Genomic DNA, 144,179 nt, shown 5'->3' with positions numbered 1-144,179 from the left:
ATCGAACCTGGGCCGCACGCATGCCAGGCGAGGGCGCTACCGCTTGAGCCACATCCCCAGCCCTCCCCACATTTTTAAATCGGTGCATTATATTTGTATGTAGTGATGGGATTTGTAGTTACATATATGTTATAAATGGCCAATATCACTCCCCAGCACTTCCCTGCTCCCTCCCAATCTCCCACCCCTTGATCCCTTTCCTTTATTGATCTCCCTTTGATTTTTATGAGACTGCCCCCATCTTTCTTTCCTCTTTCCACTCTAGCTTCTGCATATGAGAGAAAACATATGACCTTGACCTTCTAGTTTGACTTATTTTGCTTACTATAATTGTTATGCTTTAGATGTGGTGTCCTCCAAAAGCTCGAGTGTGAGACAATGCAAGAAGATCTGGAGGAGAAATGACTGGATTATAGCCTTAAGCTATTTAGTGAATTGATCCCTGGTGGGGCGTGGCTGGAGGAAGTGGTTAATTGGGGGCGTGGCTTTGAGGTATATATTTTGTATCTGGAGAGTGGAGTCTCTTTCTAGGCTTTCTGATCATCATGTGAGCTGCTTCCCTCTACCACACTCTTCCGCCATGATGTTCTGCCTCACCTAGAGCCCTGAGGAATGCGCTGGCCTTCTATTGACTAAGACCTCTGAAACTGTGAGTCCTCAAATAATCTTTTCCTCCTCTACATTTGTTCTGGTTGGGCCCTTTAGTCACAGAAGAAAAAAAAAAAAAAAACTAAAACAATCTTCTCTAGTTTTATTCATTTTCCTGCAAATAATATAATTTCCTTTTTCTTTATGGCTGAAGAAAACTCAACTGTGTACATAAACCACATTTTCCTTATCCATTCATGTGTTAATGGACATATAGACTGGTTCCATAGTTTGGCTCTTGTGAATTGTGCTGTAGTAAAAGACTTTAATTCTTCAGGATAAATACTGAACAGTGATATAGCTGGGTCCTATGGTGATTCCATGCCTACTCTTTGGGGAACCTCCATACTGATTTCTATAGTGGTTGTATTAATTTACAATCACACCAACACTGTATAAATGTTCCTTTTACTCTACATCCTATCCAGCTTTTATTATTATTTGTATTCTTTTTTTTTTTTTTTTTTTTTTTGTGGTGCTGGGGTTTGAACCCAGGGTCTTGTGCATACTAGGCAAGCACTCTACCAACTGAGCTATATCCCCAGCCCAATTATTATTTGTATTCTTGATGACTGCCATTCTTATTGGTGTGAGATGAAATCTGTGTAGTTCTAATTTGCATTTCCCTAATTGCTGATGATGTTGAACATTTTTACATATATTTATTGGCCATTTGTAGTCCTTCTTCCGAGAAGTATCTTTTAATTCATTTGCCCATTTATTAAGTTATTTGATTTTTTTTAGTGTAAAGTTTTGTGAGTTCTTTATATTGTAGATATTTATCCTCTGTTAGAAGAGTAATTAGCAAAGATTTTCTCCCATTCTATAGGCTCTCTCTGCACATTTCTAATTGTTTCTTTGATGTGCAGAAGCTTTTTAATTGATGCCATTCCATCTATTAACTCTTGGCATTATTTCCTGAGCTTTGGGGTTCCTATTGAGTAAACAGATGCCTGTGCCCATATGCTGGAATATTGACCCTACATTTTCTTCTAGGAGTTGCATAGTTTCTGGTCTAAATTCCTAGGGTTTTGATCCATTTTGAGTTGATTTTTGTGCAGAATGAGAGATGGGTTCTAGTTTCATCCTTTTACATATGAATAACTAGTTTTCCTAGCACCATTTTCTCTAATGTATGTTTTTGGCACTTTTGTCAAGGGTCATATGACTGTAAACATGTGGGTTTGTCTCTGTGTCTTCTATGCTGTACCATTGGTCCATGTGTCTGCTTTTATGCCAGTACTGTGAAGTTTTTGTTGCTGTAGCTCTGTAGTATAATTTGAGGTCAGATACTGTGATGCCTCTGGCATACCTTTTTTGGCTTAGAGTTTGAATAGTCTAATTCTGTTTCTCAGGCCTCTTAAAAAGTAAACAGAGCAGTGATATATTCATCATGGCACATGCGCATTTGTCTTCTCCAACACTGTTAGGGAGAACCTGGAATGCTCAGCGCATGCGCATTGTCAGTACATTTGAAAAAGCCCACCAGCTCTTTAGGAGTTGAGTGGCCCTGAGGATGTCTGTCTCATCAGATAACGAGATAGTGGTGCCTCAGAATCTTCAGACACAGAAGATTAAATTTTTATGTTCATACTTTGTAACCCTGTAGTAGTTTTCTCAAGATTAATATTTTGATTATACTGAACAAATCAATAACAACCAATGTGGTTATTTTTTTCACACTGAGAAAATGTTCTCTAAACTGCCACAAAGAAATAATGTGTGTGATTTGGACTATTCAATTTTAACATATATTCACAAGTATTCCATGCATCCTAATCTTGCATCAGAGACAGTTTAATAATAAATTATATTTAAAAAAAATGAATATTTTTAGTTGTAGATGGACACAGTACCTTTATTTATTTTTTATGTGGTGCTGAGGATCGAACTCAGTGCCTCACATGTGCAAGGCAATCGCTCTACCACTGGGCCACAACTCCAACCCCAATAAATGATCTTTAATACTGGCACTTTTTTTTTTTAAAGTTTCAGATAATGGCACACCCCATGTTTTTGCAAAAAAAATTTGGCATAAAATCCTGTAATGATTATGTGGTGAAATACAGTAAACCCACATAAAGGAAAACTGGAAGGAAATAGAAAAACTGCCAACAGTTAAGAGAGTGAGAGATATCCTCTCTTAGTCTGTTTTCTGTTGCTATAACAGAATACCTGATGCTGGTTAATTATAGAAAAGTAGTTTATTTAGCTTACAGTTCTGGTTGAAGGCTGGAAAGTCCAAGGACATAGTGCTGGAATCTTCTCAGCTTTTGGTGAGGATCTCATTGTTCCATGCATGGGGGCAAAGCAGATGGACAAGCAGGTCTGGCACAGAGAGAAAAAAGGGTTGAACTTCTGCAATAGCTCACCTGTTTGACCAGAGAGACATTAGCCCGTTCTTGAGGTTTCTGCCTCCATGATCCAAACACCTCCCACGAGGCCCCACCTCCCAATACTGTCACAGAGGAATCAGGCCTCCAGTGAGCTGTGGTGGGGACAAGCTCTATTGAAACAATAGCACATCTTATGTTTGAAAATCCTCTGTAAGGTCATTCATCATGGTACAATTACAGTGAAGAGCAGTATTTTTTTTTTTTTTTTAAGTGGGAAGAGGTTTATGTAGGAAGGCAAATGAATGCACTCCGGGACAGTCACGGAAAATGCTTGGCCAACGCTGGGCATGTTCTTAGCCAGGCAGCTGAACAGTGGCTAGTGCAAGGCCTGGAGGCAGAGAGCTGGGCTGGAAGCCAGGCTCCACTTCATACCAGAAGGATGAGTCCAGACAAGTGACTTAACTTCCTCCAGTTTAGTGTACACAGCTGTGGAAAGGGATGAAGAATGCCTACTTGGGCAGCTGCTGGAAGTGGGAACCAGGCATGCTCAGAGGCAGGGATGTCCTGGATGATCAATGAATACCAATGATTATAAAAAGTGATGCTTCTCTTTTTCTCTCTTCATCTTTTCATAATTATCCATGCTACAATGGAGAGAAGGAAATCCAGCTTAAAAAAAAAAATTTGCACAACGGCTTCAGATCAATGGACATGAGAGCATGAGAACAACTGTAGACCACACAATTCTGTCTGCCAGGAAAGAAAAGAGTAGACAGAAGCTCTTCTCAGCTGGGTGGTTGCATGAGCAGCTTTCTATTGCCTCTCTGTTAAGTAATTTATCTGGGTGTCTTGATTGATAATGACATAGCATAAAAAGTATCACAGAGCTGCAAATAAAATCAGCTATGAAAAGGTAATAGCTAGTAATTTTTTCTCTCTTTTTGAAATAGGAAATTTTACATAATACCTATCCCTGTGTTATTTTTAATAATCTATTATGTGGTCTATTTTTTAAAGCAAAAGCTGAAGTTTAGCTCTTGTCAATCAGTGGTTTGAAGTCAGCCCCAAGAGAGCAAACCACACTGAATTTTGCTATCTGTGACATCTATGACATTTGTCAATTACATTTGAATTTGCAGGGATTTTTAGTGCCAGGCAAAACTTGTCTACCAGAGAGAAAATGGCTCAACTTAGTGACATTGAGCTGAGACTCTGGGGCCACCTGATGCAGAGTAACCTATGACCCGAGAAAATCTCTCTGTATCCCTTCAAGGCTAAGAAGACAATTTCCCAACTCTGCCTACCCCTTTTATAGGGAAAAAAATATTGTTTTGTTTGTACCAATCCCTTTCTGACAAATTTCTTGTTATATTAGGATGCCTTTTCTTTTTCATCTTCAAAAATCTTGTTTTATTTTTGGTACTGAGGGTTTGACCCAGGAGTGCTTTACCATTGATTTATATCCCGGGTCCTTTTTATTTTTAAATTTTGGCTAAGTTTCCCAGTCTGTCCTTGCACTTAGGATCCTCCTGCCTCGGCCTCCAAAGTTGCTGGGATTACAGGCATGTTCCATGGTGCCTGGCTCCTCTTTAAAAATCTTTTAGCGATCAAAGAGACTCAAATAATTGGAGTTATTTCCATATTCAAATAAGGCTTTGCACATCTCTTATGCAGGCAGATGCAATTTCAAAGGAAACTTCTTTGGCTGGGTTTTCAGTGTTATACAGGGATTTGGGGAGTTAATCTTTACCATGTCTGTTGTCAGAGAAAAGGAAAACAGAGCTGCTTGCTCTAACCACCCTTCCCTATGCACATCTATCTCCTTTGTGTCCTGTAATGATAGAGACAGTGGAAACTGCAGCTGGCATCTATCCAGCTCCTCCTGGGAGGCTGGGCTCACCTCAAAACTTCCAAAACAGATGGCTGTAGCTCAGAGTTTTAATGATCCCAAGATAGACATTCTGCAGCCTCCCTTGTTGGCCAGTATCAGTGCTCAATCTTCTGTTATCTGAATATTTTTTTTCCCATTATGCCAACAATAGTGGACATTTTAAAAGGAACACCCACACATAAGCTTGCCATCCCTAATACATCCCCTGCAACCATGTTGCTACAGTTCAAGTTTATTGCAGAGAGAGCAGGTAGGTAGAAGACACAGGGTATTTTGATGTCAGAAACTCTGGGTTCAGTCCCCAGCACAACCACCCCCCTGCACCAAAAGTATTTTGGAGAGATTGAATGCCGATGAGTCCTGTTTCTCTTACTGCAAGAGTTTTCTTCCCCCAAAGTCATCCTGCCTTTAGAAACTTCCAGTAAAGAAGCAGGCCCTGTCCTGCTGTTCATGTGTGTCTCCAGTCTCCAAAGGACAAACACCCACACGCTGTTCTCACCACCCTTGACTACTCCAGGGGGGGCCTGAAGCTCTGCGGCTTGTTAGGCACCTACTAGGCAACGAGGTGTCACGGTCCCTTTCTAGCAGGTTCCTATAGTGTCAGCGAGTGGCCCTCTTGGATCAAGACTTGGTGAACTACAGCCCAGAGGCCAATCTGGTTGACTCCCTGTTTTTGTGTATAGCCCATGAGCTAAAAGTAGTTCTTAACCTTTTTTAAGTGGGTGGAAAAAAAAATCGAAAGAAAAATGCTATTTTGTGACATGTGAAAAATCATCCGAAATTCAAGCTTAAGTGCCCATAAATAAAGTCTTACTGGAACACAGCCTTGCTCGCTTATTTACGTCCCATTCATTACTGTCTACAGCTGCCTTCACACCACAACGACAGTATTGGGCAGTTGTGGTGGACACTGTATGGCTGGCAAATCCTAAAAAGCGTTGGCCTCTGGCCTCTCCAGAATGAGGCTGCTACCCACTGCCTCAGAGCCTCCCTGTCACTGTGGAATTTACCTCTTCTCTTCCCCTCAGTGAGGGAGGCAGTCTTCACTGCCAAGGCACAAGGCCCCAAAGGCCATCTCTCCTTCCCCAGTCTGCTCCTTGGGTTGGTGGTGGCAGGGCTAGTTTGACTAAGGTCACAGTTGGGGACATGGAGGGAGTTGTCTACTCTGGTTCTAGTTGTTTTCAGCAGCCTTTAGAATGGGAGACGATTAGGACTTTCGTTTTCAGGCTGTGCGGTGTGATTCTAACTTCTGGAGGACTGAGGCAACAGGACATGGATGAAGGAATCGAGGACAGAGCCTCCCTTTTGGCCATATTTGGAGCCGTGAGTAGGGATGAGAAAGACCAGGAAAGGAGCAGGTTTGAGCAGGGAGAGGGAAGAATTGATGGACTGAGTTTGTGTTTTATTGAGTGGACAAAGAGAAAACTGGGCACACGAGTCTGGGATGGAAGTCTGAATTTGTGAGTTATCGGCAGATGGATGGAAAGTCTTGGTAGTGAATTAAGTTGTCCAGAGAGTAAGTACAGATGGGTACAAGAAGCAGCGGAAGGCCCAGAACAAGGCCTTCAACATTAAGAGGTTGGGTCAAAGGAGAAGAACCTGGGAAGGCAGGATTCTGAATGTCTCATTCATTGCTACCCCGCTAGCCTGTATACAGTGCCTGGCATATACGACATGCTCAGTAAATTATTCGTTAACTGTAGAGTGACCTTGAATTCCAATGAACCCGCTCCCACTCTGAACATATTCCAGAACATTGTGGTATCACACTGACCTACCCTTTCTCCATCTTCTAGGCCTGTCTCCCCGCCCCTTTTCTTCGGCATCCTTGTCTTTTTCTCTAATATATTTTAAAATATTTTTATTAGTGCAGAATAGCTACACATAATAGTGGGGTTCAATGTGACATAATCACACATGCATGGAACATAATTTGCTCCATTTCAGCATCCAGGATCGCCAACATATGTTAGACCCATCAGGGCACCCAGCACCCTGTCTTGAGCCTTACCTGGGCAGCAACTATGGGTGACCCTGGCTGCTGGTCCAGTGAATGAGCCAATACTGACCCTTCTTTTTGTATACATAGATTTTTTTTTTTAATCACATCCTCATTCCTCTGAACCTTACCTTGTTAGGAACCACTTCTTCAGTCAGTTAATGCTATTTTGATTTCTATGTCTACCTTCATAGACTAATACCTTACAACTGGGAGTCATCCGTGATCTTAACCAGGAAGTTCTCAGTTACACCACTGGGGCAAAGACAGAGATGTTCCTCCTGGGTCTGCTCTTACATGAGTGATGTCAGGCAGGATGCTTCCAGGTTGAAGCTGAATCATTGATTGGCCACCTATCGGGGATATTATTTGGCTCTTAGTACTTGCACTGAAGAGAGAAAATAGTCTCACTTATTTCCTTGTATCTAGTTGATAAAAAAAAAAATCACTTGAGATGGAGTCTCAGGTGATGCTCCCACCTAGAGAGATCGCTTCTCTTGCTCATTCCTCATCTATATAATTGGGTTCAATTCCTACTATGCAAAAATAAATAATTAAATTAAAAAAATTAATTAAATTGGTCTGCCAAGATTTGATCTGCACATACCATTTGGGCAAGTACCAATTGCTTGCTTGTTGCTAGACTCACTTTTTTTTTTTGGTACCAGGGTTTGCTTAACCACTGAGCAACATCTCCAGTCCCTTTTTCATATTTTATTTAGTGACAGGGTCTCACTGAGTTACCTAAGTGCCTTGCTAAGATGCTGAGGCTGGCTTTGAACTCACGATCCTCCTGCCTCAGGCTCCTGAGCCTCTGGGATTACAGGCAGGCCCAGTGACTCCCGGCTGTCTAGACTCACTCCTGACACTGGAGACAGTGCACTTGAGTTATGATCTGCTTGGGAGTTAAGTGGACCTGGACAAGGGAAATCAGAGAGACCTAAGTAGGATCAAGGTTCTACTTAGCCCCAGGCATTAGCTGACACTTGGTGTAGCTTTTCTCATTTAAGGTTCATTACAGCCCAGAGATGTTGGTACGATTATTTGTTTTCCAGTTACGGAAACTGAGGCTCAGACAGTAGAGTCTCTTGTGCCAGGTCTCACAGCTGATAAACAGCACTAATCAACTAAAGAAATAGTTCTTAAAGGTGAGGTTCACTAGGAACAAGCGTAATGTTTTAAAAAACAATCTAGATAAAAAGAAGGGTCTATCTTGTCTGATTCACTGGATAAGCATCACCCAGAGTTGCTGCCAGATAGGCAAGGCTCAAGATCGGGTGCTGGGTACGCTGATGGTTTAACATACATGAGAGAAGAAGGCAGGAGAAATGGGAGGGAGAGGCAGGACGGGAAAGAGAGAGGGTGGGCAGTCCTTCACATTGACTGCAGCCCGTGTAAATGTGCGGTATCCTGAAAAGTACTCGATTATGGGAAAGATGATCTTTTTTGACTTCTGAGGCTTCAAATATTAGTAGGGAACAAATGACTTCAAAATGCATAACTCTGTTCTCTAAAACCCGTCCCCATCTCCAACTGCCTCCTGGACATTTCCACTTGGACGTCCATCTGAAAGCTCAAGTTCAACCTATAAACTCTAGTAATTGTCTTCCCTCCAAAACCCAGGGCTCCTCCTGCTCACCATCCTAGCCTTTTCAGAGATACCTCATTCTTTCAAACTTCTCAACCCTGAATTATCTTTTTAAACTCCTCACTGGGAATTCTGTCTCCAAAATATCTCTTGCCGCCATCTCCTGATTTCCATCTCCACTATCACTTGTGGTTTTGATTACTGTAACAGCAAAATGAAGCTTTCCCCAACTGGCACGGCTGAAACACTGCAACCAGTTCCTCCAAACTGTGGTCTTCAACTGTGCATATTAGAATCATCCCTGGGGAATTTATAAAGCACTAAGGATTACCTAGCAGCTTGGGTCTTCCCTCTTTTGGTATTTTACAGGTGCCACATCAGGTGTGTTTATATTTCTGAGACCAACGATGTTATAAGGTTCTGGGGATTAGATGTAGTCACCAGGCATTAAGGAGGTGCGACCCTCATATACCCTGTATCTCCCTGGACTGGATGTAGGCAAGTCAGCTAGGTTTTCAATAAAAATAGCAAAGTAGGTGAAATTTAGAATCATTGCACTTTCCACTTTCTGAGATCTCCCCTAAAAGTATCTGTTCTGTTTTCCAATGACTTACTCAGTTCAAGGCCATGTTTCAGGGCTGCCAACTTCACTGTTCATGTATTTTCTGACCAGCTTTCTCAGACTTCATTTCCAGAAGATAGTCTAGAGGTCAGGCAAACCTGGGTCAACAATCCCAGAATGTAATGATGGTGTTTCCTAATTTATGTTTCATATAACTCTAGAACCAGAAGGTGCTCTACCAAAAAGGAGAATTCTATGACCAAGTGATTTTAGTTAATCCCTTGGAGATGTGCTTTAGATGTTAAAAGTTTGGAGAAGTTCTGCATTAAAAACTTTTGTTTAATTATATGTATGCCATTATTTCCCAAACTTATCTGACCATAGACTCCTTTTGTTTTTAAGCACCATATTCCAATAAAACCAAGATCCCTGTGCCAATCAGATGCATCATGACTTTAGAGAGGGTTAGGCCTAAGAAAAATGACCCATGATGATTATAAGAATCACCAATTGTTGACAAACATTCTGATTTCAGAGACTTGAAAATGCAAAAGGTTGTACATCTTAGGCTTAATTAAAATTCGTGATGCAGAACTTCCCTTGGGATTGGGGTTTTGTGAATTCCTGGGGGGAACTGCTGGGCGAGATGGCTCTATTTTAAGGGGGATGTTCTGGGTGTGGTTGGACGTGGGTGACACGGCGAGCATGGGCCCATGGTAGAAAGGCAGGTAGAGGGGACATGCCAGGAGAGGGGGGGTTTCCAGCGGCTGCACTGCCATTCCCAGGAGGACTGGTTTGGCAAGGAGGTCACTGCCCGCAGCGCATGCTCTGGCTAGCAGAAGAGCGCGAAGACCCTCGCCCTGGAGAGATGACCGTGGAAAAGGGAAGACTGCCCACCCTGCCTGGCTGTCAAACGCAGGGACAGGGTCTTCTGGCTTGCCCAGGAGAGGTCTCAGGGAGTCCAGAGAGGTTCATGCACTTTGTAGTTGTGTGTCAGGGGAGGGGTGGGGAAGAGGCAGTGGACAGGAAGAGGCATTGAACACCAGCTAGTTTCTCAACTTGCCTAAACTTGAGCATCTTAATACATAAGTAGAATTGCAGTGATAATTAGGTTGAGCATCTCTAACATGAAAATACAAAATGCCCCCAAATCTGAAACTTTTTGAGTGCTGACATGATGCCACTGGTGGAAAGTTCCATACCAGGAGATTTTGTTTCATGCACAAAATTATCGAAATGTTGTATAATATTACCTTCAGGCTATGTGTATAAGTATATGCTAGACATAAATGATGTCTAGCCTTTGGTCCCATCCCAGAGAGATCTCATTATGTATATGCAAATATTCTAAAAATATTCAAAATTCAAAATATTTCTGATGCCAAGTATTTTGGATAAGAGAAACTCAATCTTCAATTATCAGATAGTAAGTATACAATAGAAAGCTGACTCTGGTGCTTTAATCAAGCAAAGCTTTCTTTTTCTCCCACCTCCAGGCAATCCAGAGGTAGCATTCTGAAGAGTTGGGGACATCTATGTCCAAGATTGCTTCTTTCCATCTGCCTTGTGATCCTCTTTGGGAGCCTTTTCCTTCACGTCAGTCTCCTCATGGTCATAAGATGGCTGCTGTATTTCCTAACTAACTCTGTATTCCAGGCAGGGTGATAAAAGAAAGGGAAGAGAGAGAGTTCCTATATTAGGAAAGTGAAACCTCTCCCAGAACCTCTTAGCATACTGGTAAGCATCAGGTCACACAACCTCTCCTACCCCAAGGGACATGTCTAAGCAGGGAAGGGTTAGTGTGAACTTTGCTACCATGAACAGAATTGGGATTCTGTTAGAAAATAAAGAAGGTGGAGGTGGAGACTGGGTAAGTATTCACCAACGTTGACCACAACTGCTGTCCTCTCTGGGTTGTGGGAGGTATGAATGTGATAACACATATGAAGGAGCCCAGTTCTGTGCCTGACAGAATACACATGCACCAAATTTTTTTTTTCCAAAATCAGTAGAAGACAGAAAATATTTAATATCAGCACAAAGTTAATGAAATTGAGAATTAAAAAAAATACAAAGGATCAATGCCACACAACATTGGTTCTTTGAAAGAAAACAATATTAATGAACCCTCTAGTCATACTAACAAAAAAAGCCCAAATCAATTTTTTTTATAATTGTGTGATTATATTTTCATTTATGTCTCTGCTAATCTGTCTTTTCTTCTTTCTCATGGTCTGTTTTTTGAACATTATAACTTTTTTCCTTTCTTCTTTATCTCTCTTTTTACTTCTTGCCCTATGTCTCTCAACTGAAAATGAACTAGAATACTGCTTGTGTGTTATTTTTATTTTACAAAAGTATGTTTATTATTTCATTATAAAGTGATTATAAACTCAGTTTTCCCATTAAAGCAGAGCAAATGAAAATGAAACCAAAGCCATGTAAAGTGGTACATGCCTATAATCACAGCAGCTTGGGAGGCTAAGGCAGGAGGATTGCAAGTTCAAAGCCAGTCTCAGCAATTGAGGCCTATAGACAACTATAAAAGCTTATGAAGTTTTCAAGGTATAGTTCTTCTTAGAGAAAACAACTTCTTGGTAAAATTGGCCAGTTCCTCAGGAGAAGGTCACCTCCTAAACAGGACATGTAAAAGTATCTTGATCTCAGTAATGATAGTTTTTTTTAAAACTTTTCTCTGCTTAACTAAAATAAGAATTAAGGCCATAATTATTAATAAAAATTAATTGAAGATCACAAAAATTAAGTATGGCTTAACTTTTTTTTTTTTTTTTTTAGCTTTTCCAGTTCTATTATTTATTTATTTGTTGCTGGATATTGAGCCCAAGGGTGCTTAACCCCCGAGCCACATCACAGCCTTTTAAAAATTTTTTATGTTGAGACCAGATACTCTTCTTTCTGCACTTGCGGCAGCTGATGGTTTGATGGCTTCCCCTTTCTTCAAGGTTGGAAAATGTGTTGTAACTTGTGGTTATTCCACAAGGTGGCATGTGACCAAGTGGGAGCCGGAATCATGACTATGAAACCTTTGGTCCAACGTGCACCGTGGAGGAGAACAGACAGGACATTTTGTAATAGGAAGCCAAGGATAGAAGCCAACTAGTGACTAGGACAACAGAGCAGTAATCAATAGGACATTCTACGCCTGCTGCAGCAAGTCAGTCCTTCCTTGACTACCCAAGTGGATTGTTCTCTGGCCCTCTGTATTCCTAGAGGAGTGAGTTATTTATACCACTTATGGCACCTCTTTAATTGTTATTCTCAGGTGTTTAATCTGTGTCATCAACCATGCTATAAAGTCCATCAGGACCAGGCTCCCTGTTCACTTCCTTGTCGTCCCCACTCCAAATCCTACCAATAGCTCAGTGCCTTTGAGAGTCAGCCAGGTAACCCTGTGAGGTAGGTCTGGAGCTAATGGAAGGCAGCACCCAGAAATGTGCACCAGCCCTGCTTAAAGGCACTCTAGCAAACAAAGTAAAACATTGAGAAATAAGGATTTCAGAAATGATAAGCAATGGCTACTTACCTGACCAAGGAAGGACAGTAATGCATCTTCTGCCTTCTGTAAGAAGCACACAGCTATGAACAATTTGAGTCAAAAAATCAAACCCCAATCTCAACAAGCTTCTAGATATAACTAGAAGATTTACAGGACATCAGTGAGACAGGGGAACCCGGCAAGCAATACCACAGAAAGGCAATTAGTAGGATCCAGACTGTGGGAAGCCCTACAGGACAAAATGACCCCCCCCCCATAAGTTGCAAAGAAAACAAGAAATGTAGAAGCCAAGCCTATAGATTTAAAAAAAGACTTAAGAGATGTATCAGCCAGGTCTGATGGATACCTTCTTTGGTTCCTTATCTGAACCAACTCTAAAAATAATACTTGAGACAATTAGAGAAATTTAAACACTGACCTGCTTAGGGAATTTTTTTTTTTAGGTATGATAATAATATTGTACTATATTTTTGAAAGAGTCCCTAGCATTGAGAGATGCATATTGAAATATATTAGAGATAAGATTATATTAAGGACTTGCTTAAAAATTCTGCAGTATGTGTGGACAGGAATGGGTGGTTAATTCATCACAATGAGCTAAGACGCCAAAGATGGCTGTGGTAGCTGGATGACGGATGCGCAGAACATCAGAGTGTTTTTTTTTTTTTTTGGTGTATGTGGGGGTACCAGGGATTGAACTCGGGGGCACTTAACCACTGAGCCACATCCCCAGACTTTTTTGAATTTTATTTAGAGACAGGGTCTCACTGAGTTGCTGAATGCCTCTCTGTTGCTGAGGCTGGCTTTGAACTCCTGATCCTCTGGCCTCAGCTTCCCGAGCCGTTGGGATTACAGGCATGCACCACTGCACCTGGCTACAGAACATCATAGTCTTAATCTCTCCAATCTTTGGTTATGTATGGAACATTCATTAAAAAAAACAGACTAAAGTGGGAAGTATCACTGGGCCAGCCAGAGCTCGCCCCTGGCGGACAGAGGTGGGTTTACCAAGAAGAGGTGGGTTTACTTCAGAACCTCTCATCAGCACAGGGCTCTCCCCAAGAGCATTTTGTATTCTTGATTTTTCTTAAAGAAGGCTCCCCAACTGCAGAAACTTCAGGCCTCCCAAACCTTGGATCTATTACTAATGGCAGACAACCAATTGACTCCTATTTCAGGTATTCAATAAATGTTTGTGTCAGCATGCATTTTGAAAAACACCTTTTAAATGAAGATTTTTCACATTTATACCAAAGTAGACACATTATACAAATGAGCCTCTTGTACCCTTCTCCCATTTGAAGTGTCAAAATTTTCTTGCCTCTTCCTTCTTTTCCTCTTTCTTTTTCTCCAGTCAATAGTTCTATGTTGCCCTATTTTCTTTCAAAACCATAAAATCATTATCAGACCTGATAAAATTAACAATAATTCTTTAATACTCTTTGATATCCACCTAGGTTCAAATTCTCCTAATCTCAAAATGGTTCTTTTCTTTTTGTTTTTAGTACTGGGGATTGAACCCAGGGGTGCTCAACCACTGAGCCACACACACCCCCAACCCTTTTTTATTTTTTTTGTTTAGAGACAGGTCCGTTAATTTGCTGAGGCTGGCTTTGAACTTGTGGTCCTCCTGCCTCAGCCTCCCAAGCTGTTGGGATTACAGGCATGCGCCACCACACTTGGCCAAATGGTTGTTTCTTAAGCAAATATCTCCAATTAATGTCTAAAAAAATGAAACAAGAGCCGTTGATGAATTGTCCCCATTTTTGCATTTGATGGTTCCAGTCACACTTTCCTCCTCCATCAGAGGAAGATCCATATAAAAATATTGACTAAGTTTAACCTTTTTGTGAAATTTGCCTGCAAAGTTAAAATAGTTGCATTTACCAATGGCCACTAAAGGTGAATAAATAAGATATAAGCAAGTTAGCTAAAAGAAGAGCTTATCTGAGATATAAAGAAGATAGTGTTTGCATTTGCTTTCTGTTCCGTTTTGCTTAGTGGAAAAGAGCTAGTATGCCTTTGGGCTGTGACCTTTACTTCTAGCCCTACTATTCTGTAATGACCCAATGCTTCATGTGTGCATTGCAAACTAGGCAGACTATACTTTGTAGAACAGAATGCTAGATACTAGACCTGGAAGGAATCTTGATAAACCATCTGGTTATGGAGTATGCTAAGAATACTTCATTTTATGTTTGCTGGGCATAACAAGGTTAAGAACCTTGGTTGCCATAACAAACTGTTAAGAACTGGGTGGCTTAAAAACAACAGAAATTCATTTTCTCAAGGCTGAAAGTTCAAAATCAAGGTGCTGACAAATTTTGTTTCTGGTGACACCTCCCTTCCTGGCTTGCAGACTGTGCCTTCTTGCTGTGCTTTTATGTGGCTTTTTCTCTCTGTGTGCGCACATGTAATGAGAAAAACTGAGAGCACCCTGGTGTCACATCTTCTTCTTATAAGGACACCAGTCCTACAGGATTAGGACCCCAATCTTATTATTTCATTTAACCTTAACTCCCTCCTTAAAAGCCCTATCTCCAAATACAGGAACACCAACCATTAGAGCTTCAACCTGTGAATTCCAGGGAGACCCAATTCGGTGCATAATGTATGCATGCACATGCACACACACATACACCCTTAGGATAAAGGGCAATGAGGAGAGAGGGGAAATGCTCGTCAGATTTGAAATAAGTGGGTCTTTAGGGATCTTATTAAGCATACTGCCTATGTAGCATACACAGAGTAAAATATATATTAGAAATTATCCAGTGGTGAATTGACTTTAAAGTAGGTATTTAGGAACTCGTATTTGAAGAGGAGGGGAGATATATAGCATTAATGCCCATCCTCACCTCCCCTCCTCTGGTTATGTATGTATTTTAAGGACAGTGAATGAGTTGGGGAACATCAGATGACAGATATTAGACCTGGAAGGAATCTTGATAAACCATCTGGTTCAATGGTTGGAGAGAAGACTAAGTGTTAACTAAGAAGAGGAACACCCAATTTCAAAATAGAGAGGGAGGTGCGTCCTGGGGACTAGTGAGATGCTGGCACTCAGAGAATGGGGTTAGGGGTGGTCATGATTTCAGAGGTAGACAGCAGTGATGTGAAGATGGCAATGGTTGGGGAGCATCCATGTGACCTAGGTCATTTGCAAAAGATGGTTTCAATGAAGAAGTGAAAAAAATTTACAAAGGGGATGATCCAAGTGCTGTGGGGGTGGGGACTAGTCTTCTTGAACCCTTTGACTTGGATAACTGTGCTAATGGATGTAGATTTATTGTCCAAATGGGGAACAGCAAGAACCTGGACTGTTCCTGGCAAGTTGGAGGTACAGGCATCCTGCCAGTAACCTTCTCCTTTCTTTCTGGAGATTTGTTTAAGGGTTTCCCAGCTGTTTGGGATGTGGATGGACATTTGTCCTTTGACTTTCAGAAACTATGTGAGATGTGCCCTCCTCGGGGTTTCCTTGAGGGGAAGTTAGAGCAGAGAGCCTGCTAAGCTCTAAAACTATAAAGCAGAAGAGCCTCACCCTGGGACAACACTGATTTCAACATGAAGGCTGGGTCTGATTCTCTTTGTGCTCCAGGATCCAGGAGATAAATTTTATAAAATTAGTTCCTGGAACAAAGGAAGGTTTTTTCCCAACTAGTACAAGCACAACAACTTTCCAAAAAGTGCAGCAAAGTGCTTGCCCAGAGCCCCGAGGTTTAGAAATTTAACAATGTATTCAGAAATTTTTGATTTTTTGAACTCCTATTTTATTAAAAAAAAAAAAACAAAAACTCCTGATTTTAGATTAAATCATCCTGTTGACCAAAAAAAGACTTTGGAAATGTGTAGAGAAAAAAAGTTTGCTATTATTCAAGAAATCTCTTATAATTGGCAAGAAATTTGAAGTGACTAAGATTTTATCTCAGTCAAATGAATTATCTTGTTATCGTTTGGTGGGTGCTGGGAAAACACACAAGACTTCTTTGTCAGAGAAGATAGTCTATAATTTACAGTCCAAGCAGTAGACAGATCCCCAGAATGTTTTTAAAATTTATACTGGTTTCCCAGGTATAAAGGTATTTAAAAAAAAAGGTTGAAGAGGGCCAAATTCTTCCTGAACATGAAGTGGGTTGCATTTCAGGTGAGGAATTTTGAGTTTAGGGGACCTGAATCTTTCATAAAGGGCAGTAAGCAGGAGTAGATGGTTATCTCTATCTTCCAAGGTCCTAGGCAAATCCATCTTTTGCTCTAGAGGTAGATGTGGTTATTTATCCAAGGTGTTCACTATAGAATCTTTCTTCAAAAGATAGTCTAGAACAGAGGGCAGCCAGTGTGTCTTCTCAAGATGCGTAGATATGCAAGAGATCCACACAGAATTGTAACTACCAGTGATAGGAACTCAAACTCTCTCTCTTTCTCTCTCTCTCTCTGGTCCTGTTTTGATCCTCCCTGGTATTGGGGATTCAACTCGGGGGTGTTCTGCCACGGAGCTGCATTTCCAGACTTTTTCATTTTTTTATTAGAGGAAGGTTTTGCTAAATTGCCCAGGCTGGCTTTGAACTTGCAATCCTTCTGCCCTGGCCTCCTGAGTTGCTGGGATTATAGGTGTGTTCCAGCATGCTTAGTTTGAGATTAACTTCTTTTTTTTAAAAAAAAAAAAATATTTTTTAGGTGTAGATGGACACAACACAGTGCCTTTATTTTTATGCGGTGCTAAGGATCAAACCCGGGTCCCGCCCGTTCTAAGTGAGCTCTCTACTGCTGAGCCACAATCCCAGCCAGAGATTAACTTCTTAATAAGTGAAATTAGAATGTAAAGTAAAATTTTACCATACCTTATTTTTACCTTTACTCCAAACCCTTTATCTAATTCCTCCCTTTTAAAAAATGGTACTTTTTAAGTTAATTTTAAGTGTTTTCTGATGATCTTATCATTATTGATGTCCCTAAACCAAGGAAGCTTCCTCAACTCTACAGGAGCCTTCTCTCTGCCTTATTCATTTCCCTCTTTGGTAACAGGTTTCCTCTGTTGAGATGCATTTCTCTGCCACATGCATCTCCTCCAGACTATGGCCTATCAGGGTCTTTGTCTTCCTACTCTTTACCTTTTAAAGCTTTTCTGTTCATTTGGGATTCACTTAATTTGCCTTTACCTATAAGATTTGTAAAAGAACTTGAATAATTCTACTTCTGAATACCTTGACATATTTCACTGGGTAAAACACAGAAGGGACTTGAGGATACTCAGGGCAACTTGTTTTTCAGATGTGTGTGAATGTCAGATGAATATGGCAACATGAAGTTTGTTTATTTACTTATTTAGTTTTGACAGTGCTGGGGATTGAACTAGGGTCTTGAAAATCCTAGGCAAGTACTCTGCCATCCTAGGTAAGTACTCTGCTATCCTAGGTAAGTACTCCTAGGAAAGTACTTGAGCTACATCCCCAGCCTAGGAAATATGAAGTTTAAAGAATTAAACAAAGTCTTCTTAATTTTTTACCCAGTAAAAATGAAAACATATGCACAAAAAGACTCACATGAGAAGTTTACATAAGACTTATCCATAATAGTCAAAACCTAGAAACAAGTCAAATGTCTATCAACCCGAGAATGGATAATCAAAAGCATGGTTTTATGGTCATTCACCGCATGATAATGTTTCAGCCAAGGATGGACCACATATATGAAGGTGGCCCCATAAGGTTAGGTTGCCTAGTGATACTGTAGCTGGTTTGTGTGAGAACCCTCTGTGATGTTCACAGGATGACAAAATCATCTAATGGCATGTTTATCAGAGTATATCCTTGTCATTAAGCAATGCAAGGCTGTGTGTGTGTGTCATACGAATTTGTTTAGACAGACACAGTGGAATACAGCTCAGCAATTAAAAAAAAAACTGAACTCTGGATATAAACAGCAGCATTGGTGAAACTGAAAAACGTGTGAGCAAAAGAAGTCAGACACACAAAAACATGTGGAACTTACTAGTCTGAGAACTAGCAAAACCAGGCTCAAGTGAACTCAGCACTTTTCTGTGAGTGTGGATAGGGATTGACTGGAACAGGGCTTAGAACCTTCTGTGTTGATGGAAATGTCCACTACCTTGTTTTGGCTGGTGGTAAATTGAACATGAAACTCAAAAACTTCATTGAACTGAATACTTGAGATCGGTGCATATGTTAATTGTCCCTCGGTTATACCAATTTTAAAAGCATATTTTTTCACTGTGAAACTTTGTAGAGAAGACTTAATAAATAGAAATGTATTGTGCATCTTTAAGAAGGAGACAGAACATAAAGTGTTTCTTGAATATTTTCCAGGACGTAGCACCACTTGAAGGAACATCTCATGGAATAGAAACCCTTTCAGTGATGTGTGGCTCACACGTTAACCTCAGTGCATTCTCTGTGATTATCATTTTTCTGTTGCTGATTCCTTCCTTCTGCTCATCACAGAGATGGGCTGCTCATGCCAATCCATGGGACAGAGGGATGAGTCAGTTACCCACTGTGGTAAATTCTCCTGCCTTCCCATTACCAGATGGGTCTCCTTGATTGAAATCCTCCTCTCTCAGAGGTCACAGGTCCACCTTCATTGTCAAGAGACACAATTTGGTGAGGGGAGCCTACTGCATTTGCTGAACTTTGCCTTTATCAGTCACACAGTTCATTTATTCAGCCATGAATGCTTTCCTTCACTCCTTTACAACTGACACTTAGGTGAAACCCTTTACCTGTCTGTCATTGTCACTGTGCAATTATCTGGAGACCACAAACTGAGTTAAGTTACAATTCTTGCCTTAAGGGAGAGAAAGTCATGGTGACACAGCTTTTAAACAAAGCAGAACTGCAGTATTGGAGCAGTGCTAAAGGTCTTGCTATTTTTTCTCTTGCAAACACATGATTCCCTTTTGCTCCTATGGGTTTGCCAAAGGCAAAAATAATAATAACAACCATTCGACACAAAAGATTTGTTACTGTGTTAGCTTCCTGTCATTGTGACAAAAAAACTGAGGTAAAAAAACTTAAAAAGAGGAAAGGTCTACTTTGGCTCATGGCTGGTTGGTTCCATTTCTTTTGGACCTGTAGTGAGGCAGAACTCATGGTGGGAGCATGTGATGGAGGAAGCTGCTCACCTCATGGCATCCTTGAAGCAGAGACAGAGATGAAGGAGCTGGAATTTCAAAATTCTCTCCAAATGCATGCCCCCATACCTTACTTCCTCCAAATAGGCCCCACCTCCTAGAGGTTCCACTGCCTCCTGATGGTGCCATAGGCTGGGGAACAAGCCTTTAACACAGTTTTCAGTCTTTATTTTTCAAGGCCTTTGGAGGATATTTCAGCTCCAAACTATAGGAATTACTTTAACCAAAAGGGTGTCTGTTGCTACATAAATATTCTATATGTAGCAAAGTGGTAGGGTGGTGCAGTGGGTAAGGGCTCCAGGGTCGGCTGGGGTTTGCTGCACATTTGTGGGTATGGCAGATACTGTGGTTCGGATATGAGGTGTCCTCCCAAAAGCTCTTGTGTTTGAAAATGCAGGAATGGTCAGAGGTAAAATGATTAGTTTATGAGAGCTATAACTTTATTAATAATTTGAACATATTATTGGGTGGCAGCTGAGGGCAGGAGGTTGTGACTGGAGGGATTTGGTCACTGTGGGCATACCTATAGGGATTATATTTTGTCCCTGGCTCTTCACTCACTCTCTCGGCTTCCTGGCTGCCATGAGCTGAGCGTCTTTCCTCTACCATGTCCTTCCACCAAGATGTCTGGCCTCACTTTAGGCCCATAACAACAGAGTCGACTAACCATGGACTGAACCTCTGAAACCGTGTGCCCAACACAAACTTTCCCTCCTTTAGATTGTTCTTGTCAGGTATTTTGGTCACAGCAATGAAAAACAGATAAACATAGCAGGCTAGGGAGGAAACTCAGAAGCTGGTGCTCCAGTGAGGAGGTGACATATAGTGCTCTAAATCCTGATCCTCATGAGTCTAGAGGTTTTTTCTTGTTTGGGGTGAGGAGTGAAGGGAGGTGACCTGGAGTTATTTTGTAGAGAAAGCTCTAATTCAGAAAATGCATCTGATTTCTTATTCGTACTTTAAGTCAAAACATGACATTTTTGCTTGAACTGGCAATCGGGCAGGTGGGGAGGGCAAATTTGGCTATGAGTTGTACCAGAAACAGCCTGGTATTGACCTTACTGATTACCTTCACAAGCAGGGAGGTGGTGAAGTTCCAGATATTGTTCAAAGACTAGAAATTTCTTAAGGAAAAAAAATATCATTGTTTATTGGCTTATTAGATTAACATGCAGTAAGACTGACTTTGTGTGTATGTGTAATGTAGAGTCCTATGCATTTTTTAAAAAGGTTTGTTTGTTTATTTATTTAGGTGGTACTAGGGATTGAACCCAGGACCTTGTGCATGCAAGGCAAGCACTCTACCAACTGAGGTGTATTCCCAGCCCCAAGTCCTATGCATTTTAATATGTGTGGAGAATCAGGATACGTAGTGACTCCAACATTCTCAAATCCCCCATGCTATCCCACTTAATTCATACACATCCCACCCCTGACCCCTGGCAACCACTGATCTGTTCTCTGCTGCCATAGTGTTAGCTTTTTGAGAGTGCCATAGAAATGGAATCATTATTGTACGTAGCCTTTAACAGCTGGATTCTTTCACATCTATAGATATTTCTTTTGCAGTTCTTCTACTGCCTGTCTGCTGTCAACCAATTCTTATTTTTCATTCATCTGAATTTATTTCACCTTTATTCCTGAAGGATATTTTCTCGGAATATAGAATTCTGGGATGACATTTTGTTTTCTTGCAGCACTTTAACCTCAATGTTCATCTGCCTTTGGGGGCAAGAATGCCTCCAAATGTTTTAGGTGAGAATTCTATTGTCACCATTGTTATTCTATAAATGGTGTGTTTCTTTCACCAATTGCTTTCATGATTTTTGTGTTTGTCTTAATATTTTAGTAATTTGATTAGGATGTGTTTGGTCGTGTATTTCTTTGGGTTTGTCCTGTTTGGGGTTCACTAAACTTCTTCAATGTACAGGTTTATAGTTTTGGCTAAAATTGGGGAGTTGTCAGTCTTTATTTTTCAAGTATTTTTCTCCACCACACTCCTTTTTCCTGTCCTTCTAGGACTCTGATGATACAAATATTAGACTTTTGGGGAATTGTTTTGTAGGATCCTGAAGTGCTGTTGTTTTTTAATTTTTATTAAAAGATTGGATAATTTCTGTTTCTGTTTTCTAGTTGCTTGACTCTTACCTCTGTCATCTCTCTTTTATTGAGCCCATTTACTGAATTCTAAAATATGAATTTGATTGTTTTATATTTATTCATTTATTTAGCTGATGCTTTTTAGAGTGTTTACTCTTACTTCTTAAAGCATTTTTCTACTAGTTGCTTTAAATTCCTTGACAAATGACTTTCACATCTATGTCATCTTGGCATTGACATCTGTGACTGTATTCTTCTTTGTGGGTTAAGATTTTCCTGGTGCATATGCCAAGTAACTTTGAATCACATTAGGGACATTTTGAATATTGTATTATGAGATAATGGATCTTATTTAAAACCTGTAGATAATCTTTGTTTGTTTGCCTATTGCTTAGCAGGCAATTGACTTAGTTGATTTGGATTACAAGTTCTCATCAGCCTTCTGAGATTGTGGTTGAAATGTCAGTTCTGTTTTCGAAGTCTTGGCAGTGCTGTTTAGATTTCTCTTGGACCAGGCTGAGACCTGGATACTGATTGTGTTAATCAGCTTGTTGTTGAGATAATTAACTTAAAAGGAGGAAAGATATGGCTCAGTCCCTGGTCTCTTGGTCCCATTGCTCTGGGCCTGTGGGGAAGAGGAACATAATCGTGGGAGGGGCTGGACTCCTGAAATCCCTTTTAAGGACATCCTCTCAGTATCTCAGTGATCTAACTTCTGCCACAGGGCCTCACCTCTTGAAGATTCCACCACCTCCCAATATTGCTTCAGACTGGGGACCAAGACTTCAATACACAGGCCTTTGGGGGATATTTACAATCCAAACCATAACAGTGATATAGCTGTTAATTCAGTTCTTACATTCTTTGTTATGCAGTTCTTGATCAAATCTAAGCATTCATAGCTTGGGGATAAGCCCCAAAGCCTACCAATAACTTTTTTGCGTTTTGTGTTTCCCATGCTGCTTCCCCACCATAATCTCTCCAGAACTTTCCACTTTTCTAAGATTCACCTTCTTGGTTAATCATGCAAAAAGCTGCAGCTTTATGGACCTGCTCTTCTGTGCACTTATTGTGTCTGTGCCCCTATTTAGGACCAAATAGTGGGGGCACATGAAGTAAAAGATGCTCGTGAGACCACTGTCCTCTGGTTGGAGAGGAAGTTTTCCCTTCCTCAGCATTTTCCACGTTGGGGGCCTTCCACGCTGTGGCTGTAACTGTTGGAAGACTCCTTTCTCTCATCTTGAACCTGAACTATGAGACTTAACACTGAATAGCTCTCTGTTTACACTGATGCCCACGTCATGCTACCTTGAGTCCTACCAGAGGTAAATGCAGTTAGTTTGGTGGTCCTTTGAATTCTTGTTTTCTTCCCCAATCTACCTGCTCTTTTAAGAGTCCTCACATAGCTGTCCCTTGCATTCTGTCCACATAATATAGTATATCCAATAGGAGAAGCAAAACAGAACCTTGACTTTTGCTAAGCCATTTCTCTAAAATCCCTTTGGTTTGAGAACTGGGGAGTTTCCCGACTACAAGGGTAGAATGGACACATCATGCTAAGGGTATATGGTGGCAGTTGTCAATTATATGAGTTTGCATAGTTGTATACGAGTCCTTATGAGGCATGGAGAACAGACGCTGTAAGCTGTTACGGGCAATGTGATAGCTACAAGAGAGACCAAGCCCTTGTCACAGACTGAAATGGTAGTCATCTTCTCCTCTTCCTAGCACTACTCACAGGAAGAAAAGCAATTATGGTACTGTGGGCAACGGTCGGCCTGCAGCTCCATCGTTAATGGTCTCCTAGGCACGTATGATATTTAAGATATGGAGCAGATAGCCCTGCAACTCTTTCCAGGTCCTGTCTGAAACTACTTCTTTAATCTGTTTTTTTCGCCAGCCACTTGTTATGGAGTAATGTAACATTAGGATAGAATGAAGATCCAACTCAGAGAAGGGGTGGGTGGAGGGCGTATGTGAAGAAATGAGGCTCTTACAAGTTGTAAATATTGTTATCTAGCCTGGAGCCCTCCGTTGGGGGAAAGCTGCAGTGCAGAAAGCCCTTTATTGATAAAGATAGAGTTGTTCTTGCCAATGTCACCCAGGGGATAAACAGCTTGCCTGCCATAAAATCTCATTAGTCCTGCCAGGTGAATGAAGAAATGTAAAGATTTGTGGCCCCATGCTAACTAAAGGCATTATCTCCATACCTTCTCAGCAATGTGTTATGGGCCTATTTGAAGATTTCAATTTACCTGTAGTAGGTTTGCTTCTTTCATTCCAATGGTGGAAAATATTCTGCTTGTCTTATTGTTTCGGATTCATTTTCAGAGAACTGAAACTACCATAGGCTTCTCTCCAACAAAGAAAAAAAATAAAAAAGTTAAAACACCAACCACTTGGCCTTTGTCCCCCAGCACACACAATCTTAAAGGAGATTTCAGTTTATGCAGTGATGGGCCAGTTGGGTGGGTATACAAGCTGAATAACGTGGTTGACATACTCCTGAGTCTATTTGGGGTTGAAAAACATGGTGAGAGTCTAAAAAATGCCTCCTGAGAGCCTCTGAAAAAGACATTATAAAGTACAGTAATGTTTTCCTCTTTTATATATTTGGCTATGTAAAAAACATTAATTCTTTCAACAAATGTTTACTGAGGATGTCTGAAGGCATGGCTGGTGTTAGGAGGCGCAGAAGCTGCAGAGAATACCTGCTTTGCTTTCTCAGGGCTTGCAGTCATAGGTGTGGCCTGAGCATTTGCAGTCACTGGGTCCCAAAGCCCTGCCAAGCTTCACTTCCCCGGGTCCTCACTTCCCATGTTCAACTGGTTGCCAAATTCTCTGGATCCTATTTCCAAAATTCTGAAACTGACTTAGTTTTCCTCATCTCACGGCTGCTAGGCTCTACAAAGCTATTACTGATTATAATTGTCTGGCCTCTAGCAATCTCCTCCTGATCAATCTCCAGTCAAGTCACGGATCTGATCACATCTCTCCCCTGCTAGAAATTCCTTCGTGGTTCTTCATTTATGTCCAGGTAGGCCCAGATCCTTAGCACTGTATTCTGGCCCTAACTTCCTCCTTCATGGCTATCTTCCCCTGAACCTGTGATGTAGTGGCTCTCCGAGAAGGCCATATATTTGCCCACTCCCGTGCCTTTGTTCTTGAAATTTTGTTGTTGTTGTTGTTGTTTATAATCCTCTTTTTGTTTCCCTGACAAGTAAATAAAATTTGACCTTTAATACCCAGGTCAAATACTACCTCTTCGCTGTGGCTGATTAGTAGTTATAGCTCCCATTTCTAGGAATGGGAATTTTGTTTAGGTATCACCCATTCCAATATATTCATTAAACAATACTTTATTATTGGGCAAGAGCAGAAGATCAGCTGCTGAGAGAACTAAGGTAATCAAGGCACTAGTGCAGTGGAGAGATGAACTTTAGGACAAACCCATGCAATGGCAGATGTAATGGCTGAGACTCCAGAAGGCAAAACTGAGGACTCCCAGGGCGAAGTCACACTATTTCAGTCTGGCATTGGAAGCTCTCAGCCATGTGGCCTATGCCTGGAATTCCTTCACCAAAGGATTTCACCCAATTTTAAACAGAAAACTACACACTCCAGATGAATGATTCCATTCTTTGCTGTCCCCTTCACATCTCCCTCCCTGCTGCAAAATCTCCTTCTTTTCCCTGCCTATATTTCATTGTCCAAATGCACTTCTTCATCACCTTTAGGTACATAATGAAGCCGGATTCCCTCAGAGTTCCTTCTCCTCTGCATTTTTGTAGCTCTTATGGTCTGAACTACTCACTTTATATGTAATCATGAAGTGTTTTGGATTTTTGTTTAACATTTCATGGGCATATGCTCTGTTTCTCAAGTGGAATACAAACTTCTTGAGGTCAGGAACCACGCTGTGGAATAATTTTTAGATTTTAGGGTGGTATATAATTAAAAAATGATACCTTACACGTCTAACTAAATATCTTGTTGAGACTTTGCACATAAATAAATCCATGAATCTGAAAATAATCTTTTATTAGACCATGAGTCTTGTTTTATAACTTTAAAATATGTTAGCTATTTTTATAGGTGCTAAAGAATCACGAAATGTGGTGGCAATAATAGCAAACATTTATAGACTTCTTACCGTGCTTTGTGTACTTTCCCTACTTCTTTTCTGGATAATAACTGCCTAATTCTCCTGACAACCCAAAGGCGCTGGTACTTTGGTTTCTCCCATCCTACAGCCAAGGAAACCAAGGCACAAAGAGGTGAAGTCATTGCCAAGGTCAGGCAGCTGGGCCTGGTGTCCAAGGGCTTAACCACAGAACACACTGCATCTCATTCATATAAGGACATGAAATGTAGGCCCTGTTAAGGAATAAATTACAGAATTGTAATTAGAGGCCAGAGGAGAAACTATGAAGACCTTGTCAGGATTTATGTCTCAGAGGTGGTGAGACGGAATGCGTCCTCTGGGTCATGAAGGTGTTGTGTTCTAACAAACTCAGGAAAAAGAAGAGTTCATTATCTGTAGGGTCTATTTTTAGATTCTTCTTCTTAAGACATTATAAAGAAAAAAGATAAAGTCTTCAATTAGATTACTCTGTAAATGATACGTCTGATCTTGTTATTGTTATTTTTTTTAAATGTTCTACCCAAACTCTGGTGAACTTTGTTGAGTTTTTCATTAAGAAAAAAATCTCTGGGCCAGGGTTGTGGCTCAGTGATAGAGCACTTGCCTAGTATGCACGAGGCACTGGGCTCAATCCCTGGTACCACATAAAAATAAAGAGATAAAGGTATTGTGTACATCTACAACTAAAAAAAAAATCTCTTTTCAAACCTAGAAAATGTTTCATCTCTTTCATTTCAATAGCTGGAAATTCTCTCTTCGGGGCTTTAGTTTCTTTAAATATTTTTAGGTTTCCAGATTCTTCTGTCAGCTCTGAAGGAAGCCAATTTTGTCCTATACCTCTGAGAGTAGTCCAGTCCCATCTTTTGCCCAATCACTGCATCACAGTGAAATGTTGCCTAATTACCACTTTTGTGGGATCCCAGAGGTGTAGGGATTTGTCTCCAAGCTATTGCTCTGCACTATAAAATCTCAGATGAGAGACAACCCTCTTCATTATTTAAACCTCTAGGACCTCTAGATCTTATAATAGGAGTTTACCCCAATCCAAATTATTTGCAGTCTTGTGAAAGAAGTGATCAAATGAGACAGTGAAACTCATCCCAAGAGCACTTCTAAACTATCTCATTTGGGTGGTTCCCAGTTCCAAAGGGAACTTCCCCCAAAGTCAAATCCTTTTATTATTTTTGTTTCTTCATTTCGGGGATGAGAAGCAAATTAAAAGGTTAATAGATGGGGAAATGCTACTTCCTCTCTGGTGGAGACACAAAATCAAACTCTAATATTAGATAGCAATACTTTGAATTTTACTGGGTTTTTTTCTTCTGATAATGGCTTCTTTAGGGAATTTAAGATAAATAGCTGAACCAATCTTTTTACTAGAAATTACTTTTGTGTGGATTAAAAAAATCACACTTTTATTTATAAGGTAAATTTATGCTTATTTGTGTTAACCCGAAAATGAAACATTATACATGTACAATTTACAAATACATTGGAATTCAAAGGAAGGAATTAATATTAAATGTTGTGTGATTATTTCCTTATTATCAGTAGGGAAAATTGTAGAATGGGCCACTAGTTGGTTATGTATTATCCTTCAAGATCTTTTTTTTTTTTTTTTTTTTTTTAGTATAGAATTTTCTATTCACTCTGGCATAGGGAAGGTATGGTGGAATGCTTTCGAGAAGCGGATTTTGGTGGAGGAACAGCAATGGGGAAGAGACTCTCTGACCAGGATGCTCTGCTGTGTTTACTGCCTTATCCACCCTTGCTTCCCTCCAACAGTGGCAGTTTAGAAATGGATCTTGAAATGTCCCCTAAAGGCCTGTGTATTAACAACTTTGTGACCAGCCTGTGGCACTATTAGGAAGTGGTAGAACTTTGGGAGGCAGGCTCTAGTGGAAGTATGTCAGGTCACAGGGGTGCGCCCTTAAAGGGGATATTGGGATCCCAGCCCTTTCCTCTTTCTCTCTTTGCTTCCCTGGTGAGGTGAACAGGCCTCCTCTGACATGTGCTCCCATAATAATGTATTGTGCTTCCACAGGCCCAAGGCAATAGGGCACAGCAACCATGAACTGAAATCCTGAAACCACAGTCCCAAACAACCTTTCCTCCTTTTAATTTGATTATATCAGATATTTTGTCACAGCCATGGAAAGCTGACTAACACAATAGGCTTGCTGTATATGTGTTGGTGGTTCTTTAGGATGCTTATGGTCTGAGCTCAGTGTTCAGCTTCTGGATTTCTTTTCCAAGAAACCTCAGTTCTTCTTGACTTACATACTTCCATCTTTGTAACAAAGGGATGGGTATTTACAGAACCAGAAGCTGTGTCCTTTTAAAACTGAGATCCCTTTCAGTAGCCATGAAGATGATAAATAGTCTCAGTAGCAGTAGTTTCCAATCTTATCTGCATATTAGAATAGACTTGGAGACTTAAAAAAAAAATTGATGTTCAGTTCCTTCCCTGCCCCAAGATTAAAGTGGTAATTGGTCAGTGTGGGGCTTGGAAACCTGTCTGTCTAAAGCTCCTCAATGAATTCCAGTGGACACAACACTGAGAATCCCTGCTCTGAGATTATGCCAGGAAGAAGAGCCCCCTCCTTCACTGATCTGTAGCTGATTCACCTTGAGATATGGTACCCACAGGGGTGCTTTATAGATGACAATAAGCTGAGAAGTTACTGAACGGTTGTGATGAAAGTTACTGCCAAAGTAAAAAGATCATAATAATTATTACTCTGGTTATTGTTAGAAAGATTGCTAATATCTGACATCTGTGGATTACCATGTGGGTTACAGAGCAGTTCCACAATACCTGCTGTATTGTGCTCTTAAGCACCCTGGGAGGCAGATAGGGGTGGCATCATTGCGTATAGTTTTTATAAATGAGGAAAGGAAGCCTGGAAAGTTGAATGGTTAGTCCAAGATCACACAGCTGCGTAGCTAGCCACCAGGGGATTAGAACCCATGTTTCTGATTGTTATCCCATTGTAACAAATTGGTACTATGATAAATTAGAAACCCAAACAGTTCTATTCACTTACAAGCTGTGTGACCCATGGGCCATGGTTTAACCTCTCTAAATCTGTTTCCTTGCCTACAAAAGGAAGCTAATACTTGTACCTATCTCACAGGACTGCTGTGAGGATAAAATGAGATGAAACACCTCACAGAGTATAAAATTCAGAACAAATATAAACAGTTGCTAGTGTTATTAACTAGAGGGAGAACGCAGTAGTTTGAGGGGTCAGGATATTTATGATGCTGCTATTGTGCTCTTGGGATTTTCAGTGAAGCCCAAAGCTTGAGTTGTTACCTTACAATATCTCATTCTTTTTAATATGATCTGTTTCTGTTTTTAATTTGGTCTATTTGTTCATGTATCAGATCGGGTTGCAGAATTGCCCTCAGCACACTGGGCTTCCTGGGGTCAAAGTAGTATCTGAAGGTGAGACACTGAGTCTGTTTGGGGATTCACTCTGTTCTCCTCTGCTGCATTCCTGAACGTTCTGGCTCACCCTGGCATCTGGAGCAGCTGCAGGACATGTCCTTAACTATCCTCCCATAACCTGCCGCATTACCTCACTTTGGCTCCATGGTGCTATTTTGGAGGACCTGGATTAGTCATGTGGGGTACTTGATCAAAACTCACTTGAACAGCTCTTCTTTTGCTGCACACCGGCTTCGCTGTTGGAGAGCAGACCAGGGTTGGGAGAGCAGTGTCTGAGGGATGTCTGAGGTTTCTCACCTAAGAGATGAAAGTTGTGAAACTGTTAAGAGGAGGGATGAAAGAGCTGAGACCTTAAATCTACTGTCAGTGAGACGTTTGATAGTACTTAGTTGTATATATAAAGACAGTTCTTATTTATAAATATAGGTCATTTTATACCTAAGTTTTGTTTAGCCCCAGCAAATCCCACTATATTTTTTTCATAATCCTCTCCAACACAATGCTCTACATACAACAGATTTTCAATAACTGCTGTCAGAAACATCTTTGTAACATTCACTCATTTCCTTATTCATGTAACGAACATTTATGTCAGGCACCATGAGAGGACTGGAGATACAAAACCAAAGCCCTAGACCCCATTCTCAGGAATATATTGCTTAGTGGGAAAACAGAGAAGTGAACAGATGGTTAGAATCAGCACAAGCACTGTGATGGTGGGGGGGGGGCGTGGGTTCTATGGGGCACACAGAAAGAGGACTGGGGTGAGGGAATGGCCATACCTGGGCTGATTCTTGCAGGGCACAGAGGAGCTGGGAAGGTGAAAGGCGGAGTCGGGGGAAGCTGCGGTGGTCAGGAGAAGAGGTGTGTGGGCACCCACGTCAGGGAGTATGAGGAGGGCAGTCTGCAGACAGCAAGGAAGAGTGGGCAGGGCCAAGTCACTTGTAGGTTGTGCCTTCTCACATCCAACTAGTTCATGAATTAAATGTGAATGAAATGGAATAGACACTATCAGAGCACAAGATCTGCAACAAGGATAAATGCTAGTTTGTAGGGCTTATGTTTCCTTTATAGACATATGGTTGAGTGGGGGTGTGTATAAATAAAAAATTAATAAATGTACATATGTCTGTATGTACATTTGAGCATAGGGGTTAATGGTACAAATGGTTTGGGATACTCTTTTGTAGACTCGAACTGCCACTGATAGGTTTTGACCAGAGAAGAGAGATAATCATATTTGTGCTTTAGTACAATTATTCTGCCCACAGTATGTGGGTTGGACCTGAGGCATTGGAATGCAGCAAGTGCTATGGCAGCTATCTTGCACAATGAGAAGCCACGTGTTGGGAATGGCAGGTCGATGAGATAGAAGGAGCATGGGCCCCTGATGATTAAGGAGCTGTCATACCAACTTACACTGCCTATTCAGGTTTTTAAATGAAAGAGAAGTAAATCTCTAGACTTGCCTTCAGATCTGTAACCGTGGGGTATCCACTATCCTTCATTGTTATTCCTGCGGCGGGGGGGGGGGTGTTAGAATTTAAGATGGTGTGTAATAAACCCCACCTCCTGTTATTCATATTTCTGCATAATCCCCGCTTTTTGTGTATGACTTGGACCTGTGTCTACTCTCTAACCAATAGAATTTGCAAACACTGACAATTGCATGAACAGATTATTTAAGATACTGGCTTCTGTCTTGTTAGTGAGTATTATTCCTTGTGGCTTTGGTAAAGCAAGTTGGCATCTTATAAAATGCCCTCTGCAGAGGCTCCTTTAGCAAAGAACTGAATTCAACCTCTGGCCAATAGTTAGCATGGAGCAAGTCAAATATCCATCAATAAGAAATGGGATGAGTTTTTGAAGCTACAGGCAAGAATGCTAACAAGTAACATGAAAACATCTGAAACTCGCTGGTGAAAGTAAGTACACACTCGAATTGGATTACTCTAATACTGTAGTGGTGGTGTGTAAATCACTTTTAACTTCAGTATGAAGGCTGAAAGTCAAAGTTATTAAATATAATAACCTCATGGTAAGCACAAGGCAAAAACTTATGACATATAGACACACACACACACAAAATGCACAGGAAGAAAGTAATAAAGGATCTGCAAGACAATTAGAAAACAATTTTAAAAAATGGCAGCAGTCCTTACCTATCCATAATAACCTTGAACATAAATGGAAATTAATGGATCCTATTATATGGTTACAGAAATTAAAATTAATGTGCTAAATCTACATTCACAATATGGATAAGTCTCAGAAACACAATGTTCAACAACAACAAAAAGGCCATCTTGAGAAGGCATAGTATAGCCGGCTCGGTGGCGCATGCCTAGAGGTGAAGGCAGGGGGATTGTGAGTTTAGAGTCAGCCTCAGCAAAAGAGAGGTGCTAAGCAACTCGGTGAAATGCTGTCTCTAAATAAAATAAGAAATAGGGCTGGGGATGTGGCTCAGTGGTTGAGTTCAATCCTCGGTATCACCCCCACCCTCACCCAAAAAAAGCACAGTATAATAACATTTATATAAAACTTAAAAACACAATATTATTTGATGCTTATAATACAGCAGATATTTTGTGGTTTTGTGGTTGGGTTTGCTAATAATAATAATTTGCTAATATTAATAATAATAACAAAATGCATTCCCCAAATAACATCAAAATCAGAGTGTGGTGGATCTTGTTACGCAACTCTCTGAAATTGTGTGTTTTCTTTTCTTTAGGAGATAAACCCAGGGCGTCATTTCACTCATGCTAAGCAAGACCTCTACCATGGAGCTACATCTGCAGTCTATGTTTTGTATATTTTAATTGTTAAAAGTCTCAAATGTTTGGGGCTGGGGTTGTGGCTCAGTGGTAGAATGCTTGCCTAGCACATGTGAGGCCTGGGTTCGAGCCTCAGCACCACATAAAAATAAATAAATAAATAAAGGTATATAAAAAAATCTCAAATGCTTATCTGTCACGAAAGTGTAAGTGCTGGCACAGATCAAGAAGGAAGAAACAAGTGTTTCTTCTGAAACTTAATTTTTGTTCTTTATTTCATAGACTGTGTGTGTGTGTGTGTGTAGGGTAGGTACTAGGGATTGAACTCAGGGGTTCTTTACCATTGAGCTATACTCCTAGTCCTTTTTATATTTTATTTTGAGACATGGTTTCACTAAGTTACTGAAGCTGGCTTTGAACTTAGGATCTTTCTGCTTCATCCTGGGATTATAGGAATGCAATTTCAGAGAGTAAGAACAGGGAACAACTGTCTCAAGGGAAGGAGACAAAAGTATTCCTAGAATTCTTTAGCCACTGAGAATTTTTTTGAAATGTAAAATTTGGGGTAAGGTTTGAGGCAGGAGTAAGACAGCCTGGTGAACATAAGGAGAAAATATCAAGGAAAATGAGAATGGGAGAAACAGTTTAATTCAATAGTTAACCACTTGGGAGAGACTCATGTAAACTGATAATTATGATTTTATAATGTTTACACATGTAAATCTCAAAGAAGACCTAAAATGCACCAGAAAAATGAGAAGAAGGAATGGAAAAGGAATTTTCCCCCAAACCCACTCTAAATTCTCTCTCTAGCTGAAGTGAAGCAGGACACAAGAAAAATAAGACAGAATAACAGGGATAGGAAGCCCCCCTGGCATGGCGGGCATCTTCTAGAAGGGGAAGGGGAATCCCAGCTGTACCATTCTTTTCTTCCATTGAGATCTGAAATGTTTTGTGGTTGGGTTTGCTTGGCACAGTGCTTGCTGCCTTCTATGAATAGAAAACCTGATCGCAAGCTGCTTTTCCTCTGTGACATGCCACCTACACTGTAACACGCATCAGTGGATAAATCAGAAGGTGACATGCTTTTCAGTTCACTGCAAGATACTCTGTATGTCACAAACAAAGTAACTCTTGCCAACGTCTGCCTGAGTAATTCACATTTAGTTATGGGTTCCTCTACTAAATGAAGGACCTAAATGGTTAGGTGAAAGAAGTGTTGCTAGTCTGTTGGTTTCTAGCAGAGTATACCAATGACTTTCAGGAGTGCTCAATGGAAATACCTTTACTCCAACTCTCACAGCTGACTGTATTTTTATGCATTGAGTTATGTGCCCACAATACTCCAGAGAGTGTTACCATCCATTTAGCAGCCTCAAGTCCTGGGTTTTCTGTTCATAGTTTTAAACTAGCATAAAGAAATGCAAAATCACAGGCAAGGAGAATCTTTAGACTATTGCCAGGAGAGTTTTTTTTTTTTTTTGGGGGGGGGGCTTATTTTGGCATATATGAGAAATATTTTGAATTCTTAAATGTGGAGCAGTTCTTTTCATTAGGAATATGTGATTAAAGTGAGGCTGGCTTCTAATGGGAGATGGAAGCCTAAATATAGTACGTTTGGGAGCAAAATAGAGCAAAAGTCTCATTTGGACTGGGTAAGGCAGAAATGTAGGAATGAGGTATAAGTTTCTGCATAGCTTTCTCTTGTCTATTATTTCCTCATATTACCTGCAAGAAATGGCAGTGGTCCCTACAGGCCACACTGGGCCTAGAGTTCCACAGTGGCATCTGCTGTAATGGAACTGGGTCTTTGCTCTTCATGAGACTGGAATTCAGAGTGACTCTGTAGGTTAGATCTGGCCCATGGATACTAGGGCATCTATTAAAGAGGTCTATTCCTCTATGGCAGGGTGTCTTAAGCCTTTTGGACTGAATTCACAGTAGGAAACATATTTTACTTCACAATGTGTATTAGGAAAGAAGAATCTGAAGTATTCAACATAGAGAATTTAGTGTAAGGCATTGATTAAACAGATGTTTGGGAATATTTTTAAGGCACAGAATAATAACTGCAAGAAGAGCTACATCCTCTAGGGTTGGGAATCAGAGAGGAGAGGAGGTTAGAGTTAACCAGAAGCCAGAAGCATGGAGGAGAGGCTCCATAGAGCTGGAACTGGACCCTTGAAAAGGGACACTCCCAGGCTGAGCCATTAACTCTGGGACAAAGGGAGAAGGGATACAATGCAGGGGGCACTAAAGGCCAATGCTGGGACAATGCACAGTAAATGCAACAGGAAGGGCAAGCTGTCCTGGCTCCTCCCTGCCTTGTGCTTTCTCCATGCCTCCCCTGGCCAGATAACAAAGTAGAGGTGTGGTTTGCCCAGTTTCAGCCCCACCAACATCAAGCAGAGGAGAGGGTAGTTCTGAAGCTAACAGAGAACAGCTCAGCGCTTGCCAGACTATACTTCACTGTAATTATACACATATACTCTAGATTTTTTTCATAGCATTTTCTGTTTTACTTTATCCTGCGTTACCTTATCACGTTTGAAATATTAAAAAGCTGGGAGAGCTCTATCAAAGTGATTTCATGACCTACTAGTGGGCTATGAGCCAGTGAAGAAAGCTCTGCTTTAGGAGGCCTTCAAGGACAATGGAGCTGAACACTGGCACTGACTTCTCCCAGAGCAACAGTGACTTATGGAAATCTCCTTGCAAGGGACCCTGCTACAAAACTGCAGGGACCCACACCTCCATATGATTCAGGAATATTTTTATTGAGGGTTTGCAAATATTCTGTATACAATAGTGCCCCCTCATCCCTGGTTTTGCTTTCCAGTCCCAGTTACCCTGATCAACCATGGTTCCAATTTTAAACAACTCTTAATACACTGCATTATTATAATTATTGTATTATTAGTTATTGTTATTTTCACACTATGCCTAATTTACAAATGAAACTTTATCGTAGGTACACACACACACACACACACACACACACACACACACACTATCCTATGTATAATGGTTTTTCCTATCTGTGGTTTCAGGCATTCATTGGGATCTTTGAACATATCTCCTGCAGATAAGGGGAGACTGCAGTAGTACCAGAAGGACGTACTAGAGGATTAAAGTTAAGGAACCACCTATCAAAATATTTATTGTGTTCTTATTTTATATATGCATATATTATTTGTATATGGTATTATAAAGATGCAAAAATGCACTTTGCAGAGTTTGAGATATAGTGAGGAGAAAAGGACAAAACTAACTAGATGAGCTGCCCTAGGCAGTATGGCTAGATGTTCAGTGAGTGAAACAGGCAGGAAATATTATGAGTACACAGCAGGGGGATATGATTATGAGCAGAAATAATCTGGAAAGATTTCATGTAAAAGCCTGAGTTAGTTTTTGTAGAACAGGTAGAATTTAGATAGGGTAAGGGAATGGCTTCTCAAGGGAAGAGAACAACTGAAGCAATAGAACCAGGTAAAGGAGCACAAGGCCTGCTTGCTGGAGCACTGAGATTTGGGGCTCCGAACAAGCAATAGCAATCTGAGCTTCAACCAGAACTGAGGTGAACTTGGAAATGCAGAGGGTGTAGAGACTGAACCTTGGGAGCTGGTAGAGGAGCTGGTGAATAATACACCGAGGGATGGTTGGAAAGCTTTGATGAGAACCAAGGTCACAGACCACCAGTAAGGGTGATCAAAACATCAATTGCTACAGAAGCCAACTCTGAGAACCCAGGAAAAACATCTGACCTTGGACCAGAAGCACTGTCTCTTTAATAAGAGTGGGGCTTTTGACCACATGGCCTGTGTGTATTAATCTCTTGCTACTTTCGGCTTCATTTTTTTAGGTTTGTTCAGTGCATTAAACTATCACTTGAATGGGTCCAAAGTGTCCAGTGAAAAATAATAGTTTCTTGTTGATCCTTATTCTTTTGCAGCTGTTCCTGGCCTGTGAGGAGTTTTATAGCTGTGCTTCAGTGGCTCATGGTCTTCCCTTGCATGACTGCCACCTCCAGCTCACTAAAGAGCAGCTGTTTGCTTTCTTTGCTGTCATCTATTCTCAAGTGGCTTGTCCTGCCAAACTGATTCTCTGGAATTTTAGCATCAAAAACTAAGGAGGGTTATGCATTGGGACCTTACCTTTGGAGACTTCTTCATGGCTGCAGACAGCCCTACAACTCTGGCCAGCTGCCTTGCAGAGACAAGTGACTGGTCACAAGGGAAACCAGATGAGGGAGAGATGGATCAGGTGAACCTATCATCCCTACTACAAGAACATGTGTTCAGCTGGTAGCAGATCAGTATCATCTTATCCAGGAGTAAAGGAGAATCTATTTATATGCTCATTACGTATGCAGAGTTGTGATCAAAGTGCTATAGGTGAGAAGTCCAGGTGTTGAGTCTTTCAGGATATCATCATGGCTTAATGCTTAGATTTTGTTCTAGACTTCATGACTTAAATTTTGTCATTTATTCTGCAAAATATAAGCTATAATTACCTAGAATTTGGTTTCTTTCTCCTAGATAATGGATTCCAATTATTATCACCTGCTTTCTTACTTACACTAAATAGAGTAAACCACCTTTATGGGCATAATAAAATGTTTTTTCATAACTGAACTTATGAAGATATCCTGGACAGGTCACACATGGAACTGTTTAATATTTATTAACTACCCTGTGGACTGAATCAAATAGAATATGGAGATATACACTGTGATGAATAAATATTTTAATAGCTGGCACCAGAGTTTTTCATGGAGAAGATGCTTTCTTTGCATAGGAAAAACCTGGCAAATATTTTAGTAATTATAGGTAACTTTGAAGGCATCGATTAGGAGATGGAGAAACTAAAAGTACTGTGAAAAGATGAGGGGAGATGGGAACAGAGAGATTATGAACAGTGGGAAGTTGCAGCTTATACGGAAGACATAGAGTTGGTGGATAAAAATGCCTGGGGGAAGTGAAGGACTCTTAAGAAAAGGGAATTATAATTTTAGTTTTTCTGTGTCCTTCATTTAAAACCCCTCAGCTGCTCAAAACCTTCAGAAGAGTGTGCTATAGAAACAACTAAAAGAAAAGGGGTTGATTTCCACATTATGTGACAGCAGAAATAGAAAAGAGTTGCAGGTGACATGTGAAAGAGTCTAAGTGTTCAGAGACAGCAAGAACTCAAAAGTCAGAAATGACCCTGAGATTGTATGGCCCCAGGGAGTGTGCAATCATAACGTTCAATCATAAAGAGGACATTGGTCTCTCCACAGAGATGAGTCTTGAATTTGAACAGAATCTCTGGGACAGAGTGACCCTAACTAACAACACAATAGCTTGCTATTTTTGACCATAATTTAAAAGTCATTTATTATCAGAAAATGACAAGGCCACAATTCACTCTCCACCCCTCTCCATTTTTCCTATGAAATCTCTAGGCTTCACTTTCCTCCTCTATAAAATCTGCATATTGGGCCTATAATATCTCTATTTTTTTTTTTAGAGCTCTAACAAATGTTTATGTTCCTTTTGAGGTAAATTTGCATACAGCAAAACTATACAAATCTTAAGGTGCCAATCCAAATTCTGACAACTGCAGATAATTCTACAACCCAAACCCTTAGTAAGATATAGAGCTTCTTTTCCATTTCTTTCCTTTTTATTTTGATGCTATCAAGGATGTAGACCAGGGATTTGGGCATACCGGGCAAGCACTCTACCAACTGAGCTACAACCTCATCCTGATACAGAGTTTTATCATTACTAAGGCAAATTCCCTCCTCAGCTAAACCCCTCCTGCCGCAGCCAGCCAACCAACCAATCTGACTTTTATCACGATGAATTAAATAACTAATATTTGATAGCAACTGTTGGACGTCAGGCTTTGCTTTATACTGCTTCATCAACAATAATGCGTTTCTTTCTCACATGAACTGTAAGGCAGGTATTCCCATTTTACACCCAAGAAGTTTAGATCAGGTGAGTGAAGTGCCCCTGAGCGGCAGCAAGGGAACCAAGAATCAATTTTAGATGCCTATGCTCTTAACCTCAGTTTAGACTACCCTGACGATCCCGCAGAGTCCACAAACGATTGCCTAATGTATATCATAGCTCCCAAGTCAGCAGAGAGCAATGCCATCTGTAAGTGCTAAAACCTGAACTATTCTAAAGGCCAAGTATGCGTTCCATCATATCGAATGATTGCTTTCCACCCTACTCCCCGGAGAATGGCAGAAAGGGGAAGTAGGAAAGACTGCAAATTCGATTTGACTGATGAAAAGCGCCAACAGAACAGGCTGAGGTTCCACACATCCCAAGGGCGCAGGGTCTGCGAGGGATGGAACTGGACCAGCGGCCTTTTAACTAGAGTCTGGCCGAGCGCGGCGCAGGTGGGGACGCTAGGTCCTCTGACGCCACAGGCTCCTCCCCGAAGGCAGCTAGCTGGAGCGCGCCGAGGCCCGCGCACGGGCTCCTCAGTCACCGCCCGCCCAGCTCAGCCAGCCGTCTTCTCCAACGTCACGGTCTCCTTGTTCTCCCAGGGTGCGCGCTCGCGCCGCCTTTCCCCCGCCTCTGGGCGGGCTGTCCAGGCTCCTCCCAGAGCTAACTCAGAGCCGCCCCCCCCACCCCGCGCGACTGTCATGGCAACCGTACGCCGCCGCCGCCTTTTCACGCACGTCGCGAACTAACGGATTCTGCGGCGGCGGCCTGCGCCCCACCCCCACCCCACCTGGACCACATCACCCACGGCCTACGCCTTGCAGCACCTAGGTAATGAATCCGCGAGAGAGCAGGAGAGCAGGTGGTGGGACGCCCGAGTTGACAGCCCAGCCCTATCTCCCGCCGCCCGGGACGCGGGGTAGTGCGCGGCGGGGTGCCTGGGGCACGGGCCGCCGCGTGGGGAGGGGAGCGGATCGCGAGCGCGGGGCATCGTGGGGATTGTAGTTCGGTGGCTCGCCGGGCTCAAGGCGGTGGAGGGTCGATTTGGCCCGGCGAACTACAAAGCCCGGCGGCCCCGACCGCTAGGGAAGACAGATTAACTTTGTGCGGACCTGGACAGGGCGAATCTGTGTCTCTTTGTCTTGAGGGGGCTCTTGGGTAGTCGCGGAACTGGGCTCTATGCGCTGGGAGAGGGAAGTGGAGGTGAGACGTGGGCTTCCCGCCCTGTGGTTTGGCCCGCCGGGGCTGCAGCGCCCAGCCCCACCCCATCGGGCCACCGCCCTGCTTAGGCTCCGGGAGGAGCAGCAGCCCTAGCTGCAGGGCCTCGGGCCTTCCGCGCCTCCCGAGCTCTGACCCTCCCAGGTTGCTGTCTCTCGGTTCTGAACCGTATGTATGGCACGAATTTGGCGTGAGAACAGAGAGACCGAAATTTAACAGACTTTTCTCCTTTCCCAGATACGTTTGTTTGTAGGTATTTAACCATACTTATTTTAAACCCCTCTATTTCTCAAAGGGCAATTATGTTTAAATGATGAGTGTGAACGTGGATAAAAGACAACATTGCTGTCATATGGAGTATCTGGTGTTTCACCGTTTTGCAATTCTGCATTTTATCTGTAGAGGTTCAAGGTTGTGAAATGAGTCCTCCCCGGCCCCCTTCCCCACTAGTTTGAACCCTGCCTACACATATTTTGAAGACTAGTTTAGTTTTAAATCACTAGTAACATTTAAAGCACTGCCTTTTTTTTTTTTTCTTTCAAAGTAGGGGGGAGTAGTAATTGTTTTCTTTGACTGTTGCAGTGTTTTTCAGAATTCCTAAGGAGCATGTTTTTAAAATGAAAAATGCCATTTTTAAAAAAAAATGCTGCAGAATACATCTTAGTTACAAGACTCAAGGACTGGTGGTAAGGAAGCTGACAGATTTAAAAAACCTACCTTGACTGTTTTAAAAAATTTCAAAAGGTAGATAATCTAGATATTGGTATTTTATGGAGTGAGTTGGGAAATTGTTGTTAGTATTGTGAGTTTATTTTTGTGTGTATTTTTTTTAAGTTTCAAGAAACATAAGATTAGGAACGTTACAAATTTTTTTTCTCTCAATTAAAATGCTGACCTCTGTGAATTTCTCTTAAAGGAGCAATTTTATGTACTTGGAGGCAGAAGTAGGTTTCATAAGACCACTAGGGGAAAAAAGGACCTTACATGGAATAGGGATTTGAAGTATTTTGTTCTGTTCACTCAGTTTGTCAATAACCTATTTGCCATATATTATGTCAAATGGTGAGAATGAAGAGATAAATAGTAGATTGCCAGTGTCCGGCATGAGCACTTATGTAATCTCAGTAATGTGGTAGATGCAAGTTGCTATTAATTTAACACTAATAAATTCAGTGGGAATAATCATACAACATTAACTTTTGTTAAACTGAGTCTGTGTGAGAAGCTCTGTGCAGGGTTATTTGCAGGTAGTCCTTATTTATTCCTCATAACAAATAAGTGAAGTAGTTAACTACTGTTATTTAGAGATGAGGAAATGGGCTTAGAGATTTTGCCTAAAGTCTTATTGGATAAAGTGAGCCCAGGTGGGTCTAACTCATGATATAAGTCATAATCTCAACCACTGATGGCATTCTATCCCCTAATTAGTAGAAAGATCATGACTCTGTCTAATGAGGTCAGGGGAGGTCTTTGGCATTAAGTGACTTGTCTTGTGTTAAGAAAGTTGGATAAGTTTCATTGGAGAGAGAGGATGAGGAATGTCATTGTAAGCAAATGGCATAATATGAACAAAGGATAGATTTAGGAGTGAGCATTTCGAATTTGGGGAGCCTTCAGTAATTCTATATGACTGGATCCTAGAATCCTTGCAGTGTATTGGGGAAATCAGAACTTAAAATACTTGGTACCATGATCAGAGTTTAGAACTTTTCTTAACATGGGGCAACCACTGAAGAATTTCCAGCAAAGTAGCAGTTTATTGGGTTTGTATTAGAAAAATAACTTCAGCTGCAGTGTGGAGAATGGACTTAGAGGAAAGGTTAGAGTGGTGGTAGGGAAACCAATTGTAGAAAATTAAAAAGGTCCAGTAGAGAAACGAAAAGAGCCTGAACTAAGCAGTTGGAGTTACAGAAAGATGACTTTGAGAAATAAAATATAAGAAGTAAATTTGATATGACTTAAGGCTTTGAATGTTGGGAGGTAGAATGATTTGGAACCCTGAGACATACGATGCCTGGGTTTCTGGCTAGAGTGACTGAGAATACTGAAACTTTTGATTGAAATGAGGAGGAACAGGTTTTTGTTGAGATGAAAGATAAAAATAAGTTCAGTTTTGAATGTTTGCTCAGGTTCCTATGAGACATTTGGGTGGAGATGCTTTTGGGTCGGGAGTTGAGAGAGATCAGTGCTGGATATGGAGGATTGCATACAGATAAAGTCGTTCAAGTATTGCAGAAGAGAATGATAAACTCACTGAGAAGGAATGAGAAGAAATGAAAAAAAGCAAGAAGTTTGAATATGGAACTCTCTGAAAGCACATCATTTAAAGTGGGTGTGTGTGTGTGTTTGGAGGAGGGGGTCATGTTGGAGAAGAAGTGGAGAAGAGTGCACGCAGATGGGACTAAAGAAGTTAGGAGGCAGGAGAGGAGGAACTGGTAGAAAGCTCAGCAAACAACCAAGGGGAGGAAGGAAGGGAGGAAGCAGAGTGGTGCAGAGAGCCAGCCGGTAAGCACTGGGAAGTGTCCAAGAGAATTAGTGGATAGAAATCATTTAAAAAGTTGTGAACATCAGTAAGCATTTCTTCTTTAAATATTTATTTATTTATTAGTTATTGGCGGACACAACATCTTTGTTTGTACATGGTACTGAGGATCAAACCCGGGCCGCACGCATGCCAGGCAAGCACGCTACCGCTTGAGCCACATCCCCAGCCCCATGCATTTCTTCTTTAAAAATGTTAAACCTGGCTTGGCCTGTTTTATTTCATCTGTAAGCCTTCCCCCCAGCTGGGTTATTTTGAAGTTAAACTCAAGTTTATCTTTTTTTTTTTAAATTTTATTTTAAGGTGTCAATGGACTTTATTCTGTTTATTTACATGCGGTGCTAAGAATCAAACCCGCACCTATCACTGAGCCACAATCCCAGCCCTTAGCTTTTCTTTTTATCCATAATATTTAAATATGTCTCTTCAAAAGTTCAAGATTCTGGCTGGAGTTGTGGCTTAGTGGTAGAGTGCTTGCCTAGGCACATGCGAGGCCCTGGGTTTGATCCTCAGCACCACATAAAAATAAATAAAATAAAAGTATTGTGTCCAACTACAACTAAAAAATAAATATTAAAAAAAGTTCAAGATTTTTTTTTTAAGTCTTTATCCAATGTGACAGTTCTTCCTTAATACAAAATTTCTAGTCACTTGGCTATGAGGAGAAGGAGATAATAGCTAAAAATGGTTCCTGGGCTTGTTTTTCTTTTGGTGGCAGGGAGGATTTATAAGCTAACAGGGAAAGAGCCAAAAAGAGGAAATGTTTGAAGATGAAGGAGGAGGAAAGAGCTGGTAGAGGTCCCTGACAATTTAGGGAGAGATGGCATGAGCAGTGTGAATTGGTCTTGGATTAATTCATTACCTTTAACAATTAGCATTTAAGTGCGAGCTGTATTCCTTGGCAGTGTGCTAGAGTTGATAAAAGGAGGTGCACTGAGAAAGGTAAAGTGAGAATGGATTTTGTATTTGTACATTGGATGGTAGATGAAAGTTGAAAGCTATGGTCTCTAAGAGGTGGATAGCAATAAAGGTCAGCTGATGTGGGAAGAGATTAAGGTTTCAGGAGAACAATGGAGATTTGGAATAGCCACTGTGGAAGATGAACTGAGTTAGTACAAGCAAGAATTGTTTCCCTGAGCTGAAGTTAGAAATTGGTAGTGTATGATGACTGTAAAACATGCTGTCCTATGATTTTTCTCCTTAAATTTTGTTTGTTTTACTAGTGAAGAGCTTAAAATATTGGGGAAACTAGTAACCTAATGTGTAGCTGGAGAGAAGAGAATCCAGGCAAAGAACTGGCATTTGGATCATTTTTTAACCACTGTAAATTGTATGCTAGGCATGGTGGCATAATCTCAGCAATGCAGTAGCTTAAGGAAGGAGTACTGCAAGTTTGAGGCTACTCTCAGCAATTTAGAAAGGCCCTGAGCAAGTAACTTATCAAGACCCTGTCTCAAAATATAAAAAAGATGGGATTTAGCTCAGTGGCAAAGCACCTCTCAGTTCAATCCTCGGTCCCCTCACCCCGCCCCCTGAAAAAAAAAAGATTTGTCCATTTAGCTAATAATTATTGTCTGTTTTTCATAAATTTAACAGTAAAGTTAGAAATGTTCTTATTTACCTTTTGTTCAATACTTTATTTTCTCAATATTTACAATGATGTTTTTTATATGAAGAATGTTTCCCTAAGTATTATTTACTGAATGGGTGTTAATACTTTTTTTTTTTTTTTTGGAAAGATTAAACAGTTTAATGGAGATAAACCATAAGCTACTCCATAACAACATCTTTCTCTTCCCCATCTTTCCTCCCATCACTAACAGTGTAGCAACTCTGTTCTGTCTGAGAAAAAGGGCATGTTCTATGATTTTACATTTTATGTTAAGCAGGTATATCCACTAGAAGTTACTTTATAAAATAATGATTTGATTTTATAATTAAACTTTTTTTTTTCTCCCCCAAATGAAGCTTCCTTAAATGCCTTAACAGTAATGTATTTTTGTCTTCAAAAAAACAGGAAGTTCTACTGGATGGTATGAAATCTCAATAGCTCTAAAATTCTTTGATTCTCTGGCTATAACTCATTTCTAGTCTGAGGTATATTCTAATTTCACTGATATTTGAGCATCAGTTTCCGAATAAAAATGTGCATATTTTAATGCACTCAGCAATATTAAACATTTTTCTCTCCAGTGATAGCTATACTTATAAATGGTAGAACTAGGGAATGTATGTCATAGAATGCCTAATAAACTAATTGTAAGGTCCTTGCTTAGCATCTGGATGGCCATCTTAAGTGACAGCCACCATTTTAAGAAAAATTTCTATTTCCTGCCCAAGGGCATTCCGGAGAAAGGCTCACCACTCCCTCATACCAACTCCCCCCTTAACCGCATTAAGACCCGCCTGGCTCTAATTCCTTCTCCTGCCCCTTAAGAGTCCTGAACCCCAAGCCTGTTTTGCCTCTATCTGTTTTTGGAGAGATGGCCTTTATTTGTCATCTTGACAAATAAACTCTCTGCCTGGTCTCTGTCTCTAGTTCCTTGCTTTCCTTTCATTAACTGTAATAGACATTTGCCAAATAAGTTCAAGGCATTGTGAGAGTGGTTAAAAATGGAGTCCTTTTCCAAGGTGGGGTAAATACCCACTGGCTGTCTTTTTAAAGTATGTTTCTTTTGCTAGGACTGGTTTGATGGTGGTGCTAATTGAAAGTAGGGAAGGGGAACAAATGACCTTTGAAGTCCTTTCTAGCTTTGTTTCTATCCATTAGTAATCATTAAAGCTCCTATTAAGCAGCCTATTGAAAAATGGGCTTTAGTTTGAAATTTTCATTCTTGATAAGTATTTTTATGGTATGAAGCTATTTTTAGTTAACACTTTAATAGTTTTTAATTCTATGTAGGTATTGTTTTTGTGTTTTATAATTTTATGCTTGGTTACTAAACACTAGTTGTATTTATGTTCCAAGGTATTTTAGAATTCTTAATGTAATTTTATGGACATTTGTCAAGTAAATATGCCTTGCATTTTAAGAAACACTTGTCTGTATATTGAACATGGTACCAACCTCTGGCAATACACAAATAAGCTTTGACTGTTTTCTCAAAGGATCCTTGGTCTAGTCAATGCTCAATAAATAATTTAGTTGTGGTGTATGCTTGTGTTTTTAAAGGAGATAGTCTCCCCAAAACAGTTTATTTTATTTCTTTCATAGCTTTCATCACTTAATATATTTTATTTCTTTTCACAGTTTTCAGTAGGGACAAATAATATAACTTCATTTGCTGTATTTCAGTATGTTCCTTTATTCTTATTTATCCCTCTGTTCCCATGAGTGTCTTTATATTTCAGTATTGTTTTCTGTCCCATGTTTTCCTATTCTTTCTACTTTTCTTGATGACTAGGATGTAGGAAGAGGAAATGAATGAGAAAGGGAATCAGTAAGTTCTGTTTTATTTTCTTTCCTACCTAAGGGAGAATATAGATGAAAGCAGTATTTGACACATATTTTCTGATAATGAATATAGTTGTTATTATAATATTTCCTTTGTATTTATTATGGTTTAGGCCTGGAATGTCTCCCAAAGGCTCATGTGTTGAAAATGTGGTCCCCAGTTTAGCAATGTACAGAGATGGGCTTTGGAAGATGATTGGATCATGAGAATTCTGATCTCATCAGTGGATTAATCCATTGATAGCTGAATGGAGTAGTGGAAGGTTATGGAAACACAGGTGATTGGGCAAGTTTGGTGATTGGGCATGCCCTGGTGTTTCTTGTTGGGGCCCCTTCCTTCTTGTCTGTCTCTGTTTCCACCTGCCATGAGGTGAGCACTTTTCCTCGTCATGTCCTTCCACAGTGATGTTTCTTCCTTGAAACCAGCTGACCATAGACTGACTGAGCCAAGGAAAACATTCCTCCTTTAAGTTGTTTTTCTCAGATATTTGTGACAGTTATGAAAAGCTGACTAATACAGTATTATTATATATTTTTTGAAGTCAGGAATTATGTTAGTAAACTCCACATGTCCTTACATAGTTTTTTACAAATACATAGGTAATTGCATAATGACTTAGGTGCTTACTCAGTGGTGTAGATTGAATGATGAATGGATGAGCAAATAAATATGACAATATATTGATTGCTTAAAAACTATGGGATAAAGTAATATGAAGCAGATGGTTTTAAAAGTTTTATATCATTCAAAACACTGAGACTAAGAAGGAAATAACTTTTAATTATATAGGAAACATAGCTTATTTCTAAAATCTCTACTAATAAGCCCTTTATTTTTTCTAGCTGTATAACTTTAAAGGAACTGATGTATTTTGGAGGAACTTGAGGTAGAAGAGTATAAAGAGCCAGGAAGGCTCTCACTTAGTCACATCTTGATTCAAATTCAGGATCTATGAGCCTCAGCTGCCTCCTTTATTAAATGGAAGGGTAACTGTTTTTGTTTTATAGTGTAGTGAGGGTTAAATGAGATCATGGCTAGAAAGCCATTTTTATCATTGCCTGCTGTGGAGCAAGTATACAATAACTGTTAATATAATTTTCATATTTGAAAGTTGTTTATGCATTTAAGATAAAATTTACAGTTGAGATCTTTTTAAAAAATATTTATTTTATAGCTTTAGGTAGACACAATATCTTTATTTTTATATGGTACTGAAGATCAAACCCATGCCTCATGCTAGGTGAACATTCTACCACTGAGTCAGAACCCTAGGTCTTAAGTTGTGATCTTGAGTCAAAGTGTCAGAGGAAACACATTTTCTACCTTTTGTAATGTGTTAAAGATGCCAATGAATTTAGTACATGGGCAGAAATTACTGTGGTTACTTCTGAGAAATATTTAAGCTCTAGATTTTTTTTGTTCCATGGCCAGCTGTTTCTGTTTGTGAAGTATTTAAGCTGTGAGTTCAGGTAAGGGAATAAATGAAAAGGCTTCATTGCTATTGGCATTCTTTTATCTCTGGGTTTGTGATTAAGCTATATTCAGGGCAAGCTATGGTCCTTGAGAGTATTACCCAACATAAAGAAGGGGGAGGTATTGGGATTTTCAAAGTTAAGTATTTAAAATAAGTACTCACATAGTATGTTAGTTTATTGCTACTGAAACGTAACTTCAAGATGCATTAATTTGAGAAGTTGTGGTTATGTGTTTTCTTAATTGCATAAAATAAACTGGACTTTGCATGACATAAATTGGACTTTGGTGATTTGGGGAAACATTTTATTTTAAATATGTGAAACCTAGACACATTAGTGGAATTCAGTATTGTATAAAATGCTGAAAATCAAACTTGATTTTTTTGATACACTTAATAACTAGTGTTATTTACTTCATATTACTATAGTTGAGACTGTTTCATTGTTTCTAAAATAAGCATCTACTTGCAGGTGTTTATAGTTCATAAAAGGAAAAGGAGCAATACGAGAAAAATAAGTGTAAGAATGAAAATAATTTAAAGCAGAATTTTTTTCTTTGCCTCCTATGTATTATAACTGAATTAGATCTTGCTCTCATAAAATTAGTTGGAAAAGATGTTTTCTTTCCTATTAAAAACCATTACTGTGGAAACAATAGAATTGAAAATATTATTATTTAATTAAATAAGAATTAAATTAATGACATCCCAAGTGGGCTTATATTCTAGATACAAGCCACCTTTTAATTTTTTAGTTATGTGGGTCTTGTAAGGAACTAATTCAAATATGTGTGGAGAGAAAGCTTGTGTGTGCACCTTGTGGAGGATGGTAGTTCACAAAGAGAAGGGAGTGGTTGGAGATGGAGCTGAAGAGAGAGGTTGAAACCATGACTTTGTGTGTTATGTTTATATATGTGTCATGAAAGAGTGACACATAATTAATTTTCTGGGACCAAGTAAAGCAGTGTGCCTTCTTCTTGGTCTGAATATGAACTTGAACTAAGCTCTTTTCAATCTGAAATAGAACTCTCCTTAAAAGTAGTACTTGGATCCTTCCATATAGGGCAACATTACTGGATCATGTCAACAGTAGATATTGTAAGATGTGGAATTCATGTTTTGAATACATGGTAAACTCAAAATAAGAAGTGTTGTCAGATATTAGAGATTGCTAAAACATGTCTTCCTTAGATTTAATTTAACCTGTAAAAAGCCCTAGAAACTCTTCTAATTTATATTAAAGGAGTTTTTTTTTTTTAAATTCTAAATTTCAAAAGTATGCTTAAAAGCAAAATTACAGTATACCTTGTAGGAGTTTATAATGAATACTGGGATAGTTAATTTTCACACAGTCAAAAAAACCTTTATCTCTCATCTGTAGAAATGTGCTTCATAAAAGTAAGGAAAAAAACCAAGCAAAAGAAAGACATGATACATAAAAAAGGAAAAATGGAAGTGGCAGAGGGGCTTTCCAGAATGAAGGGAGGTGCCAGTCCAGTAGCTTTGTAGGTTGGATAAAGGGACTCTTCTCAGAGCAAAGCTCAGATTTGCCTTCAGCCTTGGAAGATACAGTATCTCCCTTTGGTATAGAGGGTAGACATGCATACTGTTCTCTATCATAGATTCAGGTTTTGTAAACTTAGGGTTCCTTTCCTGTAATTCAGCCTACTGCATATTTGGATGTTAACCTGGCCCTGTTTCCTGTGGGAATTGGGGCTTGGAGACATGGGGCAAAACCAAAAAACATACAAATCAAAAACCTAGGAGGTAGGTTGACTTCTGGAAGCTTTATAGTTTTTCCCCTCACAATTTTTGTTGGTTTGTTATAGTTGTACATACTGATGGGATTTGTTGGTATTAGTTTATACAGTACACAATATAGCCATGTCATTTGGCCAGTATCACTCCCCAGCACTTTCTCCCACTCCTTGGTCTCTTTCCTCTAGTTATCTCCCTTTGATTTCCATAAGATCTGCCCCCCCCCACAATTTTCTTTTCCTTTCTTCTCTGTAACTAGAAGTTTTATAATTTTGACTCTTTACATTTAGGTCAATAATCAATTTTTAGTTCATTTTTGTAAATGATGTGAAGTGAAGGTTGAGGTTCATACTTTTTTTTTTACATCTGGAAATCCAGTTGTTTAAGCACCTTTTTGTTGGAAAAAATTGTCCTTCCTTCATTGAATCACTTTGACATCTTTATCAAAAATTAATTAGGTTGGAAGTATATAGAATCTAATTTGTTCCATTGATCTGTGTGTTTATGTCAGTCACTGTCTTGATTATGTAGTTTTATGGCATACTTTGAAATCAGATGGTATAAGTCCTCCTACATTACTCTTGTTTTTCAAAACTGTTTTGCCTACTGTATGTTATTTTTTTTTTTGTTGTTATTTTTATTTCCATGTAAATTTTAGAATCAGCTTTTTTTTTTTTTTTCTTTTTTTAACGAAAAAGACTGCTGGGGAATTTGGATTGGAATTGCATCGATTTTTATGGGTTGCTTTCAGGGTAATTGTCATTATACCCGTTTGAGTGTTTCAATTCGTAGCAACTTGTACACACACATCCATTAATTTAGGCTATCTTTAATTTCTCTTGGTTTTTGGTAATTTTTCTTTTACAGATCTTACACATATTTTGCTAAGCTCATCTCTGAGTATTTAGTACTTTGGAGTGTTTTCACTGTTTTGATTCTGGTTTGCAGTTTTTGTTAGTAGATACAAATACAGTTGTTTGAACATTGACCTTGAATTTTCAAGGTCAATTCATTTACTAGAATTATTTTTAGATTCCTTAGGATTGATTCTCCACTAGCAATCATGTTGTCTGTGAATAAAAGTGATTTTGCTCTTTTCTGATCTGTATGCTTTTTATTTATTTATTATTATCTATTACATTGGTTAAAACCTCTGGTTCTGATGTTGCATAGAAGAGTGAAAGCAAGGATTCTGGCCTTCTTCTTGATCTTAGGTTGACAGCATTTAGTCTTTCACAATAAATACAAGGCTAGCTGTATTTCATAGATGTCTTTTACTAGGTTGAGGACATTCTCTTATATTCTTAGTTTGCTAATAAGCATGTTTATGAATTGTGTTGAGTTTTATCAAATTCTGCATCTGCTGATGATCATGTAATATTTTGTTTGTTTTCATAATATTATTTGACTGATATTAAAATATAAACCATCTTGTATTTTTAGAATAAATCCCATTGGGTCATTATCCTTTTTATGTATTACTGGATTGATTAAAATTTAAAGATTTTTTTGTGTCTATGTTCATGAGGATATTGGTTTGCAGTTTTCTTATAATGTTTTTGATTTTGGTGTCAGGATAATGCTGGCTTGAAGATATGTTAAGACTGGTGCAGTGGTACATGACCGCAGTGCTAGCTGCTCTGGAGGCTGAGGCAAGAGGATCACAAGTTTGAGGCCAGCCTGGGCAACTTAGTGAAACCAATTCTCAAAAGAAAAAATAAAAAGGGCTGGAGTGGTGTAGTGTCCCTGAGTTCCAACCTATCCACCACACATTCTCATGAGTCAAAAGTGTGATTTTCTGGGAGTGTTTGTTTATAATTTGTTTATTTTTTTCCTTAAGGACTTTGTAGAATTCACTAGTAGAGCTATTTGGATCTGGAATATCTTTTGGGGGAGGAGGAATTAAATTATAAATTCAATTTATTCATTGATATAGGACAAGTAGATTTATATAAGTTAACTCCTTTCAAGTAAGTTTTGGTATGTTGGTATGTTTTGACTATCAAAGAATTTGTGTTTCATTAAGCTATCTTTTGCTTTTTAGTATCTCTAATTATAGTGATAACCTTCTTTCATCTGATATTGGTAGTGTTTTTTTTTTTTCCCTATTTCCTGGCCAGCCTTACTAGAGGCTTTTCATTTTACTGATCTTTCTGAAAAACTTACTTTTTTTTTTTTTTTAAAGAGAGAGTGTGTGAGAGAGAGAGAGAGAATTTTAAATATTTATTTATTTTTTTTAGTTATTGGCGGACACAACATCTTTGTATGTGGTGCTAAGGATTGAACCCGGGCCACACGCCTGCTAGCCGAGCGCCCTACTGCTTGAACCACATCCCTAGCCCCTGAAAAACTTACTTTTAATCATATTAGTGTCTTCTGTTGTTTTTCTGTTTTTATTTCATTGATTTCTTCTCTTAGGTTTAATTTCCTTCCCACATGAGATTATAAATGTAGAAACTATAGATAATAATTAGCAAACTGAGTCCATGGGCCAAACCCAGCATGCTGTTTGAATGGCCCATGAACTAGGAATGATTTTTGCATTTTTAAAAATGGTTTAAAAAATCAAAAAGAATATTTTGTGATGTAGAAATTAAATGAATTCAGAGTTCAGTGTCTATTAAGTAAAGTTTTATTGCAATGCAGCCATATTGAGTTGCTTAGGTATTGTCTGTGGCTGCTTTTGTACTGGAGTGGTAGAATTGAGTAATTGTGTCAGAGATGTGACATTCTCAGTGCTTTCACTACTTTTTGGTGCACTGTAATCAGTGTTTCAAGTGCCATATTGTACGCACTTTATGCTCTTATGTTTTATCAGTCTGTACTCCTATAATGTCAAAATAAGAAATGATGAAAAAATAAACTTGGAATGTTATGCTTTTAAGACACAGTGGAGTGTTGATTATTGAATTAGATGACAAAGCATTGTGTTATTACGCAGCGACGCTGTAGCTACGCTAAAGAAATACAGCATAGACTGATATTACTAGATGAAGCACTCGTCATAGTAATCTCAACTCATGAGAAAAAGTATTGGTTAGGAAATGTAGAAACTTAAAAAGGAATATCTTATTCCAGTAGAATTTCATCACAAAATTTAAAAATGAAAATGAGGTGGCAGCACCCAGAGTGAATTTCCAAGTGGCTCATTTGTTAATCAAGTAAGGAAGTTGTTTACCAATGATGGATTAACTAGATTATATTGGATTGCAGCAGGCACAGAATTGTGTCTGGAGAAAATAAACTTGTTTAAAACTATTAGCCTTTTGGCATGAACAGTTGCTCGAAGAGTTGGGGACATCATTAATCAATTAAAAAACAAGGCAAATGATTTTGAGTGGTTTTCCTTGGCTCTTGATGAGTTGGTAGATGTTACCAGTACTGCTCAGTTGTTGTTTATTTAAGAAGTCAATGCTGAGTTTGAAGTTATTGAAGAATTAGTCTTAATGGATGTGTGTGTGGAAAAATGTCTTACAGACACTAATATTTTCAAAAGGTTAAAACACTAATTCCATTTTACCTCAAGTGGAATCTGCTAAGATATGTTAGAACTGATGGTGGTAAAAATTTGGGTAGAACAGAAATAAGCTCAGGTGGAAAATTTTGTAAACTGCCGAAATGTAAGATATTTAAAGTTTATGGTTATTTTTTGTGTATTTCTTAGGTATTGTATAGAGAATATTTGAGTCTGTTGTGTGATAAACAACCAGTTTTAGCATTTATTCTTGTGTTCTGTCTTAATTGTCAGTTCCATGAGTTTTTGTTAGAAAGGGAGTATTCTCACTTACCTCCAGCATTTTGGTGGCTTAACAATAAGGTTTATTGTGAACTTTTAAGCTTAGGGCTGAGATTAAATTTTTTTTCTGAATGAGAGGAACTGCTGTCAATTACTATTATGGAACACTGAATGGCTTTAGAAATCAGTGTTTGCTGTGGACTTGATATGTTTCTTAATGAATTCAACCTAAAATTACAAGACAGAACAGGCTTATTGAAGTTAATACCATGGTAAAGTTATTTCAATGCTAACTAATGTTTGAATTACAAGTAATATCAAGCTGTTTTGTGTATCTTTCCATGCTGTCAAAATTTAAAACTAAGAAGCGAGGTCTCCATTCCCACCCAGTGTTATTGTAGATATGTTTACCAGAGCTCAAGCTAGTTTTAGCTGAATTTTTCAGACTCTGATGGAATTGCAAGGAAATTTCCTTATTACAAAATCCATTTGGGTGTGCAGTAGAGGTACTTTTCTGCTTAACCTTTATTGGAAATGCTTAATTTGCAGTGTACTGATATGCTAAAAGGTAAATACCAAGAGAAGAATAAATTCTTTAAATGCCTTCCAAACAATGAACATGCTGAATGGAAATCATATGCTTGTGATTTGATATCAATATGTGGCAGTGCATAAGTGGTACTTTTTGAAAAAAGATATTTTCCAAGATGAAATATGTAAAATCTTATTAAAGATCAGCACTAATAACACAGGAGCATTTGTGAGTGATTTTAATGCTAGGAAACACTAACTTTGAATTCTAAGTGAATTATTAACCCTAGAAAGAGTTCTGTGCTTCTTATTAGGAGACCTGTCCTACATAAAGTTGTGCTTTGTTATTAGTATTATAATATTTCAAATTTCATCCTTGAAAATATGGCAATTTTTGTCTTCTTATTTAAGTACTTACATAATGTCTTCTGTTTTGCTTGTGAGTCCTCAAAACCTTGAATATTTACAGTCTAGACCTTTATAGAAAATGTTTGCTGACCCTTTCTTTACATCAAGATTTTTTTTTAATCCTATATGGTTGTATACTTGCACTTATTAGCAGAAATAATGCTAATTAATTTTGTCTCCCAGTGACTTTAGAAGAAAATAATATATGGTGCTGCTTTGTTTCCACTGAACTGATTAATTGCAGCTTAGTCACTATAATGAAACCTTAGTGTTTTGTGTTAATGTTCTAAAGTTGGACAAGAGGTTTTCCATGATTTCTTGTGTTCTGTGGCTAAATCCACTGGAACATTGAAATTTATTACTGCATAAAAGTAGTGTGTTATTTACTCAAGTATAATTCCCAAGTAAAATAATGCTGCCTTCAAGGAACTTATACTTGAATAAGGGACAAATAGTATTTTAAAATACAGAAAGCAAGTAACTGCTTTTAAGAATGTACTGGCCAGTTGAAACACTTAGAACTTGTTATGTTTAATTTTGCAGAAGAATTTTTGAGTCCTTTAAGAATACATAAAATATTCAGAGTCGGGAGAAGTCAAGTTACCCAAACCAAAGTCAGCCATAGAGAAATATTTTGATGTTCTCTACTGGGTAGACTCATTGGTTTACTGTTCCAGGAAATAAGAGAAGTGCAATTTGGATTCTTGCCCAGGATATCATCTTCTGTGTCTTTGGACTTCTATTCTTGTGGTATTGGGGAAGAAAGTATTTTTTCATAGAAACCATAGATGATTCTAGGAGTCTTTTGGAAAGCCTGGAGAAAAGCCAGAATTACTGGACTCACGGGCTTTGGTGGAAACCAGAGGTTTAGAAGGTATTCTTCCTACTATCTTATAGAAAAGAAAGATTAATGATGATGGTTTTTTGGACCGCCAAAAGCTATAGAGAAATACAAGATTGTAAGAGATTACAAGTTGAGATGCAGAAAGGGTTCACAGTTTAATTCATTGTTTTTTGTTTAGATTTAAGTTGTATGGGCTAATTAAATGCATGATAGCATAGACTGTTTTTCAGATGTGTTCTGTATGTATGACTTGCTGCCTCTTGAATCCAAAAAGTCTTAGTGGAAACCAATTTTCTGTAGTTTTAACTGACATCAGTGGAAACTGTAACATATTCATATATATGTGACATTCATATGTTTATTTCTATGTTGTAAAGAACAAATTGAATAAAGCAAAGCAAAGTCATTTTTACTATTATTGTAGTTTATGATGATTATAAACGAGCAAGAAAAACTAGTGTCCAGTTCATGTGCCTTCAGATAATTCGATAGTGTAGAGCTGTGTAAGTTCTTTCCCTCCTGTTTCCTTGGGTGTTCTTTGTTATCTCCTTTGTACTTCCGAAATTGGGAATTTTGTTCAGTATTATAAGATGATTTCAGGTAACCTCAAAGAATGAAAGATAACTATTTTGACTTTCAAAGTAGTTTCAAGCAGATATTTTAAAGAATGATAAAATAAAAAAATTCTTTTGAAAATTTTTATTGGAACATTATAATAACATATAGTATTGGGGTTTCTTGTTATATATTCACATGTACAAATATACTTTGGTCAATATTACTTCCCAGTGTCTTCCCATTTCCTTAAAAAACGTTTTAAAGTCAGTGCTAAAAACATTTAAAAAGTCATCACATTTTACGTTTAGGTCTCTGAAATAAGATGAATTTGGCTGAGATTTGTGACAATGCAAAGAAAGGAAGAGAATATGCACTTCTTGGAAATTACGACTCATCAATGGTGTATTACCAGGGGGTGATACAACAGATTCAGAGACATTGCCAGTCAGTCAGAGACCCAGCCATCAAAGGCAAATGGCATCAGGTAAGATCCCGTTAAGGCATTTGATGAATTAGGGTGCAGTGGTTTATTATATTTGAGAGATGAGAGTTGGAAAATTAGTTTGAGATTTTGTAAGTAGTTCTTATTTGTCTGAATACATTTCAATGTACTCTTTCTGATGTCTTATCTAGTTAATAGTTTATCTGTTTTTGATGATGTATTTTATGAGGTATATTTTGAAGATATTTAACTTTAATTTAATCTATTTTTAACTTTTTCAATTTTCATGAGTGTTGCCTTACTACACATTTTTGAAGTAACGTATTTCTACTTGCCCTTTCTGTTTTCATTTTTACAAGTAGTTTTGACATAGTTTGTTAAACTTTTTTTTTCTTGAAAGGCTTCTTAAAAATACAAATGAATCAGTAATCTAATAAAAACATTAATATATTTGCAGTCTCTTGACTATACAACTTGATTATATAATAAAAACTTGAATTATAAGTTTTCCAATTATTGTTAAGACTTAAAATCCTTTTAAAATTAAAAGTACAAAGTCAAGCTTTCTTTGAAGTTTCCATTTCATGTGCTAATGCCTTTCAAGTATGTCTGATGATTTTTTTTTCCACTAGTCAAAAATTAATGTTCTGCTAAATTTTGAGGGGAAATTTCGAGGGTAAACTTAAGTGTTATCGGATTATGTTGAATGAGAACACCATGGTTGCTTTAACTTTGGCTGAAAATTTTAGTTCTGTTCTTTGTACTACCCCAGGCAGAATGGTTTGTGTGTTTTAGTGGCCATTTCTGTTCAGATATTTCTGTTGTTTCTTTCCATTAGGTTCTGAAGGTTCATTTCTCTTAGCATAGCATATTATGTAATTGCATATGTTAGCAGTTGAATTTCACCTAGATTAGATTTTTCTTTGGTTCTGTAACTTCTTTTTATATTCTTTTCATTATGTTGTTCAAACTAAAGACAAAGGAAAATGTCTTATGTTATGCTTTACAGTAACATGTGCTTTCTAGTTAAAAACAGTAGAATTGTTAAGATGAATTTATAATAATTTTTAATCTTTAACTGTTTATTTTGAAAATCAATGTGGGTTCAGAATTTGAAAACAATGATTTCCACAATAGGTGCTCAGTTACGTTTTTTAAATGTAGGAGGAATCTTGAGTTAAAATAAACGAAAGAATTTAGGCTGAAAGAATCAGATTTGAGTAATTTATAATATTACAGTGCTTCACACTTTCAGAAACTCATGGCAGGCATATCATACTGATATTGGGCTCAGGAAATTCTGAAAATTTTGGCTGACAAGTTTTTGGATTCTATTTACAAATATACTAAAAGGATTAGCATAACATTTTGGGGAATGGTTAACTTGTGACTAATTTACATTGCTTGTTTTAAATTGTATTAATGATCATCATAGTCTAGTACAAAGAAAGTTTCATTATGGTAAATAAATAATTACTTCCCTTATGAAAAGGTATTTTTTTCAAATCAATCTCTGCCTTTCTCTGTATATTACTCTGAATAGTTTTGTTTTTGTTTAAAGTGGTTGTTGTGATATTTTCTAGTGATTCATTTTTGCATACCTTGAATGACATTTTAAAAACTTGCAATTAATTATTTACAATCTATATAAACTTTAGATAGTTTTCTAGCATAAAGGCTTTCTTTCTTTTTTTTTTTTTAAATTTTATTTTAAGGTCCGGCAGGAATTGTTGGAAGAATATGAACAAGTTAAAAGTATTGTCAGCACTTTAGAAAGTTTTAAAATTGACAAGCCCCCAGATTTCCCTGTGTCTTGTCAAGATGAACCATTTAGAGATCCTGCTGTTTGGCCACCTCCTGTTCCTGCAGAACACAGGTAAATTTAGACTTCATATCTCTTAAGGAACTTTTAGATAATTGATATTCATAGTGAAGCTTTACTTGAACAAAGTATGAGATAGCATTTTTAGAGGAATATAAATTTAATATTTGCTTATAATTTTTACACCTTATTGTTTTAAAGTTTGTATTTGGTAAAAAGCACAAACAAATCCCTTGTTATATATTTTGCTTTTGGAATACTTTACTAAAATGGTAGTAATAACAGGTGTCCTAAAATTTGTCAGTTATAAGAGGTTTCTTTAGGTTGCATAATATTAGCATCAACATTTAGAAACTTGGATAGATTTTTTTGTTTGTTGTTGCTTAAAGAGACTCACTACTTCAAATGAAATGGTGGAGAATTGAATTCATCTTGTTGGGCCCACTGACAATTTCCAGGTCCTTAGAGTAGAAGGACTTTTGCTATCAAATTTTTTAATGTGTTATATAAAGCGCTTATCTCCCACCAGTTTTCTCTGAAAACCAGTCTATGCATGATCTATATAAATCTCTTTCTTACTCTTTGTTTTCTTATCTGGACACAGTATGTTCGTTCTTTAAGGAATATCCATAAAACCCATCTCTAACTCAGCAATTCATATTTATTCTTCAAGTCTCTGCTCAACTGACTGCTTTCCTCTGCAGTCCTTTTAGTCTGCATAGCATAAAAGTTTGTTCAGAGTAGTTATCATGTTGCATTTATTTTCCTCTTCACATGATTAAGGAGCTTTGCAAAGGCAATGATCATGGTTTTATTTACATAAAACAAAAGCCAAGTAACAAATTTCTGTTACTAACACAGGATTTGGCATATGGTAGGAATTCAACCAAGGTTGAATGAATAACTCCCTTAATTTTACAAGTGAGGAAATTGAGGCCTGAGATACCCTGACTTGTATGTTAGGTTAGACCAGAATCTTAGTTTACGCCTTTTGACTTTCTGTGGGCTTTATTGTGAAGTGGTATTGTGGCCAGAGTGTTGCATCATAGAAAATAAATTTTCCTTTGGTCAGTAGCTATGATGATCTGTTTCACTGATCTCTGGAAGTGTTCTAAAAACATTCAAAGGGACTGTGAAAAGTGGTTAATTTATTTTTTTCAGGATTTTTTCCACTGAGTTAAAGATAATTTTGTGAAACCACTAGATGAAGATTATTTTTTAAGGACAAGTGTAGATTTTTTTTTTCCAATGTAATCATCAGGTGTTTTGAATAATGGGGATTTTGATCCCTCAAAAGGCAAAAACTGTCTCAGGGGTTAGAGAATTGTTACCTTGGAAGTTCCAAAGTGAATACTGGAAAAAAAAATAATGGCATTGTGATCTTTCAGAACTTGAAACAATTTCTGTATGTGTGTATAATAAAATAACTTTTTTCCCCTTAGAAGTTGTTAATTCTGAAATTGATTTCTAGTTTAAAAGTAAAAGCTGACGATAAATCTAAATATAAGAATACATGTTCTGGGCTGGGGATGTGGCTCTAGCAGTAGCACGCTCGCCTGGCATGTGTGCGGCCCGGGTTCAATCCTCAGCACCACATACAAACAAAGATGTTGTGTCCGCCCAAAACTAAAAAATAAATATTAAAAATTCTCTCTCTCTTTCTTCAAAAAAAATAAAAAAGAATACATGTTCTGAATTGCTAGAGCACCATGATTCATTTAAAGAAACAGTGCCAACAGATTAAAACTCTGATATTCATGGCTTAAACGGAATAAAAAAATTATGGATAATGTTTCCCACTGATGAATACTAACCCAGAAACTCCTCATTAGAGCAACACTGGAATGGTTGCATCCTGTTCTTTGTCTTTCCTTTCCTGCCCATACTCAGATCTGATTTATTTTTGTATTTGGTTTTTAATCCTTTTTTTTGTAGTTGTAGATGGACAGCATGCCTTTATTTTATGTGTTTATTTTTATGTGATACTGAGGATCAAACCCAGTGTCTTGTTCGTGCGAGGCAAGTGCTCTGCCACTGAGCCCCCAGCCTTAATCCTTTTTCACGAGGAAAGATGAATGGATCAGAATGTATTTCTTCAAATCTCCTTTCTCCAAATTTTAAAAAGCTTATGTGCATGTATGTTTTTCCTCTGTGGATCAGAAAAGCAAATCTAAGACTGTGTTACCTGGGCTGTGGGGGGGGATCCCATTTTTACATATAACAGTGACAGTAAGAAAACATCTGACAACTCCAGGAGGTTTTACTAGAGTTGGATTATGTTAGTACTTTGTGTAATACTTTGAGTAATAATAATATTTTCGAACTTAATGAATAAAATCTTTACACAGCAAAGCAACAAGTCTGTCAACAATGTTATAGTGACATAAATGTAAAGCAAATGTTAACAAAAAATATACTGGTTTGTGGCTTAGAATGTGTACAAGGGCGGATAAAATAAGCAAATATTAAAATTTAAGTGTAAGGTTTAAAGTTATGGGAGGTTAGAATTGTATAATATTTCTCTCCTTTTACAAACTTTGTTCTTCTTCAGGTCAGGTAAGACATATGTAATAAATTTTTTTTTTTTTACCTGGGGAGAGTGAATTATGGGAAAATAGGGAAAAGACACGTAAGTCTGTGTGATCCAAGTTTGAGTTCTACTTCTGATACCTCCTTGCTTTATAACCTTAGATATTTACCTTCTCTAAACTTTCATTGTGTGTAAAATGAGGATATCCATCTCATGGAATTAAATAAAATACTGTAATGTTTAGGACAATAATTAGCATGTAATGTTAAATAAAATTAATGATCAATTCTGAAATAAAGAACTATAATTTTTTTCAGATAAATAATAAGAGAACAACAAAGTTAAAAAATGACAGCCTCACTCATAAAATTCCTCAAGTAATTTTATTTTCTTCCTGCAAATTTTACATAAATACTTAATTTTCTGAAACACTTTGAATAATTCTGGCAGAGAGGATATTTTTAAATGTACAAGCCTCATGAAGTTGGTGATCATTTTCAGGAAAGGATAGTTTATAGTTATAGATCATTTATTGTATGTTTTATAAGCATTATTTTATTTAAACTTCCAGTGATCCCATAAAGTAGATATTGTTATTTTGTGAACCTGTATTATCATTGGTAATTTATTATTGTGAACCCAAGTTTCAGCTGAGAAAATTGAAGCTTATCAAGTTTATTATTTTTCCAAAGTCATCTGAACAAGAAAATGGTAGAGTCAGAATTTGAACCCAGATCTTAACTTGGTATCCACTCTACTCTATGAAGTTTAAAACTCCCTCGCCCTGGTAACTGTGAGAATAGGAAAATATCATTTACTTTCACCTTAATTTTACACAAAGCATTTCAGGTATGCAGCTTATGTGTTTGGCTTTAACCAATAATGTGGTAGCCCTGTTTTTGGTTTTATTTTTTTTTACTTCATTGACCTCTAACAAAATTTCTCCTCCTTCCTTGTGGCTGCATACCAGGGTTATATTATACTATGGTTTTTTACAAGTGGTTTTGCTGCATTGTGTGTCTGTGTCATGGGTCTGCTGAATTTAATCATGATCGTGTTTTAAATCACCAGCAGCTGCTTGGATAAATCAAAGCAATTTTTAAAAATAGATTCATTGCCTTAAATTTGAAGAAATGGAACTGTAAAAGTAGGTTCATGAAAGGAAGTAATAGCAGTATCAGAATTAAACTCCAAAAGAGAGGAGGCCTCCAGATCGTTCTTGATGTCCTAAGTTAAAGAGTTTATTGTATTAATGAAATGATTTTCATGATAGTTTGCATGTAGGTTTATTAAGTACATTCTCTTTAATGAGATGATCTGTCCTAGTGAGATCTAAAACATGAGGCTATGACTTTTCTTTTTTAGAATAGTATTTGAAATAGCATATATTCAATTAATTACCTTTGTTCAGTATAAAAATAAATGTGATAGGTAATTCTTTTTTCCAGCTTTATTGACATATAATTGACAATAAAAATTGTATATAGTTAAGATGTACAACTTAATGATTTGATATACGTATACTTTGTGAAATAGTCACCACAATTAAGCTAATTAGCATATTTATCACCTTTTTCTTTTTGTGGTGAGAACACTTAAAGTCTACAAGCTTAGTAAATTCCAAATATATGATACAATATTGTTAATGATAGTTACTTTGCTGTGTGTTAGATCTCTAGAACTTACCTTGTACAACTGAAACTTTGCACTTCTTGACCAACATCGTTCTTGCTGTAGTTTGAATGTGCCCTCAAAGCTCATGTGTTGGAAACTTGATCCCCAGTGCAACAACATTGAGAAATGGACCTTTAAGATGTGATTAGGTCATGAGGACTTGGCCTAATAAATGTTGTTATCCTGGGAATGGGCTTGTTATAGAAGGCCCCTCTTGCTCTCTAGTGCTGTCTTGCCCTTTTACTTTCCATCCATGAAATGATGAAGCAGGGAAGCCCTTGTCACATGTGAGCCCCTTAATCTTAGACTTCCCAGATTTCAGAACTATAATAAATCTGTTCTTTATGAATTATCCAAACTCAGGTATTCTGTTATAGCCTCACAAAATTTCCCTTTCCCTTCAGCTTCTGGTAACCACCATTCTACTGTTTCTATGAGTTTTGACTATTTTAGAGTCCCATATATAAGTAATCAAGTAGGATTTGTCTTTCTGTAGCTTATTTAGTTTTTCCTTAGCATGTCCTCCAGATTCATCCATGTTATTGCAAATATCAGGATTTCCTTATTTTTAAAAACTGAATGCTATTTCATTCACCTGTTGACAGATATTTAGATTGTTTCTTTGAAGGTATATTCAGAAGTGGGATTGCTATATGGTAGTTTTATTTATTTATTTATTTTTTAAGAGAGATGAGAGAGAGAATTTTGTTTATTTATTTTTTAAAGATAGAGTGAGAGAGGGGAGAGAGAGAGAGAGAGAGAGAGAGAGAGAGAGAGAGAGAGAGAGAGAGAGAATTTTTTAATATTTATTTTTTAGTTCTTGGCGGACACAACATTTTTGTTTGTATGTGGTGCTGAGGATCGAACCCGGGTCTCACGCATGCCAGGCGACCACGCTACCACTTGAGCCACATCCCCAGCCCCAATGGTAGTTTTATTTTTAATGTTTTGAGGAGCCCTTATAGAATTCTCCATAAGGGCTGTTACAATTTACTTTTCCATGTGGTAATTTTTTTAAAAAATTATATATTTTGGTGGGAATGAGAATAGTGTACAAGCTGAAATTAATCATTTGGCTTATTTTGTATCACTTGACTAAAAGTCAAGTAGACTTCTGATGTTGTATCATCAGTCCCAGGGAAGTTATAGTATGATATGTTTCTGTGTACATACATATGAGAAGATTGATTTGTTTTCTTTCTTTCTTTTTTTTTTTTTAAACAAATCAGTGCTATTCTAGAGAATTTCAGCAAAGAGGCAGTTCTTGCTGACTTGGTATTAAAGTTGTCTTATGTTTCTTTGGGTACCCAAATAGATTAAGTGACTTGTGGCATTTAAAAACCCAGTCTGCAGTGAAAAGATCAGTTAAGCCCAAAGTCAGGTACTGGTAGAGAGCACACTATCATCTCATCTGTGCAAGTATTTTACCTAGGTTCAGACTTAGTTATCTTCCTGGGATTAGAAGATTGGAGAGCAAGTCTTTGTATCAATTTAATTATTGGAGGCATCCTGCAAGTTCACTTTTCTGTGAACTGTTTTTCCCTTTGTAAAGTGTATATCTTATGAGATTGCTTTGTAAAACTCTTTTGAAGTCTTAGGAAGAAAACTACTGTATCATTGACCTATCCAACATGTATTTCATAAATATCATCATATGCTAGACATTGTCTTTGGCCCTGAAGGTGCAGCAAATAAAAAGCCTATAGCCCTTGGCCTTGAGAAACTGATAAAATAAGCATCTTAGAAAGCTTGATGTCTTATAAGTACTGTGCCAGGAGATACTGTTCACATATAGTGGGAGGAAGAAAGACATGGTTTCTGCCCTTTTTAGCATTTCATCTTGGCTGAGAGCCATTGCTGAGGTAGAATGGACTGGATTTGGTCATTAATAAGATATAACGAAGTGGAGAAAAATTGGAACAGATAATTAAATTTAGACCAAGCTGTTGAATAGGAATTAGAAATGAGAACCAGTCTTTGAGAGAGATTGGGATTAGTAGTATTTAGGAATTGACAGCAACTAAGGCTGAGGTAGAAATTTTAAGGTCAATCTTTTTTTTTTTTAGTTGTAGTTGGATACAATACCTTTATTTTTATGTGGTGCTGAGGATCGAACCCAGGGTTTTGCGCACGCTAGGCAAGTGCTCTACTGCTGAGCCACATCCCCAGCCCTAACGTCAATCTTTATGTGATGGATTAGGTTATTTGTCTAATACTGTTCGTAGGTTGAAGTTATAGTAATTTTCTTAACATTCTGGAGTCATATTATTTTCTAAAATTCTGATTCTAAATTATGGGATGGACTCTGTTTTTGACTTGAGTAGAATATAGGTAACAGGGTTGTCTAACCAGAGTAATAATTAACATTAATCGTTCTTATTCTGCTAATGAACTCTTTCATGGCTTATTTCTTATTTAATTTTCACAACCACCCTGTACAATAGGCAATATTGTTAACACCATATGTTTTAGAAGAAACTAAATGTTTTAAAGTCTCAGGTTACTTTATCAAATGCTGCATGTAGGTCAAATAGGATAAGGACAGAGATTGGATTGGATTTAGCAGCAGGAGCTCACTGGTGATCATCTTCAGAGCATAGTTTGGTAGAGTGGTAGAAAATAACAGAGGTGTCTAGAGAGTGGGAAGAGAGGAACTGAAGACAAATTCTTTTAGTGAGTCTTGCTGAAGAGAGAAAGAAATTGAGTGGTAGTTGGGGAAGATAGGAGTCAAGTTTTATTATTTAGAAAAGAGAGGAATAACAGAATTTTTATATGCTGTGGTACAGAGGGGAAAATAGAAGATACGTGGGCAAAATGCACAACTTCAGAAGCAGTCTTTGAGTAGACTAGGTGGGTCTAGTGCACATGTAGAGGGAGCGCGAGAGCAGCTGGCTCAGTCACAGCAGGGCAGGCAGTTGGTGCAGAGCGGTGGGCAGATATGGAGGTGACAGCTTGTGCAAGTTCTTTTGTGATCATTTCACTGGGGAAGGCAAAAGCAAACAAGACCATCTGAGGGTGAGCACAGAGGGAACAGGGTCTGAATTGTAATTGGAAGTGTTCTAGGGTGAAAGGACATTCACTTTGGCCTTTTAATTTTATTTTTAAAGTATTTCTTTTATGTAAGTACACTCTAGGGAGCATTTTTCTTACGTTATAGAACTCAGTAGTCACTCATTTGAAATTTTTTTTTTTTGAGAATTTATTTATTTATTTATTTATTTATTTTAGTTCTCGGCGGACACAACATCTTTGTATGTGGTGCTGAGGATCGAACCCGGGCCGCACGCATGCCAGGCGAGCGCGCAGCCGATTGAGCCACATCCCCAGCCCTCATTTGAAATTTATGTTTTGGAATTCTAAGTATTTATTACAACAAGTACCTAAAAACTTGGTATTTCTATCTTTTTTTTATGTTACAGAAAAGGCAACTGAAAGATAGAAATTGTAATCATTAGAGATAAACTAAGGAGTGGGAACAAGATAGTGGTAAGTCAGAATGAAGCCATAACACATTATTTTTACATTGTTCTTGGAAAAATCTTAGCCTTGCTGCACTTTAGCCACTGTCATTTCCCCTTTTGTTCCTTTGGCAAATTGCTATACACTGTAGAGTCTACATCTATTTCCTTTCCCCCTTAGTTACTAGAAATCGTGGATCTTCAGTTATTGTAGCACAGGGACTGACTCTTGAAGATATTGAATAACTTCATAATTCAATAATGGAATGCCTTTTCTTAGAACTTAACTCCTTTTCACCTTTGTAACATTTAATGTTTACCATCTCTTCTCCTTCTTGGTTTCTGTGGCATTACATTATTTGCTTTCCCCTTTTCTGAATGTGACCTCTGTAATTCCTTCCTTTTTAATTCTTTCTGTGTCCAGTTCAGCCTAACACCCCTGGCATTTCTTACATGGGGGCATCATGAATGTAGAGACTGGTGGGAAGAAGGGCTTTGCCTGCAGGAGCTCATGTTCTAGGAAAGCTGTTTCCTTTGCACAGATCCTGATAAATAACCAGCTATAAGGGTTGTCATTCTAGCTTTGCCCCTTAGTGTCCGTGAGGATGAGCCTTTCAGCCTCTTCCTCATTTTCCTGCTCTGTCAATTGGGATCAGTTATGACAGTTACCTCACAGGGTTAATGTGAGAATTAAATGATTTAATGCAAGTGAAGTATAAATAACAGCCTGGCACATAGGATGTGTCAGGAAAGGTTTGCAGGTTTCATTACACACTCCCATCCCATGCGATTGTTCACATTTCATCCAGAGTCTTATCTTGACCACTCTGTTTAAAATATTTACCCTTTCACTCGTCACTCCTCTGTTCCTTATTCTCTATTATATTTCTGCATAGCACTTACTGCTATCTGATAGTAAATTGTATGTGTTTTTGATTGTAAGACATAAAAAGTTGGGGCCTTAGATTTGCCCACTGCTCTATCCCCAGCTCCAAGAACAATGTCTGGCACAGTGTAGGCATTCAGTAACTATTTGTTGAAAGAATGAGTGAATAAAATGCTTATTTAGATTTATCCACATTTTTACCAATTGTTTTGTTTTCCATTCCTTGCACTTTACTTTTTCTGGATTCAGTTTCATCTTTGCCTATTCTTCAGTTTCATATAAATGGAATCCTACAGTACATTTTCTGTGTCTGCTTACTTTCTTTCAGCATTACCTGAAAATTCCATCCATGTTGTTGCATTCATTGCTGTGTAGTATTCTACCACATAAATCTACTAGTTTATCTATTCCATTGAGGATTTTTTTTCAGTTATAATTAAGGCTGCTATGAATATGAGCATTGTGTCCATATAATGAAGACTTAATTCTTCAAGGTATACACTAAGCAGTGAAGCTGCTGAGTCATAAGTATATTAAAGATTAGTTTTATTAAATAGAGTCTTCCAAAGTGGTAATACTGCCAGTTTTCCCATTTTAGTCATTTGGGTAGGGATGTAGTGGCATCTCATCGTGAGCTGCCTTTCTGAAAGGACTACAGATATTAAGCATCTTTTCATCTGTTTTCAGCCTTGTATATATATTTTATTTTGTAAAATGGCTGTTCCAGTCTTTTGTCCATGCTTTCAAAATCATATTCTTTTTTACTAATTTACCGATTATTGTTAAGACAATCATTTGTGTATTACAATTACCTTCCTCAGTATGTGGTTCACTTTTTGACACATTTTCATGGTATCTTTCAATAATTACTTAAGTCTACCTTATCAATATTTTATCTTAATTCTTTTAATAAATCTTTGCCTACCCCCAAATTATGATGATACCCTCCCATGTTTTATTCTAGGACTTTATTTTATTATTTCCTATATTTTAAGTACTGATCTTTTTATCAAGTTAATGTTTCTTATAAGGTGTAAGATAGAGGAGGTTGAAGGAAGATTTTCCCCAAAAATGGGTATTTTAATTAACCCAGAAGCATTTACTGACAAAACCCACCTTTCCCTACTGAACTGTAGTGGTGCCTTCTTTGCAAATCAAGTGACTTCACCAAATTCAATCTTTAGTGATAAATCCTGGTTCTAAAAAGCATTTAAGAAATGTTTAACTGTTTGCTATCGGAAAATTAAAAACAATATCATGCTGAAGTCTGTTTAGAACATTATTTATTAATTCTTTCAACAAATATTTGAACTCTTGCCAAATGCAAAGCACCCTGCTACACTACATAAAAGGCTGCATTAGGTTAACTCTTCCCTCATCATCTCAAGCAAATCAATCATATTCAGGAATATAATAAGTACTACAAATTTGTTTCTTATCTTTGTATTACCTATGGGAAGAGTTGTGTTTTCCTTTTTATTTAATTCCAAAATTACATAGATTAACATAATAGCAAAGTAAGATTGTTCTTCTTTTCTAAAAGTTAGCTTTAAGTAATGTGAATTAAAGTTCTTGGACAAAAATCCTCCTGTTCCAAATTATTTACTCAAATGCCAGGATTCTAACAATGATGGACAAATAGATGTAACCAAGGAGTTTAAAATCATCACCAAACAGAAAGGGGAAGTGGAATGCTCAGTAGCTCTAAGAAGGAAGGAACCTTTGTGTCTTGGAGAAAGTTGTAACAGTAGAGCAGACCCTGTTTCTTAGCATGGTATGGGATGCAAGGCCCCTTGGAAGAGGTCTCTCTTCCTTAGACTTCTTGGAATGTCTACCATCAGACAATCCTATTTCTGTTGCCTGATATTTTATGGAGATTTGCCAGGTTCAGATCCAGGAGGTTTAGTTTTTTTAGATGTATAATCTGAGCCCTTATTTGCCTGCGTATACTAAAACTTATAGCAACCCTACAATTTCATTTCTTAGGTACTCAAATATTTAACTAGTGTTATAATTCATATTTAACATTTTATTAACTTCTGAGTAGAAAAATCACAATTATGTAAGATATAAAGAATCACAAGGTAATACATTATGACGTACCTACCATTAAATTTAAGGTAAAGAACTTTACGGTATGACCTTTGAAGTCATGTGTGCTTCTCCACATCCTGTTCCCTTCCCTCTATTTCAGAGAGGGATATCAACTACTGTTCTGAATTTAGAGTCTTATCTTTCCCTTAACCTCACTTTATATTTTGACTACATATGTTGGTACCACCAAGCCGTATCTTATTTTGCTTGGACTCTTATTGTCTGTGTGCTTTGAACTTGTTTTTTCACTCAACATTATGGTTGTGAGATTCATCTGTCATTATTTGAGTAGCTATATTTACGTTTACTTGTCTAGTGTGACCTATTATGAATATGTAATTTACCTATTCTGATAATGGATATTTGGATTATTTTCAGGTGTTTATTACAAGCAGTATTGATAAAAACATGTATAACATTGATGAGAAAAAGGAAATACTGTATTTCAGAGGAAATCAGGCACATGCGCACAAGAGAGAATATGGTATATTTCTTATTCCTATAGGGAGATCACAAGTAGGAGGAGTGAGCACAGAGTGGACATTTTTGTCTTCATCTATAGATCTAAATAGTTATTAGATCAGTTATTCTCTGTATTTGAAATGCTGTAGGCTATTATAGTGTCAGTCTTTTTGACCATTAGGACAGAGGTCAGTGATGCTGTGTAACCCTAATAAAGTGTCTTTCTAAAGAGATACTTAGCAAAAGAAGCCTTGAGAGTTTTATTGTTTACACAGCCTGGAAGCTGTCACTGAGTCCTTAAAGTGAAGCATGACATTGTGCAGTGATGCGCTAATGGACAAAGAAGTACAGAACAGAATCAAGGATGTCCTTTGGGAAGTTGTCAGAGTCTGTTACAAATGTAATATCAAACTGCAGTGAGATGGAACTGAAGACTTCCAAAGCACAGGCACACTTCCTGTGAGACATGGGACTTGACACAAATGGAACATCTGGCTACTTGAGCAGATTCATTCAGACCATTTATGAGCCCATCAGAATATTGAGCGGCAGGACAAGGTCAGCAATAGCAAATACTTGGCAGCCTATGTGCCAGCTCTGAAATAATTTGAAATAATTCTACTACATAGCCTTCCTGAGCTAGATGTGTACACAAAATGGTCTGTGGTAGAGCTCCTACATGACTATTAAATAACAAGTTGCAGGGGGGAAAGCATAAGCTAAGGTAGAAGGACTGTCTCGAGATTGACCCTAAGCAGTGAGGCCTAACAGGCAGACCTAGCAGCTGCAGAGCATTGTGCTGTGTGGCTGTAAGGGCTGGCCTTGCTGTTGATGAGCAGAGAGGCTTTTGGCTGGCTGGCTGTTGAGTCTACAAAGCAGGACCACAAACAGTGACAGATGTTTAAATAGTAGGCATAGCTGCTAACAAAAGGGCAAACTTGACATGTGTCCTGGTTGGTTGAGGTTGTTGGTCTCATAATACTGACTTTGGTTGTACTCATGAATATGATTCAGGAAAGATGTTATGCACACACACATATATAAATAAAAGCAAAGTTGTACTCCTACTTTCTACCTCTTCACAATAGAAAAAAAAATAGGTTAAAAACAAGCAACCAAAAAAAAAAAAAAAAAAAAAAAACAAAACCAAAAAACCCCAGTGGTTGCATTGAAGTACTGGAAATAGAGCAGTTTATCATTATTAGTCTTGAATTCTTTATCAAGTCTAATTGCATTTTTATTTTATTGACAGAATGCTGAAAAGACTTTTAATAATGTCCTAAGAACCAATGATGTAATAATACTTTAAGTTTCAAAGTGCCTTATATCCATTTTTTTTTTTTTTTAGAGAGTGAGAGAGGAGAGAGAGAGAGAATTTTTAATATTTATTTTTTAGTTCTCGGCGGACACAACATCTTTGTTGGTATGTGGTGCTGAGGATCGAACCCGGGCCGCACGCATGCCAGGCGAGCGCGCTACCACTGAGCCACATCTCCAGCCCCCTTATATCCATTTTAGTATGCATTATTTTCTAGTTCCTTTCCAGTAATTTTTTTTTTACAAGATTGCTTATTTATTTTCATTTCTTATAGGCTGTTTTCTACCTAATGGGCATTCAATAAATATTTAACTGGACTAAACCCCAGGGAGTAAGATGTCAGGTTATGGTAACCTAATTGTATCTATAAGGGAGACACTGTTTTTCACCATCCATTTTTATCTTTGCAGTTTCAGGTTGTAGTATAATTCCAACAGTCTGAATATACTATATTTAGATTGGCAACACATTGGCCCTTTTTTAACTTTTTTGCACCAAAATGTTTTGCACTAAGTTTACCACCTTTACAACTTTTCATCCATTTTTCTATCTTGTTGGATTTGTACAGTTATAGACTACGTCAACTTTACTGACACTAGGAATTAAACTCACTGATGAGTTAGGTGAATTAAAAACATGAGGGTGAGAAAGGAATAATAGGTATGATACAGGGACAAATAAGCAACACCTAGAAGGGATCTGAAGTGCTACATGAGCACAGCCATCAAGAGAAACAAGGAAGGAATACTGAAGAGACTGGTCAAGGAAGAAGAACTAAGATTAGACACAAAACGATAAAGGTCCCTCACCCAAGATACAGAGATTACTAAATACTGGCTGAGAAACCTCAGATCTTTACTGTGTGAAGGAGACAAGTTTCACATTGTAAGAAACAAAGTATGCTATTCTGTGTGCACACACTTGTGTTTATCATGATTCTTAATCACATTTGGAGGCAGTATAACTTAAATGATCCTGTGATTTTGGACACTTTAAAGCATGAATAATATTTTTACAAAGAGATTACTTTGTTTATAAGAAAATTTCATTGTTAAGTCCTGTCATTTGTAATTTGATGAGTGAAATGTTGAATTTTTCAGTACAGAAGCAGAGAAAAACATCTTGGTTGTTAAAAAAAAATTTGTAAACTATGCAAATAGTTATTTTGAACTCTTAAAGAATAGCTTTTAATGCTTTTAAAAAAGTTACCTATTATTGGTTTAGGATAGCAATGAGTAAAGTAATTGGTCTTCCATTATGCTATTATTTATTACAGGGGGTAGTCTGTGTTGCCCTCTATTGGTGATTAATAGCTACTTTTGGCAAAGTGCTACCTTATGTATCATTTATATGTATGTAATAATTCTATCGAATAATGTGCTTTAAAAAATAAAAATTGAAAACCAGCCTAGTAGTCATGGTCATGAGTTGGAAATACGAGATTTTGGGCTTTCTTGATTTAACAGTTTTATTTACTAAGGTAGTATTAAAATACTTTTGTCCTTGATTAATTTTTATTTTTTACTTTTTTTTTTTTTGTCAGAGCTCCACCTCAAATCAGGCGTCCCAATCGAGAAGTAAGACCTCTGAGGAAAGAAATGGCAGGAGTAGGAGCCCGGGGACCTGTAGGCCGAGCACATCCCATATCAAAGAGTGAGAAACCTACAAGTAGGGACAAGGATTGTAGAGCAAGAGGGAGAGATGACAAGGCAAGACTGTCTCTTTGTAATTCACTCACTTGAAACCCATGACTTTGGTGGTATTACGGTTTTTATTGGCTTTTCAGGGTCCATGGTTTTAATGTGAAAGAGTTAAAAGAAGAGTCTGATTCAAAACCTGAGTGATCTTTATATTTTGAAGGCCATGCTGCAATGTAAAAAACCTCAGAGAGCAAACATGGACACCATACAAGTATTTAGTAAAATAGATACTTTGTAGCAGTATTTCAAATCGTTTGGACACTTTAAAAACAGTATTTTAACAAATATTTGGAATGAAAATGAATAATAAATGAAAACATAGTTGTAGCAGAAAGACTTATAAGAAAGTAGATTCACAGAATGAAATGAGGGATATGATTTACTACTGCTAAAAATAAAAAAATTTATTTAGCCGAAATTGTAAAGTGCAATAAGGCTTGTTTTCTTTAATGAGAAAACTTCCATTGGACTCAAAATAGACCAGCTTCCTAAGCATTAGGAATGTTGAGACTGACAGAATAAAACTGGTGTTTTCTGGGTATTTCTACTCAAGAGAGAGTCGAAGACATATTTGCCTCTCTACCTTATGAAGATACTGAAAATGGATTATATATTTTGGCTGTTTGTGATTTGTTGAAATAAATTTTCATAAACAGTAGGTGAATCCATCTCAGGTCCTTTTTGGAATTAATGATGATACCAATAAATTATTTCCTGCTAAGAAATTGAGCTGGTTTCCCCCCATTATTAAAAGCCATACAAATGGATCTTGAAAATATGTATGTTAAATATCATCTTTGTTTTTTTCTTTGTTTCTCATTTTTGTTCAGCTAACCTTAGTTTGCATTTTAGAGAATAAAAGTAGGGATTGAAGTCCAACCCTCACTCTGATATTAGCTTTTAGGTAAACTTTTAGAACAAGATAATGAACTTTGTCTTTAATTTCATGTAGTATAAGAGAAGAACTGTGGCCATGGTTTATTGGATGCTTCTATTGCTAGGCACCATTCAGAGTGATTACATAATAATACATGCAACAGTTTCAAGAAGTAGGTATCTTATTATTGCTATTTTACAGATGAGAAAACTGTGGTATATAGCACTAAAGTAACTTGCCAGGAGTGAAAAATGAAGCCTAGAAGAATGGAATTTGTAAAGTCACATATCTTTGTATTCCCCCCCTCCCATATTATGTAGTATTCTTACATACCAAACTAGATTGTTAAAATCTGAATTAGATTTGAAAAAAATAATCTAGAATAAGTAAATGTTGATTTTTAAATGTGTTAATGATGCTGAAGCCGAGAACAAAACAACCAAGCAGCATTTGAATATCCAATACCTTTTTGTCTGGAGGTTATAAGATAGTCTTTCATTTATGGTGTTTTCAAATAATTTTCTAAATATTAGCTTTTTTTAAAATTGACATTTAGGTACTCAGAATGTCACTGTAAAGTAAGCCATTTATTAAAAAAAGAGAGAGAAACCTTCCACTTGTTCAGAAATAAAGGATTTTCTGAGTCACTAAAAATAAAAGGAACTAAACAAACTCATGGAAACTTCCTTAGAATTTGAAAGTTTATTTGTTTGGTTCTGATTATCATAACCCTCAAATATTCATTAGAATACTGCAGTTCCTGAAACTAACTGAATTCTATGATAGGGTTTGAAGCTGTTAGGTAAAACTGATAAATATCCTATTCCATTGAGAGGTGATTTGAAAGTGAATATTGGAAGCATCCTTTATAGTCTCTATCCCTATACCCCACCTTGGTCAGCTTCATTTTAAAATCAGCATAAATAAATAACTAAACTGAATTTTCTAGTTTATTTATTTATGTAAATATATAAAAATTTAGTTGTATCAACATATTTTTGTATTCTAGCTTATGATCTAAAGTGCATTTATTGTGTTAAGTCATGGTCAGAATTTTGAAAGCTGCTGCTGTACTCTCACAACTCACTTTATTGATATAAAAAAGTAAGGATAAGAGAAATTACATATCTTGCCCAAGGTTCTTTGTGTATTTGAATTTTTAGTGTAGTAACAAATTTACTTGTCCTTGAGGACTCTCGTGCACAAGTACACATTTACACGCGAGTTTGTTATAAATCTGATAGAAAAGTTGTGTAGCACATAATTTATAAACAGTAAACTACCTTATATTTTTATTGTAAATTTCATAGAGCCAGTGGACTCTCACAGAATGCTTTTTTGCTGATTTGGCCCAATTTTCATATCTGTACCTGACCTGCATTTGCATTTGATGGGGAAATGTACTGCTGAAATGAATGTTGGTGGATAATGTGTTTTTATTAGTAAGATGGTAATTAAACAATAAAAATATGCTGGAATTCACTTATTCATCAGTGACTTGAGCAGCTTTGATAATTTGGATAATTTACACATATGGAAGAATTTTTTTGTGTGCTATTTATAATGTAACAACAATTGAAATGACACACTTTTAGTTTAATTGCATTATTAAAAATTTTCTCTTCACTTCTATAGTCTAGACAATCAACAGAACAAATCAGCTCTTTTTGTAGCATATGTCCACTGTGACAGATTTCCACATGATGCCACTGAAATGATTCTAGGTGAGAATGGGTAGTCTTCTACCATACAGGGTTTCCACCATACAGATACTGTAGGTTTGAGTAACCTCCAGAGAATAGATAACGCTAAGGTCATTAGAAGAAAGGAATTTTTTTTTTTTTTTTATTGTTGGTCGTTCAAAACATTACATAGTTCTTAATACATCATATTTCACAGTTTGATTCAAGTGGGTTATGAACTCCCAATTTTACTCCGTATACAGATTGCTGTATCACATCAGTTACCCTTCCATTGATTGACATATTGCCTTTCTAGTGTCTGATGTATTCTGCTGTCTGTCTTATTCTCTACTATCCCCCCTCCCCTCCCCTCCCCTCCCCTCCCCTCCCATTTTCTCTCTCTACCCCTTCTACTGTAAATCATTTCTTCCATTTGTATTATCTTGTCTTACCCCTCCTTTCCTCTTATATGTCATTTTGTATAACCCTGAGGATCGCCTTCCATTTCCATGCGATTTCCCTTCTCACTTCCTTTCCCTCCCACCTCTCACCCCTGTTATTGTAAATCTGAAGAAAGGAATTTTGAGTATTATTTTTTTTAAAAAAACATAATACATTCTAAATTTGTGTAATTTACTTTTTACTAATGGCAGTGTTTCATAGCTGGCTCACAAAATTCCTGAAAATTTAATTATTGACTCTCACAAGTCAAAAAGAAACAGTTCCAGCATAGCATTGTTATGTAACTTGTAACTGTCCTATAATAGATGTAACCCTCAGGGTCAAGAAGTAGAACATTTGGTCCCTCAGAAGTTATGTTCATGATCTCTTCTAATTTCTGCCATTTTTTTCTTTCCCAGAGGCAACCACTCTTCTGCTTTCTAGTGCTATAGATTATCTATGCCTTATTTGAAACTTTATGTACAGTTAAACATTCTTTTGCATCTGGCTTTTTTTTTTTTTTTTTGCTAAATATATTTGTGAGAGTCTTCCATGCTGTTGCAAATACACTAATTTATTTTCATTGTTATACAATATATGTGTAATTAAATCTATTTCCTTTCTTAGTTGTACTTGGACACAGTACCTTTATTTATTTATTTTTATGTGGTGCTGAGGATCGAACCCAGGGCCTTGCATGTGCTAGGCGAGTGCCCTACCGCTGAGCCCCAGCCCCAGCCCAGTTAAAACTATTTCTTGTCAATGGATATTTGAATTGCTTTTAGTTTGGAACTGTTATGAATAATGCTACCTGAGATCATTATATTCATCTCCTTTGAGGTGTGTGTGTGTGTGTGTGTTTTTCTGGAGAGTATATCCCTAGGAGTGGAATTGTTGGGTTATAGGATTTCTATGAATTAAACTTTAGTATATAATACCAAGTACCTTGGCAAAGTAGTGATCTAGTTTCCATTCTTACCTGTGGAGAATGATGCTACCCATGCTTGCCAGCATTTAATGTTGCCAGTCTTTTTTAGGTGTAATCGTATTACTTGTGATTTTACCAGCATGTTTACTGTGTATTGCGCATTTGCCTTGTAACTTATGAGATTGAAAACCCTTTCATATGCTTATTAACCATTTGTATTTTCAGTGACTTGGTCCTAAGAAATATTCTGGCCTTTGGGTAGTAAATCACAGCACAAATTTTTTTAAATATTATGGCAGCTAATTTATAACATTATAAATTATAATTATAACATTATTATGTTATAATAAAGTAGTTTTTTTGTTTGTTTGTTTGTTTGTTTTTTGTACCAGGGACTGAATTCAGGGGCACTCGACCACTGAGCCACATCCACAGCCCTGTTTTGTGTTTTATTTAGAGACAGGGTCTCACTGAGTTGCTTAGCACCTTGCTTTTGATGAGGCTGGCTTTGAACTTGCAATCCTCCTCCTCAGCCTCCTAAGCCTCGGAGACTACAGGTGTGTGCCGCTGTGCCCAGCTAGTTTTTTTTTTTTTTTTTAAATCTAAACCCTTTGATTGAACTTATGATCTGTAATTCTAACCTCATTTGTGGAAGTTGGTGTTTTTTTACAAAAACCCACACTTGGTTTTCTTTTCCAGTATGAACATCAGCTTAGTCTTTGAGAGAGGGGATGAGCTCCTCGGTCACAGGAAGGTTCATATTCAAATCTTTTAACCCCTCGTTCAAAAGACTGCTCAACATATTTTCATAGACTGAATGGTTTTGCTGTGTTCAAACCTTGCTCATTGACTCCCACTTTCAATCCCACTTACCCATTGAATCCCACTGTTCAGGGCTATTATACTAGGAGTTCATGAGCTCTGTTTCAGTGTGGTATTTCATATATAGTAAGATTAAATGTGCCTCTTAGTAGCCATATTTAAATGTTTTCTCCTTTCTTAGGATGGTTCACTCATGCTAGCTTGTCAGTGTACTACAGAAATGGTAGAATAGAGCACAAGACAACCCCCCTACTCTGGTCTATTTATAATATAGCAGCCAGGGAATTCCTTTTAAACATAGGTCAGATTATGTTCCTCTTCGGTACAAAAACTTCCATTGATTTTCTGTCTTAGACTAAAAGCCGAAGTCCATATAATGGGCTATAAGGCCCTACATGGACCGGCATCCGTTACCTCTGACCCACTTTCCCCCTCCTCTTTCTCCTTTTTGTTAGTTTCCTTGTTGTTCTTGGAACTGACCAAGCCTACTTCCACCTTGAGGCATTTATACTTGCTAATTCTGCCCCTAAATGTTTTATTACGTATTTTGCTTTTTTACATACTGTGTCCTCTAACTTGCATGTGTGCTTCATGATGGCAGGGTTTCTATGTATTTGTTCATTGATATATTCCCTGTGTCTGGCACATATTAAGTACTCATAAATATTGTTGAAAAAAAACCAGATATATTGGTAAGTATGTAGAATCCTCTGGATCTATTATTTCAACCTAAATGTGTTTTGTATTAGTTTTGCAGTGCAGTACATGACACCAGAATTATAAAGCACTGTTTTGATATATCAACCTGTTTTACTTTGCAAAATAATCTTAGGGGAGAATGCAGTTTAGCGACCCTGTCCAACTTTTCCTGGGTTTGCTGCTCACATCGGGGTAGGAGTAGCCCAGGTGTGTGCTGCAGGATGCCAGAGTGAACAAAATTCACCGATTCTGGAGCTGAATCACCTAGGTTCTAGCTGTGTGTCTTTGGACCATTTACTTATCCTCTCTATTCCTCAGTTTTCTCATCTGTAAAGTAAAAATAATAAAAGTATCGACCCTGTGGGACTTTTAGGAAGAACAAGTGAGTTAATATATGTCAAGAAGTTACAATAGTGCCTGCCACCCAGTAAGTAGTGTATGACTTTAAGCTATCAGTCTATCATGCTGAACAGATATGAAAGAGAACACGAAGTTACTTTTTTTTTTTTTGCATTTCTTTTTTTGTTAGTTGTTCAAAACATTACAAAACTCTTGACATATCATATTTCATACATTTGATTCAAGTGGGTTATGAATTCCCATTTTTACCCCATATACAGATTGCAGAATCACATTGGTTACACACCCACGTTTTTATATACTGCCATACTAGTGTCTGTTGTATTCTGCTGCCTTTCCTATCCTCTACTATCCCCCCTCCCCTCCTCTCCCCTCCCATCTTCTCTCTCTACCCCATCTACTGTAATTCATTTCTCTCCCTTGTTTTTTTTCCCTTTCCCCTCACTTCCTCTTATATGTAATTCTGTATAACAGTGAGGGTCTCCTTCCATTTCCATGCAATTTCCCTTCTCTCTCCCTTATGAAGTTACTTTTTTAAAAAAAGAAATAATGAGATGTGCAAGGAATCTTGCACTTGCCTTGGGCCAGTGAGTCCAGGCAACACTGGGCAAGGAGAGACTGTGGCTTTACAGAAACAATCAAAGGTCAGCTCTTATTCAGCTTAGACATCCTCATGACTTCAGGCCAGTGGTTTTATTACTGATTAGCCAGTAATCATGTCAGGCAACTCACTGCCTAACAAGAGATTTGACTTCTTTGTTGGACAGGACCATTGTTAGAATAATTCTTTCTTTTGTTGATCTGAAATCTGCTTCTTTGTTACTTGATATGGGTCCTGGTTCTTTTCTTTGGAGTAAGATGAAGTAGGGTAGTTGTAGTTGGTTGCGTTGCTGGATTAGCATTTTCTTCTGCAGCTTAGAAGTCCCTAATGTTCTTTTCCTTGTGGCATATTTTTTAAACCTTTGTCACCCTGGACATCCTTCCCTGGCTATAATTTGTTTGTCAGTATTTTTTAAGATGCAAAGCAAGACTAGCAACAATGCCCTGTGAAGGCTTGTTAAGCTTTAGTTGTATAAATTTCTCTTGTATTCCTTAGTTATTTTATTTCTAGAATAATTTAAAAATAATTGTAGAGTGTTCCATTGATTTGTTTAAACAACTTTGTAGCATTGGCCTGTTCGTAATATAAAATGTGACTCTGTGCTGAACTTATATTATGTTTGTTTGGTAGAGGTGCCAGAAATTTACTTCTCTTTTTGGGGGGTACCAGGGATTGAACTCAGGGGCACTCAACCACTGAGCCACATCCCCAGCCCTATTTTGTATTTTATTTAGAGACAGGGTCTCACCGAGTTGCTTAGTGCCTTCCTAAATTGCTGAGGCTGACTATGAACTTGGGATCCTCTTACCTCAGACTCCAGAGCCACTGGGATTATAGGTGTATGCCATTGTGCCAGCAAATTTCCTTCTTTGGATAGTGTCAGTATTGATATGTCATTGAAATGTGAGGCTCTTTCTTGAAAATTTAATTTAATACTGCTGCCATATTGCCCGGATATATTGTTTATTTAAGGGGTCAGCTCACTAGAATACTGTTTGGTCTTTACCTGGTGGCTAAAATAACAGGAGGATCTGCAAAAGGGAGCTATTTAGTCCCTTCTCAGCACTTATTGTTCCTTTTGTTTATCTCAGAAGAAATAGGATCAGAGAAGGTCACCCTGTTCTGTTGTCTTTTTTCAGGAGGTTGACTCACTTTAACCATTTCCACCCTTCATTTTTATATTAGGTGGTAACTTGGGGCTGATGCTATGGGCATGGTATTTGGCTCTGCCTGTCAAAGTAGTTCCCTAGTTGAACTATCTCTGGCAAATTAGTGTTTTATGTAAGTGTCTTCAAAGCTGAGTGAATTTTGGCAATATTCCATAGCTAGAAACCCTAGTATATACTTTTAAAATAAAGCCACCATGTCATTAAATGAATAATTTGGGGTAAAAGCATATTGCTTTAATGATCTTAGAAATATGATTTGAAGTGGTCATTTTATCATTGTCATTACAGTGACTTTATGATGGGCCTCAAAAACCCACTGGAAGAAACCCTGAATCATGAGGGGTTACTTATGGTTAAAGGAAAAGGCTCAGTAAGATGCAGTTGCCCAATCCTGGACTATTCATCGTCTGCAGCCTCTTTCTCAGATTCTTTGGAGAATCTAATAGTTCTGCCTTCTTTAATTCATCTTAGACATGAGATGATCTGATGGAATGGTATGGATTTAGGGAGGCAGACAGACTGGAATAAATCTCCACCTTAAAAAATAAATCTCCACCTTCATGTTTACTAGTAAACTTAAATTACTTATCCTTATCTATAAAAAGAAGGAAAAATAATGTCTACCCTGCAGGTTGCTATATTTAATAATGTATATGGGATTTTCTGCTACATAGTAGTCTCAGTGAATTAATTTTCTGTTTTGTCATGTATTAATATTCTAATTATTCTGTAGTAGTGGTGGAAATCCTCTCCATTTACCAGTTCAGAGAGACTTTTTCTAGTCTGTTTGGATCTAGCAAGGAACATTTTCGTTTTATCTGCAATTATCCCCCTAAGAATGTAGGTTTGAAGATATTTATAATAAATTTGACCAGTTAATCTAATTCTGATATGTAGGGAAGAAAGGCATTTGAACAATCAGAAAACATGATTTTAAATTGTAGGAAGATATTTTAAAAATGATTATAGCTGGATATGTTGGCACATGACTGTTACCTCAGACACGGGAGGCTGAGACAGGAGGATCGCAAATTTGAGTACAGTCTGGACAACTTAGTGAGAACCTGTCTCAAAAAATAGAGCTGAGGGTTTAGCTCAGTGGTAGAGTGCCCCTGGTTCAACTCCCACTTAAAAAAAAGAAGTGATTATAACATTTTGAAAACTTAATGATGTTAATTAAAATGATCCTGTTATTGATCAGAACTTTTTTATACCTGTCCCCAGGGAAGAAAAAATATGCAAGATGGTGCAAGTGATGGTGAAATTCCAAAATTTGATGGTGCTGGATATGATAAGGATCTGGTGGAAGCCCTTGAGAGAGACATTGTATCCAGGAATCCCAGCATTCATTGGTTAGAGTCTTTTAAATTCTTGTATTAAAGTAGAGGAGAAAACAGATCATAGATTGACTTGGTGTTGAGCCTTTTCTTTTTATCCATTAATCTATTGATTATGTTCATTGATAATATGAGTACATAGAATTGATGGGAACCTTCTGTCAGAATATAACCAAGGAACCGGATGTGTTTGTGCACATCTGTAATCTCAGTGGTTAGGGGGGGCTGAGACAGGAAGATTCTGAGTTCAAAGCCAGCCTCAGCCACTTAGTGAGGCCCTAAGCAACTCAGTGAGACCCTATCTCTAAATAAAATATAAAAAAGGGCTGGGGTTGTGGCTCAGTGGTTTTGTGTGTGTGTGTGTGTATGTGTGTGTATGTGTGTGTGTGTGTATATATAAAACCAAGGATATTTCACTTTAATTTGATGTTGATTTAACTGACAAAGTTCATTAATTAAATAACATGTCTTAATAACTGTAGTGTTTTCACTGATCATTTTATGCAGTAAGGATTAGAACAATATTCTTAATATTAAAATAATTTCATAAGTAAAAAATACAAAAGAATTAGTTTCAACCATAAATCATAGCATCCTGGATAAACATCATAAAACTTTGTTGTTCCTACACAGGGATGATATAGCAGATCTCGAAGAAGCAAAGAAATTGCTAAGAGAAGCTGTTGTTCTTCCAATGTGGATGCCTGATTTTTTCAAAGGAATTAGAAGGCCGTGGAAGGTGAGGATTTATTAAAGTAGTTTTGGTATAAGAATGTTGCTTGCATGGTAATGAAAGGCAGCATTGCTGGAGATGTTTATGTGTCTCACACGGTTTGTGAATGTCAGGGGAGGTCTGTGGACATCCAGAACACATGGGTTTGAATTAGGTGCTGTGGCTGTGTGCCAAACATGGGCTTGGAGGGTTGAAGCTATTGTCTTTTGTTTTTTTTCCCCTCTCAGGTCTGAGCTAGAGGCCAATTTTAAGAATTTCCAAGATGTTATTTCTGTAAATAAAAAATAAATTAAACAGCAATATCACATAGTCTTACAGAATAAGTGTTCTATCAAATGAATACCTTTTTTAAGTTGTTGTGTTTCTCACTAATCATTAGTTTTTCTGATTTTCATTTAATCGAGGCTCGGTATAATTCTCAGACAAAATCAGAAAGTTCGTTTCTTTCTAGCTTACCTGCTACCATAGAGTCAAACCCTCCCAGGCCCAAGTCCCTTAAGTTCACAGTGTCATTCTACATATTAGAAACTCTCCCAAGCTCTCTGGAAACTACCTTCCTGCTTGGAACATTTTTTTTTAAACCTCTTTATTTTATTTTTATGAGGTGCTGAGGATCGAACCCAGGGCCTCGCACATGCTAGGCGAGTGCTCTACCGCTGAGCCACAACCCCAGCCCTATTTATTATTTTTTTTAACTTAGCCATAGGCAGAGTCTTCCATTTATTTTGATTAGTAGAATGTAATGAAAGCCTGCTCTTACTTTGCTCTTCTGGCTCAGCTAGAAAGGTCTGTTTGTTTGTTGAATGCTTCATCCTCTTTATTCATGTGCCAGAAAGAGAGGAGGACACATTGTGAATTTACCTGAATAGTCTGAAACACTCATAATGCTTAGACTGCCTCTCATAACTTGAAAGCTTTTAAAGACTGTATTTATTATAGATCACTTTTATTTCTAATATGTACTTTATTTTGATTGACAAATAGTATGTGTTTATGCAATACAGTGTGATATTTCAAACAGTATACAGTGTATAATGATAAAATCAGAGTAATTGGCATATCCATTATCTCAAATATTTGTCATTTCTTTATGTTGGAACATTCGGAATCCTCTTTAGCTAACATACAATTAATTGTTGTCAGCCATAGTTATCCTATTTGCTGTAGAACATTACAGGTTATTCCTCCTGTCCGGCTACTTGTTGACCACCTTCTTCCCATCCCCTTCTTTCCCATGCCCTTCCCATCCTCTAATATTGAGACCATTTTTTTTTAGGTTCCACATATAAATGAGAAAGTGTAGTATTTGTCCTTTTATGCCTCACTTACTTTACTTAACACGATGTCCTCATGGATTATTCCTGTTGTCACACATCACAAGGTTTCATTTTTCATAGGTGAATACTATTCCACGACAGACATATAACATTGTATTCATTAATTCACAAATGAAAGTCTAGGCTATTTCATATCTTGGCTCTTGTGAATAGTGCTACAATAAACAATGGAATGGGAGTGCAGATATGTTTTTGACATACTGATTTTATTTCCTTTGGATATGTACACTCAGTACTGGGATTGCAAGATTATATGGTAGTTCTATTTCTAATTTTTTTTCTGTTTTCCATAATTGCTGTATGATTTATGTTCCCACCAACAGTATTTAAGAGTTCTCTTTTGTTCGTATCCTTACCAGCACTTATTATGTTTTTATCTTTTGGTAGTAGCCATAGGGGTAAGGTGACATCTTATTGTGGTTTTGACTTGAATTTCCCTGGTGATCAGTGATGTTGAGCATTTTCCCATATACTTATTTGCCACTCATTCCTCATTATTGGTTTGTTTAGGTTTCTGTTTCTTCATGATGCAGTCTTGGTAGGTTATATGTGTCTGGGAAGTTACACATTTCTTCTAGGATTTCCAATTTGTTGTTATGAAGTTGTACGTAAAAGTCCAGAATAATCTTTGTATTTCTGTGGTATCTGTTTAATAAATCCTTTTTTATTTCTGATTTTATTTATTTACTTAGTTCTTCTTCCTCCCTGTCCTCCCTGCTCCCCTCTCTCTTCTTAGTCTAATTAAAGGTTTGTCGATTTTGTTTATTTTTTTAAAAACCCCAAATTTTCTTTTGTTGATCTTTTGTATTATTTTAGTCTCAATTTATTGTTTCTTTTTTCCCTCCCTCCTTTCCTCCCCCTCTCCTTCCCCCTCCACCTCCCTCCCTTCCTTCTTTCCTCTCTCTACTTCCTTTCTTCCTTCTATTAGTTATGAGTATGGTTTGCTCTTGCTGTTTCAGTTCCTTGAGTTGTACTATTAAATGGTTTATTTGAGATCTTTTTCCTTTTTTGAAGAAGACATGTATTGCTCAATTTCACTCATAGTATTTCTTTTGCTGTTTCCCATAGGTTTTGGTGTTTTATGCTTCTTTTTTCATTTGTCTTAAGACATTTTAAAATTTCTGTTTTAATTCTTCAGGTTATTCAGTAACATGTTATTTAATTCCCATGTATTTGTACAATTCCCACAGGTCCTTTTGTTGACATCTAATTTTATTCCATTTTATATGGTCAGAAATGATATATAATAATGATTTTGATTATTAAAAAATTGTTGAGACTTGTTTTGTAACAAGGTTTATCTTGGAAATTTTTTCATGTTCTGATGAGAAAAACATTAGGTGAAATATTCTGTAAATTGGTTCCATGTGGTCTATAGTATAGTTTAACTCAGGTTTCTTTGCTTATTTTCTGTCTGGGTGATTGATCTATCCATATAGGTGATGGAGTACCCAACTATTGTATTTGTAGTGAAGGTTAACCTGTGAAGGTTACTGTTGACAGGTAGTGATCTACTCTTGTCATTTATGTAATTTTTTTCTGTTTGTATTTCCTTTTAGATTTAGTAATATTCGCTTTTTATATTTCAGTGATCCTCTGTTGGGATGTGGATATACATAATATTTATTTATTTATATATGTGTATCTGTCTCCTCGAATTTATATATATCTATGTGTGTATATAAAATCCTCTTACCACTGTGTAATAACCTTCTCTGCCACTTTTTATGTATTTTTTTCTTTCACTGTTTTTAAGGTCTTTTTTTTTTAATTGGAACTTTGTAGGCATACATAGTATTGGGTTCATTCTGACAAACTTGTCCATCATGGAGATCAGTTTCAGTGGGTGATCCTCCCATTCTCCTTTCTCTACTAGACTTCCTTTTGCTTGTCTATTAATTTGTATTTGATTGGTTCTTTATGTTATCTTATCCTTCCCTCCTCTTTTACTGTACTGTACTCAAGCTTCTGCAATTGTCTTTTTATGATTTTTTGTGGTATTTTTTTTTTTTAGTTGTAGTTGGACACAATACCTGTATTTTATTTATGTATTTTAATGTGGTGCTGAGGATCAAACCCAGGGCCTCACACATGCTAGGCGAACGCTCTACCACTGAGCCACAGCCCCTGCCCTTTTTATGATTTTTGATGTAGAGTTTGTTTTATCTGGAATGAGTAGCTACTAGCTTGCTTTTGGTTTTCAGGTGCATATAATATATTTTTCCATCTCTTCACTTTTGGTCTCTGGGTATCTTTATCAGTGAAGCAAGTTGTTTATAGGCAACATATAGTTGTGTTTTGCTTTTTTTTTTTTAAACCTAGTCTGTCTATATCTGTTTTTTAATTTTTTTTTTTTGAGTTCTAGCTGGACACAATACCTTTATTTTATTTATGTGGTGCTGACGATCAAACCCAGGGCCTCACATAGTGAGGCAAGTGCTCTACTGCTGAGCCCCAGCGCCAGCTCCTAGCTGTATTTTTTAACTGGAAAATTTAATTCATTTGCATTCAGAGTTACTGTTAATAGGTAGTGATCTACTCTTGTCATTTTGTTAATTTTTTTTCTGTTTGTATATCCTTTGTTTCTTCCTCTCTTATTGACCTTTGTGATTTGATACTTTTCTGTAGTAATAAGATTTCACTATTTTCTGTTTCTCCTTTGTGTATGTATTTAAGAAAGTCTTCCGCTTTCATGTGTTTTCATGATGGTAATTATCACCCTTTTGCTTCCAAATGTAGGACTCCCTTAAGCATTTCTTATAAAAATAATCCAGCTTTTTTTTGAGAAAAGCTTTACTTCTCCATGATTTCTAAAGAGTAGCTTTGCTGGGTATATTATTTTTGACTGGTAGCTGTTTTTCTTTAGCACTCTGCTGGCTTGCAGGTTTCTGCTGGGAAACTGCTGTTAGTCCAGTGTTGTAGATTTCCTAGCACATCACACTTTTTCTTTTGTTACTATTAGAACTCTGTCTTGACTTCTGCACTTGGTTTTAATGTGCCTTGGAGAGAACCTCTTCCAGGTAAGCCTATGAGCTTTATGGGTTTGAGGTCAGTATCTCCCCCAAGACTTGGGCAGTGTTTGATGATTATTCTTTTTGATATGTTTCTGTGGCTTTCTTCATCTCTTTTCCTTCTGGAAACCCCATAGTTCAATATCTGATTGCTTATTAGGAATGTCCCAATTTTGCATAAGCTTTCTTTGCTCTTTTTATTCTTTTTTTAAATTGTTGTTGTTACCTTCTGAGTGGGTTAATCTAAAAGATCTGTCTTCAAGTTAAGAAATTCTTTCTTCTGCTTGATGTAGTCAATTGGATCTCAGTTGTTTCATTTCATTCTTGATTTCTTCAGTTGCAGGGTTTTTGTTTGATTCTTCTCATGTAATATTTTTGTTGAATTTCTTATTCAGATCGTGACTGACTTGTTTGTATTCCCTTATTTCTCAATGAACTTTTTAAAGATGATTATTTTGATTTCCTTTTGAAACATTTCACAAGTTTCCTTTTCCTTGATTCCAGTACTGGGGAATTATTGTACTTCTTTGGGGGTGTCATTTTTCTTTACTTTTTTTTTTTTTTTTTTGGTGTTTGTAGTTTTGTTTTTGTTTTTCTTTTCTACATTGATGTATGAGCCTTGGAAAGTTGCCCCTTCCAATTTTATGGGATGTTTACCTGACCTTCCCTATGGGGGAGAGCGCCGTGGTGGGTGAAAAGGTGCTGGTTGGGTGTGGTGTGTCCGCTGATTCTGAGTGGACACAGTAGTGTCATTTCTGTGCAGTTTCTTTAGCTGCAATCCTCGTCAGTGATGTCAGTGGTTGTGTCAGTGGCCGAGGATGTGTTTGTGACTCTGTTGGATGTTCATGGGTGCCCAGAAGTGGTGGCTGTGTGGTGGGTTCTCTGGAGGGGTGGGGCCAGTGCCTAGCTGACTGTGAGGCAGGATTTGAGGGTGTGTTGGACCCCCAGCTATATGAGGGTTTCCCCTCTGTGCAAGTCCACTGTTCTCCAGGGGATGGGACACAACTTATAGTTTTGGAAGCCATATTATGAGCCTTTCTGTTCAGCCTATGGTTAAGCATCTGAGGTCATGGTCTTTGATCACTTGTGTGAGCATCGTGGAGAATGACAGTGGAATATCAACAATGAAGATACATGGTGGCTGCTACCCCAGAGCAGGATGAGCTCCAGCAGTGGATCCAGTTTGAAGATGGAACCCAGCTAGAGCAGCTCAGGTCACAGAGATGGGAATGTATAATGTGGGTTTATTCTCAGCCACCTGAACTCATAGCAATTCTTTAGATTTGGGGGCCTGTTGGGGCTGCAGGATTATTCTGCATAGTCATCTGCTGTGGCCAGGAGAACCGTTGCCAGTCTCTAGCTTACCTTTTTTACGTAAAGAGAGGTCTGCCTTTGCTCCAGGCCATTTGGCCAGGGAGATGGTGAGGAGAGGCAGTTTCCTTTACAGTGCGTCTTGGGGTTTGCATGCTCCGTGTGAGGATATCACCACTTTCGTGGCTGCAGTGTGCTCCCTTGTCACTCCAATTGCAATACAGTTGATGAGTGACAGGTAACTCTATTTGGCTGTCTTGTTAACATCCTGCTATAGATTATTTCTGATTTTATTTTGGGAACATATTACCAAAAACTTCCTCTTTATTATAGCTTTTAGAAATATTTAAAAGACAAAAGGTTTTAAGTAGGTATTTACAGTGTATTGTATGTTTATGCTCTTGTATTTTAATGAAACATTTAATGATTAAGGACTGATGTTATACTTTAAAAGCACACATTTGCTACAATAAAGCTTGTATGTGTCATAAAGTAATACATAATCTGATTGGTTGAGAATCTAATTTTAGCTATGGTATTTGTAAAACTAAAAACAAATGATTGAGTTACATAGCCAATATCTTGTGTCATTTTAGAAAGCTTAAAATTTATTGTTTCCTAGACATAGTTTCTTTTTTTAGGACCAGTTTTATCATCAGTTTATATATTTGAATCACAGTAAAACAAAACAACATTAAAAACAAGCACAGATGTTTGGGGTAGCCAAATAGTGATGCCTATATATGGCTTCTGGTGGTTGTGAGGTCAGTCCTTAATTCCTTCTGAATTTGTGGTCTGCCAGTTGAAGTTTCCAGCTTCTTTCATATGTCACCCTCTCTCTTTGATCTACCCTGTGATTTTCATGATAGGGCAACATTATAGGTATTTTTTTTTCAAATTGCTTAACTATACAAGAATATTAGAGGATTTACTATTCCATTTATTTTGAATCATAGAGGTTAATAAAATTGAAGTAAAGAAAATGGACATTTTATTATTTAATAAAACTATCATTTTTATTATGTCAAATCATCAATGGAGAGGAGTTTTGCAGTAGAGGATCTATATTTTGACATGAGATCCATTTTACTTCTGGGTAGCTTTCCCAAAGGAGGGCCTACCAACTAACATTTAGGTTACATCCCTAAGAGGATAACATTTCCAGGCTGGGGTGACAGTGATATGTGGGACAAGGGGCAAAAGTATCTGACCAAAGGTGAGTGTAATTTGCAACCATTTTTTTAACCTTCAAAAGTTTAACATACCTTGACTTTCATAAAATTTTTTTTTTCTTAATAGAGGTCTTTAGCTGTTTTCTTTTTTTGTACTGGGGCTTGAACTCAGGGATACTTGACCACTGAGCCACACCCCAACCCTATTTTGTGTTTTATTTAGAGACAGGGTCTCACTGACTTGCCTAGGGTTTCGATATTGCTGATGCTGGCTTTGAATTTGTAATCCTCCTGTCTCAGCCTCCCAAGCTGCTGGGATTACAGGTGTGTACCACTGTGCCCGCTTTAGCTATTACCTTTTAAGCTGTTTATTTCACTGTTAAAACTGATAAAGTCAAATCATATTTTATTTCTCCTTGATGTGCTTTTGTAGTATTTATTGTCCAGTGGATTAAGAAAATATCGTAAACATTGATTTGCAATGAATCTTATTCCTGACTAATGAATTCTTGTCTGTATTAGAAAAATAAAATTCTAGGATATGGAACTTTGACTTTTAAAAGTTATATTAGACATTTTTAAGAGATTTTTGAGTTATTTAGAAATTTGTTACCCCTGAAAATTAAATAAAAGTTTAAAAAATGGGACAGTAAATAGATTTTAGAAGATGTGAAAGTAGAGACCACAAAAATGCATCAAATTTATAAAAGTTTTTAAAATCTAAGTTCTAGAATTTTAGAATTGAAATGAGCATTTGAGATCATCCTATCAAATCCCTGAAATTTGACACTAGAAAATTAAGGTCCAGGTAGGTTGTGATAGCCATGATCGTTCTTTTAGAAAATTTAAAATTCAGTGTGTCTGAGCTTATTACATCTATCAGCTTATTACACCTCTCCCTCCCCAGCACACTTTTTCCCATATCAGGTGTGAAGTCATTTCTTTATTTAGCCATCAGATACTTATCTAGCTCTGTTACATATAAGGATCTTGGTTGAGAACTTGGAACACAGATGGGATTTTCAAGACACGGTTTCTGGTCTGTGAGACATCCTGGATGGAGCGTTAGGCAGATGCAGGAGGCTTTCAGTTAAAGACAGCGGAGGAGTCTGATGGGTGCCGCAGGCCACATGTGCTCTCAGAGCTCAGCAGAGAGCAGACTCGCCATGATTAGAGAGGCTTCATGCCTGAGGCGGTGGGATTTGGAGGACTGCGAGAATTTTATTATGTTGGGGCAGACATTTCATTTGATATTGGAACTTCAAGGGAATAGGATGTAAGCAGCAGAAGGTAGGTGAGAAAATATAAATCTGTTATATAGATACGTTGGAGTTTTATAAGAAAGGTAGCAACAAGGTACAGACATGGCTTACTTTATTACACTTTGATTTATTGTGCTTTGCACATATTATATTTCTTAAAATAAATTGAAGATTTGTGGCAACCCTCTGTCAAGCAAGTTTAATGGGTCCATTTTCCTAACATGTCAGATGATCATTAGCATTTTTTAACAAAGTATTTTTATTTAAGGTATGTACATTTTTTAAACATAGTGCTAGTATACACTTACAACTACAATATAATGTAAGCATACCTTGTGTACGCACTGGGACACCAAAAACTCTTGTGTGACTTGATTATTTCAACATTGGTTTTATGGCAATAGTCTACAACGGAAGCCTGAATGTCTCCAGAGTATACCTGTATTGATCAAGGGCACAGACCCTGGATCCAGACTGTCTCTGTGCAAATTCCAGCCCCTTTCTACTTTCTTGCTTTGTTATCTTCAGCATTTACTGAATTTCTTCATGCCTCGTTTCCTTGTCTATAGAATCCCAATAAAAGACATCTTACTGGATTTTTTTTTTAAAGAGAGAGAGAGTTTTTTTTAATATTTATTTTTTAGTTTTTGGTGGACACAACATCTTTATTTTATGTGGTGCTGAGGACGGAACCCAGTGCTCTGCACATGCTAGGCGAGCGCGCTACCGCTTAAGCCAAATCCCCAGCCCCTTACTGGATATTTTAAGGATTAAATGAGTTAGAGGCCTTAGAATACTGATAGTAGTTAGAACTATGTAAAAGTTAAATAGATAATTAGTGGAGGATTCAAATGAGAAGATAGGTTGAAACCAGATTAATTGTGGGAGTTTGAGCCTTTTCTTGTAGGCATTGGGGAGAACTCTGGGCAGGGAAGGTAGCATAGTACACAGGGAGAGTTTGGGAAGAACAGTCTGCTTCCTAGGAGTAGCAAAAGACAAGAGGCAAAGAGCAGATTCAGAAGTGGTTAGCAGTAGTTTAGGCTTTTAAACTCAAAGGGCCTCTTAAGATGGTGATTATGAAAATAGAAGTGACAGATGCTAGTTGTATTTAATGGAGGAGAATGATAAGCTTTCAGATGTTATATATATATGAAGAAGGAGACAGGGCAAAGATAATATCAAGACTTTGCCTCTGGGTAAAGAGTGAGGTGACATAAATGTAGAACTTAGGACATGGGTTTATTATTGTTGATGTTGAAACTTTAACAAGAACTGAGGTGCTTCTGGGGAAAGAGATAATGAATTCCTTTTGAGTTTGAGAATTTAGTATAGTATTCACGTGGAAATACACCATTAGTGTTGGATATGCAGGGCTGAAGTTTGTTTGTTTTGGTATTGGGATTGAACCTGGCCCTTTTTTATTTTTTAATTTGACACAGGGTCTCACTAAGTTGCTTGGGGCTTGCTGAATTGCTGAAGCTGGCTTTGAACTTCTGATCCTCTTGCCTCAGACTCCCAAGGGGATGAAGTTATTGAGAGAGGTGAAGGACAAGGATATTCAGTGCCATTCAAAAATGAATATCTCTAGGATGAAATTTTCTCTAAAAAAATAATAGGCCTTCCTTATAAATTTTAAGTCCAAATTATGTCACTTTTTTTTCCCAAGGCAACACTTAAAATGATACTAAGAAGATAAGGGCTTGCCCAGAAGGTAGACTGCTGTATTTCTCAGTGGCTCAAATATATACGTATGCCTGAGTCACTCTTACGTTGAGACTCTATTCATCCACCAGGCCTAACTCAGCACTTTCTAAACTGCACTGTAATTTATTTATCTCTGTCCCCCATTAAATTTAAAATTTTCTTAAAGATTTATGTGTGATTTCTGACTAGGTCAACCATGTATCCTCAGGGCCTAACACTTCGTAAGGATTCAGTAAATGTACCTTGGGGAAATACATATTTATTAGTTACCACGTGTCAAGTGATACGCTAAGTGCAGAGGACCAAAATGATTAAATAACAACCCACAGGAAATCATGGTCTTCGTGCAGATAAATATTTATTATTACAGATGCAGTGTATTGCGTGCAGTATTTGTTGCACAGGACAGTGTGGTAGTCAACATGCTGCTGTGGCAGCAGAGAGGAGTAACTAGATCTTGATGGAGAATATCAGGATGGTTTCCAGAGCAGGTGCCTCTGAGCCGAGACTTGAAAGACACCAGAGTTCAGTATGCAAATGTGACGAGGAAAGTCCCTAAGGCAGAATGGTTGTCTATCCAAACGTGAAAGGTGTAGGAGGATGTAGTATGTTTGTGGAATCATATGGCTGAAGCATAGAGTGTTTCTATGGGTCATGTAACAAAAGACTGCTGAGTAGCTGGAGGTAGCTGCCTTTCTTGAAGAGCCCTATGTGTCATGCTAAAGATACTGAGTCAGCGAAGAGCTTTATCCGGAGATGACTTGCAAACGTAGAAAGATGCTCTTCCAGTAGCAGGAGGATTGATTGGTTGGAGGTGGACATAGCTGAAGAGAGGTAAGGAATATAATGAAGAGGCTGTCACAGTATTCAGAGCCACGGCACTGACTGTTTGGCCTGGATTTGTAAGAGGTGTTAAGAAAAAGTGTGATATAGGGAAAGGGAGAGGGATGAGTTGTATGACTCCCAGATTCCAGGCTCAACTGAAGGCGTATGTGGCGATTTCTGACACCACCTATGCAGAGTTGGGCCAAACTTCACAGGCTGAGAGCAGTTTTCCTCAAAATAAAAAAGACATTTTCTGTGACATGTTGAACCCAACATTCCTTGCCCTCAGTAAGGGACCAATCCTACCTTCCACATTCATCTATAATATATACCTTTTAGTCAAAAAAATTAAGATGCATTTGAGGTAATAAGGTAGCAGTGAAATTTACTGGTCATTCCAACATAATCAAATTAACTAGAATTGTGTCAGCTTAATGTAGTATAAATAAAATGGTATTAATCATAAAAAAGCCACTAAATACATACTAAAAACTAACCTTGAACTGCTTCTTACATTTGAAAACAAATACATCAAGTATTCTACAAAAACAAATCAGTGAATAATGAAAATGCCTTAAGAAAACCAACCCTCTGATGTCTTGAAGATCAGTGAATTTTTACATGGTTATTATTATTTCATCTCCTCAGGAACTTACTCCTGTAATTGTCACCTGTTTCCTATATCTTCTTATCTACTGGCTTTTTCTCCCCACAGTATAGAAACTTCAATCACTCTTCACTTTTTTTCTATCTATAAAATGATACTCCTGCCAAATGTACTGTGACCTTACTGTGACAGCTGTGTTTATGTACTTCAACATGATAATTTATAAAAAAGTATTTTAATCTGAAAAATCATTTAATTCATCTTTTGAAATTTCAGGGTGTGCTGATGGTTGGACCCCCAGGCACTGGTAAGACTATGCTGGCAAAAGCTGTTGCCACTGAATGTGGCACAACATTTTTCAATGTTTCTTCTTCTACACTGACATCTAAATACAGAGGTGAATCTGAGAAGTTAGTCCGTCTGTTGTTTGAAATGGTGAGTGATGGTGTATTCAGATTTAAAGTACTATTTGTGTGGGTGTATGGTGGCCCCACATTCTAGGTGCATTCCCCTAGGAATCTTTTCAAAAAGGGCTTGTGGTTATATTTCAATAGTTCTGGACATACACCCACCTTGAGCAATGGGTTGGTTGGTTTTGTGAGGTAGTTGATGTTCTTCAGTGTGTCTTTCTCTCTGAAGAGGGCCCTCTGGTGTCTTGCTCAGTGAGAGTAGAAGAGATTCTGGCTGTATATAGGTCAACTGGATAGTGTTTCTGGATATCTAGAAGATTGGTGGAGCAGAAGAATATTTTTATATGTATTTAATATATATATTAAATAGCACAGATCACTTCATCAGAAACTGACGTAGCATTAAAACTTGTTCCTTTTTCAGAAAGGATTTGTAATAATTAAGAATGCATGTGGGCTGGGGATATAACTCAGTTGGTAGAGTGCTTGTTTTGCATGCACAAAGCCCTGGGTTCAATCTCCATCACCACACATACACACAAAAAGAATGCATGTTTGAGGATAGAAGTTGATTTATCTTTCAAACTTTTTTCATTATGGATATAACCAAACACAAAAGTAGAATAGTATGGTGAGGGGCTGGGGATATAGCTTTGTTGGTAGAGTGCTTGCTTTGCATTCACAAGGTCCTGGGTTCAATCCCCAGCATCACCAAAAAAAAAAAAAAAAAAAAAAAAAAAACTACATGGGGATTCACCATACTATTCTATCATCCAACTTTACCAACCATATAACTTTTTCAGTTTTAGAAAGTTTTACTTATCTAATTGATTTAACTTCTGTTAGTAACCAGATTGTGGTGGCTTTGAAGTTGAAAGTTAGGTTTTCAACTTTCATTTGCTTTATTTTAAAAGGAAAAAAATGATATTTTAAAAAATTCAAATTATTTTATGAGATAGATGAATAATTTCTTTAAAATATTTTTACAAAGGCTAGGTTTTATGCCCCTACCACAATCTTCATTGATGAAATAGACTCTATCTGTAGCCGAAGAGGAACTTCTGATGAGCATGAGGCAAGTCGCAGAGTCAAGTCTGAGCTCCTAATTCAGATGGATGGTAATTGATATTTAATTATGTTTCAAAACTGGTATCTTTACGTTTTTAGCTTTGCATAAAATCATACTTTGGATGTTTTCAGAGAATGGACTAAAAGGAAGTCTGAATTTATTTTTAACTACTTATGTACCCACCCACTTGTTCATCTGTTGGTGAATTAGTACAGGACTACCGAGGCCTTCAAGGAGTCTCTGTGACAGCAGAGGCTCTAGAGGTGTGACCTCAAGTTCCAGGGGTCCTTGAGACCCCTTGAAAGGCTTTGCAAGGCCTAAACTATTTTAATAGTAATATCAAGACTTTGCCTTTTTACTCTCATTTTCTCACAAGTGTATGGTGGAGTTTTTCAGAGACTATGAGACCTAGGAGTAGCAGAAAAGGTAGAAACCAGAAGCAGATATGAAAATCCAGCTGTTCTCTGTTGAGTCAGACATTAAAATGTTTTAAAAAGTCTCTTTTTACTAAACTTATTTTCAAAAAATATGTCATTTATGTTAACTATTCATGGATATATTATTATTTTAAAATAATCATATTTTGTAAATTTAATTTATAAATGGTGAATATCAGTAACACCAGGTGGTAGCAGTTGGGCTCTGAGGGTTTTTCCTGAGGAGCTGTTTTGTTTGGCCTGTGTGGTTCTAAAAATAAAGTTCATTTCTTTTGACAAGTGGCTCCTGAATTGTGCCCAGCCAGACTGTGGCATTTGGTGGCCCGTACGGGGAACGAACCCGCGACCTGATATACTCCACACATACAAAAGCTCTTTGGCACTCCCAAGAATTTTTAAGATTGTAAAAGGGTTCTGAGACTGAAAATTTTGAGAGCCACTTTTAGCCAGGAAGCAGACAACCAATGAGAAAATTTGTAATACATGCTGATATGTTCTGTGGTAGAAGTAAGCTCTGGGTGCAGTGAAAACACAGTAGGAGTCTCACCACCCAGACTAAGGGAGTCATGAAGGGGATAGATGAGTTGGGCTTTGAAGCATTGGTTAGGGTTGTCCAGACAAAGAAAAAAAGGCATTGGGTAGCCACCCAAAAGAGTTTTGTGCTTAGAGGTGCTGCTTCCTCTGCTAGTGCGTGGTATGCACCATGAGAAAAGATTAAAAGCTATTAAAAAATATCCAGAGTATTTGTTTCAAAATAGTTACCCACTGACCATGAATACTTAATATTTATGGTGTGTTATATGTAGTGTCTTTTCCTCAGTTTGCCATTTTAACTTTTGCTTAAGTATGTGAGAAAGGAGCAGCTGTATTATGTTTTATAGGAAGGGTGTAGGGGAGAGTATTAGTTGTTCAAAGTTGGAAAAAAAAACTGAATACACATTTAATCAGCAAAATTTCATTGAGACGTGTTTGTGACTGTGGTTGATTATCAGTTGGACAGCTTGATTCTTTGGGATAGGACAGAAATAGGAGTTTTAGTATTAATTTATTATGAAAATGCATATTAAACTTGGTGGCTCTAAACCCACTAATTTGTTATACCAGGCTAGAAATCGTATCAGTAAAGTTTGTGAGGTTTTTTATTTTTTTAAAGAATATTTTTAGGGCTGGGGATGCGGCTCAAGCGGTAGCACGCCCGCCTGGCATGCGTGCAGCCCGGGTTCGATCCTCAGCACCACATACAAACAAAGATGTTGTGTCTGCCGATAACTAAAAAATAAATATTAAAATTCTCTCTCTCTCTCTTAAAAAAAAGAAAATAATTTTTGAGGAAATTTGTGGTTAAAAAAAAAAGAAAGAATGAAGCCGGGTATAGTGGTTAATGCCTGTGATCCCAGCGACTTGGGAGACAAGGCAGGAGTGTGGCAAATTTGAATCTAGTTCAAGACCCTGTCTCGAAAGAAAAAGGTATGGGGATATAGCTAGAGAAAGAAAAAGAAATAGACTAGTATCTGATGTCTTCTCAGAAGAAATATACTTATTTTCTTAGAAAATTTAGTTTTTCTTACTGCATTAGAACCCTGAACAAGATTTTGTGAATTTTTTTACTTCCTTGTTTTGTAGTTATCTGTTGTTGTGTCTCATTTTGTCACCAATTCTGCCACAAGCACTATGATAGAAATGTTAGTTGAATAAAATAGTAAAGGGCTGTAATAAAAACAGTGACAGCCTTTCCTCTCTTAATGTGTCTAGGAGTTGGAGGAGCTTTAGAAAATGATGATCCTTCCAAAATGGTTATGGTATTGGCTGCTACCAATTTCCCATGGGACATTGATGAAGCTTTGCGAAGGAGATTAGAGAAAAGGATATATATACCTCTCCCAACAGGTATGATACCTTCCTTTTATTGTACCTTGAATTCTTCTGTCATTTCTGGTTACCTTTTTCTCCATATCTCTTTATTCCATTGTCATTCTGCTTAAATAAGTTTGTAGCATCACAAAACCAATTTGTAGTAGATGGAAACAGAGGCCACACAGTATTCTATTGAAGTACCTTATTTTAGAGAAATTCTTAGAGTCAGAACAGTATTTTTGTTAATAAATTTGGTAGCAATTAAGTTTTTACTTTGAACTTGAAGAGTCTTCAAACTTTAAGTGATTAAAAATGACATTCTCTTGGGGTCTTTTTAAAAACATGCTGCTTCGAAAAACATAATTTCATCTTAATGGATGTTCAAATTTTCATAAGTGATTTTTTTCTTTCTATTTTGGGATAAAATTTGCATGTAGTAAAATGTACATGTCTTAAGTGAATAATTCAGTAAGTTTTGATAAATGTATCTCCCACTTTAATCAATGCCCCATTGAAGATATAGGACATTTATATTACCCTTGAAAGTTTCTGTGTACCCCTACAAGTTAATTTAAACCTCCATTAGACATTGTGTTAGTTTTTCATAACTGTGACAAAGTACCTTACATAAGCAACCTAAAGGAGGAAAGATTGACTTCATATTCAGAAGTTTCAGTTCATGGTTATCTGGCTCCATGCTTTTAGGCCTGAGGTAAGGCAGAACATTGTGGCAGGGAGCTTGAGGTGGTATGAAGCTATTCAGCTCATGGTGGCTGGGAAGGAAAGATGGAAGGGGCTGGAGACAGGATATGCCCTTCCAGGGTACATACCTCTTTATGTACTTCTTCTGACTAGGACCTACCTTATGCAGATTCTGCCACTTCCTATAGTGTCACCATCTGGGGACCGAGACTTCAACGCATGAACCTTTGGCATTCCAGATCCAAACTATACAACATTCACTTTACCTGATTTTTATCACCACAGATTAGTTTTGCCTTTGTTAAACTTTATATAAATGGACTTGTAACAACATGTAGTCTTGCTTTCTGGCTACTTTCATTCAATGAAAAATTTTTGAGATCATTTATATGATTATAAGTTTTCAGAAGCTTATTCTTGAAATGATGATACCATAATTTATTCTTCTTTTGATAAGCATTTCAATCACTGCTAGTTTCTGGCTATTATGAACCAAGCTATAAACCTTTTTGTACAAATCTTTTTATGGATGAATATTTTTAATTTAATATAATTAGAATATATTAATATATTATAATTAGAATATGGGTCATATAGTAGGTATATGCTTAACTTTGTTTTTTTATTAGTTGTTCAAAACATACAAAGCTCTTGACATATCATATTTCATACATTTGATTCAAGTGGATTATGAACTCCCATTTTTACCCCGTATACATATTGCAGAATCACATCGGTTACACATCCACATTTTTACATACTGCCTTACTAGTGTCTGTTGTATTCTGCTGCCTTTCCTATCCTCTACTATCCCCCCTCCCCCTGCCCATCTTCTCTCTCTACCCCATCTACTGTAATTCATTTCTCTCCCTTGTTTTTTTTTTCCCTTTCCCCTCACTTCCTCTTACATGTAATTTTGTATAACGATGAGGGTCTCCTTCCATTTCCATGCAATTTCCCTTCTCTCTCCCTTTCCCTCCCACCTCTCCTCCCTGTTTAATGTTAATCTTCTTCTCATGCTCTTCCTCCCTACTCTGTTCTTAGTTGCTCTCCTTATATCAAAGAAGACATTTGGCATTTGTTTTTTAGGGATTAGCTAGCTTCACTTAGCATAATCGATTCTAGTGCCACCCATTTCCCTGCATATGCCATGATTTTGTCATTTTTTAGTGCTGAGTAATACTCTATTGTGTATAAATGCCACATTTTTTTTATCCACTCATCTATTGAAGGGCATCTAGGTTGGTTCCACAGTCTAGCTATTGTGAATTGTGCTGCTATGAACATCGATGTAGCAGTATCCCTATAGTACGGTCTTTTAAGGTCTTTTTGTAAGAAATACCCCACTTGTTTTCCAGAGTGATTATACCATTATATACTCTCAACTGTCAGTGAATGAGAATTCCAATACTTTCATGTCCTTGCCAACATTTAGTATAATGAGTAAATTTTAATCTTATTCATTCTTATCAGTCTGAAAGGCTCTTTCTTTATGGCTTCAGTTTGTATTTCTAATTGTTATATTGCTATATTTTTATGTGGTATTTCCCTCCAGGTGTTTTTTTTTTTTTTTTTTTTTTTTAAAGACGGGGTCTTACTAAGTTGCTCAGCAGGCTGGCCTCAAATTCGTGATCATTCTACCTTGGCTTCCCAGGGAGCCAGGATTATAGGAATTAGGCACCATGCCCAGCTTTCCCGTTTTTAATTGAGTTATTTGTTGTTTTTATTAATGCTTTATGTAAGGTTCTTCAACAGTCTTGTGGATATTTTCTATTTTGTAGTTTGCTTTTCACTTATCTTTATGCTGTATTTTTAATGGTATATTTTGATGAGCAGAAAATATTTAATTTTGATGAAGTCCTGCTGTCGAATTTTTCTTCTATGGATAGTGCTTTTCATGTCTTAAGAAATTTTTGCTTACCCTAAAGCTGCAGAGTTTCCTGGATTTCCTTTAAGAAACTATATTTAGATATGTGAACCCTCTTGATTTAATTGTGTGTATATGAGCTCGAGGGATGGTTAGATGGTGGAGTTGGGTTTATTTTTTCATAGTCTATACAATTATTCTAGCACCACTTGTTGAAAGGACTTTTCTTTTTCCATTAAATTATTTCAGCACTTTTTTTGAAAATTATTTTACTATGTATGGGTCTTTTTCTGAATATATTTAATGGATAAATAAATAAAGGGCTATCTTCAAGTTAACTATTTCTTCTTGAGTAGGTTTTGGTAACTTGTGTCTTTCAAAGAACTGATAAATTTCCACTAAGTTGCCAAATTTATTTGGATTTTAACTAATATATATGTGGATGCTGGCTAAACAGTTTAGGTGAAGCTGTTGATTTCCTGTCTGCAACTCAGTGTCAGTAGGTGGAGGCACTCAGGAACAGAAGATGAATATGACGTGGTTGAAGTAATGACAAACTGTAATCTGTGGGGATGAATAGGAGCCCAGGAGGATAGATCAGAACCCATACTGGGCTCTCTTTTTTTTCTAAGATTTCCAACTTTGACAGAGTTTCCTATAAAAGAAGCTGGGTAAATGTATACCTAGCTTGTTGAGTCAAAAAAGCTGAAGGAAGAAATACAGCAGCAGCTAAAAGAGCTGCCCCACTAACAAGGGGAAACCAATACCTATGTGACAATGTGTATCAACTGTGAGAGTTGATTCGTTTCTGCCTTGGACTTGCATGGACTACAGCTAACTTGGAAATATGCAGTAAGGAGAATTGTAGGAAATGAATGCCAGCTTTTCTGGAGCTGGCATAATACAAATCCACACACTTGACTTTCCTTTTTTAATCTATAGGATCTGTGGTAATGGCTCAGTTTTCATTCTTAATATTGGTAACACATCTCTAGTCTGTCATTCTTGCTGTCCATCATTTTTGGATTTTTAGCTCTATCTAATTTTTTTAGTAGTTGTTTTAACAATTACAATATGCAGTTTTGGGTTTTTTTGTTTGTTTTTGGTATTGGGGATTGAACCAGGGATGCTTTACCACTGAGCTATTATTATCCCTGGTCCTTTATTTTTTAATTTGAGACAGTGTCTCTCTAAGTTGCTGAGGGTCTTGCTAAGTTGCTGAGACTGGCCTCAAACTTGGGAACTTTCTGCTTCAGCCTCCCAAATCACTGGGATTATAGACGTGTGCCACCAAGTCTGGCTTGCATAGTTTTATATATTTATTTTATGCTTTTATCTTTTAAATTCTATACCTAAAATAAAAGTGGTTCATATACCACCATTATAGTATTACAGGATTCTGCCTGTCTCTATATTTATCTCTACTAGAGAACTTTGTTTTCCCCCCTACCCACCTTTTTTGTTTGTTGTTGTTGCTGCCTACCATATTTTTGTGTCAACTTGAAGGACTCCCTGTAGTGTATTTCTGGAAGGCAGGCATACTAGTGATGAACTCCTTAGCTTTTGTTATCTGGGAGAGTCTGTTTCTCTTGGAAGAGCAGTTTTGCCTAGTACCATCTTTTTGGTTGGAAGTCCTCCTCCAATATTTTGAATATATGCCATGCCTTTCTACCCTGTTTTGTTTCTGTTGCAAAATCTGCTGATAATCATATGGGAACTATTTTATAGGTGGAAAAAAACACTTTCAAGGCTTTTCCTTTGACTTTTGATGGTTGATACAATATATTTGAATGTGAACTTCTGGTTCATTCTCCTTGAAATCCTTTTGAGCTTCTTGAATTTGGCATATATATATATATTTTTTTCATATTTGGTAAGTGTAGGGCCATTGTTTCTTCAAATAAGCACTCTGCCCCTTTCTCACTTTCTATCCTTCTGGAATTCTCATAATATTCATATTGGTCTATCATATTGTCCCATAAGTTCCTTAGGCTATTTTACTTCATTCTTTTCAAATTTTTTTGTCTTGACTCAGTAATTTTCAGCCACCAGTTTTGAATTCACTGATTCTTCTTGATCAAATCTGCTGTTGATTCCCTCTAGTGAATTTTTCAATTCAGTTATTATATTCTTCAGTTCTAGAATTTATGTTTGGTTCTTTTTAAAGTTTTTCTTTGTTGAATTCTTATTTAGTTCTTGCATCATTTTCCTGATTCATTTAGTTGTTCATCCATATTTTTGTTTAATACCAAGTTTCTTTTAAGATTATTATTTTGAATTCTTTTTAAAAAAAGATTTATGAATTACCTAAGAGTTGGTTCATTGATACTGTTTTCCTTTGATTGGGCCACATTCTCTGTTTCTTCATATGCCTTTTTATTTTTTGTCATGATTTGCGCATTTGAGAGAATAGCCATCCTCTTCTAGTATTTGTGGAATAACTTAACAGGGGAAGAGATTCACCAGTCAGCCTACCTTCGATTCTGGAGCCCTCTCAAACCCTTTTGTGGGGATGCTTCCTCTCTGGATTTTTGTGTGTAATTTCCCAATGAGAGAGGTTTACTGATTTTTCAGGTAGTTTTGTTCTCTTGCTCCCTCTGGTGTCTGTCTGTGGTATTGTAGGCTCTCTAATGTTGCGACAAGACACCTGTTTTTCATGGCCCCACTGGCCTCTAAGGTCTGCCAGTTCCATCAGTGCCCCAAACCAAGTGAGATAGAAACCAGTCTCTGGAAAGCCCCTTCAACAGCCGGAATGTACATCTCACTCTGCTCTTTCTCTCCCAAGGGAGTAGTCATGAAGTTGTGCCGACTTTGGTCTATGGTATCATAAACTGTTCTCAGGCATCCAAGGTGTGTTTATTTCTTTTCTATACTTCAAGTCTGATGAAGCAAAAACCAAGTCTTTGGGCAGCACCCTGGAAAGCTGAAATGTTGGGTGTGTGTTCTACCCTTTTCTTTCCCCTCCAACTCTGGAAACTGCAAGTTGGGATTTTCTTCCTAATTACAGGGAGCTGTGTTGGCTCAGTGAAGAGCTGAGTCAGTTGAAATGAAGCAGCCTTTCTCAGCCTTTCTCACCCTTTTCCGTGAAGTTCTCACTCCCTTAGTCATAGGCTTTGAGCTTACCTGAGATGCTGTGACTTCTTGGTTGGCTTTTGGAGTTCTCATATAAGCCTCTGAACCATTTATTGTGGTTAAGTCTTAGTCTTCTTCTCATTGTTGGTTGGGAACAGCATCCGGAGCTTCCTGTTCCACAAACAGGAACAAACTTCATCTATTTAAAAGTCATTGAGTTTAATAGTTGTGTACTGTCATGGCACCATACCACAATGAAGTTGTGGAACATACCTTTCACCCTGAAAAGATTTTGTTGCCCCTTTGCCATCCATCCTTCCCTCTTTCCCCATTACCTTCCACCCCAGGCAACCACTAGTTTGTATAATTTTGTGGCTCATTATTTTCACCCAGAGTAATTATTTTGAGTTTCATCCGTATTGTTTGTTATTTTTTCTTGGTAAGTAGTGTTTTTATATTGATAGACCACATTTTTTTTTTTTTTTTGGTGTGTGTTTGTGTTCAAAATACCTGACAAGATTAAGGAGGAAAAGTTTCTCTTGGCTCATGGTTTTAGAGGTTTAGGCTATGGTCAGCTGGGTTCATTGCCCAGGGTCCAAGGTGAAGCAGAACATCATGGCAGAAGGATGTGGTGGAGAGAGCTAGTCCAGGCATGGCAGCCAGGAAGCAGAAAGAGAGAAGGTGGCTCAGTGAAGATGAACGCTTCTAGAGCACACTCCCAGTGACTCATCTCCTCTAGCCATACCCTACCTGCCTATAATTATCATCTAGTTAGTTCATTCAAATCAGGACGAACTGATTAGGTTACTGCTGTCGTAGTGCAGACATTTTCACCTCGAACATTCCTGCGTTAACACAGGGGCTTTTGAGGGACACCTCATATCCAAACCATGACATTTATGAATGGATATTTTGGATTATTTCTAATTCGGGGCTGTTGGGAATAAAACTGCTATGAGCATTCATTGTCCGGTCTTTGGGCATTTGTTTTCATTTCCCTTGAAATTATTATTCAAGAAATGATGGCATGTGATAGTGTATGTTTATAGAAAATGGGTTGGTATTTTCTTTAGATGTTATCTTCTCTGGTTGTTTTTAAGATACTCTGTTTATCTTCATGTTTCAGCAGGTTGACTGTGATATGTGTCTGGGGTTTTCTTTTTATTATCCTGCATGTACATGTTGGACATTTTGATATTCTTGCACAGGTCACTAGAGCTGTGTTAAAATTTTTTCTAATCTTTTTTCTTTTTATTCTTCAAAATGAATCATTTCTGTTCATCTGTCTTTGTATTTGCTGACCCATTTTTCTGCCATTTCCAATCTGTTTTTATTCCGCCTAGGGAATATTTTATTGTAGATATTCTATTTTGCAAATTTAGTCTATTAAGTTTTAGTTCCATTACTTTGCTGGGATTCTTCAGCATTGGCTCATTTATTTTTGTTTCTTTTCCTTTAATTCTTTGACATATTCCCTTCAAAAAGTGGGGCTTAATTCCCCTCTCTTTGAATATGGATTGGACTTAATGATCTATTTCAAAGGAATAGAATAAGGCGGAAGTGTTGCTAAGTGGCTTCTGAAGCTATATCTAAAAAGAATAGTTTCTGCATGGCTCTCCCTCTCTTGAATTATTGGGGGATCTAGCTGCCATGCCATGAGGACATTTTAAACAGCCTGTGGAGAAGCTCCCATGGGAAGTGAAGTCTTCTATCAACAGCTGGCAACATCTTGCCAGTGATGTGGGTGAGCTACCTTTAGGTGACTGTAGTCTTGACTTGTAAATTGACCACAAACTCATGAGGCACCCTTTGTAAAGATTCTACAGAGAAACAGAACCAATGGGACAGTGGTGTGTATTGGGGGTTGGGGTGATTAGTTTTAGGGAATTGGTTCCCACAATTATAGAGGTTGATAAGTCTAAAATCTGCAGAGTGGGCTGGCAGATCAGGAAAAACTGATGTGGTTCAAGCCTGAAGGCCAGCTCTTGACTGAATCCCTGCTTCCTAAGGGAAAGTCAGTGTTTTATTCTGTTTTATTCAGCTGATTGGTTGAGGCTACTAATATTATGGAGGATAGATAGTCTCCCTTACTCAGAGCCCACTAATTTAAATGTTAATCTTGTCTAAAACATCTTCACCAAAATATCCAGAATAAAGTTTGGCAGAATATTTGGGTACCGTGGTCCAGCCATGCTGACATAAAATAAGCCATCAACAGACCCCAAGCTAAAACCTAGCTAAGCTGTATCCAAATTCTTGATTCATAGAAACTGTAGGGACAGTAAATTGGTTATGTAGACATAGATAATTAACCTAACATTAACTGCTTTATACTTTTTGACAGCTAAGTAGCTTTTAGATTATCTGTTTCTCTTGTCTGTTTTTAAATTTTTTTTATTGTGGGCTATATTTTTTAGCTTCCTTCTTTTTGGTGGTGGTGCTAGGGATTGAACCTAAGGCCCATGCATGTAAGGCAAGCACTCTGCCAAATGAGCTTTATCCTCATCCCATTTCTTAGCTCCTTAATGTGTCCAGTAATTTTTATTGTGTGCTCTATGTTAAAGGGGTCTGGGTTATATTGTTTTCATTTAAAGGGTGTTCTGGTATTCTGGTAGATACTCAGATTACAGACAGAGCTGCAAAAAGTCTTAAAATTCTCTGCCGTCTGTTGGCTAATACATGAAAACGTTGCCTCTTATATTTCTCCTCATTTTGTAATTGTTTATCATAGGATGGCAAGTCTAGTACAGGTATTCATGACTGAAAACAGACGCCTCACATAAGATTTTTTTTTTTTTTTACACCAGGATTGAACCCAGGGCTGAATACTGAGCCATATCGCCAGCCTCCCTCCCCTCTTCTCCACCTTTTTTTTTTTTTTTTTTTGAGACAGGGTCTTATTAAGTTGCTTAGGGCCTTACTAAATTGCTGAAGCTGAGGCTGGCTTTGAACTTGTGATCCTTCTGCATCAGCCTCATGAGCTGTTGGGATTTTAGGCATGCTCCTCTGTGCCTGGCTCACTTATGAATTTTGAAACTTAATTTTTATAACATATTTGTTGACAGACATCAAGGCCGTATAACATAGTTAGTAGATTTTTAGCTCCCATATTTTGTCTTATGATGTTTTTACACATCTTTTTTTTTTTTTTTTTTTTTTTTTTGGTGCTGGGGATTGAACCCAGGGCCTTGTGCATGCAAGCACTCTACCAACTGAGCTATATCCCCAGCCCCTAATATCCTTATTACTTAAAAAGAAAACTTTTCTATTTCTTAAAGTAGTTCTTAATTTACTGATTTAGCTCATAGAATAATATGCTTATTTAAAGCAGTAACGGAAATGATTAGATTTAGAAACTAAGATGTCCCAGGATACTGTATCTCCTAGAAGTAACTGCTTAATGTGCTTCTCTATTACATTAGTCACATGAATTTTTAAATTTGAGTGGTTTGTTCTCATTTCTGATTTTATGTTTCTTCTCTTTCTCCTCTTTTCCCTTTGTGCATCTTCCTTGTTTTCTAAACAAAATGTATGCATGGTATCTGGTGTATACGAAATGAGTTTTAATTTTAACTGCCATTATATAGTGATCATTAATAAAATACTAATAACCCGTGGGGGGATACAAGTTTTATTACCTGAACTATTATATCATTCAAGCTTTTGTACTTTGAACTTTAGCTTGATATAGTAAAGAGAAAAAATGTAATTAGAAAAATAGTTGATGACAGTACTTTTCTGAATTTCTGAGGCAAGCTTAAGTTTGTGAGGAAAGGCATACTTTATGGTATAAATGTGGGAACTCAGTTTCCCTTGGAAATATAAAAGAAAATAAATTTGGCTGACAAGGGCTTCCCTCCCCTATGAAACAGCGATACCCATTATAGCTAATCACTTGGCTCATTGTAGGTCTGAAGCTTGTCTGCCTGATGACTGTGGAACACGCTTTCTCCTAAAGGCTCCCAAGCAATTATCATCATTAGAACTCTGCCCCTTCTAAATTTTTCTTTCATATGTGTTAATCCATCAACAGGTGTTTATTTGGCTCATCGCTATCTGCAAGACATTTGTTCTAGGTACTGTGGAAATATGAATGTTGTGTAGTCCCTGTTAGAGAACCAACACTGGCCTTCGAAGGCAGGCACGGACTGAGCCTCACTGCCATGAAGGCAATAGCACGTGGGATGTGGGAGCTCTGCACAGTATTTTTAGAGTGGAGAATGACACTGAGGTGGTAAGGAAAGTATCAGTGTATCAGTTTCTCTTGCTCTTTAATAAACCAATCCAACACTTAGTGATTCAAGACAATACTGTGTTGTGCTCATGTGGAGTGGGGCACAGCAGGGCTGGCTGAGTCCCATGCTGCCTTGTATCATAGCTGAGACCTGGGATCCCTTGGCTGTGGCTTTATTCACCTGTTCTGGGGCTTCATGGGGCTGTCTTTCTGGAGCACTTAACCCCCATGTTGCCTAGGCCCTTCCCTGTGATCAGCGGGTAGTCGGATTCCATCCCTGATGGTTCAGGACTCCAAAGGGGGATGTTCTTTGAGATAAGTTGGAAGCTACATTGCATTTATGACCTAGCCTTAGAGGCTATGCAGTATCACTTCTGAAATATTGTGGGAAGAAGCCCGGCAGGATTCAAGGGGAGGGAACCAGGTAACCCTTGGGTGGGGACTAAGTGGTAAGGCTGCGTAGTAGAAGTGAAGCCAGCCTGATATCCTTTGCAGCCATCTTGGTAAATACATTCTGTCTTCCTTGACAGAAGGCAGAATGAGGGGCGTGGGTGGAACTCTAATGTCCTTACCATAAGTCTTTTGTCACTTTCTACCGTACGTTTTATGCATATTCATTTACTTACATTTTGCTTTTAGATTAACCCCCTAAACTACTAAGGTATTATAGTATTTAGATTCTGAGTAATTCTAGCTTCCTGTCATATCAGGGCAAGAGTAATTTTATGTATTTACTTATTTTTACTGCAGGTTCACCCCTATGTGTCCTGTGTTTCTTCAGGTATCTCAGTATTCCATTGTTCATTTTCCACTTACCTTTTTTTCCATTCTGGAGCATACATCTTTCTTCTTCTGTGTCGTCGTTTATGGAGCTCCTATTTACTGGGCTGTTCTCTCTTCCCTTCTACTTGGTACTAATTTTCAAAACCAACATTAAGACATACCTACTCCAGCAGCCCTTATCACCTTGGATTGTCTTCCTTGTGAACTTCCCTTCTCTTCCTCGTGTGTTTCATTAGTGTTGGTTTCCACAGAAGGGGTTCTGGGTTTTTGCAGTCTCCTTGTAGTCCTGGTTGTTGATTGACTGGTGGTGGCAGCAGGGGTAGGGGAGTGAGCATTTATTGAGTGCTGACTGTAGTCCAGGCTTTACAAAAAAATGTATTAACTCATCTAACCCTCATGAAAGTTTGATGAGGCAGATTCTGTTCTGATCTTTATTGTACAGATAAAGAAGCTGAGGTACTCAGGTTAAGTTTTCTACCTGAGGCAGCAGAACAGGCGTGTGAGCCAGTCTGGCCCTAGAACACACTCTCTCCCCTTCACCGAACTGCCTGTTGTGCTCAAGAGGAACTGTGGATATAAGGAATTGTGTGTGGTGCTTCTAATCTTGTTTGTTAGAATTTAGAATGTGCATTGACCTTGTTACATAGCATTGGCAATTCTTTTTTTTTTTTTTTCAAGTGAAAAAAGAGAAAACTTTTTTTTATTAGTTGCTCAAGACAATGCAGTGATCTTGACATATCATACATTTGATTCAAATAGGGTATGAATTCTCATTTTTCCACGTGTACAGATTGCAGGATCACATTGGTTATACATCCATGTGTACACATACAGCAATCCTAGAGTCAGTTGTATTCTGCCGCAATGGCAGTTCTTTACACTATTATTAACACATTAATCCCTTGTTAAATCATATTACAAGGTTATTAAATATCATTCAGTTTTACAGAGCTGATAAATCTTAGAATCTTCTAACAAATCACTGATACAGCTACTATTAAAAGTTAATTGCTCCAAAGTCACAATTCTAGAGTAAAGGAGGATGCTTCCTACCATGCTTCAGAATTACCAGGTCGTCTCTCAGGTGTGGGTTTATGTTCCAAAGTTTTTTGAAATCAGCTTTCTGGAACTTCATTTACGTGTAAGAATACATTATATTAAACTTGGTGATTAGGTTCTTAGGCTCAAACAGAGTAATTTCCAAATGCAATGGTATTTGAATATTGGAACTAAGAAATTAAATAATATTCGTTCACCACTGTTCACTTGCTACATGTGGAATACTAAATAGTGACACTTTTTTGTTAAAATTATGAGTGCTTATGTGGGCATCAGGAACACAGCACCTTTGTAGCAGTTGGTATATACTTTTGGAGCCTGAGTAGTTCAAGATCAATGTGTCAGTAGAGCTGGTTCCATTCTGAGGCCTCCTTCCTCACCTGTCAGATTGCCACCTTCCTCAGATGTTTTCCTGTCGTCTTCTATCAAGTGTGTCTGTGTCCTAATCCCTTCTCATGAAGACACTAGTCATGGGCCCATATAACCTTCATAGCCCTTTAATGGCCCCTTCGCCAAATACAGTGATGTTCTGAAGAACTAAGGTTAGAACTTCAACTTATGAATTTGAGGGAGACAGAATTCAGCCCTTAATATCCATGTTGTGATTATACCACAATTTCTTCATTATGTTATTTGCTCAATGCTGTGTGATTGTTTTCCATTATAGATTATTATGAATGATCTAATATGAACTTTCTTTTACATGTATAGAAATGCCTGAGTTTCTTCAGGCCAGGATGGAGGGTTATGGCTTAGTAGTAAATTGCTAGGTCATATTGCCAACTGCAGCTTTAGTGGATAAATCCAATATGTTTTCCAATGTGGTGGTTCCACTTTACACTCTTACCAGGAGTATAGGAGAGTTCCTGTTGTTTCATATTTTTCCAACACCTGATAAATTGCCATGCTTTTAAATTTTACCAGTCAGTTGGAGTGCAGTGTTATCTCATTGTGTTTTAAGTTGCATTGCCTTAATTATTTAACAATTTGGCCATCTCTTTCTTTATATAATATGTCTGCTTGGATTTTGTGACATATCTATTCAGATCTTCTACCTATATTTCTATTGGGTAGTGTGACTCTTTCTTATTGATTTGTAGAAGTTTTTTAAAACACTCTGGATATAAGTCCCTTGTTACTTATATATGTCATAAATACACTCTAGGCTGTCTGTCTTCACTATATTTAATACTGTCTTTTGAGGAATAGAAGTAATTTAAATGTGGCCAGTTTATTGGTCTTTTCCTTTCTATTCTGTTTTTGAATGTGTATCTTGAAAACATTAAGAATATTAAGATTTTTTTCCAGAATTATCTTCTAAAATTCTGATCATTTCCTAGAAGAAATGTGTCAGCACTAATTTTTGTGTACAGTATGAGGTATAATACAATCTTCATTTTTTTCCTGTAGATAGTTGTTGTAGCATTGTTAATTGAAAAGCCACTCCTAACCACTGCTGCCTGAACAACCTCTGTCCACAGTATGAGCTCTGATCTGCTTCTAGTCTTCCAATTCTATATCATTAATTATTTTGTCTATCTCTGAAGAATGTTATACTGGGCTGAGGTTGTGGCTTAGTGGTAGAGTGCTCACCTAGCATGCATGAGGTACTGGGTTTGATCCTCAGCACCACATAAAAATAAAATAAAGATACTATGTCCATCTAAAACTGAAAATTTTTTTTTATAAAGAATGTTACACTGATTTGAATCCTGTTGCTTTGCAGTACATCTTATAAATTGATAGAGCAACTCTTCCTATCTTGCTATTTCTCTTCCAGAGTGTTCTGATAGTTGTTGGTTCTTTCCAATTCTATAAACATTTTAGTATCTGCCTGTTTGGATCCACAAACAGACCTTTTAGGATCTTTATTGGAATGCTTTGATTCCATAAGATCAGTTGAAGAATTGTCAATGTCATGAAAGACAAAATAAACAAAAAATAAATATGGGGGAACTGTTTACATGAAAGAGGACTAATGAGACATGGTAACTGAATACAATATATGATAGTTTGTGAATATTACAAAAGCCTGGGGCAAATGGTAATATTTTACTTTGAATTGTGTTTTGGATGTTAGTAATATACCAGTGTTAAATTTCCTAATGAGGGTGATAATTATATGTATACCTTTGTTCTTTGGAGATACATGCTAAAGAATTTAAGGTGAAGTATAATCATACTATAGTCAGTTCTTAGTTCAAAAGGGTTGGGGAGAGGTGGGCAGTTAATGTTAACAATGGCAAATCCTGATGAAAGGTAGTAGTTTAGAATCTTTTCAAAATAAAAGTTCAAGAAAATTAAATTTTATTTATTATCTTAGGAAATAACATAGAGCCAGATAAGTTCGTTATGAATAATACTGTATTAAGCAAATGTGCCACTAAAAGCCATAGTGATATAGCAAACATGATTGGTTATTTAAAAAGTCATCTAGGGGTTGGGGAGTTATCATCTGCTTGGCAAGCGCAAGTTCCTGTTTTCGACCTTCGGCACTGAAAAAAAAAATTTGTTTGCGTTGACTCAGTACACATTTAAGTTGCACAGGAATATCAAATGTCTCTGGGCTGTCTCATCATGTAAAAAAATGTAATAGTGAGCTTATGAAAATTGCTTATTTCTAGTGTTTTGTTTTTTTTTTTTATAAAACTACTGATGAAAGTTCTGGAATTTTTTTCCTGTATCATACTAAAAAGTGAACAGAATAATTTATAGGATTTATACTGCATACAGTCTAGTTTTGTAAGTGTAGGCCAAATATATTTTATTAGAAGCATTGCTAGTGCTGAAATACATTGATGTTTATGTTGTCATAGAAGATCTCAGATCCTTTGTTCTCATAGCAGGTATCCTCACAGTCGATAAGGAAAACGGAGTTATGTTTCAGTTTTTAGTTATTGCAGCAAATATGCACAGGTAACTGATTGCCTGAGTTATACAATGAATTGGTGACACTGGTGGGCTCACAGTTCTTGACTCTGCTTTGCTTTTGTTTTTTCTTTTTCTAAACTAATATTTAATTTGTTGGGAAAATGATTTGTATCTCTAACAACTAAAAATGTTTTTCCAGCCAAAGGAAGAGCTGAGCTTCTGAAGATCAATCTTCGTGAAGTTGAGTTAGATCCTGATATTCAACTGGAAGATATAGCAGAGAAGATTGAGGGCTATTCTGGTGCTGATATAACTAACGTTTGCAGGTATTTTTTTTTTTTTTAAATGATCTGTGATCCTAGACATTTTGTTACAGATTTTTCAGGAGAACTTGTCTTAAAGTCAATGTAGTTAGCCATTAACTTAAAAGCAATTACCCATTTCTTTGAAGATTTTTCTTATTTGTGGGAAAAAAATTCTGTATAGCTTTATTGGTTATTGTTAGGTTAATGATTACATAACAATGTGGTCACTTATGGTTTTGGTCCTTTGATTTTTTTTTTTTTAAATTGTATATTCAACTTGATAATAATGACTTCAACGACCCACAGTCAATTTAGCTCTATGTTGGAGCCTAGCCCAGTTAGTATAATGTAATATCATTTAGTTATGGTTGATATTATTAGGCCACATGTGATGAACAAAAAAGTTGATCAATTTAAGCTATAGAACAAATATTAACCCATTTTTAAAATTTTTCTTTCAGTTTAGCAGCAAAATAATTTTTAGACAATTCACATCAATTTTTTATTTCAGCTCTTATTTAACTGTACTTACACTGACTTCAAAGTAGCTTAAGTCTGAACATCTGTGTTTTTTTTTTCTGCTAGTTTTTTTCCTGTGTGCATCTAAGTTTAGTGACATATAGTAAGCTCACAATAGTTTTTTATTGTCAGTGTAGTAATGTTTGAAGTTTTGATTGGCTTGGCCTTCCCCTTAGGTGACTGTCAATTATCTGTTTCTCCAAACTTTGTATTTCTTTGTAATTGGTCAAATAGAACTGCAAATAGGATTAGGAGATGCCAGAGTTGATACTGTTTGTTGCCCACAAATACTCCCTTGTAGAAAATTGTATCCACTCGATGTTTATATTCATATTGTTATATATTCATATTCCAGAAAGAGGGGTTTCTCATTTTACCCCTTCTAACTAGGCTATAGACAAACTAGTATATATATGGCTTAAATTAATATTGTCCACATGTTCATTTCCAAGTGTGCAATTCAGTTTTTCAAAATTTGGCTCCAGTTTCCTAAACTTCTTGGCTATTTTTGAAGTGCAGAATTCCATATTATCTGAGCTCAGCCTAGACTTCTGTGGTTCATTAACTATACATTTTATGCTTTAAGACTTTTGTATACTCTTCTGAAACCTCAGGATGTCTCTGAAGCAGAAAGTTCTAAGTAGCATCATAAAAACATATAAAATAATCTTTTAAATGTTTTCCCACAACTTTGTAACAATTTGAAGTGTCCAAAACACAAAAATTACTGCTGACTGATTTTGGTATGTTTTTAGGGATGCTTCTTTAATGGCAATGAGGCGGCGTATCAATGGCTTAAGTCCAGAGGAGATCCGTGCACTTTCTAAGGAGGAACTTCAGATGCCTGTTACCAAAGGAGACTTTGAGTTGGCTCTTAAGAAAATTGCTAAGTCTGTCTCTGCTGCAGATTTGGAGAAGTATGAGAAATGGATGGTTGAATTTGGATCTGCTTGAGTTTTTGTCAGCTCTTTCATTTTCAGTGTATTTATTTATAAAATGTGAAGAAATTCCTGCAGTTTTTCAAGACAGGTTTGGAATTTTTCATTTGAGAAGTTCTCACTTAGAGGCAAAAAAGAAAACTAAAACCACAAAGTACTAAATGTGGTTTTGAACTAAGAAAAACTTGAATAGAGAATCTGATTGTCTCCCTTGCCTGGCCTTGTGCTGGTATTCCACGTACTCATGCATTGATATTCTGCACCCAAACCAGTATATCAGGGAGGCCAAAGAAAGTAGCAGTGTACTGTTTTAGAAACTTGTTTACAAAAGATTTAGAAGGATGTTCCTTACTTGCATTTGTCTCTCTTTTTGTTTGTTTTTCAATTTATTGCTCTATGACTATGAGGGAGCTATATATATATATTGGCTTTTAATAACAAAACTGGGTTTGCAAATTCATTGTTATAAGAAAAATGATAGTAAGTTTTGGAGGAAATAAGGAATTTGCTAGTTTCAATCTTTAGATTTCAGTTCCTACTTAACTATTAAGAGTATAACAGTTATAATTTTCACTCCTTCCTTCCCCATTGTTTCCTTTATTAGCTGTTTGATTATTTTTTTGAGCACTATCCAGAAATAACCTGTGCTCTGGGTTTTAATCGTTTTGCCAGGTGGTTTCTCTGGTCCATAGCATTTTTTTGCTAATATCTCTTGTATTTCATATTGGAAAAGTGGGAAGGATGTTATGATTACTTTAGAAGTGCTTCTTCATTCTAGACTTCTGAGTTTGTTTTTGCTTTTCTTTCAACATGTTGAACCAGTTACAGCTAATATTTTTCTCAGCTCCAACACAATTTAATTTTTGTTGAATTCAATTTTAGTATTTAAGAAAATACTTTGATATTTTAAACAAACCCAGTCTGCATGACTAATGCAAAACAAAATGTTTGTAGTTTTCCACACAGCTTGTTTAACAACACCATCATATGTAATTAATGATGTTTATTTGAAAAGTTTGAAATTCTTCCTTGTCTAGATGAAGAACTGGTACACAAAGTAAGATCAGGTTAGAAATCTGTCTGCTCATTCAGTCCAGCAGGAATTAGATGGTAGATCAGAGCCAGGAAAGGCAAATGACACATATCTAATCACAAGTAGAGTATTCTGAGGGGTTAGGTCTTATAGTTAATTACATTTATTCTATTTGAATCATTAGACAATCTGTTTTAGTGATCAGGCTTTTTAAAATTGGTATTTGATGACATACTAAATTCTTGATTTTGAATAAAACCTACTGATTTAAAACATATATTATATGGCTTGTAGACACAGGGGAAACTCTTAGTGTCTTGCTTAAAAGATTTAACTTTTTCCCATTAAGAACTCTAAATGCCTCATGTTCTTTTCAGATAACTTAAGTCTCCTTTTAAACTTCAGTATTTATCTTATGCAATAAATTTCCCTTTTTCCTCGGAGACACAGATAAGACTCTAAATCATAAGGCATCATGATTTTATTATAATTGGATTAATTCATCTTGAAAAACTGAAATGAAGTTTCCTTTTATTTATTAACTTTTCTTTTATTTATTTATTTATTTATTTTTGAGATGGGCTTTCCCTTTCCCTGTGTTGCCCAGAATGGTCTCAAATCTCTGGGGTCAACTGAGCCTCCCACCTCAGCCTCCCAAGAATGTGGGACTAGAGGTATGCCCTGCTGCACCCGGCTCCAGTTGTAAACTTTCAAAATAAAGAAATAATCCCACCAAAATTATCTTGTGGAGTATTGCCATTCAGTAGTGTATTTTTTCCCTTAAATTTTCAGGGACAATTGTTAAAACATAGTTATGTAATTAAAAAAAAACTTCTCTGTCACATTTTAATTGATTTGTAGACCTTTTCTAGGTTTTGTGTTACTTACCCCAGTGTGTATTTAATTGTTTTAATTCTTTAAGGATAATGACATAGCAATTGTGTTTCTTTTATTACCAGTTAAGCAGTATTTGGGACTCAGAACTTCCCAGAAGCTTATCTTGACTTAATTGAGTCATCTGTGCTTGTTTCCCTTGTTTCTCGTTTTGCTCTGTCAGTGGATGGTGAAGGCTTTGTATATCGTAAGCCCCTTAAAAGATCACGAAGAGTCCCGCACGTGTTCTGTCCATTTTTTAGTGTACACTGCCTTTATTGCAAGACAGTGTGTTGCCTTCCCTGGAATGAGAAAGAATTGCTTTGGCTTGCTTTTCTATGTTGTAAAAGCAGATGCATTATCAGAAGTATAAATTTTAGTTCCTTTAATTCCTCTGGAAACGTGAGTGTTCAGGGTTCTGTGGCACAATGATGTTAGGACTGCACTGGGTATAATTCTGCTTTGCAGATATATAATCAGATGGTCCCTTCATGGGCAGACGTGGGTTGCTTGCTTGCTTGCTGTATACAGGGCAATGGGTGGGAGCTCTGACTTGCAAAGCGGGAACAGACAGTGAAGTTCTGACTTGTTGCTTTCTCTAATTACTCTGTGTAGCTTCTGCTTTCTGCTGAAATAAGAGTTTACCTCATGGGTGGAAAGACACACAAATCTATATTTGAGAAAATAATATAAAAAAGTCCCCCTCCCTCTTTTTTTGCTCTTTAATCAGTTTTACAATTAGAACTGATATCCATTTGTTTCAACAATATAAACCTATTAAAGATCTGATGATTTTAATCTCAGTTTTATCATTTTCTATACTATAATTACATGTGTAAGTATGGTAAATGGGTACACGTTACATGTTTACTGTAATCATTTTGCTCCCATAATTCCTTTGATTTTAAAGGGAATTAATGTTGATCAAATATACCAGACAAATTGCTCTTCAGTGGCAGTTGTATCCTCTTAGTCACTCAAGTAGATAGCAGACAATAGTATCACAGCCTCTCCAGACACAATCTAGGCTCTGACTGCTATCTCCCAAAATACCAAGACACTGTGGAATGGAATCACCCTGCAGGCTGGCTGTATAGAGCTAGGCCTTCATTTGAGCTCCTGAGATTGTGGTTTTTGTGATATGATTTTTGACTTGCAAATATTTCAGAAAATTGGCTGAAGTCTCGATTCAGAAAGTAGGCAAGCACTGATGAATCTAATATGAACAGCCATACAGCTATATCAAGGAAAAATGTGTATATACAGGCCAAATTGACAATATATTTATCATTCTTTCACTTTGCTCTGTGCAGCCCAACTATTGGACAAGAAATGATAGATACTCTTTAGAGAGCATGAGTTCATTTGGCTTCCTTTCTTGGAAGTAAGTTTCTGTGTATACTGAGGAGTCTGAGATGAGAATCACAAAACATTAAAACAGTAACTGTGTCATTGACACAGCTTGAGGTAACATAACGACTAGGCAGGTATTTCATGTATGGGTGTCTTTGACTCTTTCAGTATTGTCCAATAAGTTCTTGAGTCTTTTTTTGCATCATAGTTAATTTCTACTTTTCCTTTTATCTTATTAATAATAAATCACCTTAGAGGATATCCTATATGTTAGGAATCAGTTAAGGGTATATGCTGGCTTTTTCCAAGAAAAGGTCACTTAACTTGTATGAGGAAAAATCTGACTTTTTTTGTGTCTTCATTTTGTTCTTTAACTGTTCTGTGTATTTTTTACATACCACTTAATTTGTGATGCACATAATATTTATGTGAATCTAAGCATCTGTCACACAGAAAAAAGCAGGAACTATGGTTGGGAGAACATGTTAAAGGGATAAAAATGTTTTGCTCTCATTTCCACTAATAGTATTTGCATAAAGAGCTAAAAACTCTGTTGTAATTATTGTTAAGTTTACTTATTTATGCTTTTAAACTAGGTTTTTCATACTTATTTATTTAATAATTTTGGACATTTACTTTTAATGTTTCTGAATGTGGAAACTACTGTGAGTATTTAAAAAATCAAATCTGTGTAATAATAGATATGTTTATACACGTTCATGTGATTGACAATAATTTGAATTTTTATTAGGTTTTGGGATCTGAACTCTAGCTTTGATATTTCTAAATTTTAGATGGCTTATTAATGAAACAGGGAAAATGTTAAAGTAATGTAGAATTCTTTTTGTTTACTTTTCTCATTTATTGAGAAAATAAAAATAAAACCTGGATATATTGTTTTATCACAAGTAGTGTGTAGCTTTTATATACTTGGCACAACAAATAGGGAATTAGTATAGCAAAGTCTCCCTCTTATCAAAGGGCTTTCATTTGATATGTTCAAAACTATAAAATGCACTTTTACTTCACATTCTCTGAAATGAGTAAATATTGCCCTGGAGAAACCTGAGTCTTTGCATGTGTTATTCCCAGAGTCTACCTCAGGTCACCATGCTTGTTAGTTTTAGATATGAATCCAGTTCAGTTCTTCATCTATGCAGATTTGTTTCTTTAAGTACTCTCTTCCCTTGTTCTCTTGCCCTCTTCTTAATAACTTTTTCATTTAAACACAAAATTTTCTTAAAAGCTGTCTTGTCTGTCTTCCTCTTGCAAAGCCATGTGTTCCCAAGTAGGCCTCTGTGGATTGTCTGCTCTTCCCCCTGTTGTCATGGCCACTTCATTATTTGGATGTATGTCATTCTTAGGAGAAGGTTCAAATACAGTGTACGTCCTAGTTTCTCATAGCTTTGTAAACAGGGACATTAAAAATTTTGGAACTAATGTTCATGTGTCTAGTCTCTAAGAACCTAAACACTCTTTTTGAAAAACACACAAAAGTGGACAAATGTACATTCGTCAGGAGAAGCTGCAGTGGACTCTGTGTGGGCGCTTTCCGGGGGCTCGCTGTGTGTTACGGTGGTTTGTAAGTGTCTTGTCAAGATTTTTGTTCCAGTGTTTGTCTCCCAGTATTTGAACCTAGTTTAAAGAAAAAGAGTTTTCTAAATTGCATTTATTAAACGTGTTTTTCTTCTCATTTTGTGCTGCTACTTTGCTAGTCTTGAGCTTAGTTGGGTTTGTGTGTAGGTTGTAATCCAGTAATAAATTTCTAGAGTGTTGGTTGTTTGTGTTTTGTTTTTTTATGTTCAGTCACTGGGATGCTTCTTGCCACCAGAGGGAACAACAAACCCCTCACCAGTAAGATAGGACTTTTCCCAGATTTTTATTCCTCATAAAATAACATATTGTTAACTTGACATTTTGTACATGCAGTGCGTTATACTAATAATTTCAAGGTTGGTACAGGTAAGAATTGTGGTTTTTCAGTTGATTCTGTTTTAATAAATATACTTGTCTTATTTGTGTAGCACCATTGCAAAAAGCATGTTCCATATGGTGGATTTTCCAGATGACTGAATCTTATTTTATGACTTCTGTCACTGTTGTTATTGTTAAAGTCCATAGTTTACTGTAGAGTTCCCTGTATCATACAGTGTTATGGATTTTGACAAAAAACAAAATGTCATTTATCCACCATTGCAGTATCATACAGGCTAGTTTTTTTCCTTCTCTTCATTTTTCTTCCCTTCCCAAACCCTGGAAACCACTGATCTTTTTATTTCTCTGTAGTTTTCCCTTTTCCAGAGTGTCATGTAGCTGGGGAATCATACAGTATGCAGTCTTTTCAGACTACTTGCTGTGAGTTACGCATAAAGCAAATATGCATTTAAGATTCCTCTATATCTCTTTATAGCTTGATAGCTCATTTCTTCTTAACACTGAATAATATTCCATTGTATAGATGTGCCACAGTTTGTTTATCCATTCACCTACGTTTATAGTTCCAGCAACTCTGAATAAAGTTGGTTTAAACATTCTTGTGCAGATTTTTTGTATGCGCATAAGTTTTCAACTCATTTGAGTAAATATCTCCAAGTGTGATTCCTGGAACATATGGTAAGAGTATTTTTACTTTTATAAAAACTACCTAACTATCTTCCAAAGTGGCTGTACCATTTTGCATTCTCAGCAACAATGAATGAGAGTTCCTGTTACTCCACATCCTCACCAGCATTTGATGTCATTGATGTTTTGGATTTTGCCATTTTAATAGGTATGCAATAGTATCTCATTGTTGTTTAGATTTGCACTTGCCTAATGATAGATGATGTTGATGATCTCTTAAGGCTTATCAGTGTTTTAATTAGTTGTGATTGATACCTTGCTAAAATAGATACAGCCTGAGTCATAAACTAAAGCATGTGATTTTACCTTTTCCTTTGTTATCAGAGCATCAATACCAGTGGAGGGACGTTTTTTTGCCTCTCACTGGGTTTCAGTGTTTGCTTTTATAACATTTCTACTGGTCCACATTAGGGTGACAGCCTGTCTTCCTCTCCAGCTTCTTTCCAGTTGGAAGGAGACTGTGAAACAGTTGCCAGGCTGGGTAGAATCCTGGTAAATTAGTCAGCAGGTGGTGGGTGAGGAGTGGCGAGCAGTTCTGTTCTTTGAGTGTTCGTGCTTTGTGTCATTTCTCTGGGCTATTTGTGACCTTTTTATCTTTGGTCCTCAGAAGTGTTCCAGACGGATCAAGTGTGAAGTCAGAAAAGCATAATCACATGACTATACAGTTAGGTAGTATTTGCAGCTAGACACAGTTCCATGCCCCTCACTTCTCCTTTTTTTCCTCCCATGACGATGGATGAAATTTAGATCTCTTCAAGGGTACAAAGAAAAGATTTAGGTAAGTGGAACAAAAATAGGAGACACTTGTGAGTGGAGCCTCCCCACTCTCCCTTCATTCCTTTCTGTTTTCCCCAGTGCTGCCTGGGAATGGGACGTGGTTACTGGCCAACATGGCAGAGCATGGGGGTTGGGGAGTTGCCCTGAGAAGCCAGGAATTCAGCTGAAACCTTGAGCAAAAATATGAGCATTGCCTAGCACCTTCCCTTCTCAGCATCAGCTACTTCCTTTCTAAGGGACCAGAGAATGGTAGGTGGGCCCGCGACATCCCTGGCTGGCTCCATCATCTCACACTCATCCTGAAGGCTGGTGCCAAGGTGCTACCTTCCCTCCCCTGACTAGATACTTCCACAACCAGCTGCACCTGGCCCTGGCCCACTTGGGATTCCTCTGGCTCCTTCGTCATGCCGTTCCTCCTCCTGCACTCTGAACAGGCAGGAAAGGGAATCAAAGGGATGGCACATGTGGCAAGGTTAACTCTCCTCTTTATGATCAGGAAGGCTTTATGGCCAACTCTTCCTTAACTTTTCCTATTATTTTCTTACAATCTGCCATGTAAGTTTTGAGAGGTTCACCAGCATCTTGTAGTGCTTAGAGCTGAATCCAGGAATATGATATAGTCCAGTCCCCTCATTTTTTAGGTAAAGAGCTACACCATGGAGATTTTAAAATATGTGCTCCAGTTCACATTCTGACTCATGCAAACAGGACTTATATCTATTTCTGATCTTGAAGAATACTTCTGACAAGGCTTAGAGAAAGGAAGTCAAGATGGCAAAATATTAAATTACTTTAAGACTGTACTGCATGGCACAGGTTGAACATCTCTTATTCATAATGCTTGGAGCCAGAAACATTTAGGATTGTGGATTTTTTAAAAAAATTGAAATGTTTTTGAATACATGATGAAATATTTTGGGGGTGGAACCCAGGAATAAACATGAAATTCACTTGTTTGATGTCTTATACACATAGCCTGAAGGTAATTTTAGTATAATACCTTCAGTGCACCTGATTTTGACTGACCTGTCACGTGAGGTCAGGTGTGGAGTTTCTCTCATGTCAGTGCTCAGATTTTGGAGCATTTTAGGTTTTATGTTTTCAGATTAGGGATCCTCAACCGGTACTGAGACTGTTCAGCCCAGTTGATAATAGTCAAGAACCACAAGATGCTGCATCAAAGGATTGGAACTACGTAACATCTAGTATTATGCTAAATACTTTGTTTCATTAAATTTATACTTTAATCCCAGGGATGTATTTACTATTATTCTTTTTCTGCAGAAGAGGAAATCAAGGCTTGTAGAGTGACTTGCTCTCCAAGTGGAGGAAGTGTTGAGCCTAGTTTAGTTTGGTTTAGAGCCTTTTCCTTTGCCATGTTTCAAGATTACTCTCCACAAGTTAAACATGTACAAAAAGCTCTTAGTTCTTAAACATGTTGTATTCACTCAGTTTTCTGGGGTTCTTAACCACTCTTTTTCTTCCCTTTAATACTATTTTTAAAAAACAGGAGTTTTGTAGATGGACTCCCATGATGTGCCCTTTTGATAGCTTTTATGTTAATCATGGGATTTGTGTAATGGGATTTAAATGAATTTGGGGGATATTGTGCCATTTGCTGTATCAGAGCGAAGATATATGCCTGTTGTTTCTCAGGGCAAAGCATACCTTTACCTCATTGTTCTGAGAGTTTCCATGAATTCTATTTAGGATACCAAGTTAAGAGACATAAAGCTATAACTGTTACTTTTGTTGCTCTGAAGGATGACACTGCTCCACTAACTGGATGACAGCTCCTGGGTCCCTTGCTGGATATACGGTTGTCATCACTTGCAAGGCACTACCAAAGCTCTCCTGGAAAGCCGAGCTTAGTTCTGAATGCCCGAAATGTCTTCCAATTAGCACATCTTAAATAATTGTTTAAACAAATAACTAATCAGAGTGTGACTGCTGTATTCCATAACATAAATCTTTAACTATAGCGTTAATACTTGTTATGCAATTAGGGATGGACGACTTGCACTTCATTTGGGGTTTATAAAATACCTCGAGCTATTTTTCTAGCATTTTGAAATATATTTTGTAATATTTCTCAAACATACTTTACCAAACACATTTCCTCTAATTTTTAAACCCTTGCGTATTTTAAGGGAAATTTAATCCATATGTTTCTGATTTATTTGCACTTAACTCATCAAAGTTGTTTTTTAAGAACAGTTTGGTTTCCAAGAAGTTTTAGGAACCCTTCTCATGAATTCTGTCAGCCTTTAAAAGCATTTTCCCCAATCAAAACATTTTTTCCCTCAAGATAAATAAATGTGGATAAAATATTTTAGTTCGGTTTATAACACAGTGACCATGTTTCAAAATCTAGGCCCTGAATTCAGGATAATAAATTATTTTGTTTTTGCTGTGAGAACTTGCTTCATTTGTTACTCTTCAAAGCTAGTATCAGCAAAAGACTTATAACCTCCATGTTCTCTTGAAAACACAGCATGTTGACACTGTCTTTCCAAATCCATAGCAGAAGTGAATCGGTCTAACAGCAAACTGAACCAACTAGTCCTTGGGGGTCTGTCATGTATGCTGGATTTATGTATATATTCACACACATTCGCATGTGACATTAGAATATACTCTTAAATTTGTGCAGGCTAACTTTTTGCTTTTTGTATAGGCTATGAGTATCTTTTACCTGAAATGCTTAGGACTAAGATTTTGGAGGTTTTTTTGGGGTTTTGGAATATTTGCATAGACTTTACCAGTTGAGAGTGCCCCCACTTTGAAAATTCCAAATGCTTCAAAATCTGAGACTTTGAGCATTTGATTGGTACTCAAAAGGTTTTGGATTTTGGGTTTTATGAGGGATGTTTAACCTGTTCTTAAAATTTTAACAAGGCACCTCTGTATTCTGGATTGAATAAACATGTATTATGACGATCTCATCTCTTTTTAGAATATTTTTTTCACCTAAGATTTCGTTCAACAGGTTTCTGTTGCCTAGCAGTAGGTTTTGAAAACTGCTTTTTTGTATAGCTTAATTGAACAGGTTAATGGTATGAAATTGTCTTAGAAAAAGTAAGGTCACTGCAGGGAAGGTAAAAGGAAACATGCTGACAACTAATTGGACAGAATGTCATAAATCATGAAGACTCTGGAAAAGATTTGCAGAAACATAGCAACAAAAGAAAGGCATATGCCTAAGGCACCTAGAAACTGCACTCAGAAATATACCAAGAGAGAGGCGCCATTTTCTTTTCTTCAGTTCTTCATGGGCAATTGCAAAGTTGCTAATCAAGAGAAATAACCATTAATCTGTCTTTTAATGGAAATTATTTCATTTTTCATTTGTCTGTACTTTTCAAAGTGAACCAATTTGTTACATATGTTTCATTAGTTCATGACGTAAATGACCATTAAAGGAGAAGCTTTACTGATAGGTAAATTTCTCTTAAAGATTGACACTTAACATCTTCTTGTTCAAACCAAAATGCAGAACATCTTGCATTAGGAGAGACTTCTACTTTGCATTTTTCCATAGGATTATTGTTTACCTGGCAAAAGAAATGCAAAATTACTAAAGTTTTAAAAAGCAGTACTTGCAGAAATCAATCCAGTGCCTGCCTTTTTTCCTCTCTCCCAAGAGCTCTTGGCCTAAGAATCAGACATGGCTTTTGATACCCTTTCATTTGGCCTTGGGGCAGGATTGTGCCAGTCCCTGTCACTAACATGGGACAGTGTTCACCAAGCTTTGACAATGCTGCTCCAGGAATAAAAAGTTTGTGAGCTGTGTGCTATTACTAACTATGTTGATAGTTTACAGAATATTTGGAATTGACAGTACTTCCATGTAATTTATAGAAACATGAGATATAGAAATTTTGAAGGTTAGAAAACATTGGAAGGTAATTTTATTGTTATAGAATCCTTTCTAAAATTATGAATAATATTTGTATTGAGGGTCATTGGATTAAATACCCTTCATTATTTTTTACCTTGGGATAACAAGGACAGTGATCTAATTAATTTCACTGCTTAATTTCAGTGACCATTATAGCTGAGAAAGTTACTTGACAAAAGTGTGTAAGTCCGGGTAGAAGAACAAATCGTAGGCTGAAACTATAAGTCATGATTTTAATGTCTTTTAATCATTTCTTTGTGTTGGAACACTGAAAATCCTCTCTAGTAGTTATTTTGAAATATTCAATTAGCTGTTGTCAACCAGAGTTACCCTACTTGCTGTAGAAGGCTAGAAGTTTCCTCCCATCCAGCTCCACCCTAGTGTCCTTAACCATCCTCTCTCCATTCCTTCCCGTCCCACATCTTTTCTGGGCTCTGGTGACCACTATTTTATTCTTTGCTTCTGTGAGATCAACTTTTTAATGAATTTCATTTTTAATCATGCCCACTAATTATGCAGAAGTTTTTATTAAACTTTGGCTGTTAAATTTGTATTTTCCTTGATGTTAGTTAGTTCTTGAGAATTAATTGGAAGGTTGAATTTTATTTTAATAGTTCAAAACCCACTGAGCTTCTTCCTTTGGAAGATTTTTAAACAAAAAGAATTGTTTCAAGTTTAAGTTGCACATATTAGAGTTTTTAATACGAGACTATGTTTTTGGCAACAAAATCATGTAACAGTGGAAATATTTCTCAATATTAGTTCTCTCCACATAACAGATTTCTTTCAACTAGTAGTTATTTTCTCATAGTAAGAAATTTGTAAACTGAGAGTAAGCAATTCATTTTACATGGTATGTATGTGAGTGCATGTAAATATAGGTACAACTGGAGTTTGGTTTAAAAAAAAAAATGTGCCCTTATCATGTGCAATGCATTTGACATTTTCCAGTCAATTTCGTTTTGTGAAATTGCTGACCTGATGCAGGAAATTGATTTCATTATCACTGACACCTTGTGATTTAAAACACTCCCTCCTGGACTGAGAGCCCTGGATGCAGCCCTGGCCTTCCTAGTGCCTCTGCGCTGATTCCTTGGTGACCCATTTTAGACTGGAAGTGGCCACCTGCACCTGGTCTTCTGGGCACCCAGGGGCCTGTTCTTCACCATGCTCTTCCTGACGGGTTATTACGAGTATATTTATTGCTTGAACATTGTTCTCAGGTTCCCAGTGTGAAGCACTGGGTATTTGCCCTCTTCCTGCCTTCCTCCCTGACCTTTATATGCCGACGTATTCCAGCTGCTCATCCCACTGACTGGTTTTCCGACAGCTCTGTCTAGACATGATAGTCCTTGGATAGGACAAGTTGAATTCCTATTGAATTTTCACTTCTCAATCTTAAAATAACCCTTGATAACATATGAACCATGTGAAGGTTGACAGAGCCACAAACTTTTGGTTTTACTTGGCTGTGCTTCCGGCCACAGCATCATTCCTGATTTTTAACTAGACACCTATTTACAATGAAACATCCTTCAGATCACAGGTTGTGAAAACTCCCCCTCTGGGGTTGAGATTGTGGCTCCATGGGTGAATGCTCATTTAGTATGTGTGAGGTCCTCAGTTCCATCCCCAGCACCACAAGATACGGGGGAAAAAATCTTTTGGAGTCAGAAACCTGGATTTTAGCCCCAGCTCTACCACTTCCAAGCTGTGGGATTTTGAACAGGTTACTTGTCCTTTCTGTGCCCGTGTTAACCCACGGAGACAATGACAATAATAATGTCTTTCTCATAGCACTCTTGAGAAGATTAAATGAGGTAGTAAAGACCTTTCAGTTTCTGACACCCTAATAAACCCTCAGCTCAGTGTTAATTGCAGTGGTGGCCCTAGTTGTAGATTTCTGAGATCCTGCTGGATAGGAAGGAGTGTTTCCAGCCTTTGGACTTCTGAGAGCTTGAAATTAGCCATGGGGAGGACATTTACACCATGGAAACCAGCAAGCACTGCAGGTCAGAGCTTTCCCATCCTCCAGCCCTTCTGGAGAGCTCGTTTGCCAGCATGTCCCTGGTTAGCAGTTGTCACTCCCTCTAAAGCAAGTGGACATTGTCGTGAATAACACGACTCACCCTTGCCAGTTACAGCATCTAGGATCAGCTCAACTGTAATGAACCCTTTTGACTAATGACTATTTTGGCATCTGCCAAAGTGAGGGGCCAGATTGTACCAGATAACTTTTATTACAGTCACAGAACTCTTAGGACACCAGGAGTAGTCCAGAGGGTTCACTCCCTGTCATTCTAAATACCTTCTGAGCTACCTCTAGGCTATGTCCACACTGCTTTCAGCCTTTTGCCAAAAGTGGGACTCTTCAGTTGTCCAAAAGGTTCTGGACCCCACCAACTGGCGTGGCTTACTAGTGGTGGCAGACTTGTGCACGCAGAAGTGTATTGGCCGAGTTTTTATGAAGGCTAGAAGGTTCCTTTCCCAGCAAAGGTGGGGGAGGCAGGAGGAAGAGGCTTCTTTTAATAAGGGTTCTCACCTGCATTAGTACCTTTCCTGAACCAAAAGCTGAAGGTTGATGGTAGTGCCCAATTAGAACCCTCTTGCTTCATGTAGCACAGTGAGAATCACAATTCTCCCTATTTTCAATAGAAACTAAAAAGCAGACATAATTTCTCAGAAGTGCCTCAGTAAGGAGGCACTTTAGGGAATTTACAGAAATTACACATGGTCGTCCTTGTTGCAGGTATATTTTAGGGAATCTCACAGATGTCTGTGTACTTCGCTTAAAAATCACAGGCTAGAGTCACAGTGCATTGACTTTGCACAAGAGAGAAAAAGCATTACTTGATGTCAGGAGAGTTTTAAAGTCTTCCATAAGATGGTTTCTGTGTGATCCAGAGGGCGTGACACAGAGACTGGAGGTTCTCACCAGGACATCTCTCCATCATCCAAATTTGAATCTTATAATTTTTTTATGTAGGTCATTACTAGACTAGAACGTGTAGCAGAGTTGAAGCACAACCCCTGGCCTCAAGGAACTCGGTCCTGGTGAAGAAAGCCATGAGACCATCACAGGGACTCTATGCTACTGCTCTCTTACTAGAGCAGGTAGTGTGCACCAAGAGGTGGTCCAGAAGAGAAGGACCAGGAGCCTTAGCAGGACGTGAGGGCACAGGGTTCTGAAGCCAAGACATTTACAGGTGGCATGGAAGGGGACACCAGTGTAGGCATAGGCACACGTCCCTGCCTTCCTGGCCCTTGTATTAGAGCTGTATTTGCCTCTTCCTTGAGTGAGTCCCTGGTAGAGCTGTTACTTTGCTAGATGTCATGCTGGGCAAGGATTGGAGCACCCCCTCTTCATGGCTACCTCCACAGGATTTTTCAGGTGTTCAAGTCCCCTAGGGACCAGGAGGATCTACAATCATACATGAAGGTCTCTTTTCTTCAGCACGTCCCTGTAAGCATGAACCCAAAGAACACAGAGCAGATGCTTTCCAGCCATGCCGGCAGAGCTTAGGTTTGAAGCCAGCTCCTAGGGAGAAAGCCCAGAGCAAAAGTCAAGGCCTTGTCTGTGAACAAGGCCCAATAGATACAAAACTTCATTGCCTTTCATTGTTGTGTACCTTAAAGGAACCTTCCTGTGTGGACCCATGGAGTTGCCGAGGAGCTACTTAGCCTGCTTTCTCAAGAGGGAAAGTGGCTGTCCTGCCACCACAGTCCCTGTGTGGTGCACCCACTGCCACAGCCCTGCTCTCAGGGGTCTAACAAGTGCTGTGACTGATGACGCCACGCCACCTTCATGGTATTTTTTCATTGCTGCAAAATTCCCCTCCCTTTTCCCAGGTCCACATGCAGTCTGTTAACCCATATCATAGAATCTTCTCTTATGAATCAAACTTACTTCGAAAATCAAAAGGCGCTTCCTAATTTGCAGTTGTATATTAAATTCACACATTTCAGATTGAAATTCGCACAATCTATTTTGCACTACTCACACTTAATAGTAATTTCTTTGGGCTATTGCCCTCAGGCTCTATGAGAATGAAAAAAATAGAATTGAGCTCTTGATTTTGACTTTGTTCACAGATTGTACATCTAATTAGTTCTCTGGGTTTTCTTTTTCTCTCTTAAAGAAACGTACACATTGCCCACCAAACGAAGACTGATAAGTGAGGGTAGTTTCGCCTACAGCCACATTTATCTTAAATGGTCTTGTCAATTCATTTGGAAAATTCATGTGCTGCTTTTTTTTCCCTCTGCCCTAATTTGCTGCATCAAGTTGATGTGTGCCACTAATATATATGGTATGCACCTGTGAAATGGTGAGGAAAGTTATGTCTAGATTAGATAATGCTTTAAGATTCATCTCTTCCAGAGCTGGGAGGGACCTATGGATCATTGAATTTAGTATTTCTTAGACTAAGCTAGAGAGTCCATTTATTCTATGAGAAGTTTTAAAATATTTTTATTTAGATGAGCAACAACAAAGGGCACAATCTGGCCCATTGGAGAAGACTTCCTGGTGATTTTGTAAGGTCATGTGACTTGGCTCCAGGGATAAGGTCAAAGTCTGTAGACTTAAAAGAATTCAGCAGTTAGTGTGGCCTAGGACTGGGGAGGGGGCGGCGAGGAATAAGTCCAAGGTCCTCTTCAAATTGGACTCCCATTGGAGGTAGCAGTGATTGAGGGTTATTCCTGTAGCAGGCAACTATGTTACACACTTGAATGATCTTGCATCTCTGGTGGCCACAGAACTAGTAGAATTACAAGGCTTCTGCTGCCAGGAGCTTACATTCTGAGGGCATGTATTATTAGTCAAGCTATGCCTCTCATGCTTTGAGCATTTGTCACGTATGTGGAGTCCACCTTCTCAAGGCAGGATTCGGGTAAGGAAATGACCCCAAACTCCAGGTGACTTGCAATAACAAAGTTATACTTATTGTTCACATGTTTGTGTGTCACCTGCTACTCTGCTTGGGCCACAATCCTGCTCTATGCATTATCTAATTTGGTGACAATTGTGATGCCTTCAGGACGTCCATGTTCTAACAGCCTAGGAAAAAGAGCAAGAGGACTCAGAAACATTCAGAGCTTCTCAAAACTGCTTTCAGATATGGTAGGTATCACTTCCACTCATGTCCCATTGGCCAAAATTCATTGTCATTAGAACCAGGAAATGTCACTTTCTGCTCAGGGCATCAGATGGTACTGTCCTCTTCCAGAAAAGGAGGCTGAATAATTGGTCACCCTAATGCTCCACCATAAGAAGGGTCCACCTCCTGACACAGCCATGCGCCCCACTCAGTGCCCTGGCCGCTGCGCTATTCAGTGCAACTTTGTGTTTTAATATTTATGTTTTCCTTTCTGGAAGTTTTAGGATTGGAAAGTCAGAAAGCTGTAGGGCTGGGTGGACATTTGGAGATCTTATCTTGTGCTCTTATGTTTCTAGCAGGGGAACCGAGGTCCAGTGAGGTGATTGGCCTAAGATCATACGGCATGATTTCATTCTAGCACTTTCTTCACATCAATTTGGGGAAATGGTTGGAAAAGAATTGCTCCTTTGTTAATTATGAAAGAAAATGCTTTGTTGTTCCTGAAATCATACCCCTCTGGGAGACAGAGACATAAAACAGAACCTGAGTTCTGGTCAGTTTGAGAATGAAAACCAGCTCAGTGTTTGATCAATTCCCCCCCCCCCCCCGGCACATTCATGTTAGAGGAAACTCATTTAAATTTATTATGTAGTATCAACACAACACCAGGAGTTATTTCATCCTCTAATAAGTCACAGTTCCTGCCAAGGCAAATTGCATCTCTGTTTTACAAACGGTCTGCACCATGTGCTGATTTGATTTCAAATATAACCTGTATGTAGTATCCAGTATGTTTCCTTTCAACCTTTGTGTGGGGGAACAGTGGATGGATGATTCTTAAGACTGGAGAAATTAACATAGGTGAGAGCTATTCAGTGGGTATTCTGTGAGCGCCTTATGTTTTCATGGTGCTCAGCTGATAAAAAATAAATAAAATAACCAAGCCCAGCATCACCTGCATGAGATACAGATAACCTTCCTTCAGTCATTGACATTCCCAGCATCTGCTCTTCAGATTTCAAATCCTGAAGTCAGTGATCAGGGATAAAGTAGATGGAAGATACTGGAAGGGTGCACAAGTAGAGCACTGAGGCCAGGAGACACCAGAAAGAAGAAAAGTAGAAGCTGCTACTGCTGCTTTGGAAGGGGATGGTGATGGGGGAGACAAATGTTGCATAAGAAGCTTCCAGATAAAAAGGTGATTTTCATGTGCCCCAGAGAGCCTCTAACTTGGAGCCATAATCCCTCTCTCCGAGAGCAGCTCATGAGCAAGCGCACCTTGATGAGGGACTGCATGGATCTTAACGTCATACTTCACATTCGAAGGTCTGTGACATCTGAGACTGACATAATTTAAATATGTGTCTGCAATTTTCAGCTTCTTAGATAACACAGATCCCCAAGGTAGAGGATTTCTTGGAGAGTCGCCCACGTGGTTGAGGTTAAGTGGCTCACATGGGTAACGTTACAGGTTAGGAAGAGTGCCCCCACCCTGGATGCACACTGTTTCACCTTGAGCTTGTGGCAGTGAAATGGGAGAGAAAAAGGAAAAGAACACCTGAATGGAGTTCATTGGAAATATCCTTGGTATCTGGAGATTTAAAGGAAAATTAGTTCCACCCAGTTGAAAAGCCAGTTTTCTACTTCCTTCCACCTCCTAAAATGTCTCCCTGTGACTCAAGGCCCCAGGTTTTCCAAAGCCTCGTGTTGTCACAACCCCAAGCATACTCATGCCATGTCAAAATCATGTCCCCGTCTGCATGTCAGTCAGAACACCTCTGCCCCTGGCCCCTGGTGAAGGGGGTGTTAGGCAAGCAATCCCATTAGATCCTGTTATGCATGTTGAAGTTCTAGCACTTCGTGCATCTCCAGAGACTGGAAACGCTTGAACGAAGATACGTTACAATCCTTGGAACTGCTTGGCTTAGATCTTACAGATGCCCCTATTCCATCTCCCATATCCCTTCTTTTTCCCTCTTCTCCATTGGGTCTTCCCTCTTCTTTTCCTCTCCTTGGCTGCAATTTCTAATTACTCTGGGTGCACACATAATGGGTACAAGTCCACACATATGATGTTTCTCAACAAGGGTGATTATCAGAAGCACTTGGGGAGCTTTTAAAATACACATACCTAAACCCCCTTCCTTGAGATCTGATTTTGGTAGATTTAAGACTGTCTGAATTTTTGAAAAGCTTCCCAGGGGATCTGAATCAACACCCCCTGTGGTGACTGTCGCATAGGAAGTCTGCTTTCCTCTTGTCGCTTGCCTTCGTGATGGAGGCACTTACCTTCCATGGGAATTTCTCAGCACCAGAATCTGCTTCCCATAGCGTCTTTTATTCCAGAAGATTGAACAAGTATTCTTAGAGTCTATCCCCTCTGCCCAAATTTCTAGCTTGTTCAGCCATCTCCAGAGATTGGAAACACTTGAACAAAGATACGTTACAGTCCTTGGAAGTGCTTGGCTTAGAAAGGGTGGAAGTCATCCCTAACCCCGATCTTACAGATGCCCCTAATTCCAAGTCCCATATCTCTCCTTCCTTCCTTCCTTCCTTCCTTCCTTCCTTCCTTCCTTCCTTCCTTCCTTCCTTCCTTCCTTCCTTCCTTTTTGGTACTGGGGATTGAACTCGGGGGCACTAGACCACTGATCCCTATTTTATATTTTACGTAGAGACCGGGTCTCACTGAGTTGCTTAGCACCTCACCATTGCTGAGGCTGACTTTGAACTCAAGATCCACCTGTCTCAGCCTCCTGAGCTGCTGGGATTACAGGCATGTGCCACTGTGCCTGGCTTTCTTTTTCTTTTAGAATGTCTCTTACCCAATGTGTACTCCAAGGATTTTTGACTATTTAAGGAAATCATTTCCCGCTTTATGGTGAGTATCTTATCATTCCCATTTAACTATCATACAGCACAATCATGACCATGCATATTGTTCAACTGTATTGTATTTGCATAGTCTTAAATTTTGTTTCATGCTGCCACTGAAGTCTGTTTATGTAATGCCCCAATCCATGCCTGTTTGCTCACAAATGAACAAAACAAAGAGGGACCACTGTCTGGTTACATTTCACTCATGTTGGACGTTTGGCACCAGGCAACAAAAACCAACTGTGAGCAACAGGCCTCAGTGGGCCAGCACGGCAGAACCTGAGAGGTGGTGGTGTCACTTCAGATTTTAGATTTGAAAGCAATGTGATCTCCCTGGCTTTGTACCAGGATTGTGTGTGTGTGTCCTTGACAGTGGACATAGGATCCTTACCAAGATGTTGGTAACATCTCCAATGATGTCCTTGTGCACAAGGTGGAGAAATGCAACCTGGAGGACGGGGACCTGGATTCTTGGCTGGCTGAGGACTGTGCCAAAGGGTGTGGATTAGTGGCTATTCTGGATTCCAAACAAGGCTCTGTATACATGCTCTAGGGTCTCATGCTCAATCCTGTTCTCTAGGTGTTGTAATCCAAGGTGAAGATGAAGATGTCAAATTTACAGAGGACCCAAACCTGGGAAGGACAGATTATGTTTAAGACTTTTAAACCAACTTTAAAAAGGCTCAGTAGGGATGGGAGGGAGAGCTGAAATGAGCAAAATGAAATGTGAAGAAAGAAAGTGAGGTGAGGGAGAGATGTAGGGGACAGTGTGTATCAGTTGCCTGGTGCATGAGGCAGAGAGACCATATGACAAAAGCCTGCTCCAATATGCCCCTCGAGAGATTCCAGCTTCTCGGAAGTTAGCCGAGAGGGTTCCAGAGTAAGTGTAGACAGGTCAGCCTCCAGAGACTCCTGAGGACGCCAGGCATGCCAAAGGTGAGTGAGAAGAAGCCCGGAACCCCGGCGCCCACAAGCAGCCCACCATGCACAGCTCTCTGTCCCTCCTTCTGGTCCAGCTCTTATCACAGGGCACACGGGGGTGCACGCCCTGCCTCCGCTCGTCCTCTACACCTCTCCAGGGTGGGGACCACACTTTGCTGCTTTTTCTGAGGTCCCAGCGCTTCAGTTCCCCCAGTAGCACAGAGTCCCCATAGGCAGGGATTTTGTTGACTGTTTATTAGCGGCTGTGTCCGCAGGACTTAGAACAATGCTTGGCATAAGTGGGTCTAGGTCTCAGCACATATTTGTTGAAAGAATGAATGACACATAGAGCTGCTCCATAAATCCTAGCCATTCATTCTCAATACGGTGTGGCATGTCCTATTAATAAGTCACCATTTGGCTATTCTACAGGCTGCAGGCACTCCCATCCTTTTTCTTTCTTTAGCTCTTCAATTTTTAAAGTGTTCCCATCTCTGACTATGGTGTGGATTTGAACAGAAAAGCCCAAACAGAACCAAAAAAAGTTTGGTGATCCTTTGTAGAGACACACTGTAGTCATAGCAACGCATCCCCCTTTGGCGGGAAGTTAAGTGCACAGGTTGAAGTCAGACACATCTGGGTTCAGATCCTGACTGGGACAGAGATTTATAGCGTCGGGAAGAATCTCATTTTCTTGAAGCCTTGGTTTTCTCATAAATGTGGACAAACAAGTTTCTCCAGAGAGTAGATATGGCGTATATAGAACACAAACTACAGTCTTAATAAATGTCACTCTTATTGTGACTCCTGCAAGGCGGTGGCTCAAATAAGAGCTGCAAGCGGAGAGGGCAAAAACTCTCTAGGAAGAATCAAGGAAAAAGAAATTGGAAATTGCTGAAGGCTTGCCTTCTGAGGCTTAATTCTTTTGTATGTCAAAGCACCTGCTCCTATTAGACAAGTAAGCTCCTCAGAGGGGGGAAATAGAGGCCCCGCATTGGCGAGGGAGCGCCAGTCTCCATGGCAACAGCACATTAGATTCTGAGGCAGGCACACCTGGCATTCTCAGGTTGCTCTACCATATGGCACCTCATATATTTCATCAGGAAAAAAAAATTCTTCCTTGACCTCCCTGCTACCACCCAGGAACCCACAGCCCACACGCCCTCATCCCCGGTCTAATCCACAGCCACCGAAGCGACGTAAATCTCTGTCACAGAGATTGGAAACACAGTTCCAGAAGGCATTCAACCAAACAAAGGGCCAGAACAGTGATTCGTGCTTCAAAGTGGTGCCCAGAAGAGGAGTACCTGACACCCACATTCGCAATGCACGTCTGATGAGACTGATGTAGGACTGGGTGGTCCCCACCCATCCGCTTGTTCTTAAGGCAGCCCATTGATCACCTGCTGGAAGCTGAATCCCAGCCTTGACCATGACTCATCTCCTGACACTATTGGTAAAAGTGGCCTCGCAAATTCGCCCTCCATATAAATGGCCATTAAATGCTCTGCTTTCAACTAGTTTAAAAGGAGAGAGATTTTCTGATAGGATTTTTAAAAAGAAAGAAAGGGTGGGGGGACGCAGACAGCCTACGACAACAGCAAAAAGCTGTGGCTGCTTTGGAGATGTCCTGCTCTGCCTCAGAAACAGACGTTTAGAAACTTTGTGTTAAAAGAGATGTCAGGAATTGGGGGACAAAAGTCACCACTCCTTGCAGCATATCAAAGTCCTCCTTTTCAATGGGCATCTTATTGGTTTGGTTTCTTCACACCGCATTTCCCGGAACGCCCATTGGAATTACCCATGCACGCTGCTCCTCTGCTCGCTTGAGTGCAGCCCTGGTGCCTGTGAGTGTCATGCTTCATCAAGGGCTTTGAAGGCAATGTCGTAAGAAGCTGCAGTTAAGAAACGTTAGAACCCAGCCATCTAGACTTGTTGGCTTACTGGGGTGCTGAGGGCGTTTTGCACAAGTACCCTGGGCGGCCGGCCTACGGGGTGATAAATAATCATAACCAAATGCATCTGCGTGACACGGGAAAGTGGGCTGTGCGCTATGAAGTTTGTACTTCATGTTTTGAAACCCGCTCAGTGTGCAAGGTTCCTGGATCGTTACTTCATTTTAATTCCTGGAAAAGGCATGATGTTGAAAGCAATAAAAAACTTTTTCTCCCATGTCACAGCAGCCTTTTGGCCAGCGCCCTGGCTGTTCCTCTCAGCCACTTCTCCACCCCTCTCGGTGGTGTCAGCCTTGTAGCTCCAAAGGGGTCATCTCTGACCTCTCCTAAAAGTACCAGGTATAATCAAATTTGTGGTTCCAACCTCGATGAAGTAGCCACATTCCTGGTGGCTCCTCGCTTCTACCACTGACCTGACACAAGGAGCAAGCACAGAAGACAGAAGAAAGTTGGAGGAGATGGCGGCCTCCCGGGGTCCCCAGGACCAAAGGAACAAGAGAGGGTTGGCTCTCCAGGTTTCCTATTGCCTCCTGCATATTCCAGACAGGGCTCCAACCAGAACCGCCTACAAAAGTCTCCAAGAAAACTGGTTCCCTGCTTCTAACACGTGAAGGGTGACCTACAGGGGTGCCACAGAAAAGCTTCTTAGCGACACTTCTCCCCTTAAAGAAAAATGGAAAAACCACACCCCCTGGAATTTCTGCAGGGTTGAACAGGGAGCAGACCCACCATCTGCCTGCGCTGAGAGGGTGGGCTCCAGCGCTCTAGTCCTCCTGGAGCTCAGCAGAGACCTGCCTCCCACCTCTGGTGGGCGGGGCCTCTCATTCTTGCACCAGGTGCCAGGTCTGGGCTGAGTGTGGCGTTGATCTTCCTCCTCTGCTCTTTCCTGTGGGAGCAGGCAGTGCTCTGATCTCCCTGCCAGGCTCATGATCCTGGAGTCCAGTGGCTAATCCAGCCTTGAACTTACCCAGCATCAAAGCTGTGGGAGGTGGGAGGCAGGATGATTGGCACTTCTATTACTCTCCCCTTCCCTAGTGTCAGCAGGGCCCTGCAAAGAGCTGAGCTTCTGCCCCAAGCCTGCAGAACGGTGTGAGCTTAGCCCTCCTCTCTTCCTTGCTCCTGGTGTCACTGGGTCCTTGGAGACCGTGGGGCAGTGTGAGTGGATGCCCTACATTTGCTGAGAAGGTATTTATGGGGTTCAGCCATAAATTTATAGATTCAAGAAACTGAATGAAAACCAAATGGGATACACCCAAATGGCATGCAACTCATGCCCAGGCACATTATCATTAAACTTTTAAAAGTTAAAGACCAGAAAACAAAAAGTAAAACAACAACAAAAAAATTTTAAGGTGGCTAGAAAGACACAATTCATTACTTACTTACAAGGGAACTCCAATTCTCTTCCCATCTGAAGCCATGAGGCCAGGAGGAGCTGGTGCAATTTTTCAAGTATTGGAAAAAAAGAACTGCCAACCACAAATTCTGTATCCCATGCAAATACCTGAAAGGTACAAAGAATGAAGGAGAGCTGGTTGTGGTGGTACATGCCTGTACTTCCAGTGACTTGGGAGCTGGGGCAGAAGGATTGAAAGTTTGAGGCTAGCCTCGACAACCCAAGGAGACGCTGCCTAAAGGAAGAAGAGGAAGAATGATGGGGAAATAAAGATATTATCAGACAAAGAAAAACTAGGAATTTATCTTTAGCAAACCTAACTTTTCAGAATGGCTAAAGGAAATTCTCTCTTTTATACCATGCAAATACAGGCTTTTAAAAAGGCAGGAATGGCTAGATTAATATCAGATAAAGTAGACTTCCAGCAAAGAAATTTCCTAGAAACAAGAGGGGCATTTTATAACCTTAGAAGGCTTGAGCCTTAAACTAGGAGGTAACAGGAAACCGCTGCGCTGTTGTGATGGCACAAGTCTCCCTCCTTCCTTGGACTTTCAGAACCTTCGGGGGCAGGGACCCCACCTGTTGGCCAGGTTCTCTCGCCCCGCCTGTCCCAGGAGATGCTTAGGAAATGCTTTTAACTAAATGTAATGGAAGCAGATTGCAGTTGTGGTCTGGCTCACAGACACGCACCCCTTCTCCCTGGAGTGAGGAGGCCGTTGGCTATTCCTGGCACACAGTAGGCTGACAGCTGAGGTGCCCTTGGAGGCAGAGCAGGTGTTGACCGGCTCACTCTTGATGCTTGTGGCAGGGACCAGTTTTCCCATCATGCTGCTGCTTTAGGGTTTGGCTAGAGCCTTCCCTTTGGTATCTGTGCCCTATAGTGCAGAATCTGCCCCGAAGCTTCCCACAGTCTTTTTTTTTTTTTTTTTTAATAGGCCCTCCCAAGAAACCTAGAGGCTATTATGCAAATAACTGCCCAGCTCTCCTGAGAGCCATATGCAGATTAGGCCCCACAGTGACCCTACACAAGAAACCCATCTCCATAAATAATTCCAACTTGAAGACACACAGGGTCAACTGTGAACCATTTGATTAAGTGATGGGGGGAATGCAGCGAGGAGTCCTTCTGACGTGCGCGGATGTAAATCTGAGAGGGGCTGGCCAGGAAGACACGGAAAGCTTTCTAGTTTGTATGATCGTGACACTTGGTGGTCAGGAAGGAAATTGTTTACTTGGGATATCTCACAGTGACATCATGAGATCATCTGGTACATTGCTAATGATTTCTGTGGTCTCATTTTATAGTTTTGTATTTGTTCAGTGCCCCAAATTGACAGGACGTGATGTGACATCGCACCAAGTTTGCCTTGTGATCCTGGTACTCACAGTGGGGCGAGCTTGGGGCTGAGGCCCAAGCAAGCTGGACTGATGCTGAATAATGACCTCCCAGGCCAGCAAATTGCCGAGGTCCTCCCTAACATCTCCTGACCACATCCTCCTAAGGAATCCATCCTGGTTCATCTTTCAATGGAGCCATCTGCACTCAGAGGCCCAGACTTCAAACTTCTACAGTCATTTTACCCCAACAGCTGGCTCTAGCCCAGACCCTCCTCCTCCTGGCCCATCTCAGCCCATGGCCTCAGGCAGCTGCATCAACTATACACCAGGAGGCCACAGCTGGCCAACCCCGGGGTACTTTGGTTTGACTAAGTGTCCCCCTAAAGGCCCATGTGCTGAAGGCTTGTTCCCTAGTCCATGGTGCCACTAGGAGGTGGGGCCTAGTGAGAGGAAGTTAGGTGGTTAGGGGAGCATGCCCTTGAAAGGAGAAGACCTGTCCCCCATTTCTTTCTCTCTTTGAGCCTGCCACAGTTTTCTGTCTTGGTACAGGGCCCAAGGTAAAGGCCAAGACCTTATGGACTGAAGCCTCTGAAACTGTGAGCCAAAATAAACCTTTTCTATTTTTAAGTTGGTTTATCTCAAGGATTTGTTACAGTAATGGGAAGCTGACTAACACACGGAGCCTTGCCTCATTGTTCTCTTGGTCCACATTGGCTTCGGAACTTCAAAGCCCTGCTCCTCAGCTCAATATTCACATGTGTTTTCACTTGTCTTCGGTACCTTTTAACATTGTCTTGGCTGGTCTGCACGGATCCCGTGAGCTGCTCTTGGTCTCTGCATATCCTGGCAATAGCCTCTTTGCCTAGAGCCTCTCCTGGATGAGCCCTTTCCTTTTCTCTTCATTCCCTCCCCTTACTTATCCTCACCCGTGAATATTCATCCTAAGAATCCAGTCTAGCCTTTTCATGACCCTGCATACTTTACCATGTGGCCTTTGTTGCTAAGAGCTGGGATCACAGGGTGGCTAAAGGTGGCACTGGAGCCCAGCTGCTGCCCAGCCTCCTGGCCTCACTCTTGCTGTGTGATCCAGGGTAAGTTAGTGAGTCTTGCTGCCTCCGTTTCCTGTCTTATGAAATCAAGATCATCATCGTAGCTCCCTTACAGGGTGGTGGAGAAGATTAGGTGAGTCAATCTGTAGAGAGCACTTAGAACAGAGCCCAGCACACGGCAAGAGCCGTGTGTCTGCTATTTTGCCAAGTTAATCATTAAGAGGTAAGCCGGCTTTTAAAAGCCCATGTCTGTAACTTTAGGACTGCTGCCATGCCTTGTCATGCTTGGTATGCCATGGCCATCCAGCCAAACAGGAAGTCTAAAATAAAGTCAGCTTGGATGGAAGCAGAGGGAATTTCAGATACATTTCTGTAATTTTTGAGAAGCAATCTATCTCCCTGAGATTGAGCTGAGTATTAGGTCCTAAAGCAGCTGACTCCTGAAGAGTCACCTTTAATGGAAGAAATGCCTTCAAAAAGTGGATGCCATTTCCTCGAATTCTCCATCTCCTTTGTCAACCAAGTGGGGGATCTTGGCTCTGAAACTCTTCTGAACGGCAGTCTGTCTTCTGCAGGCCGCCCCTTTTCACAGCACTGGGTTCCTCGGCTCAGGGTTGAGTGAGCATAGCGTTTTCTAAGCCGCAGGTGGCCTCTGCTCTCTAGCAAGATGTCTGTGTTCCTCTCGGTGAAGGCCGTAATTCATTTTGTGACGTTCTTGTGCTTCTAGTTAGTTTTCTTTCTCTAGCAGAAGAGGGAAGGAAGAGGTCATCTCGTGTTACCACTGAGAACAGGTGAACTGCTGGGGAGGCCTGAAAGCCACAGCAGGTGTCCACGTTACCTGGAGGACCCTGCCACCCATGGTTGCCACACCTGGTTGCCCTCCTGTGCTCCCTGCCACAGGCCTTTGACCATCCTGGCTTGGCAGGACCACACAGCCCTCTTCCTCACCCCATGGTGCCACAAGCCCTCTGTACTGCAGGCTCAGGCTTCTGCCAGGACTGATTCTCTGTCCTGGGATCATCACGATGGTGGGTGCTAGAACCGGCAGCTGTGCTTCCTGGGGCCTGGGAGGGGCAGGGGATGGGGCATCAAAGGAGGCTTCCTCAGAAAGGTGATGCCTGGGTGGAATTTTAAAATTAGGCAGGTGTCTGCCAGTTGACTGTGTGTGTGTGTGTGTGTGTGTGTGCGCACACACACATGTGTAGGAATGCAGGTAGGGAAAACACCTGGAGCTGAGATGCAGAAGCACAGGGGGCCACGTGCAGAGGAAATGGTGCAATGACAGCTGAGTGGGCAGGGGGTCCCCAGGGACCCGGGGCTGAGGGATGTTCCAAACCTAAAGTACACACCGTTCTGTACTCAAGTCTGACTCTGTTGGGTCAGAGAACAATTTTGCCTGCCAAAGAGCAAGAAGACTCCCTTCATAGACCCCTGGCTATTTCCTCATCTTTGGGGCCCAGAAGGAGATGAACTAGCATTGCTAGGCAGACACCCTGTGTGCAGAGGACCCTAGAGGATCCTTCAGGGGACAGCCATGGGTTGGAGAACAGACAGATCCTCTGGAGAGAGGCATGACCAGGGTCTGCAATTAGATCACACGGACCTGCCCCTAGGATGGGCCAGACTGAACTGATTTTACCCCCCCTCAAGGTGGGACTCCCAAAGAACCTTCTGGACAGGTCCTCCAGCAGTGTATAATTACCTGTTGTAATTAATCAGGTAGCCAGACATTTATATTTAGTTAATTAATTAAGCATTTATTAAATGCTATCGATATGCCTGTCATTGGTCATCCCAGAGGGGATGCAAAGAAGGGGAAAAGTGGTCGCCCTCCAGGACCCTGCAGTAGGAGAGATGGGTCCATAAACAAGTGTCACCACCGCCATGTGATAAGTGCCTCGAATCACGTCTTAAAAAGGAGGCCACTCCTGGGACTGGCAAAGGGCAGGGTTGGAAAGCGATGAGAGATACTTCCTGGAAAGATCTGATTATGTTGAATCCTGAAAGTTGGGTAGGAATTAAGCTGGTGGACAGAGCGGGAAGCAATCTTCAGTCGGTTGCAACAGCGCTTTCAAAGGCATAAAGTTAGGAAAACTCATACGGCATCTGGGGAACATCTAGTAGCGGCTCATTAACTCACAACCCGTCAAACCATCTCCCATCTCCAGAGCCCAGGAGGATGAGCCAACCGGCGACAGCAGCGCCTCCCAGTTCTCTACAAAGAGTCTGGGCAGCTCCCACCGATCTAGGGGCTCAGTGCTCTTGCCAGCCTGGAATTTGAATTTTTGTGCGGTTGGATTATGAGGTGTTTGGAGAAGAATAGCAGGAGATGAGGGAGGGAAGGTAGTTTGGGCCCCGGCTCCATCCAGTAGATGATGGAGGTTTGTCGGCAAAATTCATGTTTTGGAAATGAACTGTGCACAGTACAGGGTCCTGTCTTTGCTCTCCAGGCTGCACACAGTCCGTGTGGAAAAAAGCAACTAGGTTAGAGCACTGGGGCTTGCAAAGGACGTCCTTAAAGCAATCAAGAAGGGGAATCCATTTTGGCCTCCATCCTCCTTTTGCTCTCACTGGGAAGGTAGGGAAAGGGGCTGGAGTTCCAACTGCTGTACTGAGAATTCCATGGGAATTTGGGAATCACCCTCTTTCCACCCCCCTTGGAGTGCCTGAGCTGCTACTTGCTTCCTTTTAGATAACTGGGTTCCTGTTCTGTGTTACTTCTATTCTCTTATCTCTGAGCTTATTTATTATGCCAATTTGATTCTTCTTGGTCCATCAATTCCTACCTTTCTCTTTCCTGGGGTACCTTAGTCTGTTTGCACTGCTCTAGAGAAATAACTTAGACTTAGGGGCTTATAAACAATAGAACGTGTTCCTCATAGTTCTAAAGGCTGGGAAGTCCAAGGTGAAGGCAGATTTGACGTCTGGTAAGGGCCCACTTCCTGTTCATAGATGGAAACTTCTGACTGTGTCTCCACCTAGCAGAGGAGGTAAGTGAGTTCACTTGGGACTATTAGGGCACTGATCCAATTCACAAGGGCCCCACCCTTCTGACCTATTTACCCACAAAGGTTCCCACTCCTAATTCCATCACCTTGGGGGTTAAGATTTCGTGTCTGTTGAATATTTATACCTTTTAATTATAATATCTAATTCATTTATATTTAAATTAATTATTGATATTATATATATATAAAAAAACACCTGACATGAAGGTCAGGGAAGAATTGGGTAAATGATAGGTTTGATGATGGAATATTTCTGGAAAACAAGTTGAATACTCCTGCTGTCAGGCTCAGAGAGAAGGGTGTTGGAATGCTTTTGTTGCAATTGTTCGTTTTCTCATTTATCATTGTACACAGTAATATATTTACCTGATTGTTAACACTTTTTATTTTGCAAATAAAAAATAATGATAACATAAAAAAGAAAAATATACCCCATAAAATTATCAGAAAAATTTGAGGATAAGAAGATAAATATAGAGACAGATAGACAAGCATTGACTAGAACAATATCTATTATTCCAGACAAAATATAAAGAATCAGTGTATAAAAAAAAAAGATTTCATGTCTGAATTTGGGGGAGACACAAATATACAGACCAGAGCGGAGGGTGTGGGCTGTTTGGTTTGATGTTTCCTTTACGATGGTTGTATTCCCCAGAGGTGCGGGTATTTGTTTTAGTAGCTCATTTCCAGGAGCATGTCAGCTTCCCCATTTGGTAATGTGTATCAGCAGGAACCTAATATGAGGCCCTAGTGTGTGTCCCTCCTGGGGACTTCAGCAGAGGGGCAGGAGTGAGCCCTGGAGTATGGAGTCCCAGGAGCCACTGTGACCCTCTTTGCTGCCTCCCCATCCTAAGGGCCCTGCTATACTCCTTGAGGTGGGAGGCAGCTTTAGGAGGAGGGAGGTGCCCAGTATGCATGGCTCCAGTCCTGGGGGGCAGGCCCCACTTGTCATCAGCATCTCTGTCCAGCAGGCACTGACGTTCCCAAGACCTGGAGGTTGCCACCTAGTTCTGTGGCAGACAGCAGGTCCCAACAGTCCCAAGGCAGTGAGAGGGACGGTGAGTGCCAACCTGGAGGCTCCACAGCTTCCTCTGGCTCAGTGCCCAGCACCACCCCTACATGCCTCAGACCCCCTCGTCCCCGACACCTGCAACCACCGGTCTCTGTCTTCCGATGCACACGGGCTTGCCTCGCACTTCTGCAGTTCCTCCAGAACTGATTTTGGGGGAATGTCCCTGCTCTTGTCCACAGTGCTAGCTCTCTCTCCACAAGCCACAGACACAAGCCTCTTGATTTGAAATATTACCTGAAAAACAGGTGCTCTAGGTACAAGCCTTCTAAAATGAACTACTGCTTCACTCAGATTCACTTAAGAAACTTTTGCAATATTACCATCTTTGCACTTATTAATCCACCACTGACCTTCAATTCCCTTAATAGGAGCTCCTTCCAGAACAACCTATATAGGTCGTATAAGTGCCTCTTGAGAGTTTATAAAAGAACCTCCTTCCTGCACAAAAAGATAAAAATGGGCTCCCAAAGGAGGAAAATTTCAACTCCACAGCACCCCACGAGCTAATAGTCCTAGCTTTATAAACATCTGATTTCATACCATCATAAAAAGTGATGTCATCTTCAGAGAGGTATCCCTTCCAGTGCAGGAAGTGACTTTTGATAACATGGTCTTCCTCTCCCTGTGCCAATGACATTCTTATGTAACAACCAAGCCTGGTACCCAGTTATGATGGGAAAGCGCAGCACCCAGGTGGGTTGTGGTTGATTCCAGTCAATAGGTTAACTTTCTGGAGGTGTATTTGATGACTAGCTCAGCTTGGCAGATGCAGGATGTGGCCATATAAAATGCAGTGTTGGAAAGCCACTTGCCTGTAGCCCCAGCTACTCCAGAGGCAGGAGGATCCCTTGGGCACAGGAGTTCCAGGCCACCTGGGCAGCATAGTGACACTCCATCTCAACAAACCAAGAAGCAAGCAAAAACCCAAAAATCCAAAATCCAGCATTCTAGAGAAATTATGTTAAAACTTGTGGAGATCTACTTTCTTCTCTATAGCATGAAACCCTGGGGTTCCAACTATGCATCTCCACATTGGGATAAATCCAAGAAACGATTTCTAAGAAAAGTCTGACCCTGATTTATTTTCTTCTCTAATTCACCATCAGTGGAGATGAAATAATATTTCATCCAAGAGTATACTATTGATTCTCTAGTCTCATAGGAAATGGACACTTTAGCCTCCTACTGTTAGAGTCAGCAAAGTTTGGACCTTCCTTTTAAGCTGTTGCCCTGAGTACCTGTAGGTCAGGCATTTCCAACTCCTGTCATCCTACTTTTCTACATCCCATGTGGAATGAATAAAAATGTGAAATGAGGAAAATGATTTTTCAGAAAGAACCGCAGGGCCTGCCAACCTTCCTTCCCTCATAAGTGGTTCCTGGAGGTGAGGGTGTGTGCCCCTCCCCAACATCAGAGTCTGAAGGACGCATGCCTTAAGGAAGAATATGCAATTTATAAAACCATTTATTTTTGTAGAATTTTTAAAAATGACCATTATTTTCTTAATAAAATAATGGTTAATAAAAAACCCCAGAGTATGAAGCTCTATAGCTTCTTCTGACCGACGGAGCGGGAGATGGGTGTTTTGCATCTCACATCCATTCCCCCACGAGTGGAGTGAGATCTGTTTGTTAATCACAAAAGGGAATGCGTTCAAAGGATTATGAGAGAAGGCTCTGTCCCTAATTAAACACCACTTCTGAATGTAGAACCCAGAAACATGTGGATACCCATGGAAACGTCTTTCCATTTGGGCCACATTAGTACCAAATAAAAAAGGAGAAAAGGCTGGGGTGCTTCAGAAGGCTCCACTGGAGCCTGTCGAGAAGGATGGCAGCAGAAGTTCTCAGGGAGAGGCGTGGAGGACGTCGCAAAGCCAGACACCAAGGGGGACCTGCGAACCAACACCAGTGAGCTCAGCCGGGTGATCCTTGGCCGTGGCAGTTAACACATCACATCCTCTTGACCTGCACAAAGTCCTGCACCAGGCGGCGTTGTGTTAACTGTCCACGGAAATCCCACCACCCGAGATCTACAGATCCATGGCATCCTTGACCTTGAAAAAGCATCCACGCAAGAAATGATGGTATCAAATTACTATTAGGTGAAGACTCCTACGTGATTGTTTTCTTTCAAATTCATAAAACGGTGGACCTCCCCTTATTAAATAAAATAAAAGCTTTTCACCTTGTCTGTTTCTGATTTTCTCTTAACTCAGCCAAATTTTGCGTTCACTCATAAAACCTAGTATTGGCTTAGGATTTGGGACACAACTTTCTCTCCAAATTTGTTACTTTGTAGTTGGCATTTTTTCAAACTTCTGAAAGGGGATTATATATATATATATATATATATATATATATATATATATATATATATATATATAATATATATATATACACACACACACACACACACACCCATACACACACACATATATACACACACATGTATATATATATATATATATATATATATATATATATATATATATATAGTATACAATCTATATATTATATTTTTTTAACTTTTTTTTCTTTTTCTATGTCCTTTTGTGGAAGTAGGTGGCATATCAGATTAACAGTCCTCTAGAAAAAATTCCATACTCTGGCTTCTATTACAAACTCTTGTCAAAAGTATCATTAAAAAAAACATGGAATTACAATACATTTTTTTTTCTTTTTGAGACTACTTTCACTCTGATGCCCGGGCTGGCCTAAGACTCCTGGGCTCCAGCAATCCTCCTGTGCCAGCCTCCTGAGTAGCTGGGATCACAGCACACACCATTGCACCTGGTTTTAACACATTGTTTTTTAGATTTTATTTATTTATTTATTTATTTATTTATTTCTTTCTTTCTTTATTTATTTATTTTAGAGAGAGTGAGAGGGG

The 144,179-nt window shown here is 38.6% G+C and overlaps 1 protein-coding gene across 2 annotated transcripts; it reads left to right on the top strand.

The window, feature by feature from the left end:
• The first annotated feature begins 38,872 nt into the window (after window positions 1-38,872).
• Katnal1 (katanin catalytic subunit A1 like 1) lies at window positions 38,873-117,780 on the top strand. 2 transcript variants are annotated; one of them, XM_026388375.2, is made up of 11 exons: window positions 38,873-38,936; window positions 54,938-55,113; window positions 56,787-56,947; window positions 70,859-71,024; window positions 79,819-79,946; window positions 80,565-80,670; window positions 92,170-92,328; window positions 93,295-93,421; window positions 95,562-95,696; window positions 110,451-110,577; window positions 111,831-117,780. In XM_026388375.2, exons 2-11 carry the CDS (start codon window positions 54,952-54,954, stop codon window positions 112,027-112,029), a joined length of 1,470 nt encoding a protein of 489 aa, XP_026244160.1. In that variant the 5' UTR covers window positions 38,873-38,936; window positions 54,938-54,951; the 3' UTR covers window positions 112,030-117,780. The 2 variants fall into 2 exon arrangements, with proteins under 2 accessions (XP_026244160.1, XP_026244159.1); XM_026388374.2 differs by lacking the exon at window positions 38,873-38,936 and adding an exon at window positions 39,194-39,308.
• Window positions 117,781-144,179: the final 26,399 nt, after the last annotated feature.

The sequence above is a fragment of the Urocitellus parryii genome, chromosome 2 (genome assembly GCF_045843805.1).
Source record: "Urocitellus parryii isolate mUroPar1 chromosome 2, mUroPar1.hap1, whole genome shotgun sequence".
Taxonomy (NCBI): Eukaryota; Metazoa; Chordata; class Mammalia; order Rodentia; family Sciuridae; genus Urocitellus; species Urocitellus parryii.
This window is presented reverse-complemented; position numbering and strand designations above follow the sequence as displayed.

What these genes read in the sequence shown, in the direction of transcription:
- Katnal1 (XM_026388375.2), top strand. Translation starts at nt 54,952, where the DNA reads ATGAATTTGGCTGAGATTTGTGACAATGCAAAGAAAGGAAGAGAATAT. An exon ending in TCAAAGGCAAATGGCATCAG is followed by an intron (nt 55,114 to 56,786) that starts GTAAGATCCCGT and finishes TTTTATTTTAAG; the next exon opens with GTCCGGCAGGAATTGTTGGA. An exon ending in GATATAACTAACGTTTGCAG is followed by an intron (nt 110,578 to 111,830) that starts GTATTTTTTTTT and finishes GTATGTTTTTAG; the next exon opens with GGATGCTTCTTTAATGGCAA.